At 37.7% G+C, this 126,545-nt stretch overlaps 5 protein-coding genes across 27 annotated transcripts in view; 4 read left to right on the plus strand and 1 right to left on the minus strand.

The window, feature by feature from the left end:
* Window positions 1-3,646: 3,646 nt before the first annotated feature.
* On the minus strand, window positions 3,647-9,286 carry LOC122576377 (coatomer subunit beta'). Of its 3 annotated transcripts, none has more exons than XM_043746576.1 (9): window positions 9,151-9,286; window positions 8,904-9,064; window positions 7,788-8,139; window positions 6,775-7,713; window positions 6,456-6,691; window positions 6,042-6,380; window positions 5,370-5,969; window positions 4,976-5,263; window positions 3,647-3,899 (listed from the first exon to the last, which is right to left on the minus strand). In XM_043746576.1, exons 2-9 carry the CDS (start codon window positions 8,904-8,906, stop codon window positions 3,861-3,863), a joined length of 2,796 nt encoding a protein of 931 aa, XP_043602511.1. In that variant the 5' UTR covers window positions 8,907-9,064; window positions 9,151-9,286; the 3' UTR covers window positions 3,647-3,860. The 3 variants fall into 3 exon arrangements, with proteins under 3 accessions (XP_043602511.1, XP_043602512.1, XP_043602510.1); XM_043746577.1 differs by lacking the exon at window positions 3,647-3,899 and adding an exon at window positions 3,954-4,742; XM_043746575.1 differs by lacking the exon at window positions 3,647-3,899 and having other exon boundaries at window positions 4,865-5,263; window positions 9,151-9,281.
* A 144-nt stretch (window positions 9,287-9,430) lies between these two features.
* Window positions 9,431-14,034, plus strand: LOC122576379 (serine protease inhibitor dipetalogastin-like). Of its 3 annotated transcripts, XR_006319740.1 has the most exons (7): window positions 9,431-9,823; window positions 9,887-10,069; window positions 10,784-10,927; window positions 11,750-11,902; window positions 12,020-12,193; window positions 12,623-13,558; window positions 13,896-14,034. XR_006319740.1 is itself a non-coding variant. In XM_043746585.1 (6 exons), the coding sequence occupies exons 1-6, from the start codon at window positions 9,799-9,801 to the stop codon at window positions 12,826-12,828; spliced, it is 885 nt and encodes a 294-aa protein (XP_043602520.1). In that variant the 5' UTR covers window positions 9,431-9,798; the 3' UTR covers window positions 12,829-13,926. The 3 variants fall into 3 exon arrangements, 2 of the variants coding, with proteins under 2 accessions (XP_043602520.1, XP_043602521.1); XM_043746585.1 differs by having other exon boundaries at window positions 12,623-13,926; XM_043746586.1 differs by lacking the exon at window positions 10,784-10,927 and having other exon boundaries at window positions 12,623-13,926.
* A 10,152-nt stretch (window positions 14,035-24,186) lies between these two features.
* LOC122576380 (aquaporin AQPcic-like) lies at window positions 24,187-54,672 on the plus strand. 13 transcript variants are annotated; one of them, XM_043746589.1, is made up of 10 exons: window positions 24,191-24,342; window positions 25,172-25,354; window positions 25,964-26,145; window positions 27,390-27,594; window positions 27,693-27,813; window positions 34,564-34,728; window positions 46,918-47,105; window positions 50,806-50,949; window positions 52,616-53,060; window positions 54,125-54,672. In XM_043746589.1, the coding sequence occupies exons 6-9, from the start codon at window positions 34,593-34,595 to the stop codon at window positions 53,015-53,017; spliced, it is 870 nt and encodes a 289-aa protein (XP_043602524.1). In that variant the 5' UTR covers window positions 24,191-24,342; window positions 25,172-25,354; window positions 25,964-26,145; window positions 27,390-27,594; window positions 27,693-27,813; window positions 34,564-34,592; the 3' UTR covers window positions 53,018-53,060; window positions 54,125-54,672. The 13 variants fall into 13 exon arrangements, with proteins under 13 accessions (XP_043602531.1, XP_043602526.1, XP_043602524.1 ...); XM_043746594.1 differs by having other exon boundaries at window positions 34,568-34,728; XM_043746595.1 differs by having other exon boundaries at window positions 27,693-27,781.
* Window positions 54,673-58,546: 3,874 nt separating this feature from the next.
* Window positions 58,547-81,468, plus strand: LOC122576378 (aquaporin-like). 6 transcript variants are annotated; one of them, XM_043746581.1, is made up of 5 exons: window positions 58,547-58,832; window positions 75,306-75,493; window positions 75,873-76,016; window positions 78,040-78,495; window positions 80,869-81,468. In XM_043746581.1, exons 1-5 carry the CDS (start codon window positions 58,808-58,810, stop codon window positions 80,872-80,874), a joined length of 819 nt encoding a protein of 272 aa, XP_043602516.1. In that variant the 5' UTR covers window positions 58,547-58,807; the 3' UTR covers window positions 80,875-81,468. The 6 variants fall into 6 exon arrangements, with proteins under 6 accessions (XP_043602516.1, XP_043602518.1, XP_043602514.1 ...); XM_043746583.1 differs by lacking the exon at window positions 58,547-58,832 and adding an exon at window positions 62,929-63,046; XM_043746579.1 differs by lacking the exon at window positions 58,547-58,832 and adding an exon at window positions 63,782-63,920.
* An 8,979-nt stretch (window positions 81,469-90,447) lies between these two features.
* LOC122576376 (alpha-mannosidase 2) overlaps window positions 90,448-126,545 on the plus strand; it is a 174,661-nt gene continuing 138,563 nt past the window's right edge. Inside the window, exon 1 of one of the 2 annotated variants that reach the window (XM_043746566.1) lies at window positions 90,448-90,962. The gene's annotated coding sequence lies outside the window, so the exon portion shown is untranslated. Of the gene's footprint in view, window positions 90,963-96,601; window positions 96,626-126,545 lie in introns of those variants that run through there. The other variant, XM_043746569.1, reaches the window with a different exon arrangement.

The raw sequence follows: 126,545 nt of genomic DNA on the forward strand, positions 1-126,545 counted from the left end.
CATCCATCTGTCCATGATAGAAAAAAAAGTATACAATAGCTAAATCTTACAAGAAACTCGAAACATAAACGTCGGCTACTGTTCGGTTCACGCAAACAGTCTCTATAAGCAAACACTGACGTTAATCATCGGTGGTTCCCCTCTCCGCGGAACGAATCCACCGGGAGTCAGGTAAATCATTCGTGGTGTTTCTCTGTAGGCTCGGATTACAGAGATGTGGCCGCGGTACTTTACAACGGGACGCAACCACCGTACCAGTTATTATTTCCCATTGAATCAGTTCTAGTAAACTGACAATTAGAGAGACAATAATTTTCTTGATTTTACGACCGACACGGTTTGTAATTGTTGGCTGACGTTGAAATACACTCATAAACGACTCGGATTGAACTTCGCTTCGAGACACACCGAACTACTGGCAGTTTTTATAACATATGAAATTTGTTAACTTTTAACTTTTCTAATTTAAAAGCTACGCGTACATAAAGTTGTATTTTTTACTTAGACATACATGTTTTAAGACTTGTGTGCATTGCTGGTAGCTTGATTAACAGAATGAATTAGTGATCTGTTTTGATTAAGTTTAATTAATATTATTAAGAATCCTGTCGTTTCGAATCGGATAAACACATGCAAATTGGTGCCGCGCAAAAGTCTGAATCCGAGAGAAGTTGCAGTCATAATGATGGCCGTCCAAAAATTAATATGCCGTCCAAATAAATTGTGCAATATGCATGATTTTTTCGAATAATGATCCATGTGCCTTAATTTTTTAATTCTGTTCATCAAAAGATATCATATGTTATCAAAAAAAGTTATAGATTCGGTGTGCAATAGAATGATTATTAGTCACGGCTTAGACTAGCTTAGGAAATTAGTTAAAGCCGAGTGGATTAAATTTTATGTGGAAAGTTCATCTGGTTGCATTTTTTAAGGCGTTCGAATGGGGGGTAACGCGGCAGGCAGCCGAAGACAGCCGGGAATTCCTTCGTTTCCGTCGCGTCGAGATTCACACGCACGTGCATCGTCCGTGGCGTGTAAATAGAGGGCGGAGGTGACATATAGCGACAGCCAGAGCAAGCGTGTCGACCATTTAGGCGACTATTAGCAGCTTCACGGCCTCTTCCACGCACGTGCGACGACGGGAACGCTTGTCGCCTCTTGCTGCCAGCTAAATTGTTCGATCCTGCGTGTCATTGACTAGCACATCACTATTAGTTTCATCGTTTTATAGTAATAATAAATGTAATCTCCGAAATACAAATAGTAGACACGATGTTGTTCGAATTCAAGAACAACAAAACACTGGAGGAACAGCAAGTTAACAGATGAATTAATTTATTTAATTTTTTAATTTATTAACTCACCAGAATTACAACGTTGATTGAGATCAGGAATAATGGAACACTAGAGGAACAGGAAGTCAGTGGTTGAATAAATATATATTGATTGATCTATTTAATTTCAAATTAGTTTTTAATTGATTAACTCACCAGAATCAGGAATTTATATTTCTATGGGAAGGAGAATGAGCAGGAATCCCGGAAGACATTGAATTTTGATCGCACCCTTTTTCTTCTTTCAAGTTCAAGCCTTTATTCTATGAAGGAATAAGCAAAGAAGGAAAACGTCGAATTTTATTGGAATGATTTTTGTCCATCTATATTTGGCTCCGCCTTAAGAATTACCCGGCTCGTTTACGCGGTCGTTAGAGTGGATTTAACTGGACGAAACGAGGGAGAGTGTGTCAGATATCGTTCGACCGACTTCTGGTAATCCTCGCGCGGAACGGACGGCAATAAATTCTCAGCGACACTGGTTGGAGAAGAGGGCCGGAGTTACGCGGTCCATTTACTCCTCGAGGCGTCACCTAAAATCAGTTAATTATATTCTAGATACCCGACCACTTGGCCTAGTCCAACTGATATTATTTGCAACTTAAAACAAATAAATATGAAGGCTATAGGTGAAAAACATGATAAGTCACGTTTTCAGATTTTTATAGAAGGGCAATTTTAAAAATCAATATGTTGTGAACTAATTTTACATTTATCAGTTATGCAGACTAATAATAATCAAGTTAAGATAATATAAAAAACCCTAAACTGATATATTGTGGATTTACCATGCATCTCCAAAGGACATACTTTCGACTCTATCACATTTTTCTTCTTTTTCAACTATTTCACGTTAAAATACTTCTTCACCGCCAAATGACATAATCAGAAAATGAACAAAAACGGACATATCATATGTTTCTCGTGTGGTCTTCACATATAATTATCTTTACATTATTACTGATCTTATTTAACATAAATGTTAAGTTCCACTTAACAACTCCTTAATCTATCCTAATTTCCTATGAAAATATATTGCAATAATAATAATAGTTGCGGTGTTAATCTGTGAACCTAGATAACTTTTTAAAGAAGTTATCTATACACGTTTCTAATATCCAATGACCGATTAGTCAAAGGGTAGAGGTCGGAACGCAAAAATCGCAAAATATTCCAGCGGCGAGCATCCAGGGAGGAAGGAGCGCCTGGCTCTTACAAAGAGCATAACGACGCGGACAATTTGTAGCAGAGTGTCAACGAAGCCGTTTCTATTTTCGAGACGACGCGCGCGGCTACCTTCCCGCCCCGTTCCCTCGTCTTTCTCTGTCTCCACCTACTACTGCATCGTTTTTCAGCTTGTTGTACCAGGTTCCCCGGGTGTCGCGTAAATTTACACGCGATTAATCCGTCCTCGTGGCCATCTCTTGTTATCCAGACACGCGGTTCCTCAATCTACTTTCGACTATAAAAATAACAAAAATGCAACAAGACACGCAGATAAATATAAACTTTCTAATGAAAAGAGGTTACAGTAGTTTCAATCTTTTAGTCTCCTTCGACCTACTTCCGTTTTCAAGATCGCTTCAACTTCATTTTAACAACTCTTTCGAATCTTAAACACTGCATAGACTTTGCTGTTCCGTCTACTTCTCTTCTCTTTTATATCTTCTTTAGGATCTGCAAACAATTTTGCAAATAAATGAGTAAGGCTCAAGCGCCATACAATGAAAGTAGAGATGGAATACGATAGTTCGGGCCTTCTTCGAGCACACGTTGTGCTGGAGAACGTCGGGGCACGTACAAGTCACGCAAAATGTATCTCTTTCTCTTTCTACAGTGGCTGACGACACGTACGCGTGCATGAAAATCGACGACTATTCGAGTTTCAAAGAGAGTTAACGTGTTCCTCGCTTATAAAGTGTTTGGATTATTTTTAGGATCCTTTAGTGGAGAGCTTGCTCAGCATGGAAAAAGTTATGGATGATGGTGACGTCATTGAAAGGAGATACGGAGATTGACAGGTCATTATTCTCTCATTGGAATGTTACTTGCACTACGAATAAATTGAAAATTTATCGTATGTTAGTTTTTAGGATTAGAAATATTTTCGTTGTAGTCTTTTACTCTTCACAATGCTAAGGAGACTTAAGGATGTCTATCTGCAAAATGAAATAAAGATTACATTTTATTGAATTATTCTGTTATATGAACAACATGTATTTGTATATTTCCTAAGTTCCTAAGCATCGATAAAAATGGTACCTCTTGGGAGTGAGCAACGATGGCTGTGGAAAGAAATAGATGGAAACTTATGTGAATGTTTTGTTATATTACAATATATATAATTCTCAGTACATGGATAAAGTCTGCGTGCACATGCTGAATATTGTGCATGATAGAAACACTCGCGCACAAAAACGTTCTTCGGCGGTTTCTTTTCTCTTTAATACTTGATTTTGTCTAAACAATTCTGGTCGGCTTGCAAGGAATGATTAACAGGAGAATGGTATTCCAATCGACGGGCTAGTCTTCCTCGAGGAGGTCGTCGTCGAGATTCACACCCTGAAACAGAAAATATATTTTTCAGCGTTGCCATTTATCATCTACTTTTATTCACAGAACGTTTGGATAGTAGAAAAAAAAAGGAATTTAAAAAAGCTTCAATGTATAAAAAAATCTACTGCTTTAGAAACTTTGTATTCTCTTTACTCCTCTTAAAAGATTTAATCTTTATTAGATTAATAGATACTTTAATAAATATTGTATAATATGAAAATATGATAATTGAGCGAGAGAAATATTTGCTGTCTAAATAAAGAAAGCGTGATAAAACAATATAAACGAGGGAAAGGGTACACAAAGAGGGATTCTGTACACGAATGTTATGGCAATAAGGCTGTAAAGAGAATGAACCGTGACTGGCGCAAAGTCAACAAACTTTATGGCTTCGTAGTTCCCTCTTCACTCGTTGATGACTCAAGAATCCTAATAATCGGTGTTTAGAAAGAAATTAGACGAGGAAAGAAAATATGACTGAAAATACAGCTATCGATTTTTATCTTAAAACAAAAGGCTCGAAATTCTCTACTTTCGCGTTACCTGCCTACGGTTTCTTTCTTCCTTTTATTTCCGCGTGTGTTTCGCCTTTCTTTGCTTTATTTAACGTGGTGTTCGTTCTGCTTGATAGGTGGAACGTGTTCACATACATCGGTCAAGATCGATATATTGCCACGCATACACTCGTTCTAGATGCGCGTGTACGTACCACGCTTGGTTTCAGACTGTTTTAGTAATGTAATACCCTTCTAGAATTACGCGTCTGTATTTAAGGGTATTAAAGCATCGTCTAGTTACCCTCTTTTGTTCCCCATCCATGTTGTTCTTCCGTTTGACCTCGATTCACCCCTACCAAGCCCCCTCATGATTTTGATATCCCAATTAAAATAACTCTATTTCACAACATAATTAAGTCTGTATAAAATAAATAAAAAAAGTAAATGTACTTTTATGCGCGTACACTTACTTTGTATATGTAGAAGCACTTATATACGGACAGCATGCACAAGGTAAAAAATGTTGCATGAAAAAAGAAAAACTAATAGAAGAAACACATATTGGTAGTAACACAATGGACTTACAGTAGTATCTATAGTATCATCGATTTCAAGATCGAGATCCAGATCGTCCTCGTCCATGGTTAATGGTCTAGAGCTGCTGGTGGTCTTCGTAATCTTCTCGGGAAGATTCGATTTTTCCGTAGACGATGGGATTACCTTACCAATATCGAGATCCTGTAGCCTATTCATTAGAATTTCGGTGGTTGGTTCTTCTGCTTCGTCAGTTGTACTTGTAGCCGCTTTGTAGGTAAACCGATTCGCCTGCTCAGCCGCTAGCATCTCCTCGAATGGATTTCGTTCGACATTCGGCTATAATCGACATATGAAATCGCATTAAAATTCATTCTATGTTTTGCAATATCACAAATTACTGAAATATTCAGAATTTTTAAGAAAAAGGTAAACTCATTCTTACTTTCATAGTCGGGAATGCAGATGCCGGAACCTTCTTCTTACTCTCCTCTCTAAGGAACTGTTCGACCTTCAACGCTTCTCTGTATCCAGGGAACAGGTTTTCATACTGTTCAGGATCAGCCAAGCTCTGTCCAGCTTTCTTGCTCACAGACGAGAGTTTCTCCTTCCATAATTTTACAATCGATGAAACTTTACTAGGAGCGTACGTTCGTGCAAAGAACGCAGCCTCTGGAGTTCTGTCCGTTTTTATAAGGATTTCCTGACACTTGTCAAGGTCTCCAAGGATAAAATATGACAAGAAAGAAATGTTATTCTTGCCCATATCATTAGCGTCCGAGCCTAGTTTTTGAATCATACTCGCGTTTCCTGTACTTGTGGCAAGCAGTAGGAGCCCACCGAAATCTTGCGCCTGATGTAAACATTCTTGTGCTAAGCACAGTTTTCCTTTCTGAGTGGCGAGAGACGCCAATTGCCGCCATTTTTGCTGGCTATTCGCTTCCTTTGCAAGCGAATGCGCCGTTGCGAGGTCTCCCAATGCCAGAGCCAATTCAAACCTGTGTTCTGGATCCGTGGACACAGCCAATGCTTGTTCTTTGAAACCCTACAGTATTTTAAATGTTAATTCTTCAAATAAACAAAGTGTTAAGCAAGAGATTGTCTTAATAATACGAACTTGTTTTTCCAAGAAATGAGCCACTCGCGTACGATGTTCCTTGGGAACCGTGGGAAGAACTCTGTCTGCTGTCTCGAAATCTTTTCGCATAACAGCAGTCTGGTATTCTAATACAGATAATAATAACGAATACGAGACAACTGACAGTTCCTTGTCGCATAGATACAATCTGTTGTCCCTTGGGACATATCCAAGAAGATACATTGGTCTGTCTAAGTGTGATACAGTCACAACTTCTCCACCGACGAAATAGTTTATCCGATTTACGCTATTTGTGTAAATGAAGCAGTCACCGACCCATAGACCAGTTTTCACAGTTTCACTCATTTCTGCTACCATCTATAAATGATATTAAAAGGTTTTAGAATATTACTTTCTTCATTGTAGGCATTAATGGCAGGTAAAATGACAAACCTCAAAAGCATCTTCAATGTCTTCTGAATTTTCTGGTGCATTTGCAACCACATCAGCATGGTACTTTAAAATAAAGTATTGATCAGATGTAGCTAATGCTACCAGAGAGGCATTTTCGGCCCAATAGACATGTGTAGGTTGAATGTCTATACGACGAACTAACTTAAGCGAGTCCCAGTCGAAAAATGACAGACCAGATCCAGAAGAAACGCCCAACAAAAATCCACCAAAAATACCTGTGTAATATAAATATAATAAATTAATAAAATTATATTAGTAAATGAAATACGGCAATTTGAAGAATAATTATTATATTTACCATCAGCACCAAAATCAGGCTTAAAGCTCTTCTTTTCTTTGAAGTTCTTGAAGACTTTTACAGTGGTATTACTTTCTCTGACAGCATACTGACTTGAATCAGCTGCCCAGATGAATTCCGATGCTTGACCAAAGGCTTTATTTCTTAATGCCATAGATGTGTAAATAATGTACTCTCCATCTCCACAAACTACCAGGAATCTTCCATTCGGATTATGCTGGATAGTTTGTGGATAAATTTCACAGGCACCCATGTCTTTGACAGCCAGTGGGAGTCTCTCCCCATCTTGTGTTTCCTCTCCCAAAGCTTTCAAGTTCACTTGCTGTATTTCACTATGTTTTGCCCAGACGATCTTACCACCTAATGAATCCATTGAAACTGCAGGCTCCTCTCTACCAACTTTTACTATAACGCTACTCTCATCGTAACCAATTGCAACATTGTTTGAGCCCTTTAAACAAGCAATTGCCCATACTCTCTCAAAACCATAATTAAGGGAAGATTCCAATCTGTATGTTCCAGCATGCCATATTCGAACAGTTCCATCTTCAGAACCCGTAAGAATGATGGGCAATTCTGGATGAAAACAAACGGCACAAATATTCTGTGTGTGTCCTTCTAGTGTCTGTACACAAGTTTTATTTTGATAGTCCCAAATTTTGACATAGTTATCGTCTGCTCCTGATATTAAGTATGGTTTATCTCCACCATGATAGTAATCAACACAATTTACACCTTTCTCATGACCATCTAGTGTGAAATTGGCTGTGGAAGATCCAAGTTGCCATACTTTCACTGTTCTGTCTAATGAAGCACTTGCAAATGTATTGTTGTCTTTTGGATTGAATACTACTTGCATTACATAGTGTGTGTGTCCTTCAAACACCTGTTGTGCTATCCAACCTTTTTCCCAGTTCCACAATTTGATTAGCATATCATCTAACAAGAAGAAAAAAGAATTAATCAGAAATAAAATTATCATTAAAATTTAATAAGTAAGTTAATACACATACCACTACTTGTTAATATAAATGGTTGTGTTGGATGTACTGCAATGCATCTAACATAGTCACTATGTGCCTCGAAAGAATGCACACGTTCCAAAGTATTATAATTAAATACTCTAACTTGCATATCATCTGAACCAGTAACAACCCAATTCTTGCGTGGTACAAATTTGGCTGTACGAACTGGTAAGTCACATACTTCAAATGTTTTGGCCAGCGTCTGAGTTTCATGATTCCAAATATTAACATTTCCTTGATACAAGGAACAGAGCATCCATGGTTCTGTAGGATGAAGGTCCACGCTCTTTACCCTGTCTGACCGAGCGGTCAGTTTTCGCTTGATATCTAACCTCAGTGGCTAAGGGAAAATAAAGTATATATTTATAATTTAAAAGGGAATATGTATCATACCATATGAATGCAATAAAAGGTAGTAGAAAATCTTGGGTAAAGCAATTAGTGAGTAATTTTAGGAATATGTATTTTGTGATTTACATTGATATCACCAATATTGGTTTTATTAATATTACTTTTGTTGACTACAATTCATCAATGCTATTTTTGACCAATAGCAAGATTAATTGGCAATAAATAATAACGACAATAACCAACATACACATTTGTAAATGCATATAGCTAATATTATTATTAGTTAGTACTGCTGTTGACCAAAGTTGGGGTAGAAAAATTCTGAATTAACAAAGTTTGAAAACAAAGTCGATGAAACCCATGTTGATGATATGAATGTAACCTGTACACGATATAAGACATTTGCATTAAAGGTATTACACAAACAACATATATATTACATTAAGAGCAATTATATATCATATTTCTTAACGTAGATTTTTTATTATTTACAATAAATGTTCACGTAAGCGGCCAGCTGTCAAAAATGAAAGAAGCAACTAAAGAAAAAAAAGAGTGAGACAATTTATCATTAAACATGTTTAAATCGAGTGTATCTGTATTGGAAGCATCTTATAATAATCATTTATTAGAGAAAATAGTTATTAATGATCCAATTGTTCGTCACTGCCACTATATTTAAGCGCAAACATGTACACAGGAGCGAATGAAAAATTAACTAAATTACGTTAAATTCGTTCCTAAAATACGTACCATTGTGTGCTGTATAACTTATATTTACAGTATTGAATAAATTCAAGTCCAATAATACAGATATGAAATTTAAATCTTCTCCCATGAAGTAACTACGTGGCCCAACCTTTCCTCCACCACACAACCTACACCTCCTAAAAATGGCGTTGATCTGAAGGTTCCTGCACACAGTTGCAGTAATTAATCAGATATATTTAGCGTCGAATGGATTGTTCAAATTAATTACACTATCGAATCTTATAATAACCTCCGTGATAATTGTTGCACACGTGTTAAGTTTATCAAAAGACTTGAATATTTGATTATGAGTTTAGTGAGACATTATATGATGTGTCAAACCCTTAACTTGCATCTTCATGAATGCATGATGTATCGTTGCTGAACTGTCGATAAAACAGAAATCGTTTACTATATAATTTTTTTATTAAAAATTGTACAGTCGGTAACCTGTTAGATCTCCCAACGATATAGTAGGAATGGTAATTACCTACTAAATGGCGGTTTATTTGAATCTATTATATAACTTGCAATTTTAAATATGTATTTCATAAATATGTACCTATGCATAAAAGGAAACATTGTAATAGTTTTCTAAGTATCTTTTCGTCTATCAAAACCACGCTGTCATAAATTGTTTTCTCGATTAATAACGCATCATGAAGCGTATCTAGCGAAGCATGTAAACCACGTTGATAAGATAATTGCAGTTGCATTCCATTCTGATTAAACGAGAAAATATTGACGATAAAAGCACGTGCTGCATAAAAAACCTTATAGAAAGGAATGAGAAATAATCTGCATTAATACGTCATCCTTAAGATATAGCGATTATATCTCGTATAAAATACGGTTCACAAAATAATTTGCAAAATATGTACTTATACCTACACCTACCATGAAGTACTTCTTATTCTTTTTCGGTAAAAGAGGAATATTTACCTTATTATTGAGTTTATTATATTTCACGTAATGTCGATTTTCAGGTTTAACACTGATCTGTAGAAGAGGATGGACTTTTATATTGGCGGACAAACGAATTTTTTACCAAAATTGCGAAATTTTTAATAACGTAGATTTGTATGATGGTCCAGTTTGTGGTAGTGATGGCATTACTTATGCCAACGGTTTATACCTAGACTGCGTTAACTATCAGACATTTCAGAACGGTGAGTAACAATGAAATTTCCCTCTTTGCAATTCTAAGCTTCCATGCTTCGTACAATTACGCGAGTTTAGGTCACGGCATACTTAAACATTCACGAAGCACGTACGCGGGGCGTACATGAATTTTTAATTCTATGGAATACCATGTTTCTTACTATACTTGGCCGGAAGCCGCCTAATTCAACGGACAATACCGTATATCCTAGCTGCATGGTGAAATTATTCAAACTTCGTTAGCCTTCTTTTTCTTGCAATTTTCTTGACGTATACTGTATGTACTACATACAGTATATATGTCCTGGCAACATTATTCCTTAACTATAGTAATATAGGGGTATGTAAATTTTTTAGTGCACCCCTCAGATATTTCAATAAAGAATAAAAGTTTGAACTCATAAATAAATCGTATTTATATTACTGCCTTGAATTGAAGACCACATCTAGAGAACATGATATATAAGTTACATTTTCTGTATTTTATAAATTCAATATGTTTTATATCATTCTCTTAAATAGTATTATAATAGCATAACAGTAATAAGTGCATAAATGTACTGTATGTACCTGTAACTGCTGATCACCGAGAGACATACCTCGGATCATGTGGTATTTGAGAATAAATTTAATGAAATTAATAAAAATTATTCATAACTTACGTTAAAAATAATATTTACCTTCATACATTCGTACTTTAATGAACGAAAATTCCTTTTCAGTGATACCCATGCATTCTGGATATTGTTTACCGGTGGATGATTACTGCAAGATAAATCTGTTTTATCGGCCGATCTGTGGATCGGATGGGCACACGTACACGAACCTGGAATCACTTTCATGCGTTAATTACAAACGTTCGCAGAGTAAGCAAGACAAATTCTGGGTATATTTACCGTGCCGTTAATACGGATTAAAGTTAGCAAAAGTTGGCTGGCTGGAGAAATTTAGTTGACCAGTCGGACTGAGAGAGGTTCGCGAGACCAGAATTCCAGCTTGCAAACTCTGGCTCGTTGTTACACGCTAATGTCCGCGGGTATTGTTACATTTTCTCGTCTGGTCGCCGACTCTCCTAACAATGCAAACTAAAAATCCCTTATCTTCGAGTTAGTAGAATTCCGCGAACATGAGCAACGTTTCCAGAGACTACTGTCCCTCTGAGTTTCGTTGACCAGGTCCACCGTGGATCTAATGCAATATTAGAATTTAGCTTGAACTTGTCCTCGTTAGGTTTCAACTAGGTTTGCGATAGAACTGAAATTATAAAACGTTAGCTTGTTGTCGGTATTAAGACGATTTATAATAAAATAAGACCTCGTTATTGGTCGTTATGAAAGAATAGTTTTCTGATATTCTTACATGAATCTGACAAAAAAAGTCAACGCGAATTTATTTATTACAGGAAGAACGCATAAACGATAGCGGAGTCTGAGACAAATTTATCATATTTTCTTTAACTATTCAATATACAGTTAGTCAGTGTATGAGTCGGTCGATGAACTTAAATTTGGAAAATGTGGAACGAGTTCAAATGCGGTAAAATAAAAAGTTGCTTCAGATATAATTCAGCAAAACATCCATTCAATTGCATAATTCATTAATGTGCCAATTATTTTAAGACTGTACCAGCTTCGTTCAGCTCTGATCTGAAGCAGTAAAACGTTAAAATTAATATAATATTATTTTAGATATAACAGTAGCTTTGAGCGGTCCTTGCAAAGTTATGGATCGCTGTTATAGTTACAAGACCTTATCGTACGGTTCCAACCCCGTCTGCGCGAATAATGGTTTGACCTATGGAAACGAGGCTCAGGTGAACTGTCTGCGACAGATTAACGTTGGTAAATAGAAACAGAAATAATTATACGAAACCTAACAGCTACATGTATTACGTATTTCATAAAGAAACGAAAATGCTTTCATCGTATCCGATATTACTAGGATCTTGATCGTTTCAGATCTGAAGATTCTTCATAACGGTAGTTGCACGGTTAGGGAGGTTTATGACATTTATGACAGCGTCGAAAAGATCTGTGACATTGCCAATAGTAGGTTCGAATGGAATCCAGTGTGCGCTTCAGATGGCGTTACCTATCATAATCCTTTTAAGTTTTTGTGTTACAAAGCTCGTGGTAAGTTGTGTTACCAAGTTTTCGTGGCTAATATTCTTTATTCTTATATTGTATATATTTCTATTAGATCGAGTAATAAGTTCGTTTAGTTTTTTTTAAAAAGAACATATCAAATATTCTATCTAATTAAGGAGGAACTTATTTATGTCATTCCTCTATAAACATATACTTTCCATAAAAAAATTCAGGTACATTTCAGGCACCTTTATAGTTTTCAAACAATTTTGAACGAACTTATTACTTAACTTAACGTATATGTATTATATGCATTTTGTTCATTTTTATACATTCTTAAATTTCTCGTATGAAATGCATAAAGATCCACACTCTATTATATATTGTATTCTCTTTTTGTAAAGTTTTGTGAAATTAAAGTTGAGAAGATAAATGATCTCAGACTTCACAGGCCTTTTTTAATTTGTTTTTCAGATTTGAAGACGTTGTTATCGGATAACGAATGCCAGAAGAACACGCAGCTCTCGTGTGCTCATCTCAAATCCTCTGCTAAGACCTTCGGTGCAAAGGACGAGGTTTGCGGAAACGATGGCGTTACCTACAAAAGTATCCATCACTTACAATGCCACAACAATCAAAATAAATGTCAGTGCTGTCTTGGGAAGACCTTATTTAGCTAGACTACTTGAGTCTATTATCAAATATTCAATGTTTCTCCTTAATTGTCTATGGCAGCGATTTTCAATCTTTTACATCTCGTAACACGCTTCAAGACAAGGTATTGACAGCCGGACGTCTTGTATTTGACAGTCTAAAGTCTAAAGGAAAGCAGGCCATTGCACCTGTCTAAATCAGGTACTGCTTGTTCTAGAACTTTTTGTGGCACGCTGGTTGAAAATCACTGCTTTGTCATATCCAATTAAAAGTAGTACACGCTTGTTCGTACGTTTCATTATTTAACAGAAATTTCTAATAAAAGCGCTATGAACTTTTCAAATAACTTGATACAATGAACGATTAATTGTTTAAAACTTTTGTCACTTTTGCGAGATATATACTTGTACCAAACATTTTGTAGCTTCTATACATACATTCTCAGGTTTGTTTCAAACTTTACCAGCGTAATCACGATAGTTGTATCTCACTACGCTGGCGATTAATTTTCAAAACGTTTTACAAAACACGTATAATATACGCGCAAAAGATTTCCAAGCAGACAAGCACTGTTACTTCATTTTTCTTTCGCAGATTTGTCCCTGAAGCATTCTGGAGCCTGCGTCGACCCTGACGATAACCCCTGCAGATCCATACCCGAGGAAAATCTCCGATTTCCGGTGTGTGGAAGCGATAACTTGTCGTACCTGAGCCCAGAGGCTTTATGGTGCGCGAAATTGAGGTTTCCAAATAAAAGTGAGCTAATTTTGCTGGGCCTTTACAAACTTCAACCCCTAAAGGCTATCATGAGCGAAATTTCATATGAATTTTCTCCTTATATTACCATCCCATAATGAGACCATATAATTTTTCTATTCTTTGCCTAATATCCAATGATACTAAAACGCTAATTAATTACTTACATCTTCTCGATTTTATTGATTCTTAAAACGGAAGGAAAAAGCAGACGATTTTCTTCGATGATGGCTTTCAGGGGTTAAACCAGAATATTCATTGCTCTGCGTTTTAAACTGACATCAGCCATCGAAGAAACCTCGTAATTATTTATGATACGAAACATTCTTTTCAGCAGATTTGACGCTTGTCTACGACGGACCTTGCTAGCGTTTTCACGCAATTAATCCACGTTTCGTTCATCTTGCGTCATCGAGGATGAATCACTCGCCTCTGGTGGATCTTCCTGGAGAAAATAGCTGGAACCTCCTCCCATATACTCGTCCATCCAATACTCTTCATCTTCTCGGTCACCTGTACAGAAAATAAATTGGTATAAAGCGCCGGTACGAATTGAAACGGAAGATATCGCTATAATAGCACCTCCGGGGACCAAATGGCCAGCTGTACGGATCAGGCGGAATTTCCTTCGAGAATTCGTCGTCGAAAGTTATCGACGAGCAGGCAGATAGCTGTAGGAGCAGCACAACCATCGTATCCTAATATTTTATTCACGGCTGATGTCATTCGGCTTGCGTGCACATTTTTGTCCGTCTTTCACTCGCCTTTTACGCAGAACAGCGGGACGTTTTAACTGCCTTAAACGTATGTCTTACTTCATTTTTGCCGTCGTGGATGTCCGTGAGGTATCCGCTGGAAGGATTCTTGATGTAATCTTCTGGCTCCTCGTTTAGCTGACACGTGTCCATACTGCTGAATCTTCGTTGTTTCATTATTTATTGTCTACGCTTGACGTTTCCTGTGAATAAAATTTATAAGATTATTTACTACACATGTGCGGTGATTTATATTTTAAGTGGAACTAAATATAGCGTGTTTTTCATTTACAAGAAAATCTTTGCAATTATGGTGTTATAAGGCGAGATTATTATTTATTATATATATTATTATTATTTATTACATATATATAACAAGTAATATGGTGTCATACCATATATTGTATAACGTATACGCTATATAGAGCTGACAAAAATATTAAACAAGAAGATTACTGACAATTGCTTTAGGAGTTTGTCCCATTTTCGCGAAGAACATTTAACCAGCTTCAGATGGGAATATTTTTTCACTTTATCTATTAAGATATTTTGAAATGAATACAAACAGCTTTGCTCGTCAAAAGATATGTAATCATCGCAGGAGATAAGCCGTCATCAATGTAATTTATTCGTCATTTTTCCAAGACGTTAGAAAGATATGAAAAAAAGGCCAATCTTTGATATTAAACATTTTTCAATATTCTATGAATTTTATAGCGTCCTCTTTCGATTCGTGTTAAACAATCAGTGCGATTCTGCTAGTAATTGAACAACCTTCTTTATTAGATTTCCTTAAATGTTGCTGAGCTGGATCAACATGTATCATAGTTGGCAGATAATTTCTTTAAATTTTATACAATTGTAGAACTTGCACGTAAGAAGAAATGTCGATTAGAAATGCTATTAAGTTTTTAAGTTTAAATTATCAAGCACAAAGAATCCTCGGAATTCCATTCCGTAGTTACAACGTTAAGAGATAAATTTCGCAGTCGATTGAACAAAAAATTGCAAATGAAACGTTACACGTTTGCTACATCCGAACTAGATCAATTAACATGCCAGAGAATTAGCGTGATCATCCAGCTTTACTAGGCCATTGCAAGTCGTCATTTCGTGTATCTGTTCCTGTCCCGTTTTCCAATTAAACTTTATCAATCTCCGAGTCCTCTACTTTCAAACTGATAACACGGTCACGAATTTTTATGCAAATACACAATTCTCTAAATATAGTTTAATAGAATTAAACGAATGGAAACTAAATAGATAGGAAATTGTCTTGCTTATTAATATTAAATACTATAGAAACTATTATATTATATATGTAGCATAATAATAATTATATTACGGAGACTACACAGCTATTTTACACATTTTCATAAATTATTCGTATTCGTAATTAATAATAATTGTATCGTATAAATGTAACAGTTGTATTCATTTTCATAATTATTTGTATCGCGTTTGAATTGTGTGATATATTTGCATTATTTGTGTGTGCACATTTTGGCATTTCAAAAATTCGCATTAATGCATAAACTGCGCAGTCCAATGGCAAGTATAATCATCGATCGACCTGTCTGCATTTTTTGCGTGACTGGTATTATTTATGTAACCTTGGCTTCACAGCCCGGAAATTGATTTGGTTTGATAATATTTTCTGACAGTCGCACGTACCTGTAACTTCGTCGCACTTGGCTTTGCACACACGAAGTTCATAAGATTCAGTAGATTCCTTATACGCGATGTGTATTTCGCTAGAATGTATTTATGAATGGAAAAATGTTTTTATAAATAATATATGGCAATACCATAACGTGTTAAAAAATATATGAATAATATATAGTAATACAATAACGTATCCAATTATATAGGGATATTGGAGATAGATAATATAAACAATATATAGTAATATAATAACGTGTTAAAAATATAAAGATGATATATAGTAATACAATAACGTGTTAAAAAATATATGGATAATGTATAGTAATACAATAATGTATCAAATTATATAGGGATATTGGAGATAGATAATATAAACAATATATAGTAATATAATAACGTGTTAAAAAATATATGGATAATATATACTAATACAATAACGTATCAAATTATATGTGGATAAAGGAGGTAGATAATATAAATAATATATAGTAATACAATAACATATTAAAAATATATGGATAATATATAGTAATACAAGAACGTGTTAAAAAATATATGGATAATATATACTAATACAATAACGTATCAAATTATATATGGATAAAGGAGGTAGATAATATAAATAATATATAGTAATATAATAACGTGTTAAAAAATATATGGATGGTATATAGTAATACAATAACGTGTTAAAAAATATATGGATGGTATATAGTAATACAATAACGTGTTAAAAAATATATGGATAATATATACTAATACAATAACGTATCAAATTATATGTGGATAAAGGAGGCAGATAATATAAATAATATATAGTAATATAATAATGTGTTAAAAAATATATGGATAATATATAGTAATGCAATAACGTATCAAATTATATATGGATATTGGAGATAGATAATATAAATAATATATAGTAATATAATAACATATTGAATTATATATGGATAAGGAAGATGGATAATACAAATAACATATGGTAATATAATAATGTGTTAAAAAATATGTGGGTAATATATACTAATACAATAACGTATCAAATTATATATGGATAAGGAAGATGAATAATATAAACAATATATAGTAATACAATAACGTATTAAAAATATATGGATAATATGTGATAATACAATAACGTGTTAAAAAATATATGGATAAGGGAGATAGAGCTACTATGCACACCTATGTGCTATTATAACTTAAACCTCTTTTAACGCGTATACACATGGATATCCGTGTAAAAAAGCTACACTATGATTTCACAGGTTTACATTTGGCCAGGGTTATTCCTTCTACCTTTACGCTCTTTTTTTTCGTACCAATATTCCTATCGAATTTTCCATCGTTGAATCACGTTTCTGCAAACAGAACCACGTGTTCTATCAGGTTGGAATTATCGTGGTAGAGATTCTTCCCGAGAAAAATGAGTTTGCGAATTGTCTGCACGCGATCAGGGGAAGAGGTGACCTGCTTTCCGAACTTTAACCATTTAGGTATGTCTCTCAAGTGCTGTTAATTGTGCCTTTGCGGTCGGCTATTGCTATTTTTGCTTCCAGGGATTCAAACAGTGGATATGAAAACAAAAAAGAAAAAAGAAAAAAGAAGTAGAACGGGAAAATGGAAAGCAGATTCTGCAATAAGGCTTCCTCTGATATTTCTTCTTGTATTCCTCGCGTTTTACACGTTAATAGGCGAGCAATTAAGTTTACGATCGGATAAGATGGAATTGCTCGGACAATTAAGCTGTTTACAATGTTCCTTTGTCGGCGAATAAATAGCCTGTCGCGTAATTTGTAATTATATTCGAACGATGGCTTCGGAAAGCCTTCCTTCGATCCAATATTCGACCGTTTTCCGATTGATTTGATAAGAAAAACGCATCTGGATAGAAGACAACATCTCATAAAACTTGATACACTCTATAATAAATCTCGTCACAGAGTTGTCTTTTCTACGTTTTGCACACAGTGAAATTTTGCAAACAGCTACTAGCAGATTTCTTTCACAAAACTTGGACCCGTGTGAACGCTTAGCCAACAACGAAAACTAATTTCCAGTTGTCGAATCGACTCTGTACTAAACATAGTAATTAATCGTGGTTGCACACTAATCTTTCGTAAGCGCGGAGATTTCTGCTTGGAAAGGACTGAGAGCCAGGAAACGAACGATTATAGAACCGATTACGCGAAGTAACTCAGAGCCACGTCGACTTCCTGGATGCCAGGCGATCGAGAAGACAAAACCTGATTGGGAAACGGGTATCGGAAGTCTCGGATAGCCGGAAGCCAAGAGCCAAGAGCTAAAGACCAGAGCAAAAAGGGAAAGGAATTTGTCCCATGAAACCGACACCGATCTTCCATCTTTCGATCCTCGTGGAATAGTTTCCTTTGACGATTTACCGGAGAAAACATTCCCCGATAGATCACCTAGATCACGACTGATCGATAGGTGATCGAGGAAAAAAAAATGTTCACCCAGATGGTAGTTGAACTTGTCCTGGTTAGGTTTCGACTAGGTTTGCGATAGAACTGAAATTGTGAAACGTTAGCTCGTTGTCGGCATTAAGAGGATTTATAATAAAATAAGACCTCGTTATTGGTCATTATGAAAGAACAGTTTTCTGATATTCTTACATGAATCTGACAAAAAAAGTCAACGCGAATTTATTTATTACAGGAAGATCGCATAAACGATAGCGGATTCTGAGACAAATTTATCACACTTTCTTTAACTATTCAATTCGCAGTTAGTCAGCGTTTGTGTCGGTCGATGAGTTTAAATTTGGAGAATGTGCAACGAGTTCAAATGCGGTAAAATGAAAAGTTGCTTCAGATATAATTCAGCAAAACATTCATTCAATTACATAATTCATTAATGTGCCAATTATCTTAAGACTGTAACAGGTTCGTTCAGCTCCGATCCGAAGCAGTAAAACGTTAAAACTGATATAACATTAATTTAGATGTAACTGTAGCTTCAAAGGGTCCTTGGGTTCCAATCCTGTCTGCGCGAGTAACGGTTTGACCTATGAAAACGCGGCTCAGCTGAACTGTCTGTGACAGCTTAACGCTGGTAAATAGGAACAGAAATAATTATACGAAACCTAACAGCTACATATGTTACGTATTTCATAAAGAAACGACAATGCTTTCGTCGTATCCGATATCACTAGGACCTTGATCGCTTCAGATCTGAGGATTCTTCGTAACGGTGGTTGCACGTTTAGGCAGGTTCATGATATTTATGACAGCGTCGAAAAGATCTGTGACACTGCCAAAAGTAGGTTCGAATGTAATCAAGTGTACGCTTCGGATGGCGTTGCCTATCCTAATACCTTTGAGTCTTCGGATCACTTGGATCACGGCTGATCGACGAGTGATGGAGAAAAAAGAATGTTCCCACCGAGATGAGGAGCAACGCGTGATCGATGAAACCGATGGGGCAAAAGTCTGTGAAGAAGCCTGGGAAGTATAACGGGTGAGAAAGCACGAACGAAAAGCATCGACGACAAAAGGAGAGCCGGATAAATAATGTGTCCGCTGTGTAATCGTGGCGTTGCCAGGAAAGGAGCAGTAGGTCACCCGAGATCTCGTCTAGTCCCAGATGCTTCACAGAGCCGGGACAAATAGTCACCATGACCTCCTGCGACGTAGCGAACACCTTAGCGCCCATTTTTATTCATTTATGGGACATTTAATTTAACACAAGAGTACAAAAGGTAGTAATAATAGCAAAGTATAATAAGAGTGGTAATTAAATCGTTAGATGGGACTCGAGTCAGATTGATTTCAAGATACGAATCGTTTAGTTAAATTTAAAATTCACTGGTCCGATAGATGTGAATTCCTTTAAGCGAATATCAGCGTATAACTTGAACGCGATGTTGACTCAGTTTCAATCGAGTTCCACCTGCTTTATAGAGCCAGGTTAAATACTGCACGACCTCCTGCGATATTCCCACCGATATACCGTGGATTTTTATTCATTTATGGGAAATTTAATTTAACGTAAAGGTATATAAAACAGGCAAAGTATCGACTATTTTACTGCGGATTTTTACGCATTTATGAAAGACCTTTATGCACTTTTCACGATGCAAAAATCCACGCAAGATTTTATAATAGGCGGAATGAATTCCTATTTAAATTCCATATGTGCGCTCATGAAGATACGATACAAATCTGTATAAAAATCCGCAGTAAAAATTAACGTATTTTCATTATCCAGTTCCGATTGAAATCTATCCTGTTTGCTTAAAAAATAAGTTTATGTTTGCCTAATTAAATCAGTCTATTTAGTATTCGAGAAGTTTATACGACGAATTTCATATTTCAAAGAGTCCTAAAAATTCCAGCAACGTTTCCAGCTTATTAACAATGTATATCGCTGAACTATATACAGAACAATAATACACAAAGAGGATAACATTGAAACATTGAAAATGTAATTTCCACGATCACATGGCATTTCAAAAGGTCGAAGAAGGGTACGTTACATAAATAACAAAAAAGGGAAAGCTATTTACTCGTCTTCACCGAAGAAATTCCGTAGCTATGAAATGGGAGAACGTTTTCGTCTCTTCCTCGTTCAAGTCGTCGACCTGAGTCGACTGCGAAAATGTTATGCAAACCGCGGTCGGTTAGCCTATCGTTGCCTCATCGTCGACCACGAATTAGCCAGGAATGTCATTGATATCGTGTTTCGTATCTTCCTGGTCTCGTTTGGCGCACCATTCCGATGGTCTTTGACAACCATCATCATCAAGTTTCCTACTCGTTCGTTGATTTAAAATAGGCACATGCTTATCTTTGTTAATCAACAACACTGTACGTATATAGATCGGAATAATTCGAATAAGAAAATAATATTCTCGTTGAAGTTTTTCTCAACGGTTTTTTCTCGCAATTAGTTCGGACAAGGGATGCTTCTGCGGCATAAAATTTGCATATTAGTAAATTTCTGCAGAGAAATCTTCGCAGTTTAAACGTACAAGCAGTTTAAATTTCTAAAAATTTCCACGATTTCAAAATTTCCCATCCTCGTGCCATCCTATTCTTCGATTCTTTGTAATCATCACGTCCATCTTGCACCTCTCACATCCTGCAGCAGGTGTATGCAAGAGGAAAACATGAAATACAACACCGTTGTTTAGACGATGAATTCAGGGAATTCCAATTATTTCAATTATTCGAACAAATTTGCCTTTCCTTTGTTCCCCTCCGATCCTTTGTTTTCTGTTTCCATCTTGAGTCATCTATCGATCACGAAGGTTCACAGAAGCGATCACACGCTCTCGAGTTTCTATTCGCAGAAGCGGAGATTCGAAATATGAAACGCACAGATGTAAAATAATCGCTAAAATCCGTGGCAATTTGCCGGAATTTACCGTTTCCGTGGCTAAATCCTCGCGTCATATATTTGCTATGGCGATTAATTTAATCATTGGTCGCCATCAGGCAAATCTGTCAGTGCCTAGTTTCAACGTGGTGTTGTATCGGTGTTTACTACCTGGATAAGTGCAATCTTGACGATCTAAAAATACCAGAAGTAATTTATACAGTTAGCAGCTTTATTTTTTATGTCCGTTCGTCGACGTTATCGCGAATTAAATCGCGGATCAAATCCTGTCGAGATAATGCTGCCTGCTCGATTTATGCTCAAACAGACATTTACTGCGCTTATTTTACTCGAACGCTTGCTGCACAATTTCTTTGCGAATATATTGGCTTGGCAACTAAGTGATTGCGGGTTTTGGCATTAAGTGGTATTGATAAAACCCGCAATCACTTAGTTGCCAATCCAACAATTTAGGATATTTGAATATTTTCATATATTATAACTCAAATTCTGCATATATTGGCTTGGCAACTAAGTGATTGCGGGTTTTGGCATTAAGTGGTATTGATAAAACCCGCAATCACTTAGTTGCCAATCCAACAATTTAGGATATTTGAATATTTTCATATATTATAATTCAAATTCTGCATATATTGGCTTGGCAACTAAGTGATTGCGGGTTTGGTCATTAAGTGGTATTGATAAAACCCGCAATCACTTAGTTGCCAATCCAACAATTTAGGATATTTGAATATTTTCATATATTATAACTCAAATTCTGCATATATTGGCTTGGCAACTAAGTGATTGCGGGTTTTGGCATTAAGTGGTATTGATAAAATCCGCAATCACTTAGTTGCCAACCCAATATATCATGCTCGCTGTTTGACTATATGAAACTTTTGGAAATTTTTGTTAGCACTGTAACGAGAATATACGAATATCGCGATTACAATAGGAAAATTTGGAGCTACAATAGACTCCGGTATAACAAGATGAACACGTTACGTGCTCTATGAATTCATTGGAAATTATACATGGAAGTTAGAAGAAAATTTCTGCAAATATATGTAGAATGTACTTTGTTGTTTGGAAATTAGCATTACGACGAGACACGGACGAAGGACAATGCTATAGATTAGATTTTCTTGCAAAATTCCATATAAAAATACAGTAAGGAAATTTGTAACGAATATACTATGCGTGCTGCTAAACATTTTTGGAAATTTTTGTTAGTCGGAATACGAATAGGACATTTTTCGAACTAATTCGAAAATACATGTAGAGATTAGAAGAAACTTATTGCAAATATATGCACCATGTATATGTGTATAGAATTAAGTTGCGATGAAACGACTGTTTCGTATTTTAATTTTATTACTCGCAGGGCTCGTCATATTGCCATTTCCTCGTCACGAGTATACTCGTCAAAAACAGCTAACTAATTAAAAAATGTAAAAACGAACTAACTAATTTTCGTCTTCCGCGAGTTATTAGGAAAATTCGTCTCCCAATAACTCGACGTTCGTTTATGAGCATACATTTGGAAATGGAGAGAAAATTATTCTGCCTGCCAAATACTCTCGCTTTATTTCTAGCTGTATCTATCGTTGCCGTGCATCGTTGCAAAATTAAGTACGCGTGTTTAAGTGTTATTAAATAGGTTTTGGAGTTCGATATTTATTGATTCACACAGATTCAGTTTTTATATTCTGTATTTCACCACTATGTATAGCCATACGAACGCAACGGATACACTCACATAATTAACATGTTGCGGACGCTAAAACAAAAGAACGTGGTTAGATATCGCACCAACTTTGCATGGAGGAACTAGCGATCATACCAATCTAATATTTTCCTCAACATTACGATCGGTAAATCTGACGATCGACTGGAAGAATTTCAGGAACGAAAGCTGCTCCTCTATCGATCGATCATTATCTAAGTGGAAAGCTACGACATTATGTACGTATCATACTGAAATTGCAGGATGATAAACGCGATTCGTTTCTTGGCAAATTCTTTGAATACATAGCAGTAAAGTTCAGGATTTTTCAACTTTGTTTCGTTAATTACACGAAATATCATGCTTATAATAGGTAGCGTGTTTAGAGACTGTTCTGAATAATTTCCATCATAACGTTTTTAATCATTCCTATTAACTATCTCTAGATATTAATTTCTACTATTCTCAGTAATTTTCATCAATTATTTTTAATAGTTTCCATTGATCATTTTCAATAATTTTTGCATTCATTGCTCTAATAATTTCTATCGATCGTTCTCAATTACTTTTAATAATTTCCATTATCTCTGGCAACTTCCACTAATTTGTGTTAATAAGTTCTATCAATAATTTTCAATAATTTCTATTAATTGTTTCTAATAATTGTTATTATTTTCTTCTTTCTTCTCAATTGTTTTATAATTCAGGATTCTTCAACTTCGTTGCACTGATAAAGCGAATAATTCGTTTGTTGTACCTAGGTTTATTATTTTCTAACAATTTTGCCGCTGTGTGCATAAATAATTCCTACATTCATATAAAATTCAATCGACAGTGGTAAAATACCGCTAGTTCATAGCACGTTAAATTAGTTTACCTTTCTTCCTTGGAAATCTCTGCATTTTTAATGGATAAATTTTCATTCTTTAATTTCTGCTAAATTTCATAGAAATCCTAGAAACAGACTAAAGACTAGAAGCTGTGTAATTTAACGTTACGTATATTATGATCTATGAAGTTCAATTTATCAGTGTTATTGTCGCATAACTCGCGTCTCATTAATTTGTTAATAGCGCTGACGCAATTGTTATCGTTAAATATTCATCGCTGTCGCATCTCCGCGATTAGACGAAGAGCATTGTATCAGTGACAACGTTACAGTGATAATCGTTCGTTTCAACGATCGATCCTCTCGATCAAATGTTTCTTTTTCTTTTCTAGAGCGTAGATAAGCTCTGTTATAAATCTATCGTTTCTGAAAATGAAAAATGAAGATTGCGGAAGGAAACACGGTAAGCCATATCTTTTGTTTTTTATGTTGAAAATCAAAGTAGAAGATTATGACGGATTACGTTTTCACTATCTATAGGGAAACGATTCTGAGTAAACAATTTAGTTTAACATTCTCTTAGACATTCCAATACGTTAAAATTAAAAATCTGGCAATCATAAAAATATCATATTTTTCCTCTGTAACCGTGGCAGGAAATTTTGATGGCAAAATATACCTTTCTAATCACCAAGTAACATTAAAGTAAAAAAAATAGTTACATTTTTTAAAATACAGCTACATAGACTGTACTGTATACACTAGTATACTGTATAGTATACTAGTTAGTAGATAGATAGTACTGTATACACTAAGATGGATACATACTAATTACTAGAAAACAGTTAATTGATATGATATAACGCGATAAGATAGCGATATAGTAATTGTGTTTGAAGTTTTCGAAATAATCGAGTTTGAAAATTTATCAATAATACTAGAACATGGTTAATCATCGACTGGATACTAGTAAACGATCTGTTATTGTAGAAGCGAAAGTTTATTTTCAATGAGGTGTTTCTTCATTCATTCGTACGGCTATTTTTGAGAGAAAATCCATTTTCCCCTTCTCCAACCTCACATGAGGGTTTATTCCGAACGAAGACTCCGTACGCTGAATTTCACGTCATTAAACTTCAGAAAAATTATTATTCCGTAGAAGAAATCTTACCCCTTTTCACCCTTTTAGGGTTTGTATTTCTAAAAATCCTTTCTCATCTCATATTTACGTTGTAAAAGGAAAAAAAGAAAAAAGATAAAGAAAACACATCGTTAAAATTTCACGTTTCTAGGTACAGCGATTTGGTGTGAGCGTTGATGAATAGATCAGTCACTTTTGTATTATATATATGTGTACGTCTATACAGACATACATATACGAATATGATGTATGTATATTGAGTAACGTCCTTACCTTCCTAACTGTTCGTTTCAAAGAGAAACACAAACAAGCTTTGAACTTGTGAATTATCTACGTACGTATTACAAAAATAAATATTACAACATATTTAGAATATCAACTTCAGTTATTATGCAATATGGTTGTAGTACATTAGGTACAGTAAATAACATTTTATATTTATTGGAATAATCGAGAGCTTTTAATATCAACGGGCGAAATATCTGTTGGCGTTATTTTCTATGGAAAAATGTTTATTTCTATATTTTATTAAGTTCTATTCGAAATTCAAAGTTTTATTTTCGCGAACTTTTCCTTTATCTGTTCTTACCGGAACTTATAATGCGAGAACATTTTCTATAAAAGTTTCACGGTCCACGTTTCCTAACTCTCTTCATCCCTGAATTCTTGCGATTAAAGAAATTTCGTTAAACGGTATTTCTTGCTTCTTGGAATGTTGAAGCATGATTCGATCGATATTTTAAATAATTCGATGATATTTAATCTCCTAGAGGTATTCCATAAATATTAAATATCGATCTTTGAAACATATACTAATAAAAATGTCGATGGATATTAATAAAAATATTAATCTTCTTTCGGAAATATTAATATAAACATTAGAAATTAATCTTTGGAAAAATCGATTTAAAAGTAACTTTACCTAATTAAGCTTCTATTGTAGCATTTTTATTCGACCTACCAACCTTACAATGTCGACGATCTTGAACTTAACGCTTTACCGACCGTTAGCGGTTCAACAGTATACGCACGTCCGACCGGCAGCTCAGGCGCAGATTTTCCCTGGCACTGGCTCTGTTTCGGTTTAGACTCTCCAAATACCATTCTTTTCGTTGATCGCGAACGGTAAGTTTCTCAAATTGGTATAAAACTGTGGCAGCTTACAAAGCAACACAACTGACGCAACGGAGTACTAATAGCAAATTACTGCTCAAATAATAAGAAAGATCGTCGACGACAAAAATCCGATTAATGGGTTATTGGTCGGTAAAGTGTTAATGTATTTTCGTTCCTCCAGATCTCTATCGCGTTCTTAAAATTCCAGCTCAATTGCGTCTTCGAATTGAAAGCTAAAAAAAAAAAAAAAAAACAAAAAAGGAAACAGACACAACGTTCCAGATCTGCCCTGAACAAGCGATCTGGAATGTCCGAACGATAAAGCGGAACGTGTTAATAAAAAGAAGAGAGGAATGTGAAGAACCATAGATATACGTTATTTAACCATCATTGAAGCTTCGAAATCTAGAAAACTTGAGCTTATCATATTTTTCTCGACATACATCAAACAAAATTAATCGCTTTATCGGTATTAATCCGATTAACGTAGAAAACTCCGCGAAATGACAATTTATCACAATTATATAATAATCTACCTGCCACAAACTCTCACCATTATCAACAGCTCCTGGATTGTATGGATTTTTCTGTGAATTTCCATCTTTATAAAGCCAACTAACCAAATGGTATCCGAGTATAAATCTGTTTCATCCACTGAACGTTACGACAAGTACCATATTTCCCATATTTCGTCCACCTTTGCCACTTCAAATTTCCTACAAACGTGTACAGACTTGGCTCGAACGTTTTTTAAACAGCCTGCATCTGCTTCGTTTCACGTTACCGACTGTCATTTGATCTTGCAAAACGTGCGATCGCTAGTAACATATTAGGTGGTCCGAAAAGTTTCTTTCGTTTTATAAGAAAATAATGGACGCACAACATTTTTCGTTTTCTATTATTTCATCGAATTACGTATGATCCGTTTTATTCTATCAAGATAAAGATCACAACAAAGACGTTCGATAAATTAGGTTTCATATTTGTATAAAGACGCGTCGTTATAAAAGACGTGTCTGTAAAAGAAAGACACTTCTCGGACAACCTAATACTTCCCTCTGATCATCGATGACGTTGTCGTTTATTAACGACGAACAATCTCGGAATATACTGACGAATAAGTAAACAAATAAATCGCTGACCTACTCTTGTGTTGGCAACTAAGTGATTGCGGATTTTGTGAATACCACCTAATGACAAAACCCGCAATCACTTAGTTGCCAATCCAATAATTGCACCAGCTTTGCTCACAGTGTCCCGCGCTTTCATCAACACGCGGGAAGAGCAAGACGCACGAAAGAACGCAGAATCCGTTTGCTGGCTACGGAGAAAGAATGGCATTGTCCGAGGGGAGGATCGTCCGAAAGGATGAGAAACTATGTCGGTCGGTTGGCATCGATTTGGCAGAAGTAACGGGAGCCACAGTGCCTGCCAGAGGAGGAGATTCTACATATAGAGGTAGAAGCGAGTCGCGAGCCGATTCAGTCTGGTTGAAGCCACGCGACATTACGACGCTGTGCCGAATCGCGCAAGTCCAACCGCCGCTTTTTGTCCAGGTGTCGTACTACCAAGCTTCGGCCGAGTGACCGCGAGAAACACCACGTGCTCCTCTCTTCTCTTCCTTCTGCTCGCAACATAACACGAGGTGGGGCATAGCTGATCGATCTTCGTCTCAGCGTGAGTCACTTTATGCAGAACCGGACTGCGGATTTTTATTCCCACACGCGTTACTATTAAGCTAATGGAACGAGTGGAATTTCGGTAGAAAATCGATCTCGTCCGGTGAATATTATAATAATAATAATCGGTACGCTGTATAAAGGCGAGGGATAGAAATAAGCGGACAGGTCTAGCGAGAGCAGGTAGCGGAGATAGATTCTTCATTTTCAAGCAAGTTGAACATCAAACTGGTATTATTTTTTGCTGTATACTGGTCTTGGCTATCGTACAGTTCTATAGTCAATGTTGAGGCTATTGTTGAATAAATTTATACGTAGACAATCGTTTCAATGGACAGTGATTTGTTATGGGACAGGTCAGTCGAAGAAGGCGAAGGATCGTCTGTTATTTGGACGAGCTCGAGTACGTTACTTGAAACAATGAAATTAAGTGTTATTTTCGAATATCAGTTTACTTTCGATTTATTTTTATTTATTGTTTATCGATGCTTAGGATAATCTATTTTTACACGAAGGTAACAATTCAATGAGAGAGAGAGAGAGAGAGAGAGAGAAAGAGAGAGTATTGTGTATTGGAATTTGGGATTGTCAATAACACGTCTGTTGACTACGATGAACATGCCAAGATCAAATATACTTGCGAACAATTTGTTGGAAAAGCGAGTAGTTTTATAAGCAAGCGTCAACTGCGGTCTGGTTAATTAACGATCAAATTAATAAACAAATGGAAATAGATAAGACAAGAGGAAAAAAAATAGATCATCATTTGTTTGTCGATTAGATGCGAGTGGGAAATAAAATTTCACTTGCAAATTAGCAATAGCAAATAAATTATTCTTATTATTTTTCGTTTTTAAATAACTTTGATTGAAATAAAGAATTTCATAGGTGAATAAAATTTTGCCCAATTTTGTAGCACGTAGATTATTTAGAAAATAATTGAAATTAATATTTATATTTTTGCGTAGACATTTCGTATTTGAAGAATTTATTTCCACTACTGCGCTACGTATACTTTGCTTATCTTTGCGTATTGTACGATTTTCGCGCACTTTTCCAATTTTACATTTCCTACGATCACGATCGTTGCACGATGATTTTTTCCAGCCGTGAAACGCGGAAATTCGAATTTCTCGTTCAGAAATTTCTAACAGTTCGCCGATTTGAATTTGAATTTCGATCGAGACGGAAGATAATGATTTCGTTACGAAGTGTGGATTGTTGACATTGGGCACTTGGGTTTACATCGAAATATGGAGATTTTTTTCCCTGTTTTTTTTTTTTTATTTCAATCGAAACGTAGGAACGTCGATTCGAATCGAGATAAAACGTAGAAGCCCGAGCTTCGACTTGAATACGCAAAAGTTCTCGTAGAAATTTCAATCGAAATTTAAACCAGTCGATAAAACGAATCAAATCTCGCAGATACGAGAATTAAATTGAAACGAGAGGAGAAAGGAAGAATTATTTGAATTTTAATCGAAATTCAAAGCAAGAACACTTGAAATCACTAAAAGAGGAATATCGAAGACGATTAATCCATAGTTTGGTCACGGCTGTACGTTAAACTTCAGATACGCGCGTGTGTGTATACGAATTTTCGATTACCAACAACTCCGATGTTTACAACGCGCCACACAAAGATTACATCCTTATCGTGAGATCCTTGGCCGGGGATTAAATCAGGATTATCGATCGCTCCACTTGATTTTGATTACGTGGAACATGCAATTGTACGATAATGCAGCCAAACAGTTGAACATTTGTAGAAATTTTCCACCTCTTATGAATAAGTTACGCACGTTGTGCAAAATATATTGCAACGTGTAGAAATGTTTGATGAGTAAATTATGGTTGTTTAATGTATTATACACTGTATGATGTTATATAAATGGTATATTATAAATAATAATTTATAATATACCTAAACGGATACATATTGAAATTTCATTAACATCGCAACGAAATATGGTGATTATATTGGCGAAATTTGATCTGAAAATGTATATAGTAGTTGCAGGCACGAATTTATTCAAAAATTACTGCGCACCATGTATAGCCAGCTTATACGTACGACAAGTGTTAGAGAAGAGGAAACTAATTTTTATTAAGGTTTATTAATACGTAGTTGGCAGATGTTCATGTAAATTCACATTTTTATGAATGTAAGTGGACTTTACTTTTTAAATGATATAACCAGTATCCTGATTTGAATAATCATAATAATGATAATAATCTTTATTGATTTCCCTATGAGATTACCGCGTTCCACTACCTTCACCTTCTATACATAAATGGCACGTATGATGTAATACGACAAACATATAGCAAAATTCGTATATATCAGGCTGTGCCAAAGGTTTCTTTCGTTTTGTATGAAAATAACAGGCAGATAACGATTTTTGTTCTATTGGAACGGAATGGATCGTACGTAATCCAATGGAACAATATCAAACAAAAGATACTGTGCATCTATTGTTTTCTTATAAAACGAGAGAAACCTAACCCCAACCTAACCTAACCCCAACCTAATATATACATTTCACTATAACGTATCCCAATTTTATAAGAAAATAATAGATGCATAACAATTTTTGTCTTATTGGAACAGAATGGGTCGTACATGATACAATGAAATGATATTGGATTGGCAACTAAGTGATTGCGGATTTTGTCATTAAGTGACCTAGAAACCTAACCTAACCCCAACCTAGTATATACATCTCACTATAACATATTTTCAATATTTCTCATAATTTGTAAATATCACGCGTGTTTAATTAAATTTTCCCCATTTGTATTTCGTTGCTTGTTTAATACAAGTGGAAGATTCCCAGATTCAGAGATTTACGCGATCTTTCGTAAAACACACGGACAGAGGCTCGTAGTAGGTTGTCCGAAAAGTTTCTTTCGTTTGATAAGAAAATAATAGACGCACAATGTTTTTCGTTTTACATTAGTTTACTGAACTATGCAGGAACATGATAATAGAAATAGGAGGAAATCATGCTTAATTCAATAGAACAATATAAAACAGAAATTGTTCTATTATCGCCTTATCAAACGAAAGAAACTTTTCGGACAACCTGATACATATCTCTTCAATCTCATTCTAAACTTGCGCTCTAAAATTTCTTTGAAGAAGCTTCATATACTTTGCTCGGTAGCTTTAAACTTGCTACGAATCGCGACTTTTCTGCTATGAAATTTCCTACAAATAATAAAAATTTCCGTTTTACTTATCGATATTTTATGTTCGGAAAAAGTCGCAACGCAGGTTCAAAAAGACTTAGGTAGAATTTTAACTTCGCGGGTCTTTCTTCCTTTTTCTTCTTCCTTTTTTCTTCGAAGCTTCGAAGCTTTCTATGTTAATCGTTGAAATACTTTGGCGAGCCACTGCGTGCGAAACGACGAAGCAAAACGATCCGAATTTTCCCGTTTAACACCATGAACGGCAAGTTTCGATCTGTCGATAACGTGTGACCGAGACTCTATCTTTCTACCGTGGTATAATTAGCCGGTTAATGGAAACGCAACGATAACGTGCTCTTTAACGTCAATTAGCCTTGGCACAATGGTAGAATTCGATATCAATTAGACCACCTCAATTTCGGCCTGTGCAATTTAATTATCCGCGTCGTCAAAGTGTCACTGGTACGCTAGATTGCTAATTAATTGCTTTCTGTTTCGATCATACGACCTGCACTTTCTATCGTTTCGTCAAAATCATCGTTACAATGCGGCGGTAAACTCCACTTGCAGTGCGGTCTTTTCGTCGAGCTTCTGCCACTTTCTTCAAGTTTCTTTCATTGAAAGAATTCTTCGAGTTTCATTGTTAGGACACGGTAGAGCTACGTTTAATTGAACTTGTCGGTGGACAGTTTATATAATCGCAGTTCATAATAATAGGAACTCGTTGATTTTCCTTGCAACATGTTATTTTTCGTTTACGTAATTCGAATAAGAAAATACAAGCAATCACGTTCGGCTAAGCAAACACAGCCAGCCAAAGTGCAACTAATTGATCCGCTAAAATTCAAACGATCCAGCACGTTATATCGTTCCAATTCGTTACGCGAATATTTGTGAGTTTTTGAAGAGTTCAACGATACAAATATTCACAAGATGCATATAACACGCGAGGATATGTCAAATATCCGAGCTACTTGTTACGATATTTGCTAGAAGGAGTATTGTAAATTTGTGTTTAGTTTCAATTCCTTTGATCGCCGTTCAGACAAACATAAAGATAGGGGCAGTATGGAAATGCAAAAGTGTACAGCTGTGGTCTGTTTCTGACCATAGGAAATAATATTGCGTTGACAACTAAGTGATTGCGGATTTTGTCATTACCATCTAATTAGGTTTAAATAATTTTAATTCACATTATTTTTTAATAATAATGTTATTAATTTAGTATACTTATATTTGATTATTAAAATTATTTTTTTATATAAAGGATTACATTACCTACAACATTTATAAATTAATATTATTATTAATTTAATGTACTTATATTTAATTATTAAAATTATTTTTTTTATGTAAAAAATTACAGTACCTACAATATTTATAAACTAAAAAATTATACATACATATTATTTAACAATAATATTATTAATTTAATATACTTATATTTGATTATTAAAATTATTTTCTTTTATATAAAAAATTACATTACCTACAATATTTATATAAATATAATATATACAAATTAAAAAATTATACATACATATACATATAAAATTTTAAAAAATATTAAATTAATAATTATTTAATAGTAATTTCCATTTTCTTTTTACTTGCTAAACTTGCTTCTTTTTACTTTACTGCTTAACTAATTAGGTGGTAATGACAAAATCCGCAGTCACATAATTGCCAACCCAATAAATTAGCTACGAACAGCAATCGCACAATACATCAAACGAGGTGGAAAAAAGTGAAATACAAAAACCACAGTACCATGTTTTTAAAATATCTACTTTCGTTTATCCAATAAAAACTTGAGATACGAGGAAAAGCAGGAGGAAAGAGAATTGGATATTTTTTCTCTTTAAGATTGCTTTCTTCGTAAAATTTCTTCATCCATCGATACTTCTGTTGCTTTCTATAAATAGGAAATTTGCGAGTACGAAATCAATTAAAAATAGTAGATAGTAAACTTTCATTTTTTGTAGAGTGAATGGGTTTGCGAAAACAGGAAACGTATAGTACCAGCGACGAACCTGTGTCTCTTTATCAATTTGATGTTACGACGCGAGAAAAGCGTCGCTTCCGAACGATTTACAGCCGTCCGCCTTATTTTTCGCGTTTTTCACAGTTCTGTCAGCCGCGATTTACGACCCCGTCCCACTTATACACGCGTCTCCGAACTCGCTGATAACGAAATCGAAAAACGACGCGTTTACCATTGTGTTTCATCGCTACTGACAAATTCCGCATCCAGATATTTCCTATTTATAGAAATAAATAGAATTATTCATGGATGCTTTTTAAAAACAATGTCCACTTCCCTATCCTTTCTCTCCATCCCCTTGTTCCTTTAAATTTATCCATCGAGATTATTGTTGACAAATTACGTATCAAGATGCTTCCTGTCTATAAAAACGAACGAAATTATTCATAGATATTTTTCAAAAAAAGAATTCCTATTTTTTTCCTTCTTTTTTCTTCAATGTTTCTTGAAATTCGATGGGATGGCTACTGACAAATTTTGGGACAAAATATCTTCCATTTGTAGAAACGAGTAAAACCACACGTGGATACTTCTGAAGAGAAGAATTTCTATTTTTTCTTTTATTTTATTTATTCCTTGCAATTCGACGAGACGGTTGCTGACAAATTCCCAGTCAAAATATTTTCCATTTGTAAAAATGAACAGTATTATTCATGGACACTTTTGAAAAAGGAATTTCTATTTCTTCTTTCGCTTCTCTATTTGTAGCAGTTCGACGAAATGACTAGTGACAAATTACTGATTAAAATGTCTCCTATTTTGTAGAAACGAACGATATTATTGATGAACACTTTTGAAAAAAGAATTTCTATTTCTTCTTTCGTTTCTCTATTTGTAGCAGTTCGACGAAATGCCTAGTGACAAATTACGGATTAAAATGTCTCCTATTTTGTAGAAACGAACGATATTATTGATGAACACTTTTGAAAAAAGAATTTCTATTTCTTCTTTCGTTTCTCTATTTCTAGCAATTGACAAATTACGGATTAAAATGTCTCCTATTTTGTAGAAACGAACGATATTATTGACGAACACTTTTGAAAAAGAAATTTCTATTTCTTCTTTCGCTTCTCTATTTGTAGCAGTTCGACGAAATGGCTAGTGACAAATTACGGATTAAAATGTCTCCTATTTTGTAGAAACGAACGATATTATTGATGAACACTTTTGAAAAAAGAATTTCTATTTCTTCTTTCGTTTCTCTATTTCTAGCAATTGATAAATTATGGATTAAAATGTGTCTCCTGTTTTATAGAAATGAATTATTTTATAGAATACTATTTAAGGATACTTTTGAAAGAAGTATTTCTATTTCTTCCTTCCTTTCTCTGAATCGTTTTCTTAAATTCGATGGGATGGCTACTGACAAATTCCCGGGACAAATTATTTCCCATTTGTAAAAATAAACAAAATTACTCGTAGATACCCGCGAAGGAAGAATTCCTATTTTTCTTCCCTTTAAACTCGACGAGTTCTATCGATGAAATGAACATTGAATTTTTTAACGGGCAGGCAGATTGACGTGGACCAGTTCGTGAGACATGGAGCAAACTGGCATCTCGATAATACAGACCAGTGCGATCACCGCCAGTACAGCGGGAAAATCGAAAAGCGTTGGCATCCCGTTCAATCCGAGCTCCAGCATACAGACTGCCACGAAGAAGTTCAAAATACCATGTGAGTCTGCTTTCTTTTTCATTATTAACGGCTTTTCATTGTTAATTTATAAAGAGACCAAGAATTTTTATATATTCATTGGAAATTATCTCTGCTATTTTTCTTACCTCTTTGTATTTCTTCGGATATCTTCTTTTTTCGTATAACACTTTCATAAAATTTATAAAAATCGAGTAGTCGAAAAATTAGTCAAATACAAATAATGATCAGCCTGTAGATTTCATATTACAATGGAATACACTGAAGTGGTGTTAATAATCAAATAAGAACAAGCGAAAGCAACGTGCTATTTTATACAAACGATGCTTGGAATATGTCTTTTGCCTAAATGAATAGGCTTAAGGATAATTAGAATGTAGAGTTTATTCAATAGAATTTCGAATGTATAATAATATCAGTCTAGTTATAAATTAACAATTTTATTTCTCAGCGATAGAAACGTGCCAGCGAACAAAGCATAACGTGTAATGCTAAAATATGCTATATAGAATAATAAATCATAAAGAATAGAATGATGATATATATAGTTTTATCGTGAAACTAAACATTCCTCTTAATGAGAATGTAAGCGAGCGGCACGACGACGAAAGTTTCAATTCCGCGAAAGTTCGTTCACCTGATGATTAAAACGCGACGCGTGGAAAAAAAAAGAAAAGAAAAGAAAAAGAGACGAAAGGACGATTCGACTGGGTCTAGTGGGTTGTTGGCATTGCTTCGCCATGGAATTCCACTAGGCAGCCTGGTGGATAAAAATTCGATCGTACCGCGTAGAAAGGTGCTCCTGGCACCGGTTCCCCTCGGGTGAAAGAAAAGAAAGTACCGGCGACGCGGCGTGCATTTCAGGAAATCGGGTTACCAGAGATCTCGTGATCGACCGGAAACTACATCACGTGAAACAAAACCCGTGACCATCGAGTGATCGGCAGGCTGCGGTTGTGTTCAGCGCGCAACAGATGTTCTATTATCGAGAAGAAGGACGAAATAATTTGCATAAGTGATCCACACGTTGCTGGAAACAGCATCTTATAGAGGAGAAAATATCGATATTACGTGGTATTTTTCCAAATCTAGTTTTTTTTTGCCATGGAACAAACAACTAGATCGACGTAGAGGAATTATCGCTGTTCAAAGAAGGTTGACAACGATTATACTTTGATAGTTTTTCGTCAACATTTGGTAATTTATTATTTGCTAGAAACACGTTGCTCGAAGTAACGTATTATGGACGATATTGTGACGGTTTTCTGATCTAGTTTCTTTTTCGAATGGGGAAGATAACTAGATTAAATAACTAGGTATAGGTATAACACGTTATTCGTACTGTTTAACCGGTTTACGCTCGATATGAGCGTTATATATTAAAAATAAACTAATTAAACGATGGACGCTTTGTTTGGCAAATTGGCTAGAAATTTGAATGTTTTACATTTCCCTTACGAAACATCGGAAACGATACGCTTTTATTACTAATAATTGGCAAAAATGAATTTTTCTCCATATCTAAAGAAACTTCGGTCTTAAAAAGCTCCACGACGATCGTATCTACTCGTATAGTTCTTTACGAAACTTTAGTCACTTATCCTTATTTACTCATTTAGTTGTTTTTTTTTTCTTTCAAATCGAAAAATCAACTACACTCTGCTAAGAAATAATGTTATTCTTATTATCCAAAGGAACTTACTAACAATTTTCTTATTCAGTTAGTTCCCATAAAAGTTTCTAGGACTTGTCTTCAAATGTTACTAGATTGCATTGAATATCACCAGACGAATTCGTTCCTTAATAACCTTCATAACCTTCGTATTTGCATGTCGAATTTCCATGCAGTAGCTTAAAAGATAGCAGGTGAATTATATTTACACGTGTTGAAGTTTGAATAAGTCTACGATGAACAATAACCCGGAAGATAGCTCTATTCCTGCTATTGCGTGACATAGTGACAAAGTGTGAGATAATTAGCATCGTGTCATTACCAGTCGTCCGAGACTAATGACGAACACTCGCAAATTGTTTGAACTATTAAATCGAATAGTTACTTCGTCTCTGTCCCATTATATTTCCACGAAAGCAGATCTGCTATTCGGACTTAGACGTTTTTAACGTTTAATTAATTAAACAATATCGTTCGTCGCTAGGATCATGCAGGTTAAAAGATTTTATTATTCGAAATTCGAGACTTTATTTTCGAGAAATGGAACATGAACGTGATTCCACGAAACTGGCTTTCGAGAAAGGTCAAGAATACCTTGTTGTCCTTTCTCACGATGGCAAAAACCACATGGTTTCCATGTCGAGTAAGCAGATTCGAACCTGGTTTCTGCAAGCACCGTTAAGGAAGCTGAAGGCTAATCGTGCTAATTTCCCTCTTGCACAATTCAACCACTGTTACTAGAGAAACTGTGCAGTTACAAGTTACCAATTAATACGTCGAATTAACACGTAAAAAAAAGACGTTCCACGCGGCAAGAAAAATTCATTGATCGCTAATTACTTTAACTGAATGAAACGAAAGAATTACACGTTCATTCACATGTTAATTGATCTTTCAAAGACTGCGAACTATAACACGTTCTAATAGTCAGAAGCTGATGGAATTGACGTTAGTAAAAATGACGTAGTTTGGCATACTGTCGAGTGGGAAATTTTATTAACCACTTCTATAAAAAACCTTTCTAAAGAAACTCACAGCGTTGTAATTTCATTAGACTTGTACAGCTGTGGTCGAAGGAAAGTTTATAACTGGAACGTGGGTTTTTAGTATACTAGATACTTTTTCTCGTGTTAATAACAACAATTTGTTTTTGCACAGTGTGTCTCCTCGAACAGCTCAAATATCTCGAAAAATATGAACGAAATTCCCACGATATCGAGGTAGATGTGCCGTGCTCTTGTGTATTTCATCTTGAGATGATCTTGAAACCCCCGGTGAAGAACGGTGCGAAAGGCACAAGTTTATTTTGAAAACATCTGAATGTCAGCTAGAAAAACATGTGATAAAGGATGGAGGTCTCCTTCTAAAAATTGTAATGTTGACTTCGCAGAAGATTTCAAGGTCGCCGAAAGGTCAAATACACAAGAGTATGTTCCTCTGCATGTCGTGTAATTTTATCTTTAAAACCCTTCTTTTCTTCTATCGTCCGTAACTTTTTCGACTACATATAAACTTTAAAACTAAACTGAACTTAAAAAATGTAAGCTACAAATTTTATAACCCGAATTGCTGACAGATTTCACAGAGAATCTTCGTCGTAGTTACATTGCGGTAACCGAGAACGAAAATTCTTCTTTTCATATTACGTGAATTCGTTGGTTTTGTAAAACGATCATTTAGAAAATGTAATAAAATTCCAACGAACTTCCTCCGGCATCCAATTATACGATGAATATTTTGTTAAGAAAGATTGAAAGGTATGAAACAAAAATTTACTACATTGGAACATCGTTCTGTTCCCCTTGAAGAAGACAAACACGAAGAAATTGGATTCGCTGGTGAAAACGAGAAATCTAAAGACACTAGGGCAAGAACGAAAGGTTCCCACCCTGAAGATACACCTTCGTCAATTTGATTACCTGGCCTGATTTATCGAAGCATTTACGAAGCGTGTTCTCACAACTGTCCCACTTGCGAAACGCAAATCACACGAAACAACGTGGCCATAGGGGCGCCACGATATCGAGCCGATATAATCGCCGTGATTTCCCTCGTTTTCCACGTTCCAGATACTTTCGCGCGCAACTTTCTTTCCGGCCCGTAAGAGTCCTCGATAAGCGAAATCTCATGAGATTTCTACCTGCAATACATCCGAGTGCCCTGTTCCTTCGTCATCTGCGCTTGCAAACTCGGCTAATAAACACGCAGGGATCCTGAAACGTATTTTTCCGGTGAAAACTGGTCTTTAGGAGGCGTTCCGCGTCGTTGAAAATGGTCCGTGTAGAAAGTTAGACGCGATGCGTGTAAGCGTGACTGGCAGAGCGGCGAATCCTAATCTCGTTAGTACTGTCTTTGAGCAAGAAATCGTGATAACCAGCGTAACGAGTGTTTGTCGTGTGCAGGAACATGTGTTTTGCCAACAGTTTGTGCAGCGTAAAGCATATCGTAATGTAGTAAATTGGCAGAAGATCAAAGCCAACTTAACTAATTCCAACTTTGAGCATTAGCTTGTAACTGCAACGAGTCTTTCATGTGCAGCCAGATATGCATCATGCGGATATTTATACGGCTAGCGATTTCAATTAAGCATTCGAGGTACCCAGGTACCCGTGAGACAGTCAGGTTTACAAAAATTGGTTTGCTAGTCGGGTATCTCACCAAACACCTCAATACGTGAGATAGTCATAATATGAGGGACCCATTTCAGGAGTCGACAGGAGACACGAGAACAATGAGAGAGATCCGTATGAACATGTGTGCTATCTGTTCTTGTTTCCAAGTTGGAGCCATTTTTGTGTTTCCATAATCCGCACCTACTTAGAAGGAGTTGGATAAGTAATGTACAACTGGAATTTTTGAAACGTTGCGAAATTCTTTGATACGACGATCGCAAGCTTACGAATAGATCGAACGATAAGTAAGCAATTGCGAATCAATGAAATACGAAAATGGCTACACGGAAACGAGGACAGGTAGCACACACGTCCGTAAAAAATTTTTCATTGTTCTTGTGCCTCCTGTGAAATGGGCCCCATGAGCTACGGTACACCCTTATCATTGGAGAGGGAGTGAAGTAACCTGATTAATGTTGTGGATATCTTAACACTTTATTGACCCCTAGCGGTTCAACAGCATACGCACGTCCGACCGGCAGCTCAGGCGCAGGTTTCGGTTTAGACTCTCCGATACCATTCTTTTCGTTGATCGCGAACGGCAAGTTTTTCAAATTGGTATAAAACTGTGGCAGCTTGCAAGGCAAAGCAACTGACGCAACTGAGCAAGGCACCTTAGTACTAAATAACAAATTATTGCTCAAATAATGAGAAAGATCGTTGACGACGAAAAGCCGATTAATAGGCTGTCGATCGGTAAGCGTCGGAGACAGAAATCCGATTAACAGGCTATCGGTCGGTAAGCGTCAGCGACAAAAACCGATTAATCGGCTATCGGTCGGTAAAATGTTAAATTGCATTACAATATAGTAAATTGGGAAAGAAACGAACTCCTCGAGCACGAGACTTCAGTAAAGGAGGACTTCAGGTGAAAATAGCAATTTTTCTGTTATTATGGTGGGCACGTGATACGGTTCTATTAGACACCAGTTAATAAAGCGTGCGAAAGGGAGAAAGAGTGGGAATTGTGTCGTTTTGGAGAGCGGTCAGTGGACGTTCACTGCGAACTTGGCTCAATGTCACACGTGTAACTGTTGCAGCTGTGTGGTAAAATTCGTGAGATTAATTGGCAATGGCACGACGATCGAAGCGATGAAGAGACAGGACTTATCGGCTGACCTAATCGCATCGAGTGTTTTCGGAAAAGGTGACCGATAGAGTTAATTAACTTGTTGTTAGTCAGCTATATTCGTGACTCACGAGATATGGTAATCGATAGCAAGTATTTTTCAAATTATGTACAACATGATAATTCCTTGTGAACGCGAACATAAGCACTCGTATGAGGCACTTTTATATAAACGTACGAGGATTTTGATGATTTCGAGATTTCAATGGTTTGAATGTTTTTTTTAATTAGGTAGAACTTGACTCCTTTTCATTGCCAATTAATTCAAAACTGATCTTGTATTGTACTTGAATAAAGATTAAACGGAATTTTTAATCTTATCCCAAACATAATCAAACTGATTCAAACTTAATTCGAATCTAAGCCAAACTTAATCAAATCGCTTCAATTATTTTCAAGTAAACGTAGCAATTGACTAATCTACGCTAAATTTTTAAGTCTATTAACACTCGAGCTTAATTAAACCAAATTTATCTCAAACCCAATCGCTAAAACTAATTCAAACCTAACTCAACCCCACCAAACGAATTCAAACTTAGTTCAAACCTAATCCAATTGCTTCGCAAATGCTTTTTACAAGAAAATTTCGTCTCCTAATCGTTTTCTGTTTACACACATTTGTCAAGTTTTTTTTTTTTTATTGAAGTTCTAAACTTAATCTAATCTCGATCATCGGTTATCATTTAAAAGAAAACCAAATGAAATATTAGATAAAGCGAATCAGAATCGCCTGATCGATGAAATTTGACGACAGAAAATTTTTTTCTTATTTAGATATTTGGAGAATTTGTCGAGCGAAGAGATGGTCGGGGTGAACGTGTTGCGGAAAGCGCGGAGGCGACGTTAATTGGAGCGTGGAACGCTCGAGCAAGAAGTAGTCCTCGATCTTGGGAGCTTTCGCGCGTGCTCTCGTCGAATCGCGAGCTATATGGGCCGAGGAACGACTAAACTGCGGCGAGACAGAAATTAATTCCGCGCGCGCTTTCTACTCCAGTCTCTCGGCACGCTATTAATTCGAGAGGAACTCTATTGTTTCAGTTTCGAGCGTATCGAGATATTTAACACCGGCCAGCTCGTAAATCACGCGATACAACGCTACATTTTCTTAATCTATGCAAAACATTCGGACATAGGTTAGCTTTTCAATAAATTCTGCTAGACGTGAAATCTAGTTTACAGGATGATACAAATGTAATGTAAATCGATATTTAAACAAATTTGATTAAAAGTTATTTTTATTAGAAATTCAAATGTACGTTATGTTGTCAATAAGTTCTTATAAACGCGAAGCTTTATATACAGAGTGATGCAAAAGTGAGACCCAAAAAGTAGCGACCAGAACCATGTTGGAATCATGGACATAACCTAACCTAAAATTTAATTAATTAAGTATTTAATTGTATTATGGAATATCTTCATTGCAGATAACGATACATATTCTAATCTACGTAAAATATTGGCAAAAGATAAGATAATCAGGTTGTTTAAAAAATATGTCAAATAAATATAGAAAATTAGTAGGTTTAAAAATCATCATGGTGTAAATCAAGATTTTGAGAACTTGAATTTAATTATATACTTCGAGTTGAAGAAATATAATGAATTTTTTATTACGATAAATGCAGAACATTAATTACAAATATGGGTATGGGTGTAGAAAAAGTCAGCAACGACTATTCGTGAATACTTGACGGTCGTGTGAATGTTAAATTAAGGTGGTTTTATCCCATTTCACGCGAATTAACCGTTTATACGTTACGTAGTGAAAAATCGATCGCTATCGAACTTTCTATCGTCACGTTTTTTATCGACGTAACCATTTCCTTCTTTATCGAGCCACGCTATCAAGTGATTAATGATTCTTCTCACTAAGAGCAGATGGCGCGCTGATTACCACCATAAATTATTAATTAGTGCAAGCTATGGGGAAACTGGTCATTTCTTTTCGTGTTTCATGCTCGAAAGGCAGACGACCAACCTTTCACTCTTTTCTAAATCACGGACTATTACTTTCTCGAATCCTAATTACGAGCAGGTAACTTTCATCGTAATTACCGGCAACACCTATATCCCTCGTAATTCTGTTATTATGGACACCAGATATCATCGCAAACTTGTATACACAATCTTCTGAAAGAAGAACTTTGGTTCCAACACTAATAAGTGAGAGAGGCACTTCCTCATTCCTAACTCAAATTTGCAACAATGGTTAGAATGTGTTGCCGCCATTATCTGGCGACTCATTCTATAAGACATGGCTTACATCGCGCTTTTATGTAACAAACATTTTTTCGAAAGTATCCAATTATAATATTAGGAATATCTTAGAACAGTGTTTTAAAATGATTTCACTTTTAAGCACTGAACCAGAACATTTATTTCGTTAACTTTATTCAATGTATACTTTGATTTCCACGTGATTAAATGTTTCTCCTTCCCGTGTTATTTTATCAACGTATTCATTAGGGACATTGAATCTAAGAACCGGTTTCTCTAAATTTGTTTATCGATACTATAGTTTCTTTTCCCTTAATAGGTTACCTTACCTGGTCTTCACAAATCAGACGAAAGAAGGTGGAACATAACCACAACTTTTGCATAACAATTTACCAGTCAGAAGCAATAACACTGATAACAATACCAATGAATTGGCAAGTGATAAGTTTAAAGACTAAAGTAAAATTTCATTCACGATAGTAGTACAATTATCTAAAACGGTCCCCTGTGAATATGCAGATTGGCACGCCTGACTCTATAGAGATGAATAACACCAGAGTCGATCCTTTTCCAATAATTAGGCAATCATCAACATGGAATCGTACTTGAAAGCCGTGGCAAACGTCAATGACTGATCACTGTCACTCTCGATGGGACGCTAATGGAAACTGTGCGTGACACGTGTTGCCTTCTAATTATATCCGGCCGGCACACGGTTAATCACGAGAACTCTGCCGTAATTCTGGGGCAGACGTGCCTCCGCATATCGTTCGTCTAACCTTATACACACCAATACGCGGCACTTTCGCGAAGAATTTGACATATCACGGTTCATCGAAAAATCGAAGAGCTGGTAACACGAGCCCTGTTAGATTTTTCAAAAATATGTTTCACGCGACAATACGTTCCGATAGTTAGGTCCTACACTCGTATTTGAATTTATCTGAAAAACAGTTAAAAGTAAAATCAAAACGAACCAAACTAATTCGAGCTTAGCCCAAAAACCTAATCGTTTCGTGCAATTTCCAGACAAATCTGTGACCGAGTAAACTATTAGGTTACCTCAAAAGTGTTTTTCTTTAAGTTTCGAAATTTTCACTGAAACTATAATTTTGTATAGCAACATTATAAAACATGTATCGCAAGATACTCGAAACTGCACTTTGCCAAGTTTGACGCCATTAAGGCTACTTACGCGATTTTTGATGGTTCACCGTAACGGTTATGGTGGCCATTTTCTCCGCGCGAAAGTATCACGATAGTAAACTTAATGAAACATTAATGTCAATATGATATTTTCCTTTTATTTTTTTCCTCTTATATAGCTCGAGAGTGGAAAGTTGCAGTTGAGCGTTAGCTTATTAAAGCGTATCGGGTGATTCATGAAATACTAAATTCTAGGGAATTATGGGGATAATTGGTAAGAATGACACGAATAGATGTATAGAGAGATTCACTCAGCTACCTGAGAATCGTGGTTACAATTGGTGGCGATGATTCATTTATCCAAGATTTATTTTTCTCAGAAGCTATAAAACCTCGCTAATTTACAATTAAACAAGTGCATTTCATATTATTCTTTAGACTATGTAAAACGAGAAGAAACGTCACAAAGATACAGCGAAATTTTGTTCTGTCATTAGCAATTAGGAAATACCAGAAACGAGAATGTTTGATAAACACGAATCTAATAAAAAATTATTTGATGCTGCTGGCTTTCGTAAGAAGACAAATTACGCAATATATATGTATCGATGCATCGCGAGCGAAACTTTTCGCCTGTATCTTTTAAGATTATTCAGAAACTGCTCGTTTGACCTATGCTATTGATTTCTTCATCGCTGATACCGGCTTTATCATTCCTGGCACACGTATACGTAACAGTGACCCGAGATTACTGCTCGCATCCACGATAAGTAGAACAGAAGCACTTGTAATCAGGCCTACAAATCATTCAACACAAGCATACAAGCCTCGCTGCATTTTGCTTTTAAAAATAACATATTTCTGTTTGAAGATCACAGGGGACGAATATGATAAACGATTTTTAAATTCACTGGTCGCTCGTATATGTATTCAGTTACATAATTCAATGTTTAGTGACGCATTGTGTCAAGACGTAAATCCGTTGGTATTATTTATAAATAGGTGAGTTTTTAGTATATTTTCATAGGCGTAGAATAGACATTTTTTTCGAACAGGGCTATACAAAAGTAAAGTGGGAATAGCTTCGGTGGTAGAACATCTCTTGTTTGGATATCAAAGGTAAGTTGCTTTTCTTATGGTACAGAGATTGCTTAAGGTTTGCAAGCTCACAGGTAAGTTAAGTTCTGAGAATATTTTTATGGTTTTGTTATGTATATAGGCTTAGTCTATAGGATGATACAAAATTTGCATGTTCAATTTAAGATCTAAGTAAACTTAACGACAATAAGTTGGATTCTCAATATGTACATAATTTCATCTATTAGATGGTACAAAAGTGAGGTTTCACAAAATTTAAGATTTGATCACAGACTAGTTTTTACTGGGAATCCAAACATACAGATTAAGTTTCCAATAAATTCCTGTAACCATTGCACGCGGTTTCATCCATAGGATGATACAAAAGTAATGTAATTATTAAGGTAACCGAGTTTGATTTGCAATACCTCTTATTAGGAAGCCAAATGGAAATCAGGTTTTCAATATATTCTCGTGTTCGTGCAGCTTTATCTACAGGACGCCACAAAAGTGACGTAATCCTCGAATTAAGCAAGTTTCATCAAGAGTTTCACTTTATCAAGAACCCAAATGCGAATTAGATTGCCGATAAATTCTCATATTCACACAGTTGCATCTACAGGACGTTACAAAAGTAACATAACCTAGAATTTAACCAAGTGCTGGAACGAGATGGCTGTTATTGAGAGCCGGAGGGCGACTAGGGTTCTTCCAGGAATTCTAATCTCGTTTCCACGTCTGTCTAACGTTCTATTCAGAAATAGAGAGACTCGGCAGCCGGGAAGGATGAAATTTCGCACGATTCAGAGGCAATTTCATCTGGAAGCGGCATCGATCGAGCGTGCACGTTCGCGGTTACCCTAATGAGTCGCAGCCAGGGGAAGGCCCCCGACGTAATTAAGAAAATTGCAGGCGATCGAGCGTGGATCTTCGTTGCGCCAGGAAAATCTCGCACGTACTCGCCAGCGTTATTCCGGCTTCCGGTTCGGCTCGAATATCAGCTCGTGCCGCCTCTAATGTTCACCTTTGCCTGCCCGCTTGCCCTCTTCATTATGCATTCACCGCGAGTCCCTTCGTTAAACCTCTTTCTTCGCCCGATAGCCATCTCCTTGACATCTGTATTCCAACCGAGGCTCTGTTTACTTTGGCGCCAGCGATATCGGTCAGCATTGCCATTACCATATTCCTAGATCCATTAGACAGACCTTGTTATGAGGAATTTTAAATTTACGACGGCTGAAAGCGTTCCAACTCTTAGCATGGAAGTTGTCCGCGTTATATTAAATATTTTGAAATTTCATTTACGCCGCAATGAGTCACGACGTAGTCGTGATTACTTTGGCAAAGATTGAAACAGAGCTGAAAACGTCTATACAGTGGCTACGGAACACACTTGGACACCACTGCGTTTATTATTCTAATCGATGTATTCATCGATTGGATCTGATCATTTCATTCGTTTTATCGAAGAAAGCTATCCGTTTTACGTTTCCAATTACCTACAAATACGTGCAAATTTCTATGGAGTCCAATGGACATAACGTCATTTCTAGAATCCAATGCTGACACGTTACAAATTTTGTGCTTCGTGTTAACATCCAAACAAAGTGATCTACAACCTTGTCAAAGACTCAACTAAGAGAAATTACCTATTTCAATAAATTCAATTTACTACAAATGCCTAAAAGTTTCTATGGAGTCCTATGGACCTATCGTCATTCCTAGAATCCAATGCTGGTACGTTACAAATTGTCTGTTTCTTGTTAACAACTAAACAAAGTAACCTACAGCCTTGTCAAAGACCCAACTAAGGGAAACTACCTATTTCAATAAATTTCATTTACCATAAATACCTAGAAATGTCCACATAGTCCATGGCCAGACCGAGAAGCTACCATGACCATAAAATGATCTTCTTATCGAGCATTAAGCAATTCGGCTGCACTGACAGAATCAAAAATAAATTCTCAGCGAAAGGGTTGATAGAATCGCAGGAATTCCGATATCGATGTATCGTCATTCTCTTTCCAATCGGCGGCCACCTTCGGGCCTGTGATCGGCTGTTTTTCCATCGACAGAACATGGCCTGGAGTTCCGCCGCGTCATCCGACGACCGCGTCTCTGGCAATGACTGTGCGTCCACTTTCCTTACAAAAATTGCCTCGCAGGTTCAGCTAGCGTAAGACCGTATGACAAAAGACACACCGATCGATCGTGAATCACGTCTCCGTCGCGTCGATCCGGTCCCTCGATCTCTCACAGACAATCATAGTTCTCTCCCTCTTGTCTCGTTACAGGGCTGAGCAATTTGATGAGAGAGGATGCATCCGGCTGGAAGACGCTGTGCATTGCCGTTAGCGAGGCGATCGGCACCGCCATTCTGGTCTTCGTTGGATGTACAGGGTGTATCGGAAGCTTGGGTGTTCATCCGAACGTGATGCAGATCTCTCTGGCCTTTGGACTAGGTGCCATGATAGCTATACAGGTGAGCATTTGGAAAGTGGCTGTGGGTCAGAGTTTTCGTGCCACGTCTTGGGTTGTCGTTAGGTCAAATGCAAAACCAGCGCTTGTTTCGTCACAGACGACAGAAGCTAACGTATGTATCGTCGTAACGATCGCTGGAAAATTACTGTGCGTTTCTTATCTGCTCGGATACATTGGCTGGGAATGAAAAATATCATCAACAGATAACAGCCCGTGCGTGAACGTGCAGTAAGTTTTAACGTCACATGGCTGAAAAGAAGAGTTTAGGAGAGTGAAACTTGGCTCGGTGATAACTCCACGCTATGGGGCTGTTTCTCGCGTAACGGTGCTGGCCCGCTCGTACGAATAAAAGCAACTACGGACAGATTCGTGACTATTTTACAAACTCGTATGCTGTCTGCGTGCAAACCAGATAATGCGAGCAGGGCCGGTCATTTCGACGCGATAATAACGCGAAAGCTTCTAAATTAATCGACACGTTTCTTTGTTGCGACAGAACGTTGTATAGTTAAGTGGTGAAGTCGTGCTGTTGACTCGAACCTGACGCAACATTCGCGGGATTACGTTCGACGTGAATTGGGGAGCCAATGTTTTAGAAACAAAAGCCAGTTCATGCATGTTGCGTACGATTAATCGAATCGATGCCACGCAGTAAACAAATCCAAGGTTTAACCAACATCTTACTACGTTATTTCTTCTGTAGCTTTTGTCGAATTTCTAATTATACGATTGAAACAGAGTACAGGTTTCTTAACATTGTCACGAAGTTTGATTTTCTTCACCTGATTCAATATTTAACCGGGGAGATCTTGCACGAGTATAATGGAGGAAAAAATATATTGTCGTTTCACGTACACGCTGTTACCTCTGTAAACTATTTTCAATTTCGGTGTCAGTGTATCTTGGAAGGTAAAAAATACACAGTAATTTCGTTAATTTCTCTATCAGTAGATGTATATAAGTCGATTGACAGGTGGAAACGGTTAATTCCACATTCTGACATTTGTAAAGTTTGATTACCAACGTATCGATTAATTCATCGATCAATGCTTGTATAATTTCATCGCCTGAACATTTGCCTATTTGTTACAAGATACGATGATCAATAATATCGCAGCGATTTTCATAATCGCCACAGATGATTCCTAGTTCAACATCAACCGGTTAACTGGGCAATTTAGTTTCAGAAATCTCTCATATACACGTCGAACGCAGTTAACGCTTTGACTGCCACGTGGGTCATACATGACCCACCACGGTTTCTGCTGTGACGCCACAGTGGTCATTGGTGAGCGGAGCGCTTCAACTTCTTACAATCGTAAAAATTGAATGAAAATTCACAGTTAGGGCATTTTCAATAGAACCGATAAATAGAAGATACTTTGAAATGAAAAGTGCCCCATTGAACGATTAAACATTTTTATTGGAACGTCGATAAAAAAAATGAGAAGAAATGTTGCATCTAACGGTGCACTGTGTTAAAACACTTTGAACACAAATGTGGCTCATCGATACAATCTGGACGATAGATGGTCACCTTTTTGCTCCGATTCTTAGCAATTTTTCATCCTAATTGTTTAGCATTTTTTTATAGCACTCTCTGCAAAATTTTCGTGCCAGGTACGCTTGCCCTTCTTTCCTCCGCATTTCGTGTCGCGATCTTTGTCGAATAAGTATATTCCACGGCTCTGGTGAATGGCACTGTGCAAGGTGCATCGTGAGTACCATTCTAAAATCTGATACCTTGACTTTTGTTTTTGTTGCTCGTTTATGGAGTATCATCGCGCTTGAAATTGATGTATTTAACAGCAACTCTAAAGCTAATTTTGTATACCACTCGAGGGTTCTTCCATGCGTTGTGGAATATGCTATCGTTTGATCTGATAAATCTACAGCACATTTTCCTCTCTTCTGATCTACCACTACCATTGGTTTGTCAGAAACGTAATTTGTTTTACCTCTACCATTTCAGCCGAATGTTTCGTCGAAATCATAAAAATAATCGTAATACCGTTTACTAATATCCTCCACACGTTTCAACGATATATTCCGCACGTTTTGCCTATCACGAAATAACGAATGCGAAAAGTTTGTTGAAATAAACGAAGCCTTGTTACAATATGTCGCTATCAACTGTTAGCAAGGCGCCACGGTGGTCACCCGTGACCACCAATAAGATAAACGGTCCATTGGGGAAGAACGTTGTCTTACGTCATCAACGTATTATTATTTTACCATTATATGCTTTGAATAATAAAAATACTCCCGTGGTGTCCTGATCGAAACGTGGGAGTTCGACGTGACAGTCAAAGTGTTAACTAATTAATATATATATATATATATATTTAATTGATATACTGTTACTAGAGATGGACCAGATACTTGTCCGGATACTAGTTAAACGTATTATATATAGTAGGAAAGCTATTTTCACATTTTTAGATTGATCTTGCCACGGCGAAGCTAAAGTAGTCGATCAGTTGAAAGAATATCGACTGTGCCACGTTATCTGTATCTTTGGCAATAACGCAGTCAGTTGCTCTAGCTAATAAATTATTCCGTAACTTAACAATTCGCCAATGCGTCAGATATACACGCGCTGGCTTATAATTAATTCGGGGTTAGTCTAATTAATTCTAGTTCCGTTGCCCGAGAAACCAGATGCTAATGAAGTTCAGATAGGTTGATTTGATTGAACCTCTTGCTTTTGGCACTTCTAAAACTCATCCACTGGTTACAATTGCTAATCAAGCCAATCCAAACAGGGAATCAGAGGGTCAACGACTAGATTGAAATTCTATCTTTAGACTTCCGGGAACTCGCAATAGCTTCGATTTCAATCACGCTGACGCTTGTAAATTCTTGAATCTCTATTCGACTTGTCACTTTTCTATTCCAACCTTTCTTTTTACGCTTCTGCCATTTCTCTGTTCCATTTCATACATTTTCCATCGGTGTTCGATTCCGCTCGTGGCTTCCACCAACCCACGGAACAAGCGAACGATGATAAAAATTTACCGAGAGTGGCTCACTGATTTATCGTAACGTCTAGTTTGCCAATTTCTTCGAAATTTACAGTTTCGGCTGCTTTACTTTTCGCGGCAATTCAAATTGCAAGCAAGAAAGTCGATACGTGAATTTATTGCTTTCTCTCGTCCAGCAACGAAAATTCCTTTGTCCTCGTATCGTTGGTTTCTTGCTCTGTCGCCATCACGATCAAGAGGCTGACATGCGGAAATTTCGCTTTTCTAATTGTACTCGCAATATGTCGTTCATCCTATGTCAGAGAATTAGCAAATTCCCTTTGATTATCCAAATTATTACTAATTGGGTTGGCACCACCTAATGGCAAAATCCGCAGTCACTTAGTTGCCACCCAATAGATACCAAGGTGTTACAAAAGAAGTAGTACAAGAACACGCGATAATTGCAGAGGAAAGTGTTACAATTGCCAAGAACAATTAAATTACCGACAGACGTAACGCAGATGACTGTTATCAGCGTGGTAGAAATCTGGTAAAGAGTGTTATCGGTACAGCAAAGTTATAACGCAACTTAATTACTATACACGAGTGGAAATTTAAAGCTTCCTTCTGTCCACTGCTGTGCATTTAACAATTACTTAATTATTGAATATTTAACTGCAGGAATATTTATATTCCCTGATGTTTCTTGTCTCACTGTGTTATTTTACTTTCCAGTGTATTGGACACATCAGTGGAGCGCACATAAATCCCTCCATAACAGTGGCAGCTCTGATCCTAGGGAGAGTCTCTCTGCCCATGACCTTCCTCTACATTTGTTCCCAGTGTGTCGGTGGACTGATAGGCTTCGGTCTGATTAGGGTAAATCACCGCTCGATACTAGCGCTACAACTACCGTACTAAGTGATTGCGGCATTTATTATTACCGTCTAATGACAAAATCCGCAATCGCTTAGTTGCCAAGCTGATAGTTCAAGATGTTCGCTACGATGAAAAATTGTGCAGCATGCAATTTGCGTTAATTAACGGGACACGAGATACAAAGGACAAATATATCTTTGTGTGGTGACCGTTGGTGTCGTTGCTGTTTTGTAAAATTCGTAGAAACCAAGGTTCAAAGTACATGTGCGTCTTACCGGCAATTTTTCAGCTCGTAGAACTCGAAATGTTCATCATTTGCCGTCGAACGACTCTCGACTAGTCTGTGTGGTTGTACACGCGATCAATGACTGTGCCAATTTATACTTAATATTGTTTACAATACAAATAAATTCATATATAGTATATATATATATAATGCAGTAAATAAATAAATTGTAATAAGGATTATATAGGGTGAAACAGGTAAAACAGATAGAAGAGAAATGTGCGAACCAGATCTGCGCGGTATCGCCATGTGATTTCGTGTAAATGGTTGTTCGATAGTTGGAGGTCGTACGAAGGTCAAGTTCGATTTTTTAGACGGGACGACTCGTTTCTTTACGTAGCATCAGCAGTGCACTGGTACGTTAATAAATCGCCATTACATAAAACAATGTGTCGGATCGCTCGCACGAAGTATATCATTTTCTCTTGTAATTGACTTTCATTGACCTTGAATGTTCTTGAACGTGTAGATCATTGTACGGGTCTTAAAACGCCACGCTAGATGGTACGTAAAGAAGCTCATCGTTCCATTTGAAAAAACGAAAGTGATCTTCGTATGACCTCTACGCGTCCATTTATCAAAGAATTATTTGTATCAAATTATGTGCTCCACGACATCATGCAATGTTTGGCTTGACACATCTGTTCCGTCATCAATAACAGCCGAGATATTTAGGTGGCCTATTTTAGTCTCACCCTGTATATGTAATAAATAAGATCGTGCGATAATTATAACAATGTATGATAATATGATGGTACAACACAGATCTAGTCGGGAACGGATTTACCTTGACGCTAATGACGCTATGGCGGCCCCAAAAGTGCTTGTGAAAAAGATCAACGAACGATCGATTGTCAGAATCATATAAAATACATTTGTCAGTTTGCAAAGACTGGGATAAGAATTTTGGCTCGGCTGAAACGATGTTCGTCGAGTCAACACGTATGGCTGTTGGAATATTCGAGACGCTCGTCGACAACTCGATGGGTCCATTCGAAAGTGTCCAGGAGGATCGTCGCATTTTCTAAACTGCGCGAGAATCCATCGAATCCTCCGCTTGAATTTTTGCAAGCAGTTCTGCATAGTTAATATTCACCTGGTCTAAGCGAATATCGTGTCCTGACTAATTTCTTATTGGTTTAACAAAAATCATTTGGCATCTTATAATTATTTCCCTTAGAAAGGTGAAAGGTTGGGTCGAAGGTGACCCAAAGTGATCATTAGCTTCAGGCCCGTGAAGGATTAAATCCGCCATTGGATGCGACCAAAATTTTATGCGACATTTCGACATCAACACATCGTCGGTAGTTTTAGCGTTAAATCGAACCCCGATCGAAACTCGTCCAGCTTCTTCGATACAGAATTCTTCGATTTCTGCAGGTGATAACACCGGTGCAGCTAATGTACACCGCGCAGGGGGCAGGAGACTCCTTCTGCATGACGGACATTCACACAGATCTGACCACTCTTCAGGGTGCCATGGCGGAGGTCTTGGCCACTGGGCTTCTCGTCTTCTTCGCTTGCGGTCTATGGGACTGTCGAAACGCCGCCAACACAGACTCGGCACCAATGAGGCTTGGCTTCTGCATCACCGTTCTGTGTCTCATTTTCATCCCATACACTGGCTGCAGTTTGAATCCAGCAAGGACACTAGGTCCAGCCATCTGGAATGGCTACTGGACTAATCATTGGGTCTTCTGGATTGGTCCAATCGGTGGCGCTATCGTGTCGTCGCTGCTGTATCGATGTCTGTTTCTTTGCAAGACTACCGAGTCTGAATAGCGGACAACGTCGGAACAGTGCTGCAGGATGATGAATGGCGATGGTAGGTTTTGCAGTTGCACGATCGGTATTATTAGGAACAGCGAATAGCGATAGCAGAGCGTTCATTTGTTCCAACTTATCGCTGATTAGCCTCCTGTTACGTTTTGTTTCCCGCAGGACAAACGCGGGATAATAATAGGGCGACTTGTAACTTGTGCGATTTTCTTCATTCCAAGACTCGATATTGTCACGCGCAAGGATCTATTAACGCGTCAACCGGAGCGACTCTCTGGCGATAATTTCTTAATCGTCTGAATTAATTATAGAGACAATTTCAGAATTTCTTTATTTGAGAATATAGTTGCATGGGAACATATATAGCGCATTGATCGTCGCGCTGGTTTTATGCACGGCACAAACGTAGAGAGGGTGATTGTACATGAAAAAATAAGTCGAAAATGTGGAATACATTTTTTTCATTCGAGGCTTCGTTTTCGAGAAAATCCACTTTGAATTTCGTCCGGATACGCCTGCGCTTGACCATCTCGTGGTTAAAATTAAACATATGCTGTACGTTTATGAGTAATAATAAAGCGTGTAGTTCTTAGGAGTGACTTTATTAATGCAAAATTTGTTGAAAATTCTGGTCATCGTACCGCATACACGGATGTGTTCTCCGAACTCAATTTTTAACGCATTTTCCGTTTTCAGTTCTTCGAACGAGAAAATGATCCTCGCTTTTCACCCTGCAAGATTTGTGTCGTTTTCGGAATAAACTTTTCGTTCATTATATACGTTTCTACACAAAAGGACAATGTAAACAACGGTTTGTAACGAGATCCGTTTAAACACGACACAGTTAAGCGCACGCGCACCAGGACCTCAAGCATCGAACGCGCACACAGCCGATTCATTCGACGATTCACAGTTCTTGTCGTCGTACAGATAGTCGTTGTAGTTCGTACAGATAGAATCGAGAATTCCTGGAAAATTTCTTTCGTCTTTGTCGGTTTCCGCTCTGTTCGCTCGATCTCACCTTCCGCGACCGATCGATACGCGACTGAGGGGGAGAGGCGGGGAGAAAATAGATCGAGCCACGTTAATCCACTGTCTTATTGGTTTCAGCGAGCAGAATCGTATTCAGATGGTCCGTAGTTCACAATTCGAGCGAGAAATCCTAATCGTGTCGCGGAAGCCGAAAGTGGGGGACGATCGCAGGGCCGAGTAAAGGATCGAGGATCGAGAAGAGGCGGAAACTTCGCGGAACGTCAGGCGAGAAGGACTTCTCGATTGCGAAGGCCGATTTTCCCAAACGATTCGTCTTTTTCTTAGATCGATATCATCTCCTCTTACGTATATTTTTCTACGAAGTACGTAATTTTCGAACCGTGGCGCAAAGTTTCGCGTAATTTCGATGGAAAGTTTCCGAGAGGGAGAGAAGAGAGGGAGGCGTCGTAGAATAAAAATTGTTCGTAGAATTCTTTGTCTGTGAATAAAACGCGGGAAAGGATTGCAGATTGTTTTCAATGGCTCGTTTATCGAATGGATAGGTCACGGAAGTATCGAATTCTTCGATCTATTGCGTTTTTAAAATTACCAAATTCAGAATTTGCCAAAAGCGATCGAGATGTGTGCACGCAGAGGCAGAAATAAATTTGATACGTTTTAAGAAACTTTTATCGTGTCTTTTCGCCGCTCCTACCTTCTTCCATCCTTGTTTTGATTTCTCATTCCCAGAAAAAGGGAAAATATTTTATTATTCTATATTTGATTAAATTCATAAGTTTACGAGGTCACGAGTAGTTTCGCGAAAGAAACATGATCTCTGTCAACCGTTCAATCTAAATAAAATAAAATAAATAAAATAATTCTCCAGCCATACGGTCCTTTCGTACAATTATTTAATCACCCGGCAATCGTTGATAAATAAATAATAAAAACTTCATAACTGATAAAAAGAGCGATTTTAATTTCAACGGCAGGCTGTTGCCTGTTTCGACAGCTTTCGCATGGTGAAAAAAAGATTTCGAAAATGAGCGATTCAAATCGATTCATTTGCGTCGCGTCGCTCTCTGCGAGTCCCCGAAACGTGTAAACGCTGGCAGCTGGCGCAAAAAAACTCTCGACACGTTTACCAACACCGTGCAACAGCTCTTGGCGCGATAACAGAGTTTATCTGCGAAAGTTTTTTGCTTGAAATTCGAGAAATATTCAACACGACATATACAGCAAATTAAGCGTCGGCCCTGAGAGAATATCGGCGAGAGCGTGGCTCGTCGTCTAGTCGGAAATCGCCACGTCTGAATTTTTTCCTTGTTTCCTTTTTACCGTACGAACAGCCTTGGTAAACGTTCCGTATGGTTTTTACAAAAGTCACCGGCGAACGAGTCGTTTCGTGGCTCATTTTCAAAATCGTTTTTTATGCAATAATACAAACTGTCAAAACAGAAGAATGTTCTGTCGTTGAAACAACAATGGAATATCGGTGTTTCGATCCGCCGCGAAGCTTTCACGCGCAACAGCGGATGAGGCTCCAGGATAAATAATTTAATCACATCTGTTGCAATCGGACACACGGATTTTTAACGCTGACTCGATATGTTTGTAGCCTTTAGCGTATTTCACTACCGTTAATTGTTCCACGATTTTTCATTCGCGATAGATATTTATATGTTTACGTATATTATATTTGTTACATGTTACATATCATATATTATATATCTATATATATATTTATTTATTTATAGACACAGATAGATCGTACACAATAGCAGCATTCGTCTCAATGACGAATTATCACAAGTGGAAGAATTCTCAGGTTTCTTAATCGCGCGTTGAAAGAAACGTATGACTAATCGTTTCTAGAAATTGCATGTTTTATTTTATCGACGATGTCTCTGGTTCGAGATATTTCCCATGCTCGATAATATTTGTCGTACAACGAGTCGTTTTGTTGAAACGGGTCGTCTCGAAAGCTCAACGACCGCACGAGTAGCTAGAACGATGTAACCGCGTGCGTCGATAGCGTCGATTGAAAAGCATCTGTCTTGTGAAAACAGAGGACACATTTCAAATCTCTCGAAGCCAATTTCCCCGATCTTGCTCATCGAAGCTCAACTTTCGAAGCACCGCGTATATTTTCTTTGAATTTCCCCAGAGTCGGTGCTCGTCGTTTGAATTTATAGGAAATTTGAAGACGCAGAAGTGCACAGAGTGCACGCGATATGCAGAGATGTAAAAAATATCCAGAGCACCGGCGATGGATCAGGCGAAAGCAATTTTATAAAAATATTATTTTGCTACGAATATCCACGATATACTTACTTACAAGCAGCTCTACTTCTTCACTCCATTGCTCTGTTTCTAACCGAATCTACGTTTCTTCCTAAAGAATGAGTTTTACATTTTTTAGCCAAATCTCCCCGATCTTCCTTTCGAAGCTCGATTTTTTTTTAAAGAATTTAACGAATTTCGTTGGAGGCGCCGTCGTTTAATTTTGTATCAAATTGAAAGATGCAGAAATGCACAGAATGCACGTGCTTTGCAAGGATATATGAAATTGGGCAAAGGGCAATATTTATCAGATAGAAGGAAGGAATGAAAGTAATTTGATAAAGATATACATTTCTACAGGTATTCACGTTACACCTGTAAGCAATCTCTAGTTGAACACAGTGAACAAACAATCTCATCATTTTTTCTCAAGAGAACGCGCTTTAAACTTTCTAATCCAATTTCCCCAATCTTCTCTCCGATGCTCGACTTTTCAAGCACGTCTCACGTTTTCATTAGATTTCTCCGGAGTGTGCGCACGTATAGCGACTCTTATTCAAAATCTATCAGGAATATCAAAACTGAGAGAAAAAAGAACGATAACACTGAACATGATGTACGAAATATCCAAAGTATAAAGCACAAATTAATGAACATTTTTGTAATTTTGTAAAGATATAATCTTGTATAGATATCTGCAGTTTGCTCAAACGCAAGCTTGAAAAAGCATTCTAACAAGGTCTGAAGCTAATTGAGTTCCCTCAAACAGTCTCTTCTCTTATCCAAAAACCACAAGAATTATAAGAACGCAAAGATGCAGAAATTAACAAAAGTAATTTTATAAAAAAAAAAGAAACATAAATCTCTATAGATATTTGCAGTCTGCTCAAGCGCAAGCTTGGAAAAGCATACTAACCAGATCTGAGCCTAATTGAGTCCACATTCCCTCAAACAGACTCTTCTCTTATCTAAAGACCACAAGAAGCATAAGGACACAAAGATGCAGAAATTAATGAAACTAATTTTGTAAAAATTAAAGAAACATAAATTTTCATAGATATCCGCAGTCTGCACAAACGCAAGCTCCACTTCTACAAGCTTGAAAAAGCATTCTAACCATGTCTGAACCTAATAGAACCCACGTTTACCTAAAGAGTCTCTTCTCTTATCCAAAAATCACAAGAAACCACAAGAAGCATAAGGACGCAAAGATGCAGAAATTAACAAAAGTAATTTTATAAAAATTAAAAAAACATAGATTTCTATAGATATCTGCAGTCTGCTCAAACGCAAGCTTGAAAAAGCATACTAACCAGATCTGAGCCTAATTGAGTCCACATTCCCTCAAACAGACTCTTCTCTTATCTAAAAACCACAAGAAGCATAGGGACACAAAGATGCAGAAATTAATGAAACTAATTTTGTAAAAATTAAAGAAACATAAATTTTCATAGATATCCGCAGTCTGCACAAACGCAAGCTCCACTTCTACAAGCTTGAAAAAGCATTCTAACCATGTCTGAACCTAATAGAACCCACGTTCACCTAAAGAGTCTCTTCTCTTATCCAAAAATCACAAGAAACCACAAGAAGCATAAGGGCGAAAAGATGCAGAAATTAATAAAAGTAATTTTATAAAAAAAAAAAAGAAACATAAATCTCTATAGATATCTGCAGTTTGCTCAAACTCAAGCTTGAAAAAGCATACTAACCAGGTCTGAACCTAATCGAACCCACGTTCACCCAAAGAGTCTCTTCTCTTATCCAAAAACCACAAGAAACTGCAAGAAGCGTAAGGACGCAAAGATGCAGAAATTAATGAAACTAATTTTGTAAAAATTAAAGAAACATAAATTTTCATAGATATCCGCAGTCTGCTCAAACGCAAGCTCCACTTCTACAAGCTTGAAAAACCATGCTAACCATGTCTGAACCCAATTATGACCAGGAATCATTTCTAAACGAATCTGCTGTGAAATCTCCTAAAACCAATTTGCCCCATGTTTCAGCCGAAGCTGAACTTACGAAGCACCCAGTACGTACATTTGGAAGCTCCTTGAGAAAAGCGCCGCGAGTCGGCGCACCTATGTTGTTTACGGTGGCCGTGTGGACGGACTGGTGAGTTTGTTGCACGCGCGTTAAAAATAAAACTGGCTGCTCGGTAATCGAAAATAAACGTAGGCTGTTGCGCGCGCGTTCGCGCTCGCGCGCACGCCAGTAGCTGCAGTCTTCTGGTGGGGCGGCTACGTGGAGCAGAGGTTCCACGCTGAATCAACCGTGGTCGAGAGACCGCGACCACGTGCCAGCGCGATAAAAGTGCGTACGATCGTACAGGATCGTGACCGTTCACAAACAATCGGGACGAGCGACCGTGCGCTGCCTCATTCTTGCTTTCCGATCGATCGAGATCGTCGCCGTTCGATCTCTCGCCGTCTCCGCACAGTGTCAGTGTATACTATATACTATACTATATTATACTATACTATACTATACTATACTATATTATAGAGTGAGTGTGTGATAGCAACTGGCGTCATGTCCTCTAACGATCTTCGTTCAGGTGAGTAAGCCGCGTTTGCAAACAAATTATTCTTGTAGCAAGTTGGTCAAGTTGGAGGGAAAATGTAGTCCGCAACTCTGTGGTTAATACAGATCACTATAGATAGGAAAATTGGTGAAAATTTGCAGCGGATAAAGTTTGCCAGAAATCAGAATGAAAGAAATGATTGCAGCTGACCGAGGATGAATTTAACGTGGTACTGTTAGTACATTTCGCGAGGATGAAGTTCGACGAGATAAAAAGAAACGGGAATCGCGTAGGTCGTTGGAGATAAATTGTTCTGGTAGAAATTTAGCGATGTAAATGGTAAATAGATTTACCGATGGAGCACAGGTCGAGTGAACGTTTTGTTGCTACGATTTATTCATTTCACGTGGACGAATTTTTAGACAGAAATGGAAAAGACAGGAGAATCGAGCGAATCGTTGTTAAATATATAATTCTTCCGGTAGAAGATTATTCGCGTGGAGTGAAAATAAGTTCAGCGAGAAAGCATAGTAGAGATCGATGTAGGAATTGTGTAGTAGATTTAGCGAAAATTCGTTGAGGATAGGTTTTCATGGTTTTGAGAGAGAAAGGAAAATAAAAGAAGAATTGACTGGACCTGTAGAGTAAAATGGGGCATGGTCGTGCGTACAATGGTACGCTTTGTTTGGTTTCGATGGCACCTCGTCACTCGGTTCGTAGTTATACGCGGTGGCACTGTAAATACCGAGTACAGGCGGACTGAAAACTTCGTGCAGAAGATATGGAAGTTTGCTCGTTTTTGAAAAAAATTTGCACCTGAGAATTGACGAATAGAACGTTGAATATTCGAATTGGCTAATCGAATCTTAGATTCGATGAATGTTTCTTTTTTTTTTTTGAAATTGCAACATAAATAATAATATAACGATATTTGGAATAAATCTGATGATCTTGTGGTAGAAGAAACTAGCATTTCAGTTAGCTGATTAGATTTTAGATTCGATGATTATCCGCAATTCGGTGGATAATTCTTTCAAATTAAATGCTGCAAGTATTTGGTATTCAATAGCTGATTGTTTGAATATTGATGCATAAAAGTCGTTGCGAATATTTCAATTCGCCGATTGAATTTTAGATTCGTTTCGAGTTTGAAATTCATTCGTTTATTCGGTTGATTTTTTAAATGTGTATAGATTTGAAATTCAATGGACGAAGCGACATCTTAAACGATGAAGTTTTATTCTACAGTAATTTTCAGACACCCTGTGCATGTTCTATTATCGTGAGAACCAGGCCAATTGCAAGTACAGTTTAATTTCCGAAATGCTCGTAGCTTGCGATACCAAGTGTCTCGAGATTCTTGGCTAATCAAAATACACGTTATATGCAAATCCATACACACATCCGTATACCGGGTGATTGTGAGAAAATTATCGTCGAAATAAACTTCTTTGAGAGGAAAAAGGGAAAAAGAAGGAATAAAAAAGAAACTTCTTCGATAGATAAATTACTTTCATTACTCTCTTACCGGACTAAACTAACATAAAAGATGATAAATAAATAAAAATATACAATAAAAATCATAACCTAAAAAATAAAATCACTCGCTTTGGAAACTAGCATTGGGCTATTTTTATTATGAATAAAGTGATCTATTTTGCAAGATCGTTTTTCGATAGATAAATTGTTTTCATTACTCTCTCACCAGACTAAACTAACATGAAAGGTGATAAATAAATAAAAATACATAATAGAAATCATAACCTAAAAAATAAAATCACTCGCTTTAGAAACCGGCACTAGGCTATTTTTATTATAAATAACGTGATCTATTTTGCAAGATCGTTTTTCGATAGATAAATTACTTTCATTACTCTCTTACCGGACTAAACTAACATAAAAGGTGATAAATAAATAAAAATATATAATAGAAATCATAACCTAAAAAATAAAATCACTCGCTGTGAAAACCAGCACTAGGCTATTTTTATTATAAATAATGCGATCTATTTTGCAAGATAATTAATTCTCACTCATCGTAATTTATTTTTTCCATCATTTTTGCGAAGCGTGAATTTTAGAGGAAACTTTAAAGTATTTAGTATTTGCTTATAATTCAAACTCGATAAAATGTGTTTTCCAGGAACATAAGATAAGAAACGAATGAGACACTCAAAAGGTATTATTAGCAATAGACCAAGGTGTTCTATGCAAATTCATATTTCTTAGAATGTAATTAAAAAGATTCAAGTGTATGTTAGAAGATTGTTCTTAACTGGCAAGTATCACCGAAATCACTATACTTTGTATATTCTATATATTCTGGGCAATTTTGCAATTTTCAATTTTCTACGAATGCATAAGAATCCGCGGTCTGATCGTTAGGTGACAACGAGGAAAGCAAAATTATAATCATTTGGCAAAAAGACGAAGGAAAAGTTATGAGCAAAGAGAAAGGAGCGCATAGCGGGAAATTAGTAGGAAATCGAGGCGACTTTCGATAATCGTAACTTGCAAACGAATGCGTATGGAATATCACTTTGCAGATAAAAAGTTAACTGATAAAAGTTGACTTTCTTCGAACGTTAAAAATCTCGTCTATTTCCTACAACCAGAGCAGCGACTGAAATAGAAAAATCTCGGAAAGGCCATTCTACTTGTGCGAAAACACGATAATAATTAACGACAATAATTAAAAGATTGGCAGCAATAAGAAGGCAGTTTCGATATTTCGACTTACTTTACTTTTACTTCTAAGCCAAACAACAGGAAGAAACGTGTAGATTGAAAAGTGGAAAACTTCGTTCTGACTGCAAGTTTGAGAAAGTCGTCAACGGGGAATTTCTATCGATTTTCATCTCGATACTTTTCATCTATCTTTTCAAATCTACCTTTTGTACCCTTAATAATATCGATAACTTCGATAAATTCATCCGCGTAATTTACAGACGCGCGTGTGAACAGAATTAACGCTGCGAGATTGCAAGAAATTATTGAAAATTAAATTTTAATACAAAAAGAAATCAGTTTCTAAATGTCTCTCCCATTATCGGTGTGTAATTTGTCGTATCGCATTTTACTACGAACGTGACCTTCCCCCCATGTTTCTTTCCTATTCCATAAATATATTCGCTTGGCGACTAAGTGATTGCGGCTTTTGTCATACCACCTAATGACAAAACCCGCAACTACTTAGTCGCCAAGCCCATATTAACAGGCTGCCGTACTCGTTTTTGTTCCTTCGTATCAACTTAAATACGCGTTCGATAATACATTTGATACACGTAACTGCTATCAACGCGCTGATGTAACGAGAAAACTGGGAAAAATAACGTTGGTAATCATCGCTTCGAATCATTTCTTTACTCGAACGGAACATTTCGAATTTCACCTACTTTTAGAGACAAAAATATTCATCTTTCTTCGCTGTCATTGTAACCCACATTTAAACTGCAGTTCACGTACTGTGAATTTTATTGGCTTGGCAACTAAGTGATCGCGGCTTTTGTCAATGCCACTTAATGATAAAACCCGCAATCACTTAGTTGCCAAGCCAATAGAAGCTTCTGATTTTACGAGCGAAAGTTGCAATTTGGAAAACGTGGAAACGCGGTTTCAGCTTCTTCGATTAACGTCCCGCTAATTCATCTCATCTTCTGTTTTACGATACGCGTCGCACAATGTTGCACAGCGGTCGTAATGCCTGTTTTATATTTGAAACGTGGTTGGTTTAAACGAATAGCTCGGCACGAAGACGCATAAGGAGATCCATTGAACATGTGAAACGTGGAAGAAGATTTGCTTGGGAATAATAAACGGTTGTTGCAATTGAGTCCCGCGACGCTAGTCGACCGATGCTTCTGTGCAACATTGTATACGTCATACAACATTGTATTCTATGGATTTCTGTTTGGCTCGCATCTGTTTGTCATTTGCTATTAGTCATATAGCAAATCATGTAACGTTTATACAATAATTTAGTAGGACTTTGAAGTTGTGCCACATCTTTGTCTCAACAATGGCAGATCACACGAAGAAACACGATAAATAGGAAGATATATGCCGATGATTATGAAATATGCAGACTGTAGATGGCCTGCATGAAGAATGTAGCAAAACATGAGCTTATCGCTTATGTTACGTTGCATCTATTTACATTAGAAGAATCTGCAACTAACTTTGCAAAGTAGTGGTAATTGAACTATTGGATTGAAGTGGCTGCTACGTCGTTAAACAGAATCCAGTTGGTACGTCGAACGCAAAACTGTAAACATCTCGAAAGGAAAACTATACGACTTAGGCCACTTTCATAATCACCGGCACATGTATTGTCTTATTGATCGTCTCCTTCTTTTATTAGTTTAGTGACTGACCGTGATCGTTGAGAGTTAATTTTTGCATGAAATATAGTTTTATATTTGCAAAGGAAGATAATAATAATTTAGCCTTAAGATTGTAATTACAGATAATATTTAGAAATACAATTTTCTTTTTGGATCGTCAAATATTTTTGGATAATAAGATATTTTTCAACAATGTAGTTAACTCGAACACTAAAATTTATATTTACACAAGATATATCTTTTATTTTATATTTGGGGAAGGAGGTAGTAATTTAGCTTCAATGATTGTAATTACATTTGAATATAATATTTAGAAATATAATTTTCTTTTTGGGTCGTATAAGTCCAAAGAGATGAAATATTAAGGTTAAATAAAATATTTCCCAACAATGTAGTTAACTCGAACACTAAAATTTATATTTACACAAAATTTTATTAAATTGTTGTTTTCATATCTGGGGAAGGAATGTTAATATTATTGTACAAAATCCGCAACCACTTAGTTGCCAAGCCAATAAATAAAATATTTTCTAACAATAAAATTAATTCGAGCAGCGCGTCGGGGACCGATTAAACTGATCGAGAAACGAAGCTAGCGGTTACGTAAAATATGGAAACCTGGTTGGATCAGTTCGCCTTTTCTTTCCACTTCGGATGACCTTGGAATACAAACAGCTACGAGAATACCATTTAAAATCGCTTCGGTCGATGAATTATAATATTTACATAAACAGAGTTTCACAGGAAACGGACATCCTTGCATTTTCATTTTATTTTGGTGATTATTTAAAATGTTATTTTTACATGGAAAAATACGATTACTTCGTCGCTTAGGTATAAGAATTGAACGATCGAACAGAGAAACGATGTCTGTTCGTTGGAATTTTTCTAACAGTATTGCGAACGAAACAAAACACGTGACGGTGTATTAAAATTGCAAATCAACATCAGGTATCTGCAATTATATCTTAGCAGATGATATGAGTTTATGTTATTTCTTTTTCTTTTCCTTTTTTTTTTTTTCTAACTATGTGATAAAGTCATGTTAAAGCTACGTAACGCTACGCAACAATTCCGTGCTGCTCGCGATCTATTCCGTTTCGATTTATTTTGGTAAATATTTTGGTATTAATAACAATGTTTAACAAGTTGGAATTTTACATAAATAATATTTTATATGCGTATAATAAATATTTCCGCGTTATATTTATGTGATTATTTATGTCCAACACACTATTTTTCCATTTAGGTGGCCTTATAATTATTATAATTTTGTTATATGATTATTAACGTCGAGTAGATAAATGGTTTCTCCATTTAGGTGTTAACATAATTGTAACATATGCAGCGTGAAATTTTTAATAATGATACATTTAATATGAAGAAGAAAATTGTGCAAGAGAAACATTTTTTAACGTAGACACCCTATGCCCATTCTCACTATGACAAATTTTTATGCACCAGCTTTTATTTAGAAAATTAAATCCCACCGTTGAACGAGCTATTAACATTGTTAATGAATCATTGGCTCGCTATTTGCTCGCATTTATTTTCATTAATTCCATCTTACCGTATGCGTCATTTATATCTCGGCTTGTTTCTCAGGATCCATGCAAGCAAACATAATCCAGCTTTCTATGGATATTTCCAAAGAAGCTTCAAATATGCATACAAATTTGCGCAAATAATAATAATCCGCTTGTCGTAAAACGAAACTAACGTCCGTGGATTTTGTTGTAGGAAAATTATTAAAAATTAGACGACGGATTTTCCAGAAGAGAAAAGAAAGGGAAGAGAATTAGGAACTTGGACTATTTGGAGGAAAAATGTTATTCTCCTGTATTTGATTGCAGTAAAATTGCAGAATAATTCATTTTCCGGGAACTCGAGGAGAAAGAGATAAACTTGCAAAAATACTGAGCAAGATTAGAAAAAATGCTTAATGTGCACAATCGAAAGTCGCGTGTATGTTTGCGAATGTAAACGTAGCTAAAACGCAAGCAAGCAGCGAAGATTCGATAACAGAATTGCATCGTGCGATCAAACTTTTTGATTGCGTAACGATATTACTGCACGGACTACCATTTCCTACCGATCGTTATACTTTCTTTTTACGAGCGACGAACCGTCGCGTTGCCCTAAAACCTGTTCCTCCGGTTATCGTACGCCAGGCTGGGTCATAGGTGTGTGTATATATATATTTAAATTAGCTTCGTTTTATATTCGTATCGAGATTACTTCGATTTTCAGTTGGGTCAAAGTCGTTGCTCGTTCCAATTCGTGTCTAGTTCATCAGACCTATCGTGACTAAAATTTCTTCGAAACCGATAGCAACGACGAATTCTGCACGAAGATAAGTAACGTAATTCGGAGAAGATTGGAATTGTTCGAGGAAAAATTCTTGGCCAATTTATACCAGTTCCGTGAGAAAGCATCCAAGTATTTTCATTGTTGTACGATAGAGACTTCTCTCGGTATAAGTTTCTTCTTATCTGCTTAATTATAAATTACAGTTTATTGATTAGATTTAAATCGTATAATGTTTCTTTACCATAGAACAGAATCTTTGCTTTAGGTCTTCTTGATTATACAGTCGAATCTTAATTTTGAATAAATGAATAAAATAATGTAATTTTTATTATCTCGATTATAAGTCGGAATTTGTTAGGCTCGAATTTGAATTTTAGATCCTGAGATTTAGGTATTTTTCTCAAATCCCAATCCAAACAACCTTATTGATTTTATATCTTCCAATTAAAATAAACAAAATATTTTCTATATCTTATACCAATAGAATATTTTGTTACAGTTTAAAAAATTAGGTTAGGAACAAGTGGAGCGATAGGATTAAGCTAGGTCTAATTTACAATCGCTTAGGTTAGGTTTAAGTTCGCGTCCATTACTCTGTGAAATTTGTCTACGAAGGGTTTAGGTTAGGTTCGTTTGACAAAACGTTTCTCGTTTTAGCTAAAAACGTGTCGAAGATTAGAGAGAAAAGGCCAAAAATGTTGGTCCTGATTCTGACAGACTGCCACTTGTTTTAAACAACTTATCGAATATTATGAAAACAGTTCTTATCGGTCATAGTAACACAGCTGCGGTTAGATATGATCGTTTAAAATAGCCTACGAGCCTACAAGGCTATGGATATCTATATGGGGACTGAAAAACAATATACAAACACGGATAACCCTAGACAAGTTCTTCGATCGACGATGAAAACGATACTAGCGCCATTGGCATCCATCTACCGAGACTTACGTAACCTTTTCTCTTTCGTAACGAAACTTTTTCTATTTGCATTACTGCGTATCTACTCGTTCCCCCGCCAATTATCAGTCAGGTTTTAGAGGGTTGAATCTTTGCTTATCATTTAGATACAACGTGCGACGATAAGGTCTAACCAAATTTGTCTTGAACCTGATAGTGGCAAATTCAAGGGATTCTTAACTCTCTTAATTAAGTCGTATCATATATAATACTATTTAGAAACCTCTATAGTTGCACGATCTTTAGAATTTCATGCAGCTATTGGATTTTATTAAATGAAATGTTATAGCGAGGTATAGAATTTGTGAAATTTTATGGGGGTTTTTGAGGACACGTCGCTGTATGTGAATAACACAATGCTTAAATACCAAATAAGAAAGTTATTTCGATGATTATCGGAATACGAGGAATATCACAAATCAGTCCAATTAAAAATTTCGACCTTTAGATTGGCTAAATCTTTTGAAGACAATAAATCGATCATTTAAAGCGAAGCTGCTGTTAAAATCATATGAACTTTAATCTGGTGGACTTAAAAGATAATTAAAAGATCTGATCGATTTACAATTCTAAAAGGAATTCTTCTCTCTTTCAGTTTTTCTGAACATGCATGAGGAAGTTACTAGATGGCTTAAATGTGACTAGAGCTTTTTTTCATTATCGCTAAATCAAACAAAAGCCCAACATTTTTATTTACATACGATCTCGTGAGCAACCAGTTAAATTTCATCTTATCTCGAAAGTTTTCCACGAAATGCCAGTGAAAATCGAATCGGACTACCTTTTATCGGCTCTCTGTCCGAGCAAATAGGGAAATTGCGTTATCAGCCAGGGTTATCCGACAGTTGTGCCCATCGCATCGTCCTTGTCTCGTTTGAATTTCGTAAACCCACATTTTTATTTTTTCATGCTGTACGAGATAAGTTTATGACAAATACATGTACCACTTGTATTAAATATCTCGCCATTTCTATATATATTTTTTCAGATTTGTTCTGTCTGATTACGGTGCTAACGAAATTTCAATATGTTTTACATAATACACGTGACAACATTGAAACTGTGGATTTTCACATATTTATGGAAAATTTAAAAACGCGAAGATACGCAAAATTCGCGTAAACTGGGAAAGTACATAAAATATCGAAAATACGGTATTTGTTATAATATTTTATAAATGAAATTTAATTATATTTAATAGATGAAACACAGCTTTGCGGTTTTATTTGTGTTAATAAAAATATGAATTTGCAGAAAAATCTGCGGTCTACGCATAACGAGTAAACGCATCGAGTAAAGCGTTCAAGCACTTTTGTTGGTCATTGTAATTTGTACAAGTGTATTTGCAATTATATCGCGATTTTTGAATTATTTTCGCTACGTTTGACTTAAGCTGTCGTTATATTCCAGTTAGTTTTTAACTTTGTTTGTACTGTCACTAAATGTTTATACGTCGATAAACCATTTAGCATCGATTTGAATGTAAATTAACGAGCCGTGCGTTTTCTGAAAACACTTGGTAAAACAATTAGAATATAGCGCGAGTGGTAATGGTAACCGTGAACGTATATATTTAGTAATAGAAATGATATAATTCATATTCAGTTATTCAAACCGGTCAAATACTTTTGGCGATATCGTCAAAGCAAACGCTTGCGCTAAATATCTTGTAATTTCTGTAATTCTCGCATTCTCAACTTCGTTTCAAACTCTATCAAGATAATTGTACAAGAAACTTTACAAATGCAATTATGATAGTCGACTCTCGTTACAATGTTAATGAAATTCTAAAATGCTTCACGTAACGCACATAATACGTTCGCAAGAAAGACGTAATATATTCTTTTCCTTAAGTCACTGTACGTATGTAAAGTGTTGAGGTGATCGAAAATCGATGAGAATCGGCCTAAAACGTGGCTGCAACGCGGAACAAAGGAGGTGGACTTAGGTTGGCCAGACTGGCCGAGCTGACACGAGCCATTAGTCAATTCGAACACGATCTGCGTTATATCTGACGCCGCTTATCCCCCTAATAGGCAGATTATACCGACTAATTGCCGCATAATGTCTCGATGCCGATTCCATAGAATTAGCCGATTGTCGGTTGGCTACACTGCCCGAGGACACTCTCTAAAAACGTTTGTTCAATGGTCGATCGACTGGAATGTTGCTCCATGATCTTTGTTTGCTTAACTGGAATTGGGTCGCCGGATTTCCTTTCTCTGCGCGGCTTCTTTTTTTTCTTTTCTTCTTTTCTTTTCTTTTTTTTTTTTTTTTTAGATTAGAATGGAAATGTATGGTAATCGCAGAGACGTTCCGACGACGAGTCTATAATTACTTTCCTCGCTATCTCGGTAGACTTTGTAGTTTGTTCTGATAACCATTGTTATTATTAAACAACAATTCTCGAGGCATTGGGAATGTTTGCCGCGTCACGAGACAATGCAGAGTTTATGAAATGGTTCTTCTACTTTCCAGTGTTTCTCCATCTTCTGTTTTTATTAAGAAGTTACGAAGCTCGCAGAGGTGGAAGTTTTAATTGGCAAATTGTGAGATCTGCGATGAGACGAGAATCTAAAAAAAAATTTCCAGCTGCACGGACACTCCTGCAATATCTGTAGTCGATCGAGAACATTCGAAGAGTCTACAACGAAACGAAAATTTCGAGGAACCCGTAGTCAATCGAAAATTCGGAAAAATATATAGCGAGGTGAAAGTTATGGAAGAATCTACGATAAATCACAGCATGGTATCATCTATGGCTGTTCTAACTGTGTTAGCCCACCTTGCTAACACTGTGCACCATATGGTGTCCTTCCTCTTGATCCTTGTCATCCTTAAGACGCTGCTTAAAACGTACACTTTAGTTTTCATATTCATCTCGACTTTCGAACCTCCGTGTATATCGTTCTCTTTTTATTTTCCTTGTTTTGCATATATTCGCGCGTGCGATTTATTTTTCCCCGCGTCGCATCTTTCTACCGAAGCATTTACCCCGTTAAAAAAAAATTAACAATATTAATAATAATAATAACAAGAACAATAATGAAAGAAGAATTCTGGGCCGATCCAGGCAGACAAAGATTCCGATATCGCGAATCTACAACAATAAATGATTATTTATCGAAAGAATTCGATAATCTGAACGATCTACGAGAGAAAAAGACACAAGTGGTTCTCGACAAAGTGTTCGAAGATAAGGCAGCACTCGAGTCGAGTCGAATCGACTTCAAAGTTCGTGTCTCTCCTTATCAATCGTGTCAACTTATGAAGAAAGATCGCATGGAAATTTTGTGAACTTTTGCACTGATAGAGATTGGTATTTTGGAAACTAGAGGAGGTTAGCTTAGGTTAGGTTAGGTAAGGAAGAATATTTATGGCGGAGAACGGGGGAAAATGTCGAAGTGGCGCTAGTGTCGCTAGTGAGAGAACTGAACAATGCGACTGGCATAAATTACACGCAATTACGATGTATCCAGCGAATCGCAATTACCTGTTCACTGGCGTAAAAGCGGCGAAACGCATCGTTGCACGATGCCTGTTTTAAAATCCAATTATCCCTTTCTAAAATATCTCATTCGTATCCGTTTGAAAAAGAAAGATACGCTGTATATGTTTTTCTATGCCTCTATCTAATAGATCGTAATGTTGGTCTTGTTACTAATTAATTTGCGATTACTAATCTTCACCGTACTTATCTGTAATAGTATTTAGAACATGAACTAAAATTCTAGATTATGTGAATATAAATATACACAGGATGAAGAATATCGGTTATCAATTTACGAATATCTATAGTTCTGTCGTGATACAGAACGATGATGATAAAAAGATTAATAGAGAAATATTGTTTAACAATTTCGCAGATTGTGGAATTATGTTTAAAGAATATTGAAACACGGTGAATGGTGAAACGAATGAATTTTGAAATTCAACTTGTATTCTCTATTTTTCTTACGTACGTCTATCATTTACGATAAAAACGTTTCGGAAAAGATATTTTTAGAAAAGCGTACAATGTATGCGCTAACGTAATTCGATTACGATGAAAAAATTCCAGCGTCTAAAAATTCTTCAAAATTATCGCGTTTATGTAACTGAAAACTAACTACAATGATTACGAAATGGCTACAATTATTTTAATTACTCTGGTTCGTAAATCAGAATCAGCTACTATAATGAACGTTCGAACGTTTATCTTACACCCGCCACATAAACAAAGCGCAATTACCCAAATTATAGCTGGATTATTATAAGAGAATTAATCGGACACGTGAATTCGCTTCACAATGTCCATAAAGATTTCGTAAATTCGCGTGGGAAGATATGCTGACGTTAAGTAGCGGAAACTCGGCCGAAGCGAGTCGACTAGCGCAAATGATCATTAAATTTGCAAAGTATGAAAAATTAGGGTAGAGTCACACGCAGCAGCAAAGCTTCGAAAATTCGATCGAAGCGAGCCCCAATTCACGCGAAACCTGATGAAAGAGATTAAATTTTCGAAATTTACGAATCAACGTAAAAATGGAAAGAGTGGCGAATTTTTGGAAATCGGTCCGAGACGAGGCGATCGACGTAACGATGTTAAATTTTCGAGACTTGAAAATTGGCATAGAAACGAACACGAAACCGAGTTTCGGAAATTCGAACCGACTATGCAGCGGGAAAGAATTAAATTTTCAAAGTTTAGAAATTGACGCGAAATTTGGGAAATTCATGAAAATTCACCAGGTGAACTTAAAGTTCGGTCGATAACGTGGATATTGTTTCCCTTTGGCGCTGCCAGGAATTTTCGGTAATTGCAGATAACGAGATCGTGGAACCACGTGTATGGGCATTATTTTGTATGGATCCAATTTCCACGGGTACAGATATTTTCATCGGGACGGGTCGATAGCGATGCCGAAGAGCCACATCAATCACCGTGCACTCTTCCGATGAACGTGCACTCTGATTACTTTGCCGGCATTCACGGACTAGAAGAGCGGGTTCGCGGACCAGCGGGCGAAAATACAAGTAACCGCGTGTTTTGGTGAAAAAAACGCGCCCTTTTTCTTTTTTTCAAAGTCCATTCGACGCTGTAATATCATCTAGAAACGTACACGTGAAGAGATTTGTGATTAACTGTGAGGTTATGTTCGCGTGTACTTAATAATTTTTTGATTTGAAACGCCCTGTATAGAAGTATCGAGAATTAGCAGTAAGTTGGTAATAGTTATAATTTGAAATGGAAAGAAATGAAAAGAAAGCGTTGGATTGATCGAGCTTGGAAGATGTAGATTTAGGTACTTTGAAACGCTCTGTAGTGGTTTAACGATTATTTTTGGCATTTTCTTTCGTCGCTTTCCTCAAACTTCGAGAATCCTGGTTAACGTTTCTTTTCGCGAGTTTGTGAGTTTCGGAACAACTTGTATATCGTAGAAAATATTACGTGAAAGGAATTGGTAGCATAAATTTTGAAATATTCTGTAGTCGAGTGATAATAATCCCTGATATCAGTGGCAGCCGATGAAGATGTTATGTAGGGGTTCTGCGTACACAAAAGATAAATAAGTAGCATAGCAAACGCATAAAGAGTTTATTAATAAATTCGGTATTTCAAAACAAATCATTTTCGTCCAAAAACAAACTCTATCCTTCCTCTATTCTATGCCCCGAAAAAATCTCTCAATAATTTTTTCATTAAAGTCCGAAATTTCTGAAATTATACCTTTTTCAATCGAAATCACACACACTGCTGTTGATCGTTCATGACATTTTTTAAATAACGTAGACTCCTTTTAACATAGAAACAACCATTAACGCTGGAATAACAATATGTAACCTTAAGTATGTTATACTGTATTTACATAATATACGATATTTATTAGTATTATTTTGCACTTTCTAACCTCAAAATGTTTGAGTCTTTCATTTTTTCTTCGGGCCGCCATTGTTCAATATCATATTTCCTAACCTTTAAAACGAATTCTCCCATAAAGAAATTAATTAATGATAACTACTGTAGAAAACTTCCTTGTCTAAATTTATTTGCAATTTGTACAATTAAACACCAGAAATCCTCGCTTGTCAAATTCCTAACCTCCAAGATAAAATCTTCCACGGCAGAGGTTGATACTACTGCAGAAAACTCATTTATTCGAATCTAATTAGCTCTAATTAAAGCAGAAACTGTGAAGAGCCCTGTATTAACGTAACGGAAGTGTTTGATATTGCGGTTTCAATTGCGTTACGAAACTCGCACAACTAAAGGAACAACTTCGGTAGACGGTGCTGAGTGATCTTTTACGCGACTCGATCTTCCCGGGTCTGACGTTATCTCTGTAAACGCGAGTGTACGACCTGCTTGCGTGTGGCAAGGTGACGTCCTGATTTACGATCGATCCTCGTTCCGATCTATCGCTGCACGAGTGTAATTCCTAAGTGACGTGCAAACTGTGCTCCGTCATTGAAATTCTACACTCTCTCGACGTGCACCAGCCGGTAAAAACAAATTTACGATCAATTCTAAGAAATTTCAAGGGAAATCGTATCTGGCCATCATCTTGATCCCAATACGTATCATAAATGATACAAACAGTGACATACTACGTCGTTGCTTTATTTTCTTTGCAAAGGTAAACATTTCTATCGGCGATATCGGTTTACGGAATATTATTCGTAAAAAATTCGTCGAGAAGGTTCGTATTACTCGTTAGACTGTCGATACAAACGTGGACAGACGAAAAGTTTTAGCGGAAGTAGGCAGCAACAGTGGCGTCAATTGAGTACAGGATAAAATACAAAGGAGTTTCAAAAACAAAGTCCCATTCGCCAGAAGGTTAGCGCACACAGATAAGATATTCAGCGGTCGTTTCATCGTTTTATTAGAAACGATAAAGAATACAGAAAATATGAAAAATAATAATTTTCCATGCGGAATAAAATTCAAAAGGCGTTTAAAAATACAAGTCTCGCCGATAAAAGATTAATATCCGTATATTTGATTGAAAAAACGTTTCGTAGTTTTACTAAAAATAGTTAAATCGATGGTACCCTTTCTTTTCTATCTTCTATGTATATATACGAAGATAATGCATAAAATCCACCTACAGAGCGTTTCAAAAAAAAAAAAGAATAAAAAAATAAAAAAAAAGAGGGAAAAGGGAAATATCCACGTAAATGTACACAAGGACGTTTTACCATAGATATTGAACTCTTCCGAAAATACCGATCAAACAGGTGCAATATTTGCGTTTGAATGGCATCGCGCGGTGTAAGTGTATTTACACTGGGCTATCGCTCGGCTGAGCCGCCAGTTTCGCGCTGCGTCGTGTATAGTGGCTAATCAGCTGTCAACATCATTGTACCAACGTATACGTCGTATTTCGTTGGACGAGACCGACGTAGATAACTATCGTTCAGACTACTTATTTCATCGGTGCAAGTGGTTCTGTGTACGCGTACTGTGTAATATCGACGCAATGGTCTGCAAGTGCAGTAAGATTATCACTCGTATATACATACATCGATGATAAAAAAGAAACAAGTTCTTCATTCATATGTGAAAATCTTCATCCAGGCCATTTCTCATTTCTTCGTTTACTTCATCTCGTTTATATCTTTATATATTTGTATATATCGTGCGTAAGTACGTAAACAAGGGAAAGGACGCGTATCGTACGTTAGTGACGATTCTTTCGTAATATACGACGAAACATTCAAGATCGTAAAAATATTACCTGGCAACAAATGTTTCAGATAAAACTCGAAGAACATCGAAAGAGAGAATTTTTGAGAGAAATTAGAAGATCAAGGAATTCAGAATTAGAGAATCTTAAAGGTTGAAAAATTAGCGAATAAAAGGAAGAGGTGAAGCGCGACGAATACAACGACGTCGTCCGATAGCTAGTCCCTTTTTTCTGCGAAATATCTGTGCTTTGGTGAAAGTGTTTCGTTTTGAGAATACCATGAAAAGCCGAGGAATTTATAATTCACTAGATTTTGGACCTTCGAACATCTTGCACCGGTTAGACGGAAGAAAAATAGGTTTATTAATATTTCACCTTTATCACCGCCTATCTCGCTCGTTGAGAGAGCGACCACCACGGCGCGAACGTCTCTGTCCTTGTCGACACCTGTCGAGACTCGGGTCTCGAGAACACCATTACGAACGCTCGTTTGGCGTGTTTTCTATACATGATAAATGTCGCCGACGTCGTGGAAAATGTCTGTCACGAGTCTGACGAGTGGAACGAGAAGAAACATTTTCATACAATGAAAAGTTACCGAGGCTGACGTATATCTCGATTACGAGTTCTACTCAAATTTATTTAAAAATTGTAATCAATCGGATCCTTGAATTTCGATTTGAAAACTGCTTTCCTAGAGTTTTTGGGGGCGAGGGTATTTTGCGGGATATTTTATAATAAAATTTATTGAAAAGACGTAGGTCCATGTATGGACAAGAAAATGAAACCACCTGTAGCTATTAAGGTAACAAGTTTCGCGTCAAAGTAAGAATATTTGCTCGAGGTCACAGCATCTTCATTAACATTCTGGTTAAATAAGAGGATGGAAAGAACTAAGTCCATGCCGTGGATAATAAAATGAAACTACCTGTAGCTATTAAGCTAATAAGTTCCGCGTCAAAGTAAAAATATTTCCTCGAGGTTACAGTATCTTCATTAACATTCTGGTTAAACAAGAGAATGGAAAGAACTAGCTTCATGCCGTGGGTAATATAATGAAACTACCTGTAGCTATTAAGCTAAAAAGTTTCGCGTCAAAGTAAAAAATATTTCCTTCAGTATTTTCATTAACATTCTAGTTAAATAAAAGAATGGAAAGAACCATTGACGATTGAGATTATCTAAGAAGTTACAGATCGTCTACAGTGTGTTTCATGTTGCAGGTTTTAAGAAGCTGATGCATGGCGAAGGCGCCATGAAGAAAACCGTGTTGACAGTTTTGGCGGAGACGATCGGTACCTCTATATTGCTGTTCGTTGGCTGCATGGGATGCGTTGGAGGCCTGGGCTCTGAACCCACTCCACTTCAAATTTCTTTAACCTTTGGCCTTGCTGTGATGATTGTGATTCAAGTTGGTATCCATCAATTTCGGCAATTCGATTATCCTCTCGTTGATTTTGTTATATCTGATGATCCAAATTATACACTATACTTTGATTCTTATATATTTATATGTCTATCACGCTGTGCAGTTGCACTATGTATTTTAAAACCAAACAGTCTATTCATAACGTCTGTTAGCTCTTGTCTCTTGGATCAAAGTTAGAATTTCTATTATCATAAAGAAATAAATTTCTAGACAAGACTCAAATCTGAATTAATCGTAGTAGAAATACAAATAAGTTCTATTGCATTTGTAAATAATTTTGCCATGTTCCTAAATGTCTATATGAATCGACTATTCGTGGCTATTGAATAATTCGAAGTTAAGATTCGTTTGGTCCTTTCAGTCTATTGGCCACATCAGCGATGCTCACATTAACCCTGCCATCACGGTGGGATCGGTAGTGCTCGGGAAGAAGACTATTCCCGAAGGATTGGTGTACCTGCTGTCCCAGATAGTCGGCGGAATCCTGGGGTTCGGCATGCTGAAGGTTCGTACTTTCGTAATTCATTCACAACTTTGGTCATCCTCTATTTATATTGATCGTGCACCGAAACGGATAAACTGTGCTGTTGAATTCTTTAAGGCCACGCTTTTAACAGGACAACTTGAAAAATTCGTCATCTAACAAGCTATTGGTACTTTTCTGTAATTAAATTCTATGGGTACACGTACTTTCTAAGATATTTTGGGCAGATCAAGTTCGTGTTACGTTGTAAAATGAAACGACCTGTACCTGTTTCGAGGCACGATATTTTCTCATCGTAGCAGGCAATTCTGCAAGAGCAAATTTGGAGAATATGTGGATTTTTTACTCATTGCATCGTGCAAGCCGATAAACCAGGTTTTGTTTAAACACATTGTTCAAACAAATCACTTGGCACATCAATCTTAAGCTTCAAGATTGCTCACAAGATAAATATCGCCTAATAATAACATAATAATACATCGAATATTATTACCATGTATGAATCAGGCTATAAATCTTTGAAAAATACGTGAAACGTACAAGAGAGTGGTTTTAACGTGATTTCGAAAAGAGGCCAGTATATAATCGCAACCTCGACATGTATCCGTTTATCGAGTTCAAGACCTTCTATTACATTCATTTATGGAACGATAACTAGTCATGATATCACGCTATCTGTATAGACCGTGGTCAAGCTCTATTTGAAAACGAATACCTGTGATAACAACGTTGGCAAACATTTTTTTCTTATTATTTTTCTTATTAGGTTGTGTCTTCATTCGGTTTGTTAAATGATGAAGTAAATTGGGATATCAGGTAGATTTATAGAATTATGCATCAATTTTAACCATTGCATTAATCTTTGATTAATTCTAGACTTGAACAGTTTATGATACCAATATCAATCATAACCATTTCATTGATCTTAAGCTATCCAAATTGGGATTGAATCATCCACCATGTCCATTCTAACCAACTCCAATAGGTACTATATCAACTCAAATCAATTCCAACCAATGCATCAACCTTTGATTAATCCTTCCACACATTGCCAAAGTACTAGACTTGAATAGTTTATGATACCAATATCAAACAATCGTAACTATTTGAGTAATCTTCAACAATCCAGACTGGAATTGAATCATCCACAATATCAATTGAGTATGTCAACTCAAGTCAATTGCAACCAATGCATCAACCTTCAATTAATTTTCACATATTGCCCAAGCACTAGAACCGAATAGTTCACCACATCAATATCAAACAATCATAACTATTTGAGTAACCTTCAACAATCCAGACTGGAATTGAATCATCCACAATATCAATTGAGTATGTCAACTCAAGTGAATTCCAACCAGTGCATCAACCTTCAATTAATCCTTCCTCACATTACCAAAGCTCTAGAATTGAATAATTCATCACACCAATATCAAACAATCATAACTATCTGAGTAATCCTCAACAATCCAGACTGGAATTGAATCATCCACAATATCAATTGAGTATGTCAACTCAAGTGAATTCCAACCAGTGCATCAACCTTCAATTAATCCTTCTTCACATTACTAAAGCACTAGAATTGAATAATTCATCACACCAATATCAAACAATCATAACTATCTGAGTAATCCTCAACAATCCAAACTGGAATTGAATCATCCACAATATCAATTCTAGCAAATCCAGTATGTAGTATATCAACTCAAGTCAATTCCAACTAGTGCATCAACCTTCAATTAATTTTCACACATTGCCAAAGCACTAGAACCGAATAGTTCATCACGCCAATATCAATCAACCCTGACCAACTGCAACTATTCATTATTCTTCAAGTAAGCTTGCCAAACATTATCAAAACTATACAGATAGATAATATATAAACATATAGATATAGCAATCTCAACTAATCCTAACCATATCATATCCCTTATTACCAATCCATTCTTTCTGATCTTAACCAATCCTGCGTTGATCTACCATTTCCATGAAAACCTCGATGTAGCAAGCAAATATCGATCCAAAACCGGAACTGGCGTTGCAGGTGGTGACTCCAACAGGTAACCTGACGAGCAAGACCCTCAGCGAGGCGGACATGTTTTGCGTGACCGATCTACACTCGGAGCTATCTGCGATCCAGGGCCTGTTGCTCGAGGGCATTTCCACCGCTATACTGATGCTGGTCGCGTGCGCCGTCTGGGACAGTAGAAACGTGAAAAACACCGACTCGGTGCCAATCAGATTCGGCCTGACGGTCGCTGCTCTTGCGCTCGCGTTCGGACCTTACACAGGCTGCAGCATGAACCCGGCCAGGTCATTGGCACCAGCGCTCTGGAACAATCAGTGGTCACATCACTGGATCTACTGGTTCGGCCCCATTGGTGGCGCCCTTTTATCGTCCTTCATGTACAAAACTATCTTCGGCGTGAACAACAATACGCAGGATGAGTGCGCTGCTGAAGCTGTCGCGTTGAACAGCGTCAACATTCAGAAGACGGAGGTACGCTCGTTACCTTTGTGTTGCATAAGTATTTTTTAACTTTTTCAGCTATTCAGGGTCCGTTTCTTTTTCTTCCTTTTTTAACTCTTTGTAGGCTGGTATATAATCTGTCGTACGCTATTTTTGTATCTTTACCATTTTTGAATTTTCCTTTCAGCCCTAATTTAAGCCGGTCAGAGTCCATTTTAGATGGAAGATTCTCTTTTCGATTCCTCGTAGACTTGGTACATTAGTATCAGCTTATGGTGCGCCATTCATTTTTCAATATTTCCAGCTGACCATCGTCTACTTTTCTGAATATTCTACTTTTAGCTATTTACAGGCTTCGTATCAAAGTCTACTTTGTTAAGAATTCTCTTTCTCACTCTGTGTACACTTGGTACACAGTGCGGTAGTATCTGTCGCTCAATTTTATCAGTATTCGTGTCACTGAAAACATTTAACTCTTCGTAGACTTGGTAAGCTCGTTCACTTTCGGCTCTGGCATCTATCTTCTAATATTTCCAGCTGGTCGTAGTTCGTTACAATGAACATTTTCTCTTTAATTCCTCCTACGCGTTACATTCGCATTATGTACGTATCTTTCGTCCCTTTTATACAACACATACAATTTTATATTTTATAAATGAAAAGAACCGATCCTATATCTTCGACTTTTACAATAATTTTTACAACATGTACAATCAATGCACAATCATTTCCTTCTCGCTTGTACTATGAATAACGGGACACCTTGTATAATACAGGAAAGTTCCCAATGCAAAGTGTTGAAATACCTTCATGAACTGTTGCAAGTAGCCCCGCAGTCTGGTGACGACAGACGTCAGTCTCTGGATTCCTCCTCCGAAAGCCATTAGGCTCCAACTAGGACAGTTTGCAGGAAAGTGACTTAAACCTGATTCAGAATATTCTTGCAACAGCGTGGCGCACAGGATAAGAAGTTAAACGATACGTCGTCCGAAGAACGGCTTTGCCCAGATCCACGGTTAGGGTTCCCATCGACGGTAAACCGAGAACGTTAAATCTCACCGCGTCGTAAAACCAGTTTCACCAAACTTCCTCGCCAACGACGATTTATCGCCGATCTTTACGGCCAACCCTTACAAGATAATCCGCATCGCGAAAAATCTCGATGCACGGCATGCATCGCGTTTACATGACGTACATAGTCAGCTAAACTTACGAGCTTCTCCTCGAAATTTCTTTCATTCGTCGCGATGCTTCCCTTTCAGAATTTTTTTTTTTTTTTTTTTTTGATTGAATTACTGACTAGTCGTCTGACTGAGGTAGTAGGACGATGTGAAAAGAGAACTGATAAAATCAAGTATCAACGTTGGACTCGTCACTTTGATTTATTACGAAAATTCTTCGAGCTTCCTGAGAACTTTGGTATCAGAAAATCCAACGCGCGTCCTAGTGAAGAGCTTGAAGATATTCTTGGTAATAGGAACTCTGGACGATTGGGAAGATTAAAAAATAAGCGAAAAGGCTAAGCATCTGCAAGGCAAGGGATTCAGAGATTCACGTAATTCTGAGCACCCTAACTTTAGTAAAGAGAAACACATTTCTGTCCTCTGATACGAGATGATCCCAGAAATCGTTTGATGTAACAGGTCTACAGAGGCCTGGTTCAGGTTTTAATTGACACAAAAAATAGTTTGATCCTCTGTGTTGAATTTAGATTGAAATTGCAAGTAGGCAGGAAATTTTCTAAAATACTGCAAGGAAATCCTAAGGATCTTAATCAGTGTCTAAAAATAGGAAGGGTATGTTCTCTGAAGCGTTATTTAAAGTGCTATCACAGGTTAACATTATCTTCGGTCAACTTCACAAGTTGACATATGTACATAAACCTAACTTAATCTCTTGCTCAAATATCACTTGAAATAAAAGTTTATCCATCTCGATACAATCCTTCCGTCAGTAGCATCAACGAGCTATCGCGAACAATCAAAGAATTATCAAATCTTATCAAGGGATTAAGAAAATCAACTAAAGAATTAAAGTAACCGAAGCTGTGTAGTAATTTGCTTCGCCTATTAAAGATAGTGACGAGTACTCCACTTTGGAGTATTTTACATATCTTACGTATATCGTGTACATTCTGCTGACTTTTGTACGTTTTAATTTATGATAAATCTAAAGGCACAAACGTACACGAGGTGATGTAAACAAAGCAAAGATACATAAATAAAAATTGTACGTAAAAAAAAAAAATAAAATACGGTACTATAGTTATTATATGTAGCAAATAAAACAACTGGCACAATCCATTTTTCGAACGATATGCAGAGCGATATAAATTTCTATAAAACTCCGCGTTCTATCGGGCAATGATCTATCAAGATTGATCGATTCGTTTTCTCTTTCTAGCCGTGATACGAAACTGAAGAGGGCCAATCGGAAACGTCGAGGGTACGGATCGATCGGCACCATCTTCAAGAAACCACGAGAGATTAAGCGTTCAATGGAGGATTCGAATGGATCGAACGGATCTACCGGATCGTACATCGCGCCACCTAGGATCTTTTGTACCTCCGTTTTTCTCGATCGTATAAAATTCGAACGATCCAGAAAATCGCAAGACTGCTCATCAGAGAGACCATCCGTTGCCTGCGAAGTATTGTTCACACGCGGCAACGTTATCTTGTTAGGGAAACGATATACAGCGTATAGGTTATGTGCATCCCGGGAACGACGGTATTCCGCCATTTTACGATTCGATGATCCACCGTGCACAACATGGTGGCTGTTAGATCGGAACCGATGCCGGGAACACACATCTCGTTGTTGTTGTCTTTTTTATTTTTTTTCTTTCGAATACTCCGTTAGTATATGTTTGCGCAGCATAACTGTGTTGCTTGCTGCTTCATAGGCGATTTCAATTCGCTAATTGTCGTTGTATATAATTGTTATATTTTTTATAAATGTATTTACTCGTGACGATGGAAAAATATAATAGGATAAAAGTGAGCTTGGAATTTATTCATCAACCCTTCCTCGTTACCCTCTGCTTGAGAGAAATTCGTTTCTTTCTTCTTCGCATCTTTGGAGAATTGTCGAATAAGAATATATATATATATATATTTAGGAAATTTTGAATAAAAATGTTAAAATCTCCTGTAGTACCGAGAACAGTGTCGCGGCGGTGTATTGATGGTAGCCTGTCTTCAGGCGCCAGGCGAGCGTAGAAATAAAACATCTAGCTCTTATAATTGAAATTCTTTTATTAATGATATAACAAGCTTTCTAATTATAATCCGAGATTCTGAGATACAGAGCATAAGCTTTGAAAACATTACGCGGAAAGTTATTTACGGTGACAATTGGCCGACGATCGACCAGGAAAATTCCTCTCCGTCACTCATTACGACCTTGAGGCTCCATTCGAAAACGAAACACACAAATCACGTCGTACATGAAACAAGTTCGATAGAATGAATTCATGCGATGACTGTTCGATAAAAGCCTGTACCGTTTGAAACAAACAGGAAAAATCAGGAATTATTCTTGAAATACGATAGCCAACGACTGGTCGCTGATTAATTTATTCATAAGAACAAAATTATATCTGCAAAGATATTTACTGGAGGCAATAATTAGAAGCCATAATTTGTAGCCACCGAGCCATAATTAACTTATCAATCGTAATCTCAAGTCATCCAACCGCATAATAACCATAAACTGTAATAACAAAATATAAAAACCGACTGGCTAATTAGTTTGTTCATAAAACAACCGGAAAACATTAATCGTTCCTAATCTCAAGCTACATAGGTAAAAATAAAAGAATCTTCAAGTCTCAACTTAATACTAGTAATAAATTGAACGATAAATGTTAAACGATCCAATAATAAAATTAATGATAATAAATTTAATAACTGACAAGTCCCGTTCGAGAAAGTCAATCTTATTTCGAACGAATTTATCCGCAAAGCCAAAGTCAGTCTCGACGACTAATCAATCCTAGCACAAATTTCCATAACTCAGGGCCGCTATTCACTCAAGAGAATTTTGAAATCTTCATTTATAAACAGTCATCGTTCGTTATTCAATTAGCATAAAATTACGGTTCGAGTGAATAGTCAGACGGAGCGAAGGGATCTCTACGGGGCTGGTTTCCCATGGGCGACGTAGCTTGTTACAACGGAGTCAGAAAATTAGACCAGGACCTGGCAAAGAAACAAATGTGTTTCCGCGTAAGAAAATGGGAAAACTACATCAGGCCGTTGGCGAACAGAGCGAAGTAACGTTTTCCTATGATTTACATAGCAAGCGTCGACTCAATAATTCAACTTTCAATCTGTTCCTTAATGCTCGCCTCCCTTTTCTTCGCCGTTTCTTATTTCTCACGATTCCTTCGCAGACACGTACACCCGCATGCGATATAATGACCGTCTAAGACGAAAATAATTACAGCGAGCAGTGAAGCAAATATTTGTCAGCTCAAATTTCTCGACGCGACGCGCGATAAAAAACTAAGGCTCGCGGTCTCCATCTACAGTTCCAAGAATTTCATGCCAGACACACGCCAATATCGCGATTTACGTATTTAAGGCTATTTCTTTACGGCGTCCTTCGCACGTTCTACAGTTTTTTTTCGCACAGTTCGAATCCTGATCTTCGAAAGCTGCTACGAGTGAAGTTTTATTTTTTGCAACTGCAAGCTTTTACCTCTCATCTGTATTAAGCATATTTCTTCGACTTTATCGATTCTACTGTACAAGACCGAAACGTTACCCACGATAACGATTTGATGACAACTTCCGACGGCTAAAATACGACAAGAAGATGCTTCGATATGTTTGAGCTTTTGTTAATCACTTGCCTTGCAATTGTTTTCCCGGCTATGTATATCATTGTCAGGTTTCTGATATTTTAATCATTATTCTATATATACAATATGCATCAATTATTATTTTTGTATACATTACATTCAATCGTCGTAATATTACATTGTTATATTAACATATTCTTTTGTGTTTGCTCACTGTAGGATTGATGTATTACGTGGAAATTGCATTAATAATTCATAGTGCAGCAATCCGGAATTAAAATCCAAACTAAACCTCCACGCAAATATTAGTCCAATTGGTTGTATCAATTGTACAGTATATTTTGCCATCTCTGGAATATATTTTATGAATCACTCTGTATATATCAGTCGGCCAGCTACATAGTACAGAAACTATATATTAAACACGATATATATCTTACATTTTTCTCTTCAAGTTTCCTTTATATTTATACGATAATTATTAACATGAAATAATTAAACTGTTCATCGCATATATCGCATACATTTGCACGGATAGTTTTACACTGATGTAAATTATGTGATTTTTATACAGTGGAACGATCGGTTTAAATTTAAATGGTTGGACATTGATTTATAGGAATGTACAGAGTGATTCGGAGGAGAGTTATGGTGGCCATAAAGACAGATAAAAGCGAACTCCGTTTTGTTTGCGAGGCAACGTTTGCGCCTCCATTAATATCCTCGTTTACTTAACGTTATCAGTCTTGATTGTGTCATCTTAACGTATGTGCGATCCCGTAATTCCGTTACCTACCTGTGTCAATATGCCATTTCCCCATGGAACCGATAGACAACCATGTCGTGTACAAACATCCGGCATCTTATCTCCCTTAATTCATCTCACATTTTCACTTCAAAATTTATACAGCTAACACGTTACAGTTTGTTCGGAACGTCCAATTTTTTTTTTAACAGCAATACGTTGAACCGAGCTATTTAAAAATATCATTTTAAAGAATGTCGCGTTAACTGCTGTTAATTTCACATTAAGACTAAACCCGAACCTAACGTGAAACACGTTGAACATTCGCATTTTTATTTAGAAATACGTCTATTATTTAGGAACACTGTTTATTCTAATTTATTCTATATGTTACATTATACATCCGTTGCTTTTAACAATTACCTAATATAATTCAGTTTTGTAAAATTGTGCAATTTTCTTTACTGTACCATCTAAACTTCTTTTCGTCCACCATTGTGTGTGATTATTAAACCACCCTGTATAAGGTGTTACCCCGATGTTAATATTAACAAGAATAAAATTAATAGTAAATTTTCACGAAAATAATGATCCAACCGATGGTAAATTGTAGGAAGATTCGAATCTACAGTTTTCAACATTGCAATTGCATTTTGCAGATTCGAATCGCTGGAAATAATTCGTTTAAGTTTCAGGAGAAATCGTGAACGAATCGTGACCTAATCGGGAATTTGGATTACTAACATTTACTATCACCAAAAATGATTCTCTGGCTTCTGAGGAAAAATTTGTGTCGCCAGGAACAATTGTCTGTTTTATTTTCCTTTTTTTTCTGAAACATCCAAATTACAAACAAAAACGAAACAGCCGACTAATCCTAATCCGATCGAAAGTTCAAAGGTACGAATTGCTAAAAATTGAAATCCCTGTAAATAATACTCTACTCTTCAAGGGCCGAGAGAGGAAGAGATAGAGAGAGAAAGAGAGAGAGAGAGAGATCGATAACTAATCTGGATCTAACTAAAAGTTAAAAAATTCCAAAAAGCTAGAATAATAGAGAATGACTCTATTCGGTTTTGGAGGGTCGAACGTGAGCTAAATCGATGACGAGTTTTCGTCTAATTGGGCGTGCGTTCGTACAAAAGGCGAATGGGAGACGAGGACAAAGGGAAATGCGAATGGGACGCGTTCGAACGTCCGTAATCGGAAAGGCTTACGAGCGCGTGTAATTGCCCATTGTAGAGGCAATCTAGCATTTTCCAGGAAAAATATTCGAGTACGGGCCTACTTAGAAAGCGTAACAAACCCGCTCGATATCGATATGCCGCACGCGGAGCCAATTGTACGGAAAATCACGCGACTGCTCTAATTCTTCGACGCCGTGCCGATGTGCTTTTCATACACGGGTGAAAATCTCCTTTCTTTTTTTCCTTCTTTTCATTTTTCCAACACCTGCAGTCTTGTCTCTGTACATTTACGCGACGGACATGTGCGTTAAGTGGTTAATTATCAAATCGAAATACTACGAATAAGGGTACATACATGGATTTACAAATAATTCAATGTTAATAAGTAAAATAGTTAAAGCAATATAATTAGAAAATAGAAGTCTTACCGTTGACACGAAAAACACGATATGTGGTAGAAAAAATACGATAAAATTGTTGTAATTTTAATACCAATACGGCAATTTTACAGTTAGCAATAAAAACACCGATATTCGATAAAAAAATATGATAAAAAAGTAGAATATTGTAATTTTAGTAACAATAAAAAGACGTTACCGTCGGCACTTAGTACAAAAAATTGGCACAAAATACAATGTATGACAAAGAACATATTAAAAATAGAATATTGTCATTTTAATAGGAATAAAAGGACCTTGTAGTAAAAACACCAGTAGTTGTACTAGCGTTCGCAGTAAAAATATGATGTTTTAACTAAATATTTATTTGCACGGTTAAAATTGTCCGACCGAACCTTTTTAATACACGGCTTAAATATCATTAAAATATTCCATTTGATACGAATACTACATGAACACACGACTTATATTTTGCATTTAAATTTAGTCAAATTTTACAAATTTACGCGTATGAGTATGGGGTTTATTTGAATCTTGGTTTTGAATTACAGCCATCGTTGTGTTCACGGATTTCTTTCATAAAATTGAGACAATATAGCGAGGCTCTACTCGATTATTTACAGTTGATTCAAATTACAAATTATTCGTGCAATATGATTGGTAGTGATTTGATCAGATGTCTGCGGATCTATATTGGTATGAAAAATGATCATTGGAAACACTTGGTGTATAGATAACCGCAAACAAGGTGAACGAACTGCAACGAGGCTGTAACTCTTGATCAAGGTTGACCATGTGATCTGTTTGCATTAATCGTTCTATATATAGCACGAGATAGAAGTTATTATTACCAATTATCCTCCGCCGAATGATTTTTTCTCAAGGTTAGTTTCTTTCTAAGGTCATTACTTTCCTTCTCTTAAAAATTTTAAAAACACATTTAAAAAAATAATTATTATATCAATCTTGCATTATTTTTAATTGAAACGACTAATAATTACAATTTCGCTAACGTGCAAATTTCAACTAAGATTTTATTATGTATAAATTCAAGTCTATTATCTTTTAGCATACGAATGAAATTTTAACAAAATGGCTGCCAGTTATATCAATTATAGCTATCGTGTACAGCGAAACTATGCATATACCAGACATAATATACATTTATCAATATTTCTACACTTTTGAAATTGTTACGATATCATCTTAAGTGTATTATATTGCTGTAATAAAATGCTATGATAAAATCTGTAACATCTTGAAATACGTTGATGCAAACGCTTAAAAAAAAATCATCCACCAATACGATTTCCGATATAAAACAAGTATCTATCGTGCGTGTGAATTAATAATGTACATGTAATATATGAATTAATAAAAAACTCACGGATCTCGTAACTCTTTTTATCGGCATTCCAATGAACGTCAGCAGCTTCGTAATTCAAACGAAAATGATTTGTCGCACCTTCGACGCTCAACAGCTGAACAAGTAACGTGCTTTGGCGAGTAAACAAATCCTGGTACAATGGACAAGATGATCATTATTGACTGCACACACAATACACGTTATTACAACTTATGACACACCGCCAACATCGCACATTTCAATCTAACGTATCACGTATTTATCAAAAATCAAACTCAAGTCACGCTTGATTTCAACGGATTCGTCAAAGAACGCGTAACGTGCGAAACTATTCGTTCGATAATCGAAAGATGCGACGCAAACGGCGAGGTATCGAATCTCACAGATATGTACACTACTGTACGTGTTAACTTTGCTAACTTCACTATTGGTCCATCTTTTACAATTAATTAATGTCATTATTTAATTATTAAACTACCGATTTTTATGCATTTATAAGAAATTTGAAATGGTAAAATTACAAAAATGCACAAAATGCACATAATATGCAAAAATGTACAAAATTTTCAAAGTATACTATATATTATAATATTCGGTGAATGAAATAAATTCTACTTGCTGTTAAATTCCATTTGTTTCGTCAGTTACATAAAAATATGAATTTGCACAAAAATCTGCATATGTGGGGAATTTTACAAATTACAAATCACAAGCCAGTATTGTCAGTATTAATAACTTCTCTTGCATAACAAACTTGGTAATAAAATAAAAAAAAGTTGTATTTGTTAGTTTTATAACTCACACATCAACTGATTATTCTACTTCATGTGAGAACGTTCAGTTGTAAAAAAGAAGTTTATATTCCATAACTTGTAACTTATTAATTGACTAATACTGTTAATTGGTAGAGTATTGTGCAAGAGGATCTTATGTAAAATAAACAGATGAGATATTCATAGTTCACTCTCGCTTAAAGGAGTAGAAAGACATACAATGCCTCTAAAATATATTTTCAGACATTCCTAACTTCTAATGAAGCATTTTTTTTATTAGCTTCTACATTTCATTTTTATGGTATCAAATTATTGTAGTCGCATCAAAGTAGTATTAAATGATACAAAATTTAATCCGTATATTATTTGTAATATATTATTGTAGTAAATTAATTTCAATACATAGAAATATACTATATAACAAAAGAGATTGTCTTATTTTCGTTATTATTGAATCGTAGTGTTAATCTAGATCCAGATCGAATCTAACCTGGTGCAACTCAATCTCAACTCCGGTCTTGTAAACTCTAGTACGTATAAAGTGTTGGAAATACATGGAATATTTGGTAAGGGAGGAACTATAGGTGGAGTGAACCGTACCTTTTAGGAATTCTTCGCATAGGATCTCACTGTAGTCCTTTCAGAATCCTACCTACCGCAGTTACGAGCCGCGTTACTTGCCCCTTCGAACATGGAAAAAGTTTGTACTGCGGTTATGCTTTGTCCACTGCGCAAACTCAACCGGTCGTTTGACTCAGTGGTCGATCTCCCCGGATCCCGCCCGACCCCTCGCCCGTAAGCGCGCGCCGGTAGGCTAACCTGACCGTGAACAGGCGTGACGCTATTAAACGTCCGAGAAAGAAATATTTATCGGAATTTCACGCAATCAACCCACTGTAAACTCCATATATGACTCTAACGTGCTATCGAATAACATTGGTTGTAAATAAATACTTTTTTTCTAGAACGGATCGCTCGGAGTTAAAAACAGTTTTAATGTTCCGTTTATTTTTAGAAGAATAACAAAATGTAAGAAACGGTAATACGTATTCGTGTAATTTTCGTGAGATTTTCAGAACTAATTTCTGATTGGCTTTTAGATAATTTGTGAAGGGCAAATGGCCAATAGGATTCAATCACGTATCTTATTATTAGTTTTGGCGGTAACCGACGTATGCACTTCCGGTTAGCAGTTTCGAAGTTTCGAATAGTTTTGTACGTGGTACGTTGCATGCAAAAAAGAATGGAAGAGTTTGGTATCTGGAACATGTTCCGTTTTCTTCAAGCGTACTCTTATTATTAAAAAGAAAGTAACGCATGAAAGTATAGTTAACTATAGGTTCGAACGTACGACGAAGTTTTACAGTATTCTGAATGTGTAACCTGTACACCATGAGCATTGGAAAGATGTAAGGAAGGAACGAAGGTACGCTAAGCTTTGACAATTATGTATCGTTCTAATAAACGATTATTATATGTAAATAACTGTAATACGAGATTGGCAAAAACAGTGAGACATTTGAAATGTAAATTGTTATTACATAAATGTTTACGTGATAAATGTCACTCCCCGATAAAATTTCATCCATGCATTTTCAAATCGTACAAAAATTATTTTCGTTAGTGAATTGTTGGTTGGAAGATTTCAATTTATTCTTTTTATTGGTCTAGTGATATTCTTAAAGAGACAAATTTTACTTCTTTTAAAACGTATTACGTATTTTATGAATATAACTAATGCCCAAGTAGCCTTGAAATAGTAAGAATATTATTTTTTTACAAAATTGAAATAAATAAAGTGATGCAACAACAAAAGAGAAATGTATCGACTCAAACGACTCTTAGTTTGATTAAAAATGTTCTATTTTAAAAGATATAATTATCGATGCTTTTATATTTCTAAGATATAACCGGTCTTGGTCAATTTCGTATTATTATATTTTAAACAAAGTTTTACGACATTATAACCTGTAAATCTGTAATTAGAAAAATACAAGAAAATACGTACTGAAAGTATATCGAACTTGAACAATTATTCCAATAAAATAATTAAACTGACTAAATTTCACATTTTAAAATTTTAAAATTACAGTATCCTATCTACAATCAATACAATAAATATATAACAAACAATTATACAGTAAAGTTAAATAAACCAAACAAAAATAATTCGAAAGACTTTCCAGCGACAATTGCCAACAAAAATAGTAGACTATGAATTTATAGGAAATTTGAAAATGCAAAAATGCACAGTATGCAATATAAATGTATGTATAATTTACATAAATACATATATACAAAGTATAGTACCCTATATAGTAAAATCTAATAATTATCTCTAAAATAAAATCTCTATACCGTGTAAAATCTAATTAAAAGATAAAGCAATTTTCTATCTAGGTTCCATTTCCTTAGTCATATTTATAAAAATATGAATTTCCATAAACATCTCTAGTCTAATGATAAAAAATCAATTTCTTTCTTACTTCTAGGAACCCCACGCCCTTCGCTATATACGTTCCTGTCTGATGGCATCCTTCTCACTTTCTCCTACCCTGAATCGAATGGCGCCGTGCGTTCGTCCTTCTTCCTCGTTCCCGCGCAGTCTCCAACACTGAAAGCCTCGTCGTTTCTCCCTCTCTGTGGTCCTACCTGGCTTCCCTCTCCCGGTCGGTGGTCGATGGAGGGGCGCGGGTGAACGCGGTCGGACGACAGTCCTTCCGCGGATTGCGGATATTGTGTCGGGAAGCCTCGTGGTACGGTGTCCTTGCTATACCCGTGTTCCTGCGACGCACAGAGTGGAAGGCGAGTGGCATCCAGTTTTTCCACAGCGATAAACCAACTCGTGTCTTTTCGTCGGGACCTTCGAACCTTCTGGAGGACTGGAGAATCGTTTCACGGTCGCCGTCTCCTTGGTGCTACTCGTAGTTTGTTCTCGCGTTCTCTTCCTCACCGTACTTCCGACGTACGTACTTCGTGACACCGGTTGTAAGGTTATGTTCACTCCTGTCACATCCGCGTGCCGCTTCGTGCGACCGTACTTTTCTTTAGTGAGTCTGTCGCGAGATACAGTGTCACATTGTCGTTTTACGTAGTGTTTGTCGCCGTATATCGTTCGCGAGTGCTCGTCAGAGAAGTTTGTGACTTTGAGGGACACGTTTGGTCTCGAAGGAGGCGATTCACGAATGACGCTACCACGCCTGGAGTCTTTCTGCATTTCGGTAAGTGAAAATTTAAAGCTTAATATTGTTAAGAACGCTCCTCGTGGCGTCTAATGCTCGCGTGCCTAGACGCTGCGTATTTCGACACCCTTTCTCTTTCTCTTTCTCTCTCATCAGTGTTTCCCTCTTCCAGACGCGGGGAGATCGTTTCGAAAGATTTTTTTGCGTGCATGGTATTAACACGTTGACTGCCACGCGAATTTACGTACTTTGTTCTAGAAGTCGCAATAGACTGAAATATAGCACACTATAACGTTTAATTTTTGTAGAATATTCTATTAACGCCTTTTTCTGGTAACGCTATCGAAGTAATTCGCATTTGTAAAAATCTGTCCTCTTATCTTAATTGTCCTATAAAATGTAACAACATGGGTTACCAACGATGACCGTGACGATCAACGTGTTAGTGTATCGATGTTTCTATGTTTTGTTCTATCGCGAGATATTTGGGTTCTAATCCGATTCGAACCAAGTTACATTGTGTTGACTCGTATAAAATATCAACTTTAATCACGTAAATTGTGTTTTCCTTGACACGACGTTTGGTTAAACTAATTTCTAAATGAACGTGTGTATATAACGCGTCTGAATAACATTAATTAATTCCACCATTCTCAGATTTATAAACGGCATCGCGTTACAATTTAAAATTGCTCATTCAGCTTATTTATTTATTACATGAAAATTACACGAAAGATGTTGGATGTTTGAAGAAATTGAAATCAGTGAATGGAATTAAGGATTAAATGTTTTAATCCTTGAATCCTTCACGTGGCCATTTTTCGTATTTAATATTTCTATATTTCTATATCCACTGCATGCGTAGTGCATTCGTTGCACGTGCAATACAGCAAATTTCTATTTTTATCTACAACAAAACAGACACAGCGAGCTCATTAAGTCGAAACTCTATAGAAATAACATTTCGTATACTCCAGTCCAATAAATCCAATTGCACAAAATATCTCTCTAATCTATACAATAAGTTCTATTTATTTTAACCAAATTTTATTTCCATTATAAATATCCATCATCCTGTAGAAATCTTTTTCTTTAATCTAAAACATGAGAAATATAGATAAACCATAAACGAACGATTTTGGTGGCTGCATAGTGACAAAATGCAAAAGTGCGATAGCAGTCATTGACGCAGTCCAGTTACAAGGACTCTCGATTGAAATTCCATTGGTGTTTGTTCGAGCAGCTTAAACGCATTTAGCGTATTACATTTCTCAATAATATTCGAGTAGAAGATTGAAAAGGACGTGGCTTCTTGTCGTCGCGGGAACAGGGTGTGAACTGCCAGGTGAATTAGAGCGGACGATAAGCAGAGGCAGAGGATTGCCGTGGAGACGATGGCGAGGAAAAGCGGAAGTTCATCTCCGGTCTAACAGAGGGATGTGTAACGAAGTCAATCATCTTTGCTTGCTCGCTTGGCCCGGTCTCCTCGAGGCTTTGCTATTAATTAACTTTTCTGACAAGTTATTAGCGCGACGAGATCAAAGACGCCACGGTATTACTTGGTTCCGTAGCGTCGTCCTCTTTTCTTCTTTTTTTCTATTCGTCTCTCACTTTCGCCCCGCCTAAATCGTCGAACCGTGGCGCGTAATTAAGACGGCCATCGCGTGCCTAGGTGTACGCGTTAATTATCTTGTTTATAAAGCTTGGTTGGGAAACGGCGATAGCGAAGAATCGGAGCCAGCGTTAGAACAACCCACGCCCACTACCATGCGTGTCGAGAATTTTACGATACACCTGTAATCATGCGATAGCTAGCTACTCGTATTTAACGAGTGGAACGATACCAGTGCGTTTTCAATTTAGACTAACGGCGTAGATTCACGGCCAACTGTAAGGTTTACCGAATCAACGCCTGCGGGATCTTCCGTTTAGTAATTAACGCAATAATGAAATAAGAAGGCTTATAGCGCGCTCCAGTTTGAAACTTAAATATGAGGATTCGTTCTCAGCAATCGTTCTCAGCCTCATTAGTCCCAGAAGGGTTAATAGAATGTACATGAAATTGGCATTGCCCTATAATTACAAACTGTGGTACAAATTAGGAAAACGATGCGGACATTTAGACGAAAGATATATCAACTCCGGTGTTATAACTGATTGACTAATTTTATTAAATTATCTGCGCTTGGTTTTTCAAACTGGCATGCAGGAGGCATACGACATAGGCTACTCTTGATTCTTCTTGGCTGTACAGAAATTTACAATTCTACGAGAACCTTGCGATACCGTTCTGGCGCGAACGAACGCAACGCCAGCTCCTTGGAATTTGTCTACTCGGTGTTTTACTCTTTCCGTCGAGGAAATTCAATAATTTGGTCATCATTTTTAGCGCGCTAAGATTCAGCAAGGGATGAAAGAGCCTGTCTAATCTCTGGTTAAGCAGCTTACGAGGAAGAACGACTACGCGTGCATATGGTCGTCGTGGAGAGCCTGTTCCCGGTCGTCTTTGTGCGCCAGGGAATTGTTGCAGTGGCTTCTTTTGTCGAAAGTTCCCCGCTGGCTGTGACCACCTGCGCCCATCTCGATACCTGTTTCGGTGCATACGTTCTGCAGTGTCTCGCCTGCGTTTTCGTCTTCCTGCGACGATCTGCACCTGTCTTAACTTAGCAGTTCTCATGATCTGATTGATTCCTTCTCTGGCTGAAACGCCTATCCCTTGGCTGCAAAGTATACCATTCGCTGCTCTTAAGGTTTTGCATTTTTTTTTATTTGTTTAATAATTTACATTCACAATTTGTCCAATTTGGACATTTGGTAGAACTTTTTAGCTGTTTGATTATCATGTGGGTGGCTACCCCAGTAAACCCAGGGTAAAGGTTTTGTATTTGAGAAATATTTGAAGCCCCGACGAGTCGCCATCCTCCCTCGTGAGCATGTATTTTTACCTTTTATTTCCGCTACTTCTTCGTTATTTATTTACGAATTTATATTTGTAGGCGAATGAGTTCTTGGTAAATCGACAAGACCAAGGAGAGATTATTTCCCTCTGTCTTCCATCTCTCTTAGTATTTGCTTAGAATGGAGGTAGATGGACTGTTTTTGTTTCTGAAAAATTATTATAAAATTTATATATGCATAATTCTATTCTAAAAATTTGTTGGTAGAATATGAAAATATTCAGCTGTCGAATGTTTCTGTAACATTAGAAATCCAGCAAGTGGATCAGGAATTTGGGGTTTGATTAACGTTTGTTTATATGTGTTACATAATGTTTATTTATATATAATTCTATTCTAAAAATTTGTTGGTAGAATATGAAAATAAGTAGCTGTTGAATGTTTCTAATATTAGAAATCCAGCAAGTGGATCAGGAATTTGGGGTTTGATTAACGTTTGTTTATATGTGTTACATAATGTTTATATGTATATGTCGGAGATGGAAGGACACTGGAGCCTCCCGTTTGGAACTACGGGAAAAATCCCATAATATTGTAATCTAAATTCTACTATAGCCGTAATTAAACAATTGTCATTCAATCCGATTGTATTTGTTCGAGACTTGTGATAGTGGGATTGGGTTCGAGGTGACACAACTGGTCGCCGAACGTAGCCTCGGTCACGGGATGGACATTTTTCCTCGGAGATGTCGACATAATGGGACACACGTTGTATTAACAATCAAACTCCAAGCAGAGATTGCCTAGCAACGGCGATTGGAACCTTCTCGAAGCTTCGGACCAGTATATAACAGACGAACGCAATCGTAAAGGAAGGAAAAATTTCCATCAGTCTATTATTCGTGCGATCGCCTTGAAGAGTTACACATCGAGAAGTATATAAAGAGCGTCCCATTAAACGTGTTTGCGTGATAAAGTATTTTACGTTTAATACAAAGTTATCCTGTTGACCGTGGATTCGTTATCGAACCTAGAATCATTGTCACTAGCGTCTCGAGTATCTAATTACCACGGTTACTTGTCGATATCTGTAACAATCGCGTTTGCATTAGTCAATATCTTCTCTATTGCATAACGACAAAGTCTAACCATAACGAAGATTCGTTTCACGCCCTTTAACCCCAACCCTAATCATAATGGGAATCCGACATATAATTATATTCTAAAAATTTGTTGGTAGAATATGAAAATAAGCAGCCGTCGAATGTTTCTAATATCAGAAATCCAGTAAGTGAATCAGGAATTTTGGCTTTGGTTAACGTTTGTGAAAATTTGTGGTAAGGAGGAAGGTGGGAGAGATTCCTTTTAAATACTCGGATGGGTAGGTTTTGGATCATCTGTTATTGTTATACGACCAATTCACGTTTCCCTGGAGTCAGAGATAGTTCTGTATATCATGAATATTCAGCTTACATAACATCGTAATGGTAACATGGTAATCGGAAATTTTCTCCTCGTACATTCCATTCATATTATCGCCACTATCTGGGCTAGCGATTAAACTGTATCATTAAATTACTACATATTATTTCATTTTATACGAAACTGTCGCAACGTCGATGACGTGGTTGGTTCGTCGAGCCAAACGTTTCAAGCTTTTCTCAGCGAAAATAGAAATTCGAAGGCGAATGAAATTTTAATACGCGTTAACCACCGTCATCCGTTACCGTCGTACGTTAATTACTTACGGTTAATTACCTAAAGGTTGATATATTTTTAGCTCCAACAACGTCGATTAAACCACGCTTATTTTTCATCCAACGACTAAATTCATTAATAAATGAATATACTGAGTGCGGCAATTTATGAAAAAATAGGAACAATATACGTAACAAAATTTTGTCATTTAATTACTCACATCCAGTGGTTAATTAGCCACATTTATCAAGTATACTCAATTTTCTCGTAAACTAAGCGGAGAATGAAAAACTTCTTATTCCATTGGCTTGGCAACTAGTTGCCAACCATTTCCTTCTTATTCTCCTACAAGGAATCGTGCGCCGTGCACTTTTGCATATTATTCGACCATATACTGTACGTTTAGTCTCATAAATTATTCGATTTAAATTACCACATTTATCGTCACAAGTAGAGTTGTTAATTAACGAAAATAAATGTACAAAGACACAGAGGAAAGTAACGAAACGAGGAGCCAAACTGAAAATGCGATTCTCTTCGAATTATAAAGTAGAAATCGCGATAACTAACTGTTCTATGACTTGTTAATAAGATTGTATATCATCTTGAAACACTCGAGAGACCATTTCCTGCGGGACGTGGGATTCGTCGAGGCGCAGCAGCTGCTACAGTCGGTCGGTTTGCTCGTGGAACTTTCCGTTGGGCGAACGTGCACAAGCAGAGCGCAGGGTAAAATAAAATGTAATATCGTCCCGCCAATGTTAACACGCGGCGTTTGTTTTGAAACGCGCGTGCACGTGGTCCGGCTGCTTACGCTCTCGCGCTTAGAAACTGGATTCTCGCGCGTGCAATGGAGAAAGAGGAGCGGCGTGGCTGTGTCGGCGAGAACGAGACGAGCTGCTCATTGATGAGAGCGAGAGCTGGCGTTGGTGAAACGAAGAAAGAATCTCGCTGCGTGGGAATATAGTATTGATCAGAAGTTTGAGGCCACGTTCAACGAACAGGCCACAGATATTTTTGTAACGGTTCAGCGATCCCAGCTATCGTTCCACAGGAGACAGAAAGATTATTGTATTTTTTGGTCGAACGAATTAGGAGTTAAAAAAGGTAGGTAAAAGGCTGCTTTTGGTATTCTTTCTTTTTATCTTTCAAACCACCGAGTCATCCGTCTCGTTACATTCTTTTACAGTGCAACTACCGATAGTTAACGCGAAGCTATTTCAACCAAAACCAGTGAAAATGACTGGTCTTTAAAAAATAGAATATTTTTATACCGGCAGACGAGTCTCGCGACAGTTGCAGGAAAACGTAATGTCGAGCGATCGTTGTTGGAGAGATTGTACGTATTGGTTTGGCAACTAAGTGATTGCGGATTTTCTCATTAGGTGGTATTGACAGAATCCGCAATCACTTAGTTGCCAAGCCGATACTTTGCAACTTGGGGATTGCGTTAGTTTCGGCAGATTTTGCACGGATCTTTGCTACCTGATTCGCGGATTTCTTTGAAACCACGAACGTACACTTATTTCGTTAATCGCACACTTAATTCCACGTTTCGTTGAAAGTAAAAAAGAAACTGGCCTTTAGGAAGCTTTCATCGCGCTAAGGAAGCCGCCTTATTCGCACGACGCTGCAATTGAAATTACATTTAGCGGCTAATTAACACTGCAACTACCGGTATTTAACGCGAAGCTATTTCTACCAAAACCAGTGAAAATGACTGGTTTAAAAAACACCTAATAATAGAATATTCGTATATTTATTGATTTATTACCTTCTTACGGAAGGAATTTCATGTTATGTAGCACATTTTTGCTATTGTTAATCCATCTGGGATCCCTGAACGGGGGTTGACACATTTATAAAATTGCAGAACCAGTCGTTTTCACTGCTGTGCTATTTCTAGCGATCCAGCGATCGATCCGGAATTTTCCTGATAACTGATATCGTCGTATCGAATGATACGCGGTAAAAATTGCAAAAACGTGTGGCAAGTTGTAGAAAACGAGGAAACTGGTTAATTGAAGTTCGATAAACAGATTGCAGCACCCTTTTACACTTGGACAAGTACCAGTCATTTTCACTGCTATTGGTATATGTAGCCTGGATACAAAATTATTTTCAGTTGGAATACACGAAAAACAAAATAAAATTCGTTATATTATTCTTTTAGTTATCGTTGCGAAAGTCATTGTACCATCGCGGAAAAAAATATAACACGAAGTGGGAATTTTAAAATAAAATTGTAAAGCCAGTCAGTTTCACTGGTGTGGTAGTTCTAGTGTTAATCGATGTTAATTTCGTTCTTTGTTGTCATGTTGCCTCTGTACTCTGCATTCTTTTTGACTATTTAGCTCTTTAATTTCTAATTCGCCCTGAACCTTCGAGAGTCTCGTCACTTTCGACGAAAGTTTTACTTTTAAAATTATTCCGCCATCGGTCGATGAGATGATCCTGCGGGATGAGAAAATAACGTTGTAAGGCGCGTTTACCGTCCATTACACGTTTCATATGTTGCGATTTGGACGAGAAAGCACAGAATATGGCCTGGTCCAGAACGCAGTCTTTCTACGTAGACTGTTTCCCTTGGAAAATTTGTTAATCGATCGTGTACTCGTTGCGAACTCATTTTATCAGTTGCTGGAAACACCATGTGAAAAACGATCGTACTAAAATCTCTACCTCGTTGAAACAATTATTACCAACTCTTTCACAGTCTGATAAAATGTCGAGGAATTCAGAATGAACGGTCTGGTAGAAAAAAATGTGTGCTTTTATCTTTTTGTAAAAAATTAGTATTGCCAATTACATTATGCTCGATAATATTTCACACGTAACATTTATATCGTAGTAGGATGTTTCTCGAGCTACGATGCAAAAGGATTATAAGGCGCCCCATGTTATCAGAAAATGATAAAACATATGTCCGTGTTATTTTTAATGACATACGCAGGCACGTGGTTCATTGGAAGATTCTTTTTCTTGGAAGCTTCTTAATAAGATGTTCACGGTAGAGCAAAATTCTTCAAAGAGGAAATCGATTGGTGAAAGAAACGTTGGACGACCAAACCCTTTTATTTTTTTTCTTGTCGCAGACAGTCATTAGGCAATTTACAGGAGCGTCTGGGTCTAGCCAGAGCGTGAATAGATAATCACACGCACACAGTGCTGCTTCATTAAATTGGATTCATGCACGAGCACGTATCCTCTGGCGTTAATTCATCTTATTTCGCTTTAGCCAGTTTTTCCATCCTCTTTTAACGACGACAGACGGTCATCGAGTGTCGTTGCCAAGTCACATATCGCCGACCCAGCTGGAATAACATCCGCGAGATCCTCGTTTCTTGCTATTTTACACGTGGACAAGTTACATTTAAAGAGCAGTCCCTAAGTATAGAGTCGAGGGCATCGCCTAATTAACAATGACGTCAGGTCAACATTGGTATGTTCACGCTATTACGTATGTAGATAGGAAATGTAAATATAAAAGTAACTGTTCGTGCTGCAATTTGGTTATTGATAGGCTGCGAATATTTATGCAAATTTGTATATTTGTGTGGGCAGCAGTCAAAGAGTAGAAGCTACGCAGAGATCAGTTCTGCTTACTCAGTATCGCAACTGATAGTGTATTTTGAATATTTCTGAATATTTTTTCCGATTGCCTGCAAGAGGCTGAAGGCACGATCCAAACAATTGTATGGACAATTCAATGTGGGTATTTGCATATTTATGCAAATTCTTATTTTTGTAAATACACCTAAAGCAGTAGGAACTAGGCAGAGATTGGTGGCTTCTACCATACCTTGGATATTCTGACAAGTTTCTTCAGGTATCTACCCTAGCTTTAAGGTACATTGCAAACAGTATCCATTAGTGGACAATACAATTTTATTTACATTTATGCACATTCATATATTTGTGAACACACTTGAAACAGTAGGAACTAGGCAGAGACTGGTAGCTTCTACCATACCTTGGATATTCTGACAAATTTCTTCAGATATCTACCCTAGCTTTAAGGTACATTGCAAACAGTATCCATTTGTGGACAATTCAATGTTGGTGGATATTTATGCAAATTGTTATTTGTGTAAATACACCTAAGCAGTAGAAACTAGGCAGAGACTGGTAGCTTCTACCATATCTTGGATATTCTGACAAATTTCTTCAGGTATTTACATTAGCTTTAAGCTTTAGCATCAGCTTTACATTGCAAAAAGTACCCATGCATGGACAATTCAATTTTATTTATATTTATGAAAATTCATCTATTTGTGAACACACCTAAAGCAGTAGGAACTAGGCAGAGACTGGTAGCTTCTACCATACCTTGGATATTCTGACAAATTTCTTCATGTATCTACCCTAGCTTTAAGGTACATTGCAAACAGTATCCATTAGTGGACAATTCAATGTTGGTGGATATTTATGCAAATTGTTATTTGTGTAAATACACCTAAAGCAGTAGGAACCAGGTAGAGATTAATAGCTTCTACCATACCTTGGATATTCTGACAAATTTCTTCATGTATCTACCCTAGTTTTAAGCTTTAGCATCAGCTTTACATTGCAAAAAGTACCCATGCATGGACAATTCAATTTTATTTATATTTATGAAAATTCATCTATTTGTGAACACACCTGAAGCAGTAGGAACTAGGCAGAGACTGGTAGCTTCTACCATATCTTGGATATTCTGACAAATTTCTTCATGTATCTACCCTAGCTTTAAGGTACATTCCAAACAGTATCCATTTGTGGACAATTCAATGTTGGTGGATATTTATGCAAATTGTTTTTTGTGTAAATACACCTAAGCAGTAGGAACCAGGCAGAGATTGATAGCTTCTACCATATCTTGGATATTCTGAGAAATTTCTTCAGGTATTTACATTAGCTTTAAGCTTTAGCATCAGCTTTACATTGCAAAAAGTACCCATGCATGGACAATTCAATTTTATTTACATTTATACACATTCATATATTTGTGAACACACTTGAAACAGTAGGAACTAGGCAGACTGGTAGCTTCTACCATGTCTTGGATATTCTGACAAATTTCTTCAGATATCTATCCTAGCTTTAAGGTACATTGCAAACAGTATCCATTCGTGGACAATTCAATGTTGGTGGATATTTATGCAAATTGTTATTTGTGTAAACACACCTAAGTAGTAAGTACTAGGCAGAGACTGGTAGCTTCTACCATATCAATTTCTTCAGGTATCTACACTGAGCTTAAAGTACACTGCAGTTCAATGTTGGTGGATATTCATGCACATTCCTATTTTTCTAAATACATCTAAACAAACAGCAACTAAACAGAAATTAGTAACTGGTACTACACTTTGGATATTTTTTACAAGCTTCCTACCTGTACCAGGTTTAAGGTACAATGCAAACAGTATCGTTACCTGGACGATTGAACGTTGGTTTCCTGATATTGCTGTTAACTGTGCGACAGCCTTTAGTCCAGAAACAAGGAAGACTCGATTGCATCCGCCTTTCGAAATTCCTGTGCCTGTTCGCGATTTTCCTGGCTCGGCTAATTGTTTTAAACAGGAGATGACGAAGAACGATTAGACGTTGAAGATCGCCCCGACTAAATCGGATCGCGAGGACAATAATTTCGAGATGAGAGTGGCGTCGTGTAATCTCGAAACGTTTAATTTCACCGGCCCGCCGTTAAAACGATCCGGTTCTCGCGGCTGAAAATAACGAGATCTTTAATTGTCCCGTCTAACGAGAGGCTGCTGGCTGCTACCGCGTAGTTGTGCGTTACGCTTCCTCCTCCAGCCACTCTCCTCCTTCGTTTCGCTTCGTTTCGCCGCTGCAAAATTACAAACAGAATTACGCTTCGCAAAAATTGATAGAAGTTAAAGTGGATTTAAGAGACTGTTGAAAACTGTTTTCGGTGCGGAGTTCGCCTTCTTGGTTACTCGAGATTCGAGTACGTTCGTCGATCAGCTGAAAGTTGGCGATATTAACTATTCAGGATTCAGATAAATAATTTGCCTTTTAATTTGCCCTCGTATTTCCTCGTTAAGTGGTTGCTTTTTTTGCCAAATTTGCGATCGAATTTTTGCAAGCTTTTTATGGCTCAGGAAGTATAAATATTTTTCGAAATCGGAACTCGTCCATCGACGTTTCACCGGGTAAGATCGTCGAGTCACAAACTTTAGGATTTTGTTAATTAATTCAAATTAATAAATAACTTTGCCTGGCTTCGTGATCGCTGCCTATTTCTTCCCTAAATCTCTTCTTGCTTCTTATTTCGCAACTTTTCTCGATATTATCCTATTTCATATATATATTTAACCATACGCAACAGTGGAAAAACGCTGAAACAAATGGAAATAAAAATATATGGACGTTTTACGCTCGGGGAAGATGGAAAAATCCAATTGAAAATTAATCGAAGAAGGAGAAGGCGAGGTTCACGCATGATAAAGCGAGAATTAAATTTGAAAATTCAAATTAAAATTAGTTAATTAAACGCTGACCCTACTACGAAAACACTGGTTGCATTTGAATTTTTCTGAAATTTATCACGCGTACAAATTCAGCAACCTGGTTCGAGGCACGCAGAGTACCTCGCTGGCATAATTAGGCAATCGATCGCAGGTGAAAGCGATTTCGTTCTTCGCCTGTGGGGATGTTCAAGATGATAGATAAACTGATTCCCCTTGGTATTTCCAGTTCTGCCCTGTTTCTCTCCCAGTTATTTACATTCCATTTACATTCTCCTCGTCGCGTTTTTATTTTCACCCGGTGAAATTTCAAAGAATGTCCCTTGCTACGCTGAAAGCGTAACGATAGTTGGACAGCAGACTGCAGTTTCAACGGGGAGGTCCAAGGATGGCGATTATCGCGAGAGAGGCAAGAGAGCACATTCTCCACGTCGGCGTTTAAAATTCCTCCGGCCAACGATCCGATGCCGAAGGTCGATTAGACCCGGTCGTCCTTGTCCGCTGGACCATTCCAGCCGGCTCGTTCTCGTTGCCGAAAGGGAGCCTGGTCTTCCATTTCCGGGTGGGTCGAAAATTAGCTTTCTTCCTGATTCCTTGATCCTTGAACCGGGTCGAATAAACGTCCCTACAGGGAAATGTCTGTGTCTACGATGTAGCTACCTCGCAGCGTTGCTAAAATTCTAGAGTTTGCGCGCCAGCCACATGGACCAGTAAATTGTCAAAAGCTACGAGAAGATAAGCTCGCGAAGCTTCAATCTCGCGTTATTATATTGCTGTGTGCGTTCTGAAGAATATTTATTTATTTATTTATTTATTTAGGATAAACCCTTTGAGTAAACACAGAGGACAGAAGAAGAAGAAAGAAAGTAGAAAAGAGTAGGAGATGTATGTGTACAAAAGAAAAGAAGGAAAAGGATGAGAATACTTTGTGCAGTAATTGAAGTGACATCATTCTGTATGAGAAAACGTTCGATTTCTTCCACTAATGTGGTGAAAATTCATCGGGAAAGGAATTTTATTCGTAGAAAAACGTGTGTGTGTCTTAGTCGTAGAGAGAACCGTGTCTGTCATTCGTTTGAATCTTCAAGCGCCGTAGGTGGCAAACGTATTCGTCGTTGGCACTAATCTTACCAGGCTCGATGAGATGAAACGACTGGTTTCAAAATTTCATTTAAAACTGTAGGTAATAAAACTTTATGTAAATTCTCATATTAACAAAAATTGAGGGATTGAAAGGAAGAATTTGATTGAAATGCAAAGGATATGTTTTCTCAAGACGCGTTTTCTATCTTTGTTACACGAGAGTATTTCATAACGTTGCCATAAAATTGCTGATATTTCAACGTCTATCGGTTAGTGACACTCGCATCGTTTTATACAGAGGCGATTTACCAAGCTGGCGTTGCCTCTTAACGCTAACATAGCTGTTGAGAATTGTGGTTCTTAATTGCTGAAATAAAAGTAAAGGAACACTCAGGTTACACTTAGAATTCATATTAAAATAGTTTTAGATTTATCTAATATAGGATTGACAAGATATTCGTGGATACATATTTGCACGCGTCTCACACCATCTTCCATACTACACTGCCAACGGGACAGTTGCATTCTTCTGTCTTACGAGACGCTATGCACACACATACTTGCATACATTCATATTTGCATACGTGTGTCACTATTACGCGGCCAATCTAGTCTAGCACACAAAATTATACATATCTCATAATAATAGCAATTATTTATGTTTATAATTACTATATTAGAATTATTGGAAAATATGGAAATGAAAATTGCTCTTAGATTCTACGCTATGATAGTGCCATTTGCTTAAAAGGAGAAACATTTTTTCATTTGCCACGTAAATAAACCAGAGTCGCTACAATCGAAGATACTGAGAACAATAGTCAACATCCCATGGTATGTCAGAAACGAGGATATACGCAAAGACTTAAAAATACCAACGGTGAAAGAAGAAATCGGCAGGTACGTAAAAAAGTACAAGGAAAGAACGGCAACACATCCAAACCAGCTGGCTGCTGAGGCGAGCGAAACTCTCACAGAAAGAAGACTAAAAAGAGAACACCCCACTGACCTCATTAAAGAAATAAAATAGACAAACTCGAAGATGGTATCCCTCTGGGGTTAGCCATCCACATGTTATTTAGCAATTGAGTTAAAAAAATTTAGCAAATGTTCAGCTGGACAAATTGTAAAGTACAAATTAAATAATAAGAAAAGAAGAAAAAAATAATTACAAGACTAAAAAGATCACCCCACTGGCAAGCTCGAAGATGGTATCCCTCTGGGGTTAGCCATCCACAAGTTATTTAGCAATTAAGTTAGGAAAATTTACCAAATGTCCAGCTGGACAAATTGTAAAGTACAAATTAAATAATAAGAAAAGAAGAAAAAAATAATTACAAGACTAAAAAGACCACCCCACTGGCAAGCTCGAAGATGGTATCCCTCTGGGGTTAGCCATCCACATGTTATTTAGCAATTGAGTTAGGAAAATTTACCAAATGTCCAGCTGGACAAATTGTAAAGTACAAATTAAATAATAAGAAAAGAAGAAAAAAATAATTACAAGACTAAAAAGACCACCCCACTGGCAAGCTCGAAGATGGTATCCCTCTGGGGTTAGCCATCCACATGTTATTTAGCAATTGAGTTAGGAAAATTTGCCAAATGTCCAGTTGGACAAATTGTAAAGTACAAATTAAATAATAAAAAAAGAAGAAAAAATAGTTACAAGACTAAAAAGACCACCCCACTGGCAAGCTCGAAGGTGGTATTTCTCTGGGGTTAGCCATCCACATGTTATTTAGCAATTGAGTTAGGAAAATTTGCCAAATGTCCAGCTGGACAAATTGTAAAGTACAAATTAAGTAATAAAAAAAGAAGAAAAAATAGTTACAAGACTAAAAAGACCACCCCACTGGCAAGCTCGAAGATGGTATCCCTCTGGGGTTAGCCATCCACAAGTTATTTAGCAATTGAGTTAGGAAAATTTGCCAAATGTCCAGCTGGACAAATTGTAAAGTACAAATTAAGTAATAAAAAAAGAAGAAAAAATAGTTACAAGACTAAAAAGACCACCCCACTGGCAAGCTCAAAGGTGGTATTTCTCTGGGGTTAGCCATCCACAAGTTATTTAGCAATTAAGTTACGAAAATTTGCCAAATGTCCAGCTGGTCAAATTGTAAAGTACAAATTAAATAATAAAAAAAGAACAAAAATAATTACAAGACTAAAAAGAAAACACCCTACTGACCCCACTAAAGAAATAAAATAGTCAAACTCGAAGATGGTATCCCTCTGGGGTTAGCCATCCACATGTTATTTAGCAATCGAGTTAGAAAAATTTAGCAAATGTCCAGCCGGACAAATTGTAAAGTAGAAATGAAATAATAAAAAATTCATTTCTACGCTCACAACAAGTCGTCCGCGTGAAATCTCGCAATCGAGTTTAAGACCTGGCAGCCATCCGAATCTTAGCTTTCAGAGTTGAGGGATTGGTATCTGGCGACTATACCAGGCAACCCCGAGGCTCGATTTTTAGAACCGTGGATTTACGATCTCGTGACTGAAGCTTGGTTGTTGCGGCTTCGACTCTGGAGGAGTCGTTGCCGGCGGATATCATCGAGATATCGCCTAGCAACGAAAGCTGATAGCTGGTAGCGAATCGATAGTCGGGCCTGTAACGCAATATATTCGATGGCACTCCTCGGCCTATGCTTGCTCTATCATTTAGCCTGTCTCTCTCTCTCTCTCTTTCTCTCTGTCTCTCTCTTTCTCTGTCCCTCGTTGTCGATCACTCCCTCAGCCTCTCTCCGTACACTCTGCTGGCTCCATGTACATCCTCTACCCTTGGGTAAATACATTTATTCTGACGCACGCGTGCGCGCATTAGACAGGCGTACGTGTGCGTGCACGCATGCAAATTGGCGCGTTTGGCGCGTAGGCGCGAAAAGTCATCCGTGGCGCCACTCGAAAATTCCCTTCTTCGATTTAGCTCTTTTTATCTTCCCGTGTTTTCTCGGTTCAAATTACTCGGCTTTTCAGATCGCGCACGACAGACGAGTCTCGCGACAGTTGCAGGAAAACGTAATGTCGAGCGATCGTTGTTGGAAAGATTGTACGTATTGGTTTGGCAACTAAGTGATTGCGGATTTTCTCATTAGGTGGTATTGACAAAATCCGCAATCACATAGTTGCCAAGCCGATACTTCGTAACTTGGGGATTGCGTTAGTTTCGGCAGATCTTGCACGGATCTTTGCTACCTGGTTCGCGGACTTCTTTTAAACCACGATCGTACACTTATTTCGTTAATCGCACACTTAATTCCACGTTTCGTTGAAAGTAAAAAAGAAACTGGCCTTTAGGAAGCTTTCATCGCGCTAAGGAAGGCGCGTTTATCTACAGTTAAAAGATTAATCGAAAAGCAAGGAGGCTCTAGAAACGACCGAACATAGTCTGACAAACGTTTAACCTGAATCATGAAATCTGAAAAGCATTTGGCTACGAACGTTTCTACAGAGAGCGGTAACTTGGATGGACCGTGGGATTTTTCTAAAAATCGCTAGAAAAATGCCAAGTAATAGAGACGCGGTCGATTCAGAGGAAATCCCTCGCTGAATTCGGTATTTTACCAGGCGCAGGATTTTATAATTGACAAAATATATCTGGCGTCGAACGCATTTTACGAAGGGCCATTTGCGCCCGGGGAATTTACCGTGCTGTTTGGGGGCCAGACGAATGGCCGCAATCTGGAAAATAAACAGCTGGCGCGGCCAGCGAACGCCATCGACCAGCTCGTACATTTATTCTTCGAAAGGCGCAAGAATGCGTTTCCCTTCTCGTTGTCCTCGATTCTTATCCGACTCTTGCGTTTTCCGCTTGTTTCGTCGCGGTTTCCGTTTCCAGATTACACCGATTCCCAATCGCCTCTCTTCACTCGTCTATTTTTCGAACAGAAAAGGGAACGATGTGTGTCGCCTTCAACGAAAATAAAACGTCTAGGAAACGAAGTTATGGTCGCGTGTAAATTCCCGTTCGCGATACGTCTCCTCTTCTCTATCATCGCGATATGTAGCGAGCTTTGGAGCAATAGCTTCCATCTCGGACAGAAATGTCGTAGGGAGGAATGGCCGTTGGAAAATAAGACGAGTTCACGTTTATTGATCATTCGTATCTTGCAGCCGCTGTTTGTTAACGTTTTACGTCGTACGGGGAATTGGTTTTCGCGCGATCGCTAATCTCAGGTGCCTGCAGCGCAATCGCTCCAGCTTTTCCCATTTTTGCCTGTCGTTGGACGATGGAAATGGCGATTGGTGTTGCAATCTCAATTCTTAGGACGATACATTTACACGTTAATATTAGGTTGTCCGGAAAGTGTCTTTCTTTTACAGACGCATCTTTTACGTCTTTATGAAAACATGAAACTTAATCTGTCGAACTTTGTCATCTTTATTTTGATAGAACAAAATGGATCGTACGTAGTTCGATAAAATAAAATAAAACGGGAAATGTTACTCATCCATTGTTTCCTAATAGAACGAAAGAAACTTTTCGGACCACCTAATATATTATAACACAGATACGTAATACATAAGCAACACGGTAAATGAGTAGTAGCGTGCCGTGAGGCATTTGAAGTCACCTCGAGCATGATTTCTAAAATCACGAAGAAACTTTCGAAAGATTCGATAAGCCTTGGTAGATAAAGCTCGAGTCATGGTAGATGTTAACTCTGAAAAATTTGATAAGTCACGAAATTCCTGAAAAATATCACGGTCTTGAAAGATTGCGTAGTATGCGATTCCGAGCTGTCTAATGCTTCATCGGGCGAGAAAATGGGAGGTTTTGGCTGGCAATATACTTGACGGGTTAATCGCGAGCGTAGGACACGCCGAGGCCTGTGCAGAAATCGCCGTTAAATGCGTTTCCAGGCGTCCTGTTTATCGCGATTATCAGGCGCCTGGTTCGTAAAAACGACAGTCGGTATTTTAAATTACGGTGATGCCGCGATAAGCCATTATTTCGGAATCATGAGGGAAATTACGCGTTTTATCGAGGCCGTTTTCCACGACGTTTAAGACCGACAGGAATTCCTTACATCGCTGAATATTTATCACTCGTCCGAGCGAAATTTAATTAAAGTCTGGCTCGCTCGCCAACGTCGCGAGACACTTGGGCCTGGCTCGTCCCTTCTCCCACTTTATTCTCCAAGAATTTTATTCCTCCAACCGGGACAAAGATCTGTTTATCGCGTTGAAATTTGTCCTCGCCGGTTTCACTAGATTTTGTTCAAGGTTTCGTTAATTCTACTCGACGTCCACTCGAATGTAGTTACGTGACGTGGATCTAATATCGAAGCCTGTTTCAGATACCTAACACTGCTCAGTTTATCTATTCGATGTTTCTTCAACGTTTACTTAGTTCTATTTACATCATTTAACTCTGCTCAGTGTCTACTCAGTTCTATTCGAGGTCTACTCAATTCTACTCCATGTCTATTAAGTTTAGAGTACTCAGATTACTCGGTTGTGCATATCTACTCGGTTCTACTCGGTACTACTCTGTATTACTCCGACCTATTCGTTCCATTCAACGTCTATTCTCCATTTCTGCTGATATTTCTATCGTTGGATGATCACTCGAATCTTCGGACAAAATTTAAAATTCTACGTATTTAAGATTCTCGAAAGTATTGATAAATTTCGATAAATAAAATTCTTCTAAGGTCGTTCGGTTTAACTTGGTTTATTCCATTTAGATCATTTAATTCTACTCAATGTCTACTCAGCTCTATTCGAGGTCTACTCAATTCTACTCTATGTCTATTCAGTTCCACTCAGATTACTCGGTTGTACGTAATATCTACTCGGTTCTACTCGGTACTACTCTGTATTACTCCAACCTATTCGTCCCATTCAACGTCTATTTCCCATCTTTGCTGATACTTCTATTGTTGGATGATGGTAGTAGCGTTTGGTGTTTGAGTCTCAATTTTTAAGAAATTATAAACACTGTCGAAAGTATCGATAAATCTCGATAAATAAAATTGCCGTAAGGTCATTCGGTTTAATTTAACGACCACACAGTCTCGCACAATTTCACTCGATATATACTCAATTGCATTTACGCGACGTAGGTTATTCCGTTGTATATTTACACAGACTATTCGCTTGCACGCGAGATCCACTTGCTTCTATTCTACTGGATTCTGGCGGATCACGTTTGAATAATTGATCGTCACTCTACGTCAAGTCATTTTATCACGGTGGAGCAACCTGACAACGCAATTTATTCGCTGGTGCGCACCATCGTATCTCCAATGATACACGCGTTTCGCATTTTTGTATTTCCGCGAAACGTAGATCGCCTGTTTGCAATGTGCGCGCGCCGCCGCGAAATAAGATTTCGTCGTCAGCACGTCAGGTAAACCGATTTCCGCCGCTTCTTGCCGCACCTTTGCGTCCCGTAACACAAAGCCAACGTAATTCCTGCGAACCTATCCGCGGTTTTTCGCACGTTTCCCCTCCCGTTTCTACTTACAAACAGATAAATCAGAATTTCAATGAGAATTACGCAAGCAACTTGTAAATCTTGTCCCCTGTAAACAGTACACGGTTTCTCTCCAAGGGAAACGAATTTCCCCGCCGACCGCCAATGTCGAACAGCTGCCTTTCTTTTTTCCTCTTCTGTTTTCACGTAGTTTCAACCAACAGCGACAAGATCTCCTAATAGGAGGTACACGGTCGAGGAAGAACGACGCGTTCTCTCGCGAGAAAACCGTATATGGTGGCAAGTGTAGGTCGTTGGCTCTGTTTAAACTGCGCGGAACACCTCGACGTGTACGTGGAAACGATGGCTGGAAAAAGAATCGGAATCGTCGGTGGACGATCGGCGAGCGTGGCCTTCGTACGCCGGCGAAAGGAAAACGATCCGGCGCGGAAAAAGGGAAAGGACGATGTTAGGGCTTGGCGATTTTTGTCCATCGTTGCAGCCTGCGTGTACAACCATCCGTGAGAGGCTGCTCGCTTTATAAAGAGGCCACTTTTATTTGTTACAAGCGCGTAGAACCGTCGCTCGCCTCTACAACCTTTCTACGAGTATCGTTTAGAACCGAGTCGCTCAGCGACTGCGCTAATTGCGTTGATAAATAAGAAGCAATAGGCAATGCGATGTAACAGACGTTATCTTTTACATTTTTCAATTTACTCGAACTTTTACTCTGCATCTTGAAGAATTCAATCGTACGTTCCTGCAGAACTGAACCGAATTGCTTCTAACAAAGTTGAGAAATTTTTACATCGTATCTTTCTCCATAAGAAGTCTCATAATTATTCCACTCTAGTTAAGTGTCCGCGTACGATATCTGTTGAGAATTGTGGATCTTAATTGCGGAAATAAAAATAAAGGAACACTAAGGTTACACTTAGAATTCATATTAAAATAGTTTTAGATTTATTCAATAAACGATTTCCAGGATCTTCGTCGACATACATTTGCACGCGTCTCTGCGAAGAAAATTATGTTTCTGATGAACCAATGGTAGTGGTAGATCAGAAGAGAGGAAAATGTGCCGTAGATTTATCAGATCAAACGATAGCGTATTCCACAACACATGGAAGAACCCTCGAGTGGTGTACAAAATTAGCTTTAGAGTTACTGTTAAATACATCAATTTCAAACTCGATGATGCTCCATAAACGAGCAACAAAAACAAAAATCAAGGTATCAGATTTTAGAATGGCACTCGCAATGCACCTTGCACAGTGCCATTCACCAGAGCCGTGGAATATACTTATTCGACAAAGATTGCGACACGAAATGCGGAGGAAAGAAGGGAAAGCGTACCTGGCACGAAAATTTTGCAGAGAGTGCTATAAAAAAATGTTAAACAATTAGGATGAAAAATTGCTAAGAATCGGAGCAAAAAGGTGACCATCTATCGTCCAGATTGTATCGATGAGCCACATTTGTGTTCAAAGTGTTTTAACACAGTGCACCGTTAGATGCAACATTTCTTCTCATTTTTGTTATCGATGTTCCAATAAAAATGTTTAATCGTTCAATGGGGCACTTTTCATTTCAAAGTATCTTCTATTTATCGGTTCTATTGAAAATGCCCTAACTGTGAATTTTCATTCAATTTTTACGATTGTAAGAAGTTGAAGCGCTCTGGTTACCAATGACCACTGTGGCGTCACAGCAGAAGCCGTGGCAGCCCAGCGTGATTTGGCTAAATTTCCTGCGGGGCCCAAATCCGACCGCCGGTACGCAGAACGTAAATAAAGCGACAAGCGGGAATTCATTGTTTATCGCCTTCGATCCATTGTTTATCGCCTTCGATTTATTACAAAGAAAAGATTATTTAGTTCTGAAACGGAGAATGCGACAAGCTTTTCAGTTAGAGTATTCCGATGGATCTCATGACAAATATCTCAGATCTTTCATTTAGTCGAGAAGCATACTTGTGAGACGTACATGAGTGATTTTTCATCCACAAAATGTTCAGCAAACAGTGTGAAAATATATTTGAAAGTGAGGAGAGTAGCGATGACGGAGTCTACGACTATTGTTCAAAGTGCCCAAAATCACCCCAAATGTGTTTAGAATGTTTATACAAATACCGCGCGATATAGAATAATGTAATATATTATCCAGAATATAAATTAATAAAAAGTATGGTATAATGTGTTTTTAATATTTTTATGTTGTATATCTTATATATAATATCGTATATTCAATTAACTCGAACAAGAAGAACGTCACCATACTTTGGCGACGGGACCCCCACGGAAGTATACCAGCGGCATAGATATGTGCGACGTGGCGACGAACGTGTTAATGGGCGAAATAAATATATAGGAACACTTAGAGTACACTTAGAATTGATATGAAAATAGTTTTAGATTCATCTAATATGGGATTGACAAGATATTCGCGGATACATATCTGCACGCGTCTCAGCATTCTCTTTGTCTCGCCATCTTTAATACCACACTGCCAACGGAACAGCTACATTCATTTCTTTTTCGAGACGCTGTGCACGCACATACTTGCACACACTCATATTCACATACGTGTGTCACTACTACGCGGCCAATCTAGTCTAGCACACAAAATTATACATATTTCAATAACGTCATTTTAGGAAAACTAGAAAAGGAACGTGTCCGTTGGAGTAGTTTTAACGCTATTCACACGGAGGCAGTGGAGGATGATAATTTTACGCATCAACGCGACAACGCTTCTGTTGAGAATTTTGCATATTAATTGCCGAAATAATGGTATAGGAACATTAAATTTACACTTAGCATTCATATTAGAATAGATATATATCTATTTGATAAACGATTTCAAAGATATCCATCGATACCATTTGCACGCGTCTCACCTTCTTCCATACCACACTGTTAACTCAACAGTTTACATTCCTTCGTTTTCGAGGCGCCACGCACACACATACTTCCACACACTCATATTCACATACATGTATCACTACTACGCGGCCAATCTAATCTAGCACATAAAATTATACATATCTCAATAGCTTCGATTCACACGTCGAGACGCGTGAAACAGTGGCCACGTGAAAAGAATATCCAGGTTTCCACGTGGCCAGCTTTCGCAGATTCCAATGCAATTCGTGGCAAACGAAAGTTTATGCCAATCGCAGGTGATATAATTCCATTAGGGATATGATTAGCGTATTGACAGAGGAAACGCTGGAAAATTTGATTTTATCAATGCCGAGTCACGTTTCTCACGTGGAAAGAATGCCAACTGTGCGAACTGTTGATAAGCAATCGGCGAAGAAACGATCGTTAACGTTGATTTTGTTTCTCTGAAAAGCTCGCGGATTTATAGAAATTTCGCATTCTGCTTCAGGTTAAATTTTTGAGAATAAGTGTTATTTCTATCGTTGCTGAAAACGTGCTTATCTTTTTCAAATAGTTTCGTCAAAATGCTATCGTACGTAAATTTGCCATTAGGAGCAGATAATTATGAAATTTTGCCGAAAGAATATTGCGGTTTTATGGAAATTTCCGACACTGCAGTCTAGCCGAATTGCTGCATTTATCGTTCGTCGCATATAACGTAATTATCAGGAAGATATTAAATAAGTTTTTCTACGTCTCTCGTCACAGATACGGCCGTGTTATAATTTGTCATTTTGTCAGACCTTGCCAAAGACATAACAAAGAAAAAAGAAAAAAGGAAAGAAATGCGATACTTGGTAAAAACGCGTAGTGGGAGGACTCCAATTAGGCGAGTTGAGGTATAATGTGCTTCGCAGAACTGTAGTATGATGGATGATGATGGATGTAAAATGTTAAGTATAGACACATAATGTAATTTTAATTGTGCATATCATTAAAATTATCGAGTAACTACAGCTGATATTTTCCATGTATCGTCGGCCGATCTACGTGCTGCTGCTATTGTCCTTGCTGAAACACGTTATATTCAAAGTCCATCAATTAGGTGTGTCACTCTAGTCAAGCCGCTAAATCTATACAGCGGAATTTTTCCATTTTTCCAGCTTTCCCGTTCTGATCCGCCTTTCGCTCGACGAATAGAATCTGCCACGGTGGAAAATCGCGCGGATTTTCTCTCAGTCGGGAAAATTCGTGGCTTAGCCCAGATTCCAATAGCAGATTCGGAACTCTGGAAAAGCCGATCGCTGGCGTACTTTCACTCCGCCTCGTCTGCTTATTTTCCAAATCAACCAATCGCTGATCTTCCTTTGTACATTTACACGTATCAGTTTTTCCATTTATTCAACTTCCTCCTCTATTCATACGTTTCTCATATCCCACCGTTCTTTCCCACGTTCCTTCGACAAGGTTTTACCAGTTGCAAAAATATGTATCGTCCTCGCGTTCGCCTACGAAACTCACAATTTTTCCGCCTTCCGATCGAATCTGACAACGCGGAAAAACGCAACACCCCGCCACCTTCGACGAGGAAAATTCTACGCTCAGCCTCCATTTCCATAGCACATTCTAATTCTCTAACTTCCATCACAATCGATCAAATTAATTTCCTTCTCGCTCGCCTCACCCTTTTCCTTTCGCACCGCCACCTGGCAAAATATACTCAGCCGTGCGTTGCACAAGGGCCGGGGGCCTTCTATTCCGTTCGGCGACTAAGTGATTGCGGGTGTTGTCATTACGACCTAATGACAACACCCGCAATCACTTAGTTGCCAAGCCAATACCTCCGCACCGAATCCTTCGTCCTCTTGCCTTTTCTCTTCGGCCTCTTTTTATTCCTGCGCCCTTGTTGGCATACAGTATCACGATTTCGTATTATGAAATGAGCTGCAGGGTTAACGAGCGAGCCCGGACCACGTTTCCAGCGTAATTAATATAATGAACGGGTCGCTTGAACGTTAAAGTAACGCGTTACGGGGAATAATGGGTCGAGCGAGGAATTTTTAAAAGGCCGCGCGTATCGTACCGTGAAAATGAACACGAAACGTTAGTCGCGAGTATCGTCCCTTTCTCTGTATCGCGATCGCGTCTTCTTCCTCTTGGACAATATTTTCTATTTTTTTTTTTTATTCCATTTTAACAAGCAGGCCGCGCTCTTTCTTTCTTCTTTTTTTTTTTTTTTTAATCATCGTCGTTATTTGCCTTTAATTGGCTTTACTAGCCGGTTTTTACCTGGCCGTGTACCGTTAGGTCATTAGCGACGAATTTGGCCGCTGTTTCTCCGACGTTGGATTTTGTAACTGGACTTTATCTTGTTTCCCGCGATTCGGAGTGCGGACTTGTCGCGTCTCTTTTACGCTTTGAAATTATATCTGCCACGGTTGTCACCGTGTTTCTTCCTGCTCCTCTTGTATTTTTATCTTTTTCAAGGAAGAGGTTTGATAGAGTTGGAAGAGAGGAAAAGGTAGGAATCTCGTTGGATCCGTGTTTTAGGATATTTTACTTGCAAATGATTCCAGTGTTTTGCGACTATATTTTGTTTATAGTTTACCCTTGCGTTTCATCTCTGTGTTCTTCTTTCGCTGTTTTGTTTGTTGCCGGGGAATTTTGATGAAGTTTGAACAGGTTGGACGAGAAGGGAGGATTTTTCGGTCGATTAAAAGTGTAAACAGAGTTGGCGAATCAATGTGATCGACACGGTGCAATTTCCCGTCCGGGCTAATTCCCTTCATGAATATTTATGCGTGTAGCAGGCTCCCTGGCTAATGATAACGCGGATGCCAATTATGTCCTTGCGTCGAGTCACTCGCCCGTGGCTGATTGCCGCTGCTAGCCTGCAATTCTCCTTGCTGTGCATCAATTCCCTGTTACGTACATTTTTCTAGCGATTCGCACGCCTCGCATAGATCGCTGTTACCTCGGAAACAGCTTCTCGCAGTTTTAAAGAATCCTTTCGATCGTCCGCTTTTTCCTCCGTTTCGGAAATATTAGATTTTAAGAGAAATTAGAATTTGAGAAAATTCTTTCGATAGATGTCTCGAAAATATATGTTGCTATTTTCTAATTGTCGAGAAAATTAAATTTCAAGCGTTTTCTACTTTGCCAAAATTCCCATTTTTCATTCGTTTTCACTCAATTCTCATACAACGAACGAGGTAGATTTTTTGAGAATTCCCAGCTCCTTCCCAGCGAATAAACAGATATCGACCAAAGCTTCTCGAGTATTTGAAAAGATCTCACACGTAATAATTTCTACTTTTTAACAAATAACATGATCTTCTATCGCTCGTCATTTTTGACAAATGCAAGTACATTTTCCATTTATTTTTACTTCGTCGAGTAGCAGACTTTGCATTGGAAAGCTCGTTCGCCATAGGCGAGTAGCAAACGTGCAAGTTTTCCTGCTATAAAACCTATGACATTTTTTACACCTAAAATAACCAATTAACTGCGTTTGACGAGTATACTCGTCGCCTGTATTTATTCACGCATTCCACGACCTAACGTCATGAAAGATTTCCAAAGCTAAATTTCGCAGTCGACTGGTCAACGTGAATAATATCAATATCGTTAATTAATTTTCTTCCGACTTAATTAATTATTTCAATTAATTCATCCAATGCAGTCAATTACACTTAAATTAAATATCGATTGTTTTAATAAACGATTTTCTCTTAATCTCCAAGAAATAGTATCTGCAAATACTTTTGTCGACTGTAGCAGCCTAACTATCATTCTCGCGTTAATTCTTCGCTTCGTATGACGCGACTATTATTTTCAACATCCAATTACCGCGTTATACGGCGAATACCCGTAACCTTGCAAGCTTCCTGTTCCACGTCCGGGAGCAAGGCCACAGTAAGATCGTACGAACCACGAAATTTTTCTCTCAGGTTCAGAGACACGGCGCGAGATATCGGCGCCGAATTCTCGCAAAAGTAACCACCGTGTGTGGCCCATACGGTATGACCATAAGGTAAACCGGTGCAAACGGTGGTGAACCCCGTGAAACATTTTCGTCTTGGGTCGCGCAAACTGTCCATTCCATCTGGATCTGGTTCGTCGTCGTTCGGATTCCGTTTGGTACGTGACGTGGTCGATATTTGGAAGGGAACAGACTGGCAATTTGCAACACGAAGGTAGAGGGCCAGGGTTGTGGTATTAAAATGCGCCAGCATGATTCTAATAGAAGGCATTACCGGGCCTGGGGTTGGATGCAAACACGTTGTAATGTATTCATATTGGCCCGGTGTGCTCCACGGACCTCAAAGCGGAGACGGCTCTTCCTCGGCCGTGATATTTGAATTTTAATGCCAACCTACGACCTATCTTTCTCTCGGTTTCTCCTACCTACCATTCCAGAGCATCGTCTTTTCCTCCACAATCGCCGGATTTCCCTGCAACTGCCGAAGCCAAATACCTTTCACGAGACATCGATCGCCGACCAACTCTCGTCGCGATCATTCTCTCTGTAACGTTGCACTGCGGAAACTTACAAATTTAGCAGCTGTTATTGACATAAATCGAGCTAGAGGGATTTCTTTACCTGACGTGTAACTTTCAAATGAAATTTTTGAGCCAGCCATTGGCAGACATGCGGCGAACTAATTTCTGGCCCTCTAGCCCACTAACCGATTGACCAGTTAGCTGTTCTCGACGAGTATACTCGTCATAACGCAAAACATTGTCGACGAGTATGTTCGTCGCGAAGGAACGACTATGGTTTGCGTTATGACGTGTATTCGTTGCAAAGGAATAACAATGGTTTGCGTTATGACGAGTATACTCGTCGCGAAGGAACGACTATGGTTTGCGTTATGACGTGTATTCGTTGCAAAGGAATAACAATGGTTTGCGTTATGACGAGTATACTCGTCGCGAAGGGGCGACAATGTTCTGCGTTATGACGAGTATACTCGTCGCGAAGGGGCGACAATGTTCTGCGTTATGACGAGTATACTCGTCGCGAAAGAATAACAATGTTCTGCGTTATGACGAGTATACTCGTCGCGAAGGAACGACAGTTTTGCGTTATGACGAGTATACTCGTCGTGAAGGGGCTACAATGTTTTGTGTTATGACGAGTATACTCGTCGCGAAAGAATAACAATGTTTTGCGTTATGACAAGTATATTCGTTGCAAAGGAACAACAATGCTTTGCGTTATGACGAGTATATTCGTCGTGCGTAAAAGGTAGTTGCAATTGTTCGAACTCTGTTTCCTTGAAAACGAAGCCTTAAACGGAAAAATTACATTTTATTAATTACATTTTTGACTTACTTTCGCTTCAAAGATAACATCCTATTACTCATATTACTCACACTATTACTCATATCCAGTCTGTAGATTATTTTAAATTTTTGGATTATTTTATCTTTTCATAGAATATACAGATTAATAATCTCTGGATTATTTTTCTATTTTAAATATTTCCTTTTAACCACAACTGTGCGCCACTTGGAATTTACGTTCGAAGTAACAGACGTGAAATTTTTATCGCTCTCAACATTGGATACTTTCCAATCGGAGACGTTGAGAACTATCATTGTCTATAGTATGCTCGATATTCATCGATCGTCTCATTCCCCTCTTTCCTTCTTTTTAATTTCTGCCCAAGATTCAAAGTTTGCTCGGTTCTATTTGGAAGAAAGCTGGTAACTTTAGATATCGGTCTACGTGAAAAGATACAGAAGAGAATCGTAGGTTTGGTTAGATTAGTAAGAGGACACGAAATCTTGGAAATGACAATTGACTGGAGACGAAGACGGGCCCTGTGGAACCCTAAGCCAGGCTAGCTATGTTCTGGATAATCGTTTCCGGCGATGTCGTTCCCGAGGGAAGAATCGAGGGTTGGCCCTGAGAAACCCTCGATTCGCAGTTATCTTTACTTCCCCACAGCTCTTGTGACTTTTGATTCTCGCAGCCAACACGGTTCGTCCTACCAATCCCAAGGAAGATGACGTTTGCTCGATCCCCGTTGGATTATTTCGCTGACTGTACGTTGCTCAGTCAGTCTACGAATCTACGAGTCTGATAACAGCCCTTCGCTCGTACGCGTTAGCCAAAGAATCCTGCGTAGATAGCGTGACGAAATTTCGAATTAAATTGCCTTTTTCATTCCGCACCAGCGTCGCACAAAAGCGAAGCACCGTACTTTGTTGTAACATTAGCTTCGATTAATTATTCGGCAGTTTAACGCTAACCTTAGCAATTTAAAATTCCAACTTTATGTAAATTCTTGTATTATCCGATTAATCGATTTCTCAATTTTTGTTAATATAAGAATTTACATAAAGTTAGACGAACGTGCAATTCCGAATTAAATTTCGAAACCGAACATTTGACCGGGTCTCGTAAGGTTAGCGATAACGATCGAACAATCGTAAGAAAATACGAGCGTGGAACACCTGCGATGAGAGAAAGAAGGTTTCTCCAAGTTTCACCTTCGCGTTCTATGAAAATAAAAAAAAAAAAAGGAACGAACAAATAAAGAAATGAAAAAGATAGTTAGTTGGTAGATAAATGTTGACAGTGGTGTCGGCACCTCTTTGTAACAGGAGATAGCGACAAAGTGTGGTTCTCTTTTTAGAAATCGAGCATAGCGTTTGTATCATACAACGTAACGCGATATTTCGTTATCTGGAAGGATGCATAAGCTGATTAGTGTAGCGTTATAAGAGGAATATATGCGAGGTCGAAGGCAGACCGTGTTGAAGAATCGCACGAAACGCGTCGGATGCGACTTTCTTATTTTTTTATTTCCCTCGTAACATAACGACAAAAGTGAGAGTTTCGATAGAAGCAGCGGCGAAGATGAATTAGGTTTAGACGTACAACTATCGACGTGAAAGAAAGCGAAAGTAGAGATATCGACTTGGAAAAAAAAAAAAAAAAAAGAAAAAGAAACAGGCGAGTGAATATAATTTCGCTTTTCACTGTTTCGTAAGAAGCGTAGTGTTGGAGCAGTTTCTTATAGAGGAGATAGGAAAAAGGTCACCGAGTGCAAATCCAGAAACGAAGACTTTGCTCCACTAATAATTCTGAACCAGTCGCCTGTTCTCAACGAGTATACTCGTCACGAGTAAAAAGTATTTGCAATTTGCTGTTTGAATAGCAATTTACTAATTGCAATAAACTGCAGTAATATAATGAAAAGATAAAACAGTCGTTTCGTTACAACTTAATTCTATGTTGGAACAGTCAGACGTACTCTGCCTTCGACGAGTATACTCGTCATCGTTTATATTTTGCCACACACTTTTCAAAGAAATCCCGACGTTACGGTTTTTATCGTAATCAGAATCTAAGGACGAAGACATTTTTCTTAAATATAAAAAAAAAAAGAGTACAAGACGATATTTCATGGGAAGGTTTGCTTTGGTTAATCGTGTTAGTCGAGCAAGCGTCTCTCCGGATTGTGGCAGGAGCAATAAAAATAGGAGGACGAAGTTTCCGCTGAAGGATTACCGGGGTTGAAACAAGATTATCGTATCTCGGAGAAAATTGGAGAAAGAAAGGCGAGCGTCGTTTGCTTAAAAACTGTCGTAAGCAGTCGGGAAGAAAACAGCGCGATAATAATGGCCGGCGTTGTCTGGTCCGCGGAAACGGCGCCACGGAAGCTTCCGGTCTTGTTATCTCGATGCTCCACGGCGAGCTCGTTAATCCCCGCTGCCTTTCTTAATCCCTCTACCCCGTTGTCTTCAACTGCTCTGTGAATTTTTTCCTTCTTATTTATTTATTTCTTTCTTCTTGAAATAATGGCAACGTGGTAGAAGTTAAGCTGGCGCAACTCGAAGAAATGAATACATGCACACTGTTCGAAGTACACAGCGAACCATACAATACGATCTATAAGAAACTAAATGCAACTCTGTTCAAGGAACAAACAATTGACAATATTCTTCGCACCTTCTTATTTATTTACTTTCTTCTTCTTCTTCAAATTGTAACATATTAAAACATGGCATTGAGCTAAGACAACTGGAAAATCTTAACACGTACACAACTCTACTGAAGAAAGGAAGAATTGACGGTATCTTCTTCGTATCTTCTTCTTCTTCTTCTTCAAATTGTAATATATTAAAACATGGCATTAAGCTAAGACAACTGGAAAATCTTAACACGTACACAACTCTACTGAAGAAAGGAAGAATTGACGGTATCTTCTTCGCATCTTCTTCTTCTTCTTCAAATTGTAACATATTAAAATATGACATTAAGTTAAGACAACTGGAAAATCTTAACATGTGTACAACTGTTGGAAGTATGAAGTGAACCATGCAACATGATCTATAACAAGAAACTAAATGTAACTGTATTGAAAAAGGGAAGAATTGACAGTATCTTCTTCGCATCTTCCTTTTCTTCTTCTTCTTCAAATCGTAACAAGGTAAACATGTCAAAATATGGCATTAAGCTGGGACAACTGAAAAATCTTAACACGTACACAACTCTACTGAAGAAAGGAAGAATTGACGGTATCTTCTTCGCATCTTCTTTTTCTTCTTCAAATCATAACGTGGTAAAGCATGGTATTAAGCTAGGACAACTGAAAAATCTTAACATGTACACAACTGTTAGAAGTTTAAAATACTCTCTTTACTGAAAGAAGGAAGAACTGACAGTATCTTCTTCTTCTTCTTCAAATCGTATTATGGTAAACATGGCGTTAAGTTAAGACAACTCAAAAATATTAAACATACACACCGTTAGAAGTGCAAAATGGGCCATGCAACATGATCTGTAACAAGAAACTAGATCCAACTCTACTGAAAAAAGGAAGAATGAACAGTATCTTCTTCTTCTTCTTCAAATCATAACGTGGCAAAACGTGGCATTAAGCTAGGACAACTGAAAAATCTTAACACGTGCTCAACTGTTAGAAGTATAAAGAGGACTATGCAACATGATCTACAATAAGAAACTACATGCGACTGTATTAAAAAAAGGAAGAACTGACGTAAGAAATGTGACATAATCCTAGAAGATTGACGTTATAAACTAATGTTCGCGTAATGCTTCCAAGTAACTGCTACGATCTGACAAACTATCCAAACGAAACCGCTGCCTTGATCCACCTTAAACGATGAAAATTTTGCAAATACCAAATATTCCAAAGAATATGGAGAATTTATCGTACAGTTAGCAGCAAATGGATGTAAAGGCTAGCAGTTGGTAAGCGTAGCCATCGGAAAGACTATTAATAGGCTTCCGGTGGATAAAGTGGTCGCTAGAGACCAGGTCAGAGTTTATTGCGTGATAGCCGAGGGCACGCACAAGTGAAAACCCCTTTTTTTGTATTCCAACGACCGGGAAGATTTATGACGCTCGCCAGCTAAGCTACTTTCGGCAAAGCTCCCTATCCGTAGCTTCCGTTGGTTTCGTCTGCGTTTCTCCCTTCGAGTTTGTTACCAATCCCTTTCCAAAGAGCCTACCCGTCTCGAAGCTCCGAGACAAGCAGATCAGATACGATACGACGAAATACGAAGGCAAATCGCGTCAAACGTTTCTGACCCGAGAGGAAGTGTCGCCACGTCACCAAACGAACGTAGACAGATTCCCCCGTCAAGTGGCGTTTCGAAGAAGCGCGCTAAGGAAGCAGAAAATAGGCAGCGCTAGATCGAAGATAATAAACAAACACCAAGTTGACTGAGCCAGCGCGCGAGTCAGCCAATTGGATGAAAAGGAAATGACCGCGGACCTCGAGCGAATGGGAAAACTGCGGAGGCAGCAGTCGGTAAAAGAACACGACGCGTAAATCCAAAAGGACTTGACGTACATGCTATGATCCGCTGACGAAGCAAAGAATCATCGACGAGCTATCGCGCAACGATAGTTGAGCTTCGCGACATATCAAACGTGAAAATTCCCCTGGCAACAACATGGGAAAAGAAAGAAAAAAAGAACAGTTTCAGGGGACGAAACGGTTAATCGTAATTCCTGACAGCATAATTTCCTGGATACAACAATCAATCGAGGCTTAATCGGCACTTAGCTCGTCCCATCTACCCTCTCGACCAGCCAGAGAACCCTAAGAAGTTCCTCTTGCTTTGAACCGTTCCCAGTGACGAGCGAATTTCAGTGGATCGAGCTGGCTGAGCGCGATAACAGGCTTAATACAGCCCGGAACCGGATGCACGGCCATTGTACCCGGACAGGTTATCGGCATCCGTCGATCGTTCGTCAATTCGTTCCGTTTAAACGTGGACGTATTTCAGTCTCTTGCTTCAGCCTCGCCTTCCATTCTTCCCTTTTTATTTTTTACTTTTTTCTTTTTTTTTTTTATTCTTCCTACATCGAACATCGATCAATCGAGTCCCCTGTCGGCCATCATGCGCTCTTCTTGGAGCAATCACGAGCGTGAAGAGCTGCAACTTGTTTTATTATTGCTGTACATCGTGATAGCGTGATGTTGAAAAAGAAGAGACGAGAAAGTAGGAAGAACGAGTCGTTTCTTGAACTCTTAACACAACAGGTTGATGGGATGATCGACAAATTCTTTGCCAAAGAAGAAGGTTAGGAAGAAGACGGAGGATCTTTCTGCCTGAATCTTGGCTTTCGTTTTTACCTTTTAACCAAAGATTTTGAAGGAATCAGAGAGATGTGCGAGCTTCGAGGAATCGAAATTTTCTGTCTCTTATTTCCTCGTTTTTTTCAAATTTTGGTATGTGCAGCAGGTAGGTAAAAGGGAATTTTGAAATGCTAAAAAATGCTCGAGTCGGCGAATACGAGCGCGTTATTTATTTTATTTTACAGGAAGATTAACCGAAGGCTTTGAACGCTGTTTCTCTCGAAACTATGTTCCCCATCCAGTCACACCTCCGAAACTCTTTATCCGATTAACTTGGAATTTTTACACGTTACTCTGAGTAACATTATTTACAACGTAGCCGACAGTTTTTTTCGATGTCCTGATCCGTTGAATTTTTATAAATAGTCCAAGTTGATTTCGCTGAAGCGAAAAGTAAAATTTCGCTCTCAACAAGTCGTCGTTCTTTTATTGTTCAAAGTCACAGAAAAATTGTACGCTGCATCAAAGATAATCTACCTTTGTATAAGTTGGCAGAAAAATGTTTCGCTTTCTACGATCCAGTCACGTTCGCCGCAGGCTACGAGCTGGCCGCATACGCAGTCAGATAACGTTGTCTCGCTGCCACAGTTTGCAACTTTATTCGGTAAAAAAAATATGAACACAGAGGCAAGGTGTCGCGTAAGGTTGCCCATAAAAATCTTGGTCCTTTACCAAATACTCACAGGCAAAAAAAAAAAAAAAAATTCCTGTCCTCCTAGGCCTGTAGAGTAGCTTGCTCCCTTGAGAAGACCCGTTGCATAAAATCCAACAGACGAATCGCTATTTCTTACTTTTCTGAAGCTTGAGAAATTCTCTGACGAACGTATAATTCTATGGAAAACGATGCAAACCTACAAGCAGTAGGATTATTTGCTGTATTTCACTCGTACTTTGCGTCCATGCAATTGTCTAAACGTCGTTGACGTAACTGTTTCGTTCTGAACGAGTACACTGCAATCTTCCAAAGACGTGTCAGGGATATTCATCTTTCCCTATTTTTCTTCCATCTTCTCCCCCTTCCTTTCCGTAACTCTTTTCTCTTTCTTCGTTTCCAGTTCTTTAATTCTACCTGCTGTACATGATATCCACGAATATTGGGTTGGCAACTAAGTGATTGCGGAGTTTGTCGTTAGATGGTATTGACAAGATCCGCAGTCACTTAGTTGCCAACGTTTGACATTATTCGAACAAGTAACATTCAGCTTCGGCTACGTGGAGCGACAAGAACCGCGGAAGAAGTCACGTGCATGTTGTTATCGCAATTACGACGTTTGTGTGACGGAGTTTGAGATCATGTCGGGTCTGTAGGATGTCGTCGTTTCAATTTTCCAGTTGCGCTGGCGCAACTGTTTGTCGTCGTTCCTCACCTGACCAGGCTGCATCTATCATGTCACATAATACTTTAGCTCGTTGACTTTCCATCTTTTGTACGTGCGATTTGGCTGCCATTCTCCGCAGTTGAATGCCGCAGGTCCAAATTTCCTCATACTTCATCGCACCTTTGTAAATTAGCATCTTTTCGTAACTTGACATTTTTACAAACTGCCAGCTTCTATAGAACGCCGTAGCGACGTCATGAAATCCCATGGTGATCCCAAACTTTCAAATTCCACGTCATCCAAGATCACACACACGCACAGAGATTGCCGTATTATCCAGCGATACAGCAGACACGTTCGACGTAGTTTGGAAAAGTTGTCGTATGGATCGTAAGAGATGCAGCCGTAGAAACGGTGCGTAGCGTAAGGAGCGCGGCAGAAACGTAGTGGAAGTACGTGGCTCGATTTCCCAATAGGAAAAAGGGAAGAGGCAGCGAGGCGGACATGGAAATCTCTTAGATATTTCTGCCAGTGTTTCTTATTCGCGTGTTTCGGCCGAGTATCGTTGGCTCTACGGCACGCGTGTACGTCAGTGGAAACGAGTAGCTCGGAAAGAAATAACGAGAGGCTCTTGGAGCTACCGCTCATTATTTTCCAAGTAAATACGTGGTAAAGGGGAAAAAAAAAGAAAAGAAAAACGGCGGAAAGGAAAAAGCGGGACGCTGGGGCGAAAGAGAAGAAATTAGCCGCGAAGGTGCCGGTTCGAGGCCGACCTGGGCGGCCGACCTGGGCGGCCGCGCATCGCTTGAAACTTTAAAAAGGACAGAGGCGAGAGGTTTCGCTAATTGGGTTCGTTGGAGGAAGAAAAGCCCTGGATTCCAGTTGAACGTAACTCACGGTCAGCATATTCCTCGGGTTAGCTTCTGTCCGCTTCTGTTTCGAAAGACACCGATCAGCCAGCCTCGAGCTCGGCTAATTACTCGCCGGTCCTTTGAGACTTTTCTAGTTTTGTGGAAACGCAGTGCGCAGAACGATCCAGTCGGCTGGAATATCGCGTGGAACGGGGTTAAGAGTACAGCCGCGATATCGAGTATGGGGAAGATCGATTTGCGTTTAACGGCAGCGTAATCGGATTCAGGGCACGCGCCGAGATTCTCCGATCTAACCGTTTGGCATTGGGAATCTTGTTCGAATGGCGTGTAAGCCCGAGCAAGATTTAATCCAAACTAGTTGGATATGATTTTCAGCTGCGTGGGATCGATTCTAATCCAAATCGAACTCTGATCCGGAACAGCTGGCAGTCTGCACTTGATGCAGTCTATGGTGATCTGGTCTCTTAGATCAGGATTAGAGTAGACCTAACCGAGACCTGTCTTGACTTTAAGTTGAATTTGAACGCAACTCAGATTCTGCACTTCGGATTCTTTGGTTATAACTTTTCCAAGCAGCATCTAAGCGCAATGAAGATCCATTTCAGAGCTAACCAAGTCCAATTTTCGTGCTGACATAGATCCTAAGTCGATAATTGCTGTCGTTTTCAACCGATTCAGATTCTACACATAGTGCTGTCTATTGTAGCAAAACTAGCAAAACTGTGCGCTTGATTTTATTGGCCGGTATTTTGCCAAGGCTAATTATGTCCAATTATGGTGTTGACATAGATCCTAAGTCAATAATTGCTATCATTCTCAACTCACTTAGACCGTAGACCTAGTACAGCCTACTGTAGCAAAACTTTGCGTTGGAATCTGTTGACTGACTTTTTGCCAAGACTGATTAAGTGCAATTCTAGTGCTGACAAAAATTTTAAGTCAAAAATTCCTCTCATTTTTAACTCAGACTCTAGACCTGGTGTAGCCTATTGTAGCAAACTGTTGTAAAATTTTGTGTTGGAATTTGTTGGTTGACGTTTTGCCAAGGCTAATTAAGTGCAATTCTGGCGTTGACATAGATCCTAAGTCAACAATTGCTATCATTCTCAACCCACTCAGACTCTAGACCTAGTGTAGCCTACTATAGCAAACTGTAGCAAAACTTTGCGTTGGAATCTGTTGACTGACTTTTTGCCAAGACTGATTAAGTGCAATTCTAGTGCTGACAAAAATTTTAAGTCAAAAATTCCTCTCATTTTTAACTCAGACTCTAGACCTGGTGTAGCCTACTGTAGCAAACTGTAGCAAAATTTTGCGCTGGATTTTGTTGCCCGGTGTTTTGC

This window comes from Bombus pyrosoma, linkage group LG16, assembly GCF_014825855.1.
Source record: "Bombus pyrosoma isolate SC7728 linkage group LG16, ASM1482585v1, whole genome shotgun sequence".
Lineage (NCBI taxonomy): Eukaryota > Metazoa > Arthropoda > Insecta > Hymenoptera > Apidae > Bombus > Bombus pyrosoma.

What these genes read in the sequence shown, in the direction of transcription:
- LOC122576377 (XM_043746575.1), bottom strand. An exon ending in GCCTGATTTTGGTGCTGATG is followed by an intron (nt 6,692 to 6,774) that starts GTAAATATAATA and finishes TATATTACACAG; the next exon opens with GTATTTTTGGTGGATTTTTG. An exon ending in CTCATTTCTTGGAAAAACAA is followed by an intron (nt 5,970 to 6,041) that starts GTTCGTATTATT and finishes AAAATACTGTAG; the next exon opens with GGTTTCAAAGAACAAGCATT.
- LOC122576379 (XM_043746585.1), top strand. Translation starts at nt 9,799, where the DNA reads ATGAAGTACTTCTTATTCTTTTTCG. An exon ending in GTACTTCTTATTCTTTTTCG is followed by an intron (nt 9,824 to 9,886) that starts GTAAAAGAGGAA and finishes GTCGATTTTCAG; the next exon opens with GTTTAACACTGATCTGTAGA. An exon ending in CTATCAGACATTTCAGAACG is followed by an intron (nt 10,070 to 10,783) that starts GTGAGTAACAAT and finishes ATTCCTTTTCAG; the next exon opens with TGATACCCATGCATTCTGGA.
- LOC122576380 (XM_043746596.1), top strand. Translation starts at nt 34,593, where the DNA reads ATGGAGCAAACTGGCATCTCGATAATACAGACCAGTGCGATCACCGCC. An exon ending in GAAGAAGTTCAAAATACCAT is followed by an intron (nt 34,729 to 46,917) that starts GTGAGTCTGCTT and finishes GTCTCGTTACAG; the next exon opens with GGCTGAGCAATTTGATGAGA. An exon ending in GTGCCATGATAGCTATACAG is followed by an intron (nt 47,106 to 50,805) that starts GTGAGCATTTGG and finishes TTTACTTTCCAG; the next exon opens with TGTATTGGACACATCAGTGG.
- LOC122576378 (XM_043746579.1), top strand. Translation starts at nt 63,797, where the DNA reads ATGACCTTGGAATACAAACAGCTACGAGAATACCATTTAAAATCGCTT. An exon ending in CTGTGATGATTGTGATTCAA is followed by an intron (nt 75,494 to 75,872) that starts GTTGGTATCCAT and finishes TGGTCCTTTCAG; the next exon opens with TCTATTGGCCACATCAGCGA. An exon ending in TGGGGTTCGGCATGCTGAAG is followed by an intron (nt 76,017 to 78,039) that starts GTTCGTACTTTC and finishes CTGGCGTTGCAG; the next exon opens with GTGGTGACTCCAACAGGTAA.